The sequence below is a fragment of the Fundulus heteroclitus genome, chromosome 14 (genome assembly GCF_011125445.2).
Source record: "Fundulus heteroclitus isolate FHET01 chromosome 14, MU-UCD_Fhet_4.1, whole genome shotgun sequence".
NCBI lineage: Eukaryota > Metazoa > Chordata > Actinopteri > Cyprinodontiformes > Fundulidae > Fundulus > Fundulus heteroclitus.
Genome location: NC_046374.1, coordinates 7638809 through 7782322, shown reverse-complemented (window position 1 = coordinate 7782322; position 143514 = coordinate 7638809). Strand labels below are relative to the sequence as shown.

The 143514-nt window shown below is 42.7% G+C and overlaps 6 protein-coding genes and 1 non-coding gene across 14 annotated transcripts in view; all 7 read right to left on the bottom strand.

The window, feature by feature from the left end:
* cskmt (citrate synthase lysine methyltransferase) overlaps nt 1-1435 on the bottom strand; it is a 1545-nt gene extending 110 nt beyond the window's left edge. Inside the window, exons 1-2 of the mRNA XM_012861407.3 lie at nt 1300-1435; nt 1-634 (exon numbers count right to left, since the gene is read on the bottom strand). The exon at nt 1-634 is cut by the window's left edge and continues 110 nt beyond it. Of these exons, the coding sequence (XP_012716861.2) occupies nt 1-634; nt 1300-1381 (716 nt within the window). The 5' untranslated portion in view covers nt 1382-1435. The remainder of the gene's footprint in view (nt 635-1299) is intronic.
* Nucleotides 1436-2740: 1305 nt separating this feature from the next.
* On the bottom strand, nt 2741-13444 carry LOC105925557 (ubiquitin thioesterase OTUB1). Its single transcript, XM_012861470.3, has 7 exons — nt 13331-13444; nt 11465-11526; nt 9446-9544; nt 9208-9326; nt 8852-8936; nt 4436-4630; nt 2741-3323 (listed from the first exon to the last, which is right to left on the bottom strand). The coding sequence occupies exons 1-7, from the start codon at nt 13371-13373 to the stop codon at nt 3126-3128; spliced, it is 801 nt and encodes a 266-aa protein (XP_012716924.1). The 5' UTR covers nt 13374-13444; the 3' UTR covers nt 2741-3125.
* A 7770-nt stretch (nt 13445-21214) lies between these two features.
* nectin4a (nectin cell adhesion molecule 4a) lies at nt 21215-50861 on the bottom strand. 2 transcript variants are annotated; one of them, XM_036146217.1, is made up of 11 exons: nt 50444-50861; nt 41197-41391; nt 40632-40799; nt 37560-37838; nt 36501-36615; nt 27367-27521; nt 27098-27257; nt 26617-26689; nt 26336-26398; nt 24242-24433; nt 21215-23604 (listed from the first exon to the last, which is right to left on the bottom strand). In XM_036146217.1, the coding sequence occupies exons 1-11, from the start codon at nt 50496-50498 to the stop codon at nt 23257-23259; spliced, it is 1803 nt and encodes a 600-aa protein (XP_036002110.1). In that variant the 5' UTR covers nt 50499-50861; the 3' UTR covers nt 21215-23256. The 2 variants fall into 2 exon arrangements, with proteins under 2 accessions (XP_036002110.1, XP_036002109.1); XM_036146216.1 differs by having other exon boundaries at nt 21215-23607; nt 50444-50855.
* A 4755-nt stretch (nt 50862-55616) lies between these two features.
* fcer1g (Fc fragment of IgE, high affinity I, receptor for; gamma polypeptide) lies at nt 55617-63955 on the bottom strand. Its single transcript, XM_012861505.3, has 5 exons — nt 63699-63955; nt 59061-59152; nt 57034-57081; nt 56429-56452; nt 55617-56339 (listed from the first exon to the last, which is right to left on the bottom strand). Exons 1-5 carry the CDS (start codon nt 63763-63765, stop codon nt 56286-56288), a joined length of 285 nt encoding a protein of 94 aa, XP_012716959.1. The 5' UTR covers nt 63766-63955; the 3' UTR covers nt 55617-56285.
* A 147-nt stretch (nt 63956-64102) lies between these two features.
* Nucleotides 64103-73206, bottom strand: ndufs2 (NADH:ubiquinone oxidoreductase core subunit S2). Its single transcript, XM_012861501.3, has 14 exons — nt 73082-73206; nt 71260-71363; nt 70988-71178; nt 70686-70806; nt 68657-68769; nt 68429-68503; nt 67504-67581; nt 67307-67392; nt 67092-67211; nt 66860-66989; nt 66162-66257; nt 64798-64881; nt 64335-64392; nt 64103-64243 (listed from the first exon to the last, which is right to left on the bottom strand). The coding sequence occupies exons 1-14, from the start codon at nt 73189-73191 to the stop codon at nt 64206-64208; spliced, it is 1404 nt and encodes a 467-aa protein (XP_012716955.2). The 5' UTR covers nt 73192-73206; the 3' UTR covers nt 64103-64205.
* Nucleotides 73207-76815: 3609 nt separating this feature from the next.
* On the bottom strand, nt 76816-129936 carry kirrel1a (kirre like nephrin family adhesion molecule 1a). 7 transcript variants are annotated; one of them, XM_036146214.1, is made up of 16 exons: nt 129613-129936; nt 128720-128791; nt 101163-101315; nt 95501-95650; nt 95253-95410; nt 94988-95138; nt 94040-94145; nt 91251-91399; nt 90992-91119; nt 89938-90064; nt 89712-89812; nt 84026-84242; nt 83815-83922; nt 83471-83598; nt 83107-83220; nt 76816-79198 (listed from the first exon to the last, which is right to left on the bottom strand). In XM_036146214.1, exons 1-16 carry the CDS (start codon nt 129656-129658, stop codon nt 78527-78529), a joined length of 2580 nt encoding a protein of 859 aa, XP_036002107.1. In that variant the 5' UTR covers nt 129659-129936; the 3' UTR covers nt 76816-78526. The 7 variants fall into 7 exon arrangements, with proteins under 7 accessions (XP_036002107.1, XP_036002108.1, XP_036002104.1 ...); XM_036146215.1 differs by having other exon boundaries at nt 101163-101312; XM_036146211.1 differs by lacking the exon at nt 129613-129936 and adding an exon at nt 128937-129036.
* A 2405-nt stretch (nt 129937-132341) lies between these two features.
* trnar-ucu lies at nt 132342-132415 on the bottom strand. The gene has a single exon. It is a non-coding gene; the product is annotated as a tRNA-Arg (tRNA).
* Between the last annotated feature and the right edge of the window lie 11099 nt (nt 132416-143514).

The window sequence follows — 143514 nt, the reverse complement described above, 5'->3', positions numbered from 1 at the left end:
ACACCCCTCAACACCCCGACCTCCTGCACCCCGACGTCTGCCCCCGCCAGCCCCTCATCCAGGGCGGCCGTCTCTAACCACACAAGTCTGGCGTCAGGATCCTCGTCTGAGAACTGGAGCAGGGATCCCGAGCGCCGCAGCGCCCTCAGCGACTGTCTCAGCGCCGAGGCGGCCTTCTCCGTCCCCTCCTTGGACCTCAACAGGGCATCCGTGGTGCCCTTGTCCACGATCAGATCCAGGCTGCTGGAACCGTAGTGCCTGTGGAGCTGTGTGCAGTCCAGTTCTAAAAACTCAATCCGAGAGGAGGCGTTGCGTGGCTGGATGGCTGTGTCCTGAAGGTGGTCGCGCATCAGCCGCACAGCCACGGGGGAGATGTCGGCACAAGTGACTCGGACCGGCACAGCGGAGTCCCTGTAGACGCAGGGGCCTAAAGCGGATGTGCCGCACCCCATATCCAGGACCCGGAGAGGAGGGTGGGGAAGGGACGGCGCCCGCAGGAGGGGCATGACGAAGCCCTGCACCGCCTCGAAACCGAAGAACCACTCGAAGTTTTTAAAGTGGGGGACCCCGCTGCTGGTCTCGGAGTAGAAGCGGTCCCACGCCGACTTCTTGTCCATGTTTTCCATCAGCTCAGCTGGACATGGGGAAGATAAAGAGGGTGATTAGCAGGAGAGCGGGCCTGGCCTAACTTCTAGTCCTGCCCTCATCCTGTGGTGCAGATCTTTAGAAAAATTTGGGCGATCTTCACATGGTGTCACGTTAGAAACACAAACCTCCCTGGAAAAACTTCAGTGCAGCTGGCAGATGTTCAGAGGATGCTTCAAGATGTTAAACCGTCCTCTGAACATGGACACAGAAAGGGACGACTGCAGGCTCTCTTCTTCTTCTTCTTCTTCCCCAGTAAGACTGGTCGAGGGCAACGCTAACCCGAGAAGCAGGTGACAGGCCCCGAGGCAACTCTGGAGGAGCTGCACATGTTTTGCAGCTCATGTGGGGACAGGTGCTTTGGTCAGCAGCAACATGAAACTTTTTGGGTCTTCAAGCAAAGACACTGGAAAACCAGCTAAACGTGAACGCAGCAGCACCCCCAAAGGCAAACATGGCGGTTCTTGGTGAAACGTTGTCACTAAAGCCGGTTATTAGACCAGGTGCCTGTCTGTGTGACCAATTAGCTCTAGATGTTAACCTTGTTAAAGTGCACCCCTCTGTTTAGCTAGTTAGCTTAGCGTTACAACTAAAGAAAAAAAAAGCTTAAAAACAACGAAACTATCGGGGGGACAACCCCAGCTTTGGACACACCTGTCACAGATGAATGTTGTCTTATATTCTTGGAATATATTCTTCTGCAAGCCAGAGCGAACGACTTTGTAAAGGCAGACATGTTGGTTTTTTTTGTCCAGCGCTCAACGACAGAGCTCTCACTCTGACCACAATTCCTGCTAGGGAGATTGCTCAGGTGTGCATTAAAAACGAGAACGAGAAAACATCTCAGTACCGTTTACGATCTTTGATCAGCGTTTCGGCTATGAGCTCAGGGTGCCAGAGCCGCGTCTTAAAATCAGAGGAAATGCTTCATTTTTGGTGTTTCTCTGAGACAGGGGGTTTAGAGTTTAGAATATTTTAGATATGAAAGGAAATGCAAAACAAAATGGAACATTTTCCTCATCCCTTCGTCCAACATGAAAAACGGCTGGACAGATTTTTCCCCCCGTTTATCACCTCTGATGTGAGAATTCAATTACCAGGGACCCTGGATCTGTTTTATTACAGGTTTAATTTATTGGTACCGGTTAGTTACAACATTTTAACATTAACTGACAAGTTTAAAAAAACGACTTACAGTCTGGGCTGGTCCCCAAAAACAGCCTACAGTGTAATAACAATAATAACATCAATATAAAAATACATTGACCAAACATCGGAAGACAGAAATTAGTTACAATTTGCTTGCACTTAGTAGCTACAAACTTTTTGCAAGCCTACATATACAACTTAAATGGCGGTACATTTGGTGTATTAAGTATTTTCCCAATAAAAAATGACATGCTTTAAAATAAAAACACATGGTCCGCTTAATATTTAGCATTTTCCAATTTCAAAGTATTTGCTGCACATTTTAAACACTAATGCTGACTGTAAAATATATTTTTCCCTCTACCCTATTTAAATGTAACCTTGAATTTAATGCATTAATACATATTGGTGAAATTATTTTGGGAAATATTTTCAATATCTTCTAGGATGTAGAATACTTTTCAGAGCACTCTAGGACACTACAGATCAAGCAGGTTAACAAAAGTCTAAGTTCTTTACATTTTAAATTATAAAGCATAAATTCAATGAAATGCCTGTTGCATTGATATAGAAAACATGAATAACTGAAAGCGTTATAATTTATACACCTTTTACCACTTTTTTTCTTGTATGGAACAATTGTTTAAAAGTTTCACTTCCAGTAATCATAAAAAAAAGGAGGTCTTCTGATGTGTGCACAGCCAAACTGGAATTCAACTGCCATCTTCAAGCTACTGGTCTGTTATCATCCAAACAGTTTAGGATTACAGGATGTTTCTAACTACCAGCTTTGTGGAGGTAGAAGTAAAAACATAAAAAAAAAAAAAGACAGTTGGTGCTACTCTTTGCCATTCGTTTGTGTCGTTATGCTCGTGCGCCATTTGGGAGCTTTGTCCCAGAAAAAAATGGAGCAGTATAGGAGAGGTGGTGAAGAAAAGGCAACAAATAAGATGTAAATCGCTTTAATAAAACTTAATGAAACGCATTGTAACAAAGGAAGAGAATCAAACAAAGCAAGTAGATAACATTTACAACCACAAAAAACAAAAACAAGAAAAAAAAACCTGTACAACTCTAAATGTCACTTCTATTTTCCACCTATTGTTTCAATTGTTAACCCTTTGTGTGAAGGCAGAGGATAACCTGGGGGGTTTTGGAGTAAAAGGGATAAATGAGACATATGTGATTTTATCATTTTATTTCCAAATAAAGGAGAATATTCTCAGACACAGATGCAATTTCTAAATCAACGTGGCAGCTGATGTCGGGTTGCGACGCACCACTGCAGAGCACAGCTTGAGGAGGATGTTGTCAGACGTGGCCCAGGAGTGTTATTTGTACAGGATGTCGTAATGGCCTGGTCTGTAGAGCAGGAAGATGCGCGGGTCGCCTCCTTCGGGGAAGACGTGGTGATTGACTGTTCCTCCTTCCCCCCTGTCCATGTACTCTACCAGAATGGATACGTTCAAGGCCTTGGCTAAGGCAATGATGTGAATGTGGTCGCTTTCTTTAGACATGGGCTCTACTTCCTGGGGAACGGGGAAAAAATTCACAATAAAGCACGTAAGCTCACACATTTCACCAGCGCATTCAAAATCCTCTTGCATAATATTTTAGTATCTACGTTTTTTACTCCATATCCCATAACCCCAGCTGTCTTCAATTCAGCAACAACTGTTAAGGTGGTTTCTACTAGAGCTGCACCAATCAGTGGGAAACAGCTGACAATCAGCCAATTGTTCCTTAATTGGCTCTGACCACTAATCTGCAGCCCAAACACTGAACAGTCCTGCCAAACGCTTAAGAACTGGTTCATAAATGTGTCAACCATAACCATGCACTTTGATGCTCTTTTTAGAATATAGACCAGAAACAGTCAGGGATGTCTGCTTTGATCGATAAATGAGGACAATCAGGTTATTACCTTCATTCTCAACCGGATTCAAACCAATAAGCTACCTATATTAAAAAAACAAAAAAACAGCAGCACATTTTTCCCTGTTTAAAAGAGGCTGACTAGCTCCGCTCCATCACAGACACATATATGCCTCGCTGAAGGCTGAACCGCACTTTGACGACGACGCCATGTTGGACGTGGCATAGTGGAGCGACTTGGAGAAGATGCCTCATTCATGCGCTGCGTGGAATTGCACCAACCAGATCTACTGACGTTACCTTTCACAGGTAAGAACGAACATATACTACTGATTTTATTTATTCATTATACTGTCAGTATAACATTGTATATATATGCGTGCGGGCTCCATTGCTTCTCCTTGCTCACTCAGTGCGCACATGCGCGATATCATAGTTCTGCTCATGTGGTCTTATGGTAAATATACACAAAAGTGCGTGTAAAATACAGCAATTAAAAATATTAAGCCAACAGGACACCATAATTTAATCAGAAAACCTTTATATGCAACCAGAGTGAGCTACTGGTGTAGATATTCTTAAAGTCGCGGTACGTGACTGGGCCCCTTTAAAAACAGCGAGTCAGAATGAGAATCAGCGTCAGCCCTCAAAAGAAAGTTGTAATCAGTATCCGCCAGCTAAAGCCTGATCAGTGCATTTCTAATTTCTATCTCTACTGCATGTTTCTGTGAAATAATAAGAGCCAGATACCCCCCAAGCTACCCACCTGCTGACAGAACTCCTTGATAGTACGTCCTCCCTCGATAAAATGTTCGAAGAAGCCATGCTCTCGCTGCAGGTAGCCTGAAGTAAGGAGGCGCAGGTAAACGACAACGTAGTCCGACATGTTCTGGTCATTGAAGGAGTTCAGCAGCTCCTGGAGGCTCGGCTGTTTCTCGCATAGTTCGATCAAGTCCATGAACTAGAAGGAAGAAACAAAGAGTCACCATTAAATGAACCGTACGGCTGCTCAGTAACGGATAACATTTCAATCATAAAATCTTTCCAAAAAAATAAATAATTTGTTCAGACATACAGGGAATATTTCAAATAAATGTAAATTAGTAAAATAGTTTACATCAACAATGTACAGATATTATTTTGGCTAAATATATTTAATAACGCATCAGTGGTTCACAGATCACCGTGTTGAAATCTGAGCAGCTTTAACAGGTCTGTGTTGTTGCCAAGTGCTGCAGAAGATGATGCACAGAAGATCCACGTCTGTTTGTTCCCTAAACATCGCAACAGAACAAGCTGCAAGCGAGTTCAGCCTAAACGAGGCGGCGGAGGAGAAGACGACGCAAAATCAGAGCAGACTTACAAACCGCTGACCTGTCGGAATAACCTGAATCGTTCTTGTGATCATTAGGAACCAAGATCACACCAGGATGATAAATTCTATCGACATCACCAAAAATGCTTAACTAGGGCAAAAACTATTCATTGAACAACCATTACAGAAACAAATCCTGAAGGCAAAATCTTTGCTTTTACCAGCGACCATGTTTCAGGGGGACAGTTATTTTGGTCGCACAGCAGACATGAAGTGTGATGGAGTGTAGCAACCAATAATGTTAGAATGGTCACGAATGCAGCAGCTGACAGGAACTGTGTTAACTCCATGACATAACTGATCAATAGTGTACGAAGCCTTTAAAAATGTAACACTGTGACACGCGTAGGTCACATGACTGCGGTGCTCTTCTGAATTCTTGCATGTGCCACTGAGCCATCCAGCTACTAAACCCACGGCACGGTAATTCATCAAACCAGATTTGAAAACCACATAAAATAATGAATTCAGATGATTTTACTAATGAAAGATATTCAAAGATTTTCAACTTGGGCCTTGTAGACGTTCTTAAGGCGAGAAAGTGCTGCATATCATGTCCTTGGTAGAACAAATGAAACTGAGGAGGGCACCGTCCAGTACGCCTTCCTTTGGTGAGCAAACTGCACAAAAACTGAAAAAAAAAAAAAAAACATTATTTCCAAGAGACTTAGCACTTGGGGGTGATATGGACTAAAAAAAAGAGTATCTTGATATTTTTATGCTGAATCTCGACATAGGATATTTATCTCAGTATGTTTTTCTTTTCATAAAGTAATTATAAAAGGCGTCTCTGAATCAAAGCTTTATCCCAAATGTTTCACAGCTGTAGATAAATATGAGAAACAGCTGAAAAATAACCCACTGAAACACATAAAAGTACAATTATTAGGGATGGGTATTGATACTACTACTCTTAACGATACTCCTTATCGATCTGGTGTTTTATCGGTAGCATTATCGATTTTTTTAATCAAACAAAAGGGTAAAAAAAAAAACTAATAAAGATCCCTGACTGGTCTATTTTTTAAACATTTGGAACAAAAGAAACCAAAATGAAAGTACAAACTAAATATTTGTATAGAAATAGAGCAATAAAAAATATTATATAAATAACTTAATTAATAAATAACTATAAACAAAAAGCTAAAACACCATCTTGAATAAAAAGTGTCTTGTAGGAGTGAGGAATATCAACACTGGTAAGACAAAATCGGTGCTTTTACCTGTTGCTACCGTCTCAAACAACACAGAAACAAACTTTGTTACAGGTGTTGCTCGCGCTTTTGAATAAAAAAGAAATTCACTAGCGGGGTCTGAAAAACTGCTATGTGTTGATCAAAGTAAGCAAGGCAAACATGTGAGAGAGCAGAATATTAGCCTCTCCCACCAGTCAATGCAACAGACTTTGAACATTAGTGGCTCAACCATCTTTTCACACTATTGGCAGGTATTGTGTTATTGGCTTTTATTACCCTTGTTGTTCCTCCATGAACAGGACAGCTTGGGACAATATCAAACCCAAGAAAAGCAAAACTACGGTAGTCAACCGAGGACCTACAAATGTGCTAACAGACGGCAGAATCAAGCGTCTAACTCTGTGCTAGGTACGGGCCAGTTGCCACGTCAAGGTATATGAAAGCTTAATAAACTGCTTTAAAACCACAATACACCATCTTTAAGCTTTAAAGTCCTTTTTTAATGTGAGTCCAGTGAAAGTGGCAGATTTTTCTCCGACTGTAGGAGCCGTGCTATATCACCTCTGCACCGCTTAGTCCTGCTCAGTGCCGGCTGCTAGGGGAAGGCTATACTTTCCCCATAGCAACAAGACAAACTAACTAATCTGTTTGGGTTTCTTTTTTCCATCAGAAAATGTTCCAAGGAGTCAGGTTTTAAACCCTAAGGAGTGCCACCTATCGCTCTTATTAAAGGTAACATTGTTAACAACTACAGCAGCAAAGCTAAGAGCAGCATATCTGCAAGAATCTTTTTTCTGTACAGCACTTTGGTCAACCCCGGTTGTTTTAAATGTGCTTTATAAATAAAGTTTGAGTTGAGTTGAAGAATCTCCCATTATTAAACTGACACACACACACAGCCCTCTAAAGGGAACCATCACCCTTCATAGAACGAGAACCAAGGGGTTAGACTTGGACATGTTCACTCAGCACCTCAATTCTGGCAGTCCAGTTGTCAAAATTAATCAATATAGTCGATACTAAAAAAAGGAATTTTCCAAAGATACTCATTTGCGTCAAATACACACTGTAACATTTCCGTTTCTCCCAAATTAATGCACATCTTCTGACTGCGGCGCTGTAATAACAGAGACACTCAGTCGACGGGGTGCTGTCAGTCTGAGCTCCCAGAGATGTGGAAGATGTGCTTCCCAGGCCTGCAATTCTGAACCACCTACTTTTTACAAACTATAAACCATGACTGGAGGGGGAAAAAAGGACACTTTCTATATGCAGATAGACGCACTGTCCTCAAAGTCCTACATTTTAACTCTGTGAGACAGATCAGATAGTCTTGTCTTCCGTCTCTGCTTTTGTACCCCCCCCCCCCCCTGAAGAGAAGGTAAACACCTCCATATAGGACATTTAACGCATACTGTGCATTGAAGTGATCATCTTTTCTATTGTTTATCCAAACAAGGAAGTGAAATTAAATTTGATTATTTTTCTAAATGATGCATGAATTGTTCCATACTTCTTGTTTTGTCCTAATTAAGGACGTTGAAATACTCACCTATTTTTTTGGCTTGACTAAAAATTACCCTGTGCCTTCAAAACAAGTTGCCGCTATTTTGAAAATGGCATTGAGTATTTCTATTAGTATCGGTACTAAAGATGCAAGTTATCGATTAATGAGTTGATCTAAAGTTGATTGATCTTATGGATCGACTAACGATTAATTGATAAGAGGCCATTTTCTTAAAAACCCTAGTTTTCTCTTGTATCAAGAGGGTCTTTCCATAACTTGAAGTATTATGTATTACTAATATTCTGAATTTTAGAAGAGGCACATCATTATATTTTGACAGTTTATTGTGCAACCTGTACTAAATAATGACTGAATAAACAAATATTGTGATTTTCTCACACATTATTAATCTTTGATGTATTTATAAAGTATAACAAAACAGGAACCTGCTAGGTTGCTGAATAGAAACAAATAAGCTGAATAGAATAAAATATATGAAACAGTAATAATCATACACGAAATCCCTCACCATCAACTGTACTTATGGCATCGTGTTTTCCTCCATCATGTCAGTTTTTTTTGCTTTTATGTCATCATGTCCTTGCCTTCTAAACACATAAGTGACTTCTGGCTGAGAGGTTGACTCTGCTCTGCCATGCAGCCTGGCTGATGGCAGCTATTTAGCTGACAACCTAAGGAGCTTGTTGAGTGTTCATATTTAAAAACAGAACCACATAAAGAGCATTTTGCATCCTTGTCATTAAACGGTAAAATAATCCCACAACGGATTCCGTTTGGACCGCTTCATGTTGCCTTCGCCATGATTTCTCTCTTACAACTACTGTGGTCTGGATCCACTTTAGAATGACCAGCAGCGCCCTCTTCTGGAAGGCAGCCACACTAAAACACTGAAAGAAGCTCCGTCTAAGAAGATGTTATTAGTAAATCGGATGTAACCAACTTTACCAACTTTTCTCATTAATTGACAAATAATCATAAGTCAATCATTTGTTTGCATGGCTAATCGGCACAGAGTTTGAGGTACCACTCCAGCCCCGGAGCTCAGAACTGTGAAACCCAATGACGTGATGAACGGATCCTCACCGTGTTGTGGAAGTCCTCGATGGTAAACTCAGTGAAGCCTTCGTTAACCAGGTCAAGTTTGCTTTTAGCTGCAACCTCTTTAAATCTAAAAAACACAAAAACCTTCATTAAACCAGAAAAATATTTCACACCCAACCAACCACTTCATACACTGCGATGCATCTGTTTAAAGAAGAGCTATTCTCACAAAAGCAGAACCTAAATGCTGTGCACTTAACACTGACACTATGTTTAGCCTGCAGTGCAGCAATGATTAGTAGAAAGCTTAAATGGACCCTTTCGGTTTAAGATAAAAATACACTTTTTCTTCACATTGATAAAGCACCATAGCTATATATAACTGTAATGCCTCTTACTTCTGAAGCTCTTTGCTGTTCTCTAGCAGGGACTCCAGATGTGCGAAACCAAAGGCTCTGTAAAAGCAGTTTCCATCCGGCCGCGTCTTGCGGATGTACGCGTACTTTTTGTATAGGTCCTGCAACAGAAAACCGCCGCGCTGTAAACTCAAACCCGTACAGCCAGTAGGACCAGGCGGCCTGTGGCTGACTGGCACGGACCCACCGCCACGGAACCAGAGAGCGGGCGCCAACCCACCTTGAGCTTGAGCTGATAAACTGTGTCGTCCTCGGCGTACTCCTTCTGCAGCACGGACAGGTCCTGTCTGTCCGACACCAGCGGGTTAGTGTTTGCGATCTGCACAGATGGGACAGTTGGCCTCCGCATTAGGAACAATTCAAATCTGTGAACAAGACGTCTTCTCCCCATGTACCTCAAGGTAGTTTTACATGCAGCTGTTTAAACCAATTCTAATCTCTGACTACAACACTCTTCGATGCGGAAGCCGTTACTGAGTGAAGAGGACTAGCTATTTTTATTACAAGTCAGTTTTTTTTTTCAAATGAAGTGAAAAGAATCACTGAGATGTTTATTTAAAAAGGAATCTGTTGAGACAGAGAGCGAGAGAAAAAAAAATGTTTTAGTGCAGGGGCGTACAGAGAATTGTGTGTGTTCCCCAACCTCAGTTCAACATTGGTACAGATTTGGTGCCAGCAAATGGAACTGATGCAGATGAGATGAGAGTTTCAGCTACAAATGTATTATTTTCTTAAATGGAAAATGTTTGGTACAACCCAAAGTATTTTTCTTCCAATAATTTTGTTTTTGCTACAAACATCCTCCGACCTCTGACTCTCAAATGGACACCTATGATTACATTTGGCTAACTACAGCGAGTTAACAAAGATCCCGTTGTCTCCAAGACCTTTTTTAGACCAACAAAACAGAACGAATTTTGACCCATATGTTCCTGTATCCTACGTTTCTAAAAAAAAAAAAAAAAAAAAAACCTGAGGTTGTATAAATTAGTTCATCAGCGGGTCAAAGGTTCACACAGACGGCAATCAACTGCAACATTCGCTGCGTCTCAAAGTTCTGGGAAACTTTGAAAACTTAAAACTCAAGAAATTCTACTAAAGAGACAAGAGATCCTTCTGAGCCAGAGTTCAGGGGAAGAAATGTGTCTTTTATTATTTATTTGGGTCAACGGGTCAGCTGGAGTACGGCATGTTTAAATCATCCTGCAGCTCGAAGATTAGTCACGTGTCTTCACCTTGGTCATCAAAATGAAACGAGACCTTATAAAATGGGCTTGGGGGCAGTATGCAATTTAAAAAGTATGACGATCTTTGAGTAACACTTCTGGTGCATTAGGACACATTTTAAACTAAACAATTAAATATAAACAGAAACAACAGTTGCTTCCAGTGCTGCTAAAATTATTTAAAGAGTAAACAATCTTACAGCATTTATCCGTCATTTAGTATACTTTTTTTTTTTACCAGAGTTTTTTTTTTTTTTTTTGCTGTTTAGCAATACATCAATAACATACAGTACATTAACACATCATTGGTTGATTTTGGTTTATTAATCTACAGTCTGCTCAGGCAGGCAGCACCTTGGCAGCCACGCTGCATGTAGCTGATGTTTTAAACCATTCGTCTAGTCTAACAGTGATGGGTGGGGCTCCTTTAGTTTCTACATCACCCTTGTCGTGGCAGAATTGTTTCCTAGCGTCAGAATTTTGTCAAAGGAGAGAGAAACGTGTCGTGGTGCTCTGTAAATCAGCTTACAGCATCTAACTTTACAATAAATAATGTTCACACACTGCAGCGGTGGTCAGTGTTTTTTTTTCCTCCCCATTGAACTGAAGAAGCTCTTTTCTCGTTGTAACACGTTCATTAACTGCGAGCAATGCGCTGCCAAAACAGTCCTGACGCATGTTTGTTTGTTTTTTCTGTGCAGCTTTCAACCTGAGGTCTGAAGCTGATTGCTCATATTAGCTGGTTCCAACACAAGCTGAGACTTGTGTAACATTATCAGTTTCATTTCTATCATGTAAACGGAGGAAGAAAAAACGATATCGGCCTCAAGAGAAGAAAAAAAATAAAATAATTGGCAGCACCTATCGGGTGTCGGTTAGACTGATGTCAGAATAATCGTATTGGCCTTAAAAAAAAAAAAATTGTATCAGTCGATCTCTACCAAATACCCAAAATGCATTGCAGTGTGGTGTGTGGGGTCATTCCCTATAAAAAGGAACATTTGATTCCTCACCTCCTGCTGAATCTTGTCCTGCTGAGCAATTATGGCCTCATCGTATGCGAGACAATTAACTCCTGCAAAACAAGAAGATATTAACGTCACAGAGGGAGAGCAGAAAAAGATTACTGAAGGTAAATTTGCTGCAGGAACAGGTAAAGGAAATTCCATTTAAACTTCCTCAACATCAAGTAAACAGAATCAACAGATTTTTTTTATAGCCACTGATGTGGCATGAAGCTCCTGCAATCCTATGACAGAACATATACTGCAGGCAAGGAACAATCATGGCAGCGCTGGATTCACAGTTATCTTCTGGTTCTGGTCTACTCCGCATACCCAGAACCAGAACCACATTTAGATCCTATGCTCCACAAATCTGGAACAAACTTCCAGAAAACTGAAAATCACCCTGAACACTTTAAATAAAGACTGAAAAGCATAACATCAGGACCATCGAGCAACACATTTGATATGTGTTGACGTTTTCACCTGATACAATCTCATGTTTGTTACTGGTCTCACAACCAGTGACTGTTCCGACGTGTTTGTGTTTTTATGTAATCATGATGTAAAGCACTTTGAACCGCCTTGCTGCTGAAATGTCCTATACAAATAAACTTGACTTGACTTTATCGGCCAATGTTGTGTGCACCAGCAAGGAATTTGACTTTGGTTTCTGCACCATTTCTCCATAAAGTGGGCCAGAAAAGCTAGTGACAAACCACAAATAATGATCAGCTGGTCAGTTATGCTGGTGTTTTCCTTTTTTTTTTTTTTTTAAAATACTGGTAATCGTGTGTGGCCTGCGCATCCTTCAGCACGGGGTTGCTGAAAAAGATGGTGTGCAAAAACTCAGTTATCCGGGTCACGGTAACAGCAAACAGGCTTAAATCGAAGTCCAGTTGCCTCTGGTTTAAACCTGTTTGCTACAGATGGTGAAAAGCATGGCGCAATTTCAGGTCAGGAAAAAAGGGAAATAAAATAAAAACTTGAAGATCATCAAATAAAATTCTAAGTAAAATACAGTATAAACCGGGAGGAATATCGCCTATCAGCTTGGCCATAGAAAAATAAATAAAACATCTGTTCACCTCCAGGGTGGAGGCATCCTTTGTGGTTCCGTTCATGATTATTTGGCAACGAACAAACAAGAACCCGGTTTATACGTCTACATTCCCGCGGCTTTAGTTTAGATCTTAACGCTTTGTTAACGTTTCAGGATCGTCTGTATTTTTATCCCATAATGACCCTGTAAAAAAAAAACGGCTGTGATTGCTCTAGGCGTGATCAGGTCGTATTAACGTGTAAGGAGAAAACGTCCCGATAACAAACACACACATCAGCCTGATTTTCTGTCTCCAGAGGTTCCTGTGAGCCGCACACGGCTGTCATAAAGCCGCATTGATCAGTTAAAGCGGAGCCGCTGGACGCCAGAGCTGCGGCTGCAGTCCGGAGCTAAACAGAGCTAGCCCGACCTGTGCGGGGGGGGGAAGAAACAGAAACAAAAACAAAAACAAAACAAAACAAAAAGCTGGGCTGGTCCCTCAGAAAGCCTAACCCTTCCCTCCTTCAGGTTGAGCTCAGACATTGAACGCGGGGTAACGCGTAACAGCGGCTGACATTAGCGGAATGTCTCCCTGCTGGTGACTGAAGCAGCGCTTTCTGCCTTCCTTTGTGCAGCTGCAGCAGCAGCAGCAGCTACAGCGGCAGCGGCAGGCTAATGCTAGCCGAGCATTAGCCTCTATGGCCTCTATGGTGGCCGCGGAGCAGGAGGCAGCTGGAAGGCCCCGCAGGTAGCCGCCACAAGGAGGGCTCCAGCTGCCCGCTAAGCGGCGGGCCGGCGTGCTGGGTAGCGGAATGGATAACAGTTTTTCTCACCCTCCATCTCTCCCTGTGAGGATTCCTTCTGTTCCTTCGCCATCTTAGCTACCGAGTTCTGTTTCCTCCTCCTTCATGACCTCACGCGTTACACGCTTCCGAGGTGGGAGGTGGGGGGGTATAAAAAAAAAAGAGCATTCATTAAAAATTCATCCATTCATTATTTTATTTTTTTACGTTGTAATCAGTGTGGTGATACGGTTCCATCGTTTGTTAAATGGCTCGGATCTAAAAGATGACAGAACTGGACAGAAGTATGGAATTATTTTTGTATAAATTTTTAATCAAATTCTAGATCTGGGATCAGGATGGAAAAGATACCAGCAGGAATGGAGGGTCTTTGGTTTTATAATAAATTAGAGCAAATAAATATTGCAGGTTCAATTGTTTTCACTTGTGTGTGTGTGTGTGTGTGTGTGTGTGTGTGTGTGTGTGTGTGTGTGTGTGTGTGTGTGTGTGTGTGTGTGTGTTTTATGTATTTTACCATTGCAATTTGATTTGTAGTGTTATACTACTTTTATATAGGTTATAAACTGGGTGCGATTTGTTGGGGGGGGTTACCCCCCTCTGTTTGTAATGTCCCCCCCTCTGGTCATTCATGTTTTATCCCTGGGGGGGGGGGGGGGGGACATTCCTCCCCCCTCTGATCTGAATAAGTATCATGGATTTTTCAAAATTTATATTAATACATGTCTTGTGTCCTTCACATTTGTAAATTGATTATTTTTTTGTTTATAAAGAGTATTATTACGTTTTCTGCACAAATCGGTTAAAGTAAACTAATACCCACTCCCGAGTCCTGACAGTAGATGGCGCAAGTTAACCTACTCGATCTAGCTAGCTACCTGAAAAAGCACCTGCTAGCTAACAATTATTAATAAAAGTTTTATTCATTAATAAAACTTTTGAAATGATCCCCCCCTAGAAGCTCTATGTACGCTGCATCAGTTCCCCACCGGTAACATCTTGTACTATTCCCTTCTAAATAAATTAAATTAAATGATTTTCTTTTCAATATCGTTTGTTAACTGTTGTCAATATTATATTTGGATAACAACCTTTCACTGGACATTCATCCCACTAGCATTCAGGGAATTTAGAAATGACCAGATATTTCCAAAGGTATTCACTCACCAATCCAAAACATTCCAAATCAGCAGTTCCAATCACTTTTTATAGCCACAGGTGTATAAAATCAAGCAGCTATGCATGCAGACTGTGTCTAGAAACATTCACGAAAGAATGGGTCGCTCTCAGGAGCTCAGTGAACTCCAGTGTGGTTCTGTGATAGGATGCCACCAGCGCAACAAGTCCAGTCATACAATTTCCTCGCTCCTAAATATTCCACAGTCAGCTGTCAGTGGTATTGCAGCAAAGTGGAAGCGATTAGGAACGACAGCAACTCAGCCAGGAAGTCGCAGGTTACGTAAACTGACGTAGATGTGGCGCATGTCAATATCTACAAACCTTCAAACTTCATTTGGCCTGGAAGATTAGCTCAAGAACAGTGCGTAGAGAGCTTCATGGAATGGGGTTCCACGGCCGAGCAGCTGCATCTAAGCCGTACATCACCAAGTGCAATGCAAAACATCGGAACCCGTGGCGTAAAGCACACCACCACTGGGCTCCAGAGCAGCGGAGGCACACTCTCTGGAGAGTGACGAATCATGGTTCTCTATCTGGGAATGTAATGGATGAGTCTAGGTGTTGCCAGGAGTGTAAAGTTTGGTGGAGGAGGGAGGTTGTTTTGCAGAAGACGGGTTTGGCACCTTAGTTCCAGTGAAAGGAACTCTGTATGCTTCAGCAGACCAAGAGGTTTTGAACAATTCCATGCCCCCAACTTTATGGGAGATGGCCCCTTCCTCTTCCAAGATGGCTGCACCAGTGCACAAAGCAAGGTCCATAAAGATGTGGACAAGAGAGTTTGGTGTGGATAACGTTGACGGGCCTGCAAAAAGTCCTAATCTCAGCCTGATAGAACACCTTTGGCATGGATTAGAGCAGTTGACCAACATCAGTGAATGGTCAAAAATCTTATAAATACACTCCAGGAGCTTATGGACAGAAGTGTTGAAGCTGTTATAGCTGCAAAGGGTGGAACAGCATCACATGGATTAATAACAGGATGTCACTTAAGTTCAAATGTGAGTCGAGGCATGTGAGCAAATACTTTTGTAAATACAGTATAGTGTAGGCTACCTGTGTGAAACCACATTCCTTGAAAAGCAGATTTGTTTCTAAATTCAACATGCTGTGGGGCTAATGGTATAGCAGAAAATCATTTTCCATTGTAATGTTTGCTGGTGAGGGCTGGGCCAGGTGCTAGCACCAGGAAGGGGTCTTTCTGCATGGAGTTTCATGTTCTCTCAGGTTCTGTCCGGGTACTCCAGCTTCCTCCCACAGGACATAAAATGTTAGATTATTTGGTCTTTCTAATTTGCCCTTAGTGAGGGATGAAGACTCCATGTTGCCCTGTGATGGACCGATGATCTGACCTGGGTGTACCCCGCCTTTCGCCCAATGACTGCTGGGCATAGTTTGCTTCCAGGATGTGTGTGGTCTGCAGAGACGTTAGCTGTCCTTTTCCTGACCCTAGACCTGTACAAGTCTCTGCTGGAGGGAAGTTCTTCCCTGATGCTCCTCTCTGCCTATTTGTTAATTGTAGTTTGGACCTGTCCTGTATTGTGGATGAACCGAACCAAGTAGTGATGAATAATGTCAGACCGAATAATGACAGACTAAATAATATCAGTGTGGTTGACGAACAGCATCTCCCGTGGAAGGATGAGTAGCCGCAGGGCGTACAGCCTTTACCAGGCCTTCTCCCACACAGTATCTGTGTGTGAGGACAGATCTGAGTAAGGGTGGTTAGTATTAACTGGAAGTGATCTACAGCAGACACAGTGTTGTTGAGGGTGGTGAGAGGAGGGGATGGGTGGTGTTTTCCAGAGATGCTTATCAGGTGAGAAAATGTGTTTATTTTCCAACAGGTTTCTGCTTTGTATTGACCCTCTGTCATTGCCAAAGGAACCTGATGTCTGCAGATTGCATGAAATCACTAACCACTATCTCTAAACGATAGGGAAACACAAGTTGGCCTCAGCTGCAGCACATTTCTTTCTCTGTGTCTAAGCTAAGTGAAGGAGTGAACGTTCATCTGCAGGTTCAGACTATGTCAGCATGACCATGTTGGTCAGAAATGACTCAGACATTGTGTCATCTACATCAATGCCGCCCTCATTTTTCTCTCTTTTTGATTACAGCTTTTGTCACAAGTTGTTTTTCACTGTTGTGGAAAAATTGATTGATGTATGTAACTCTGATCATATCTTGTCTGGATGCACCTGCATAACTTTCTCATGTGAAAGAAGCTCACATGCTTACAGATTTACCATTTTGTTTCCACATCCAAGGACACAGAGAGGAGTTGTGTTAGATAGGAACTGAATCGTACCAGTGGCTGCACTTACTCTGAAGATTACTCCCACTTTCTATGTTAACCCAGAACATATATAAGTTTAGTGTGCCCTTTTCCTCTTCGCTCTGTCTCCTGACTGCGTTGGGGGACAGAGACATTCAACCACTTCTCGCCTTTGAATTAAATAACTTACAAAGACAAAGATGCATCTTTTCTTTTCATGAGTTGTGTGCTCACTTAATTGATAATTATTAATATCCACTACATCACCACCGTAGCAAAGTTCAGGCAGTTTGTACTCCAAGCTACTGCTGTAAGACCCAAGTTTTTTCATGAATTCATACTCCCTAATGAACAAAAAGCGATTCAGTTCTTGACTATATTAATTAAATTTGAAGCTACGGACTTTGTTTTCATCTTGCTATCACTACTGCCTATTGTGCTGTGGCATATTGCTGAACTGTGGGACATACAGTATTCTGTTATTGGCCATTGTCACCTGCGTTATCAGCTGCCTTGTGCATGTTATTTTTTTTTTAATTCTGAAAACATTGAACAAAATTTAAATGGAAACGTTGTTACAATTATTTGAAATGCCCTGTTACATATCAAATAATATGGCATCACAAAAGCATTTTGTGTACCAGGTGTGATCTTGGCTCATGTTTTTGTAAATACTTTATCACCCATCCATCCATCCATTTTCCGACACGCTTATCCCCGTTGGGGTCACGATGGGTGCTGGTGCCTGTCAATGGGCGAGAGGCGGGGAACACCCTGGACAGGTCGCCAGTCTGTCGCAGAACTTTATCACCTGTTATCATAAATGTAAAATTTAAACTGTTGAAAGCTCTTCTCTCTTACTACAGCACCTACTGTATGTCCCCTTTCTAAAGAGGATGTTGGGGCGTATGAAGACTTCTCTGGCATCTATCCACTTCTTAAACAGGAGATCCTTGTCCCTGGTCCACCAGGTATAACGCCTTGAGGGGATCTGTTGATGAGGGTCCTCTGTCTCTTTTATAGCAATAATTTTCCTGGACTTTCTCTGGGTCACCCATATGGGTCATGAAATGGTTCCCCCATGCCGAAGGTCGCTGATCATTTGGCAGACGTATGAGCAACATGTACTGAAACATAACAAGGAAAGTTGTTTCAGCCCAACTTCATCTGGAGTTGTTTCAGTCCAGAGGAACCTCCTTCCTTTGGCCAGGTTGTTGATTTTTTCACCCTTTGCACTTTTCACGAAGCGCTGCGTCCAGGAAGTGTACAGAAAGTTCACCTGGTGATGTGTTCACCATATTGAGAAGGGGTTGGACACAAGGGCTGCGTGTTGGGGTGAACCTCGGTGGTCCAGGGACTCCATGATCGGGCTCTGCCTCAGTCTTCTATCTTTGATTGTGTGTGGAGCAAAGTGATTGGCACAAAAACAACACCACACAATAAAAGTGTCAATACTCATCTAAAAACGTAAACAAAAGTTAAAAACTCCAAATGATCTACATACTATAGAGCTTCCTTCTTTCAGAAGCCCAACTTGGGAACTCAACTGGTCAGATGTTTCTTTCCTCCACAGAAAGTCACTCCTTCAGCTGCTCCTTTGGTCTTAAAACCATCGAGAAACCTAAGCGGAGGTTTGATTATCTGAGAAGATTGTCTTTCAGACATATTTTATTTAATTATGTCCTGCTGATCTCTGTTCTTTTTCTGCACTCTGCCATAGTTTAACTCCTCCTTCCTCTGCACCTTTCAGCCGTGTGAGAGGGGCGGAGGGAGAAAGAGGCAGATTTTTTTTAACCTAGCGTCAAAAATCTAGTATGGCTGCCACACCAAAAAATAATGATAGCAGTGCTTCTCGTTATTCTGTACCTCTGTTTCTGATTTTATTTTTTCATTTACTCATTTATTATTTCAACAGAAATTCTGATGATTTCTTTCCTCTGCATCTATCTCATGGTTTAGGGAGCAGTGGGTTGCCACTGTGTGGGGCCCGGGGAACATGCTGGAGCAAAGGGTCTGCTGTGGCAGTCTGCTGGATTCAAATCAGGGAACTTGCGGCCTTTTTCTAGGAAACAAGGGCTTTGCTCTGCCCATTAGGCCACCACTCCCTCAAAAGCCACCACTGCCCACCACTTCTACATAAATCTGGTGCCATTAGTAGTTCTGTGAAACATCCACACATAGCTGCATTGTTTAAAATGAATTAAACGCTTGGAACACCTTGTACCGCTCATAGACTTCATGGTTCCTCTGACTATGGGAATTGTCAACTGAGACCATTTTTACTGAACTGGAACAGAGCCGAGATGGGTGTGACATTATTTCAAGTTCTGACAACTGAGGCAATGGAATGCACACCGTCAAGATGTAGACTTTGATTTGGCATGTTTTATTCATCGATTTGGAGCGGTGTGCTTTTATTCTGCAAATCCTAGATTAGGTTGTGCATTAGGTTAATTTTGGGCTGAGGTCTTGTAATTTCATCATAGATCTTTTCACATACTATTTTACCAGTTTATACTGAATGGAACCCCCTTGTCTTTGTACATAGAGTTCTCCAAAGGGACCTGTTAAACCAATAAAAATCATATCTGCTTAGGATCCTGGTAATGGTAGCAAAAGTATTGATCCCTGTATCTGTATAAGCCCCTATGACACATGGTGAGTCAGTGGAAAGAGAGAGTTGTGAAGGTTTGTCTTATGGAAAAAAATAACGGCAAAGCAAATCTACATAACTGCCAATCTGTTAAAGAAAAGGTGGTACCATTGAAAACATTTTTGGAACTGACAATCTAGCATGTTAGTACTTGTGTAATTATTAAAGCTTCTCATAATTTTTGACATATGTGAGGAATATCGTCCTTTCTGTTTTTTCCTTTTCTTTCCTCTGATCTGTACAAAAACATTAAGGTTGAGATGTTCACTCCTGTTCTTGGTATATTAGATTAACCTATTTTACTTTGTTGTATAAAAAAATAGGTATTCATAGCTTGTTGTGGACTGAAGACAAAATGGAAATATAATTACATGTAAAACTTAAAGGGTGAATAAATATTCTGTTAAAAAAGGAAATCTTGCATACTTTTAATTGAAGTGTATTTGAGGTAATGTAGTTTAGATGAATGTGTTCTTCTATACTAGACATTAAACTTACTGGCTGGATGTTGCCTAGTAATGAATCAAAATTGTGAATAAAGTTCACCTTTTAGATAAAACAGTATGCCACACGTCTTTCTTCAAGTTATCGACTGTTTTAACTGGTAATTTGACTGGAAACAAATCTATCTTTACATCTAACTAAAACCGTTTTAATATCCTTCTTTTTTTCTCAGCTGTTGTTTTTGTTCTATTCTTTAGAGACAGCAGCAAAACCCACGAGCTGTCTGAAAGAACACGGCACAACTAGTCGAGGTGATACCAACACAATGGGACGAACAAAATCAACCAGATAAAAAACAAGTTTAAAGGGGATAATAAATAGATTCATAACAGTTTACCCGCTGAAGGAAATCCAATTTCTCATCTAACCATGTCAGCTTGCATCATTTGCGTGGGTCGCCAGTCATCTCCTGGGTCAAACACATGAAGGTTGAAGCGTGCGGCTACAAAGCTCCCCCTCCTGGTCTTTGTTCTGCTCCATCTGACCTCGGCTCCTCGAGGATAACGTTTGTCAAAGTAGATGAAAACAACTCAGAGTCCACATCACCTGCTGAACGTTGCTCTTCAAGCATTTTGTTGAATATATCACCCTAAAACCCTTTTAAATCCTTTGTGTTTTTAATTACTGCATTGGAAATTAATGTTTTTTTTTATATTTCAGTGTTTGTTGAAAAGGAAACCCACCTGTGGCTAGTTGCTAAAAAAATATCTAAAGGCCATCTAAAATGGTCTTAGTGTCAACGTTTAGACTTGTTAATTATTATTATTATTATTATTATTATTATTATTATTATTATTATTATTATTATTATTATTATTATTACTGATTTATACCCACTAATGTAAGAATATGATCATACATCTGCAGTCTGGTCCCAATAATGTTAGACGAGACGAAACAACACAGAAAAGTGTTGAACTCTAACATGAGGAAGCCCCGGGGCCTGAAACGCTTGAAGGTAAATCTCAGCTGGAAGGTGCACTCCTTTTTTTTCGTTGTTTGGAAGTTTTCAGGACCCGAGAAACTCCCTGAAACCCCCCCCCCCCCCCCCCCCCCCAGTGTCATACAACGTCAATAAGCCACAGCCTACAGCCTCATAAGGTTTCAGATGACTAGGACCGTGCTCTCACCTACAATAAACGTGTCACCCAGGAAACAGCAGTGTGTCCAAAAGGCAGTCAGGTAGACAGATATGCAGTTCTCACAGCGGCTTAGCGCCTCTTTTTCCAGCTGACGCCCTAAAGAAGCCAGTGGAAAGATAAAGAGGGCAAAGCTGGATGCAAACAGGGGCCAAAGTGAGGATCGATGTGTTGAAAGAGTATTTATTCAAACTGTGGTCCTCTGTAGTGTTTCACATGTACAAAGTATTTTTTTAAAATCCCTCAGGTAACTGGGTGTGACCATGCATCCTCTCATATTAACGCTCAATACCCATACAACCTTCCAGAGGGGGAAATGATAATCCATGTGATCAGAAAGGTCTTCTGGATCACAAGGATATTTGGATTTGAAAGAAAAAAATAATCATAGCTCAGTGAAGTCTGCCAGCCACACGCAATTCGTAGCTTTACACACCAGGGGGAGCTTTACCCAAGCCGTTCAACAGCTTCCAGGTGATTGAATAGTGCTTTGTTTAGTTTTTCACTTTTTACAAACTGTTCAAACGTTCTACCAAAGGATTTCTCACTGCACCAGGAAGGTTGTGTAACACGAGGAAAAAAATTAATAATACTTTCAATTCCAAAAAGAAACAGCAAAAACACCTTTCATATTCCCTTTGGCACAGACCCCATCAGGGTAGTGGCAGAACCCAACAATACTTAAAATATATCTGAACCAAAACAATAAAACCAACCGTCCACAGATGATAAAAAAAAGGAAAATACATAATTGGTTCTGCCAGAGTAGCAAAAGGTTTTAGATAGTGTCCCATTCCTCTTGCCAAGGCACAGTTCTGTTGCTGGTACTGCCAAGTCCACAGTGGCAGATGACTCGACAGTAGGAACAGCATGCAGATGCAAATGTCCACCTTTACATTCATTTTCATAGTTTTCCAGTTTTTGTCCAGAGTGTGCCTCTGCTTACAGTGCGATAGGCAGCTCAACATCGATGTAGGCCTTCCACACTTTATTGGGTATTTATCCTTTTGCCCTTTTGCATTTTCATACCTTTTTTATTTTTTTATTCTTATTTATTGTCTAGCTGTAAGCGATGACTCGTACCCACCAGGGGGACGTTACCCGCTTTGACAACTATGTTTTTAGAATCTGCTCACAGTCTGCTACAAACTAACATAGCTATGTGCATCCAGTAAAGATTGCAACTGAATTAGCCTAGAATATAAGTGCGATTCAACCATTTTTATGACTTTATACTCATAATTCATTAAAGCTACAGACATAAACTGATACAGACAACGTTAGGGGTGAAAATTTGGCTGGCAAATGGATGAATTCAAGTGGAGCTGATTTGTGTGTTTTGCCCACTTTTACGCTTTCCGTATATATATATATACACCGTCAAGTTTCATTAAGGACATGTGGGTGTTGGGTGTCCTGAACCTCTATTCACAGCATCCTCCAGAGAAAAAGGCAAAACGTGGTGATTTGAAGTTTGTGAGGATACGGGACCCGTTCGGCTTGGCATGTAGAAACATCTGATGTTAGGAATAAGCACCTTCCAAACTGTCTTTTCAACAAAAGAAAGTCTCCCGCGCACGAGCCCGTCCGTATGTGCAGGCGATTAACACACAGAACCATTTTCCCGTCCCGACGCCTGAGGTGAAGCCTGAGGTGAAGAGACTCGGGAGACAATGTGTGGAGGTATGCATGTTTCGGGTGTGGCCAGAGACACACAGGTTCTGGATCGGCTCCCAAACAGTTGTTCGTAAGCAAAACCCGTCACAGGCACAGTTACTCTTCCTCCGATCCCCCCCCCCCCCCCCCTGTTGCAATCCACTCTTCTGATTTGCATACTTTCCCACAGCCTTTTTTTTTTTTTTATGATCCTCCTCCCGCGTTTCCTGGTTTCCGTTGGTATGAAGTGCTTCAGGTGGATACGAGCAAAGGTTCTCAGCTGTCTTCAGCTGTCAGCTGGCGCCAGCTAAAACAGCGGGGCATTGCAAAAGCTGTAGCAACTGCAACAAACGGGAGCTTGGTGACATTTTCTTTTGCCTGTAATGTGACTGATTTCCAAACCGCGTGTCCTCTATGTAAAACCATCTCAAGATAAAGTCTGTTTCCGTCCTGAGCTGAAAGTAGCCGTTGCTTTCCCTGGGTGACTTGGAAATGTTCCCAGAAGCACAGCAGCCCACTTCTTTAGTTTCACCCGAGGTCCCGCTGCCGCCTGCTAAACGATCTGGGCCTTGTGGACGTAGGAAGCGTGGGGGTTGTGATTGAGAGCCTGGGGGCTTATCCTGTTCTTCGACAAATTCGAGCTGGAGGCCTCGCTGTCCTGATCGTCGGGATGCTCCTGACTGGCGGGGCCGCCCAGCCCCTCGTCGATCTCGTCCTCGTCGTACTGCGCTGGCGGGAAGGCGCAGCTCATGGGAGGGGCCTGGTAGCTCTTGATGGTGCTTCCCGGACGCGAACCCCCGTTGGCTTGGATGAGGACATTGCCGTTCATCTTTCTCACGACATCAGCCGAGCGCACCGAGGGAGAAGTTGGTTGCAAGTAAGGGGAAAGCAAATGAGGGTCCTGCTGCAATGACACAGAGCAGAGAGCTTCACTAGCTTCATCATTCTCGTCAGGCAAATATGCACACTGCAAAAACGGATCTAAAAATAAGTAAAATGTTCTTAAAATTTGTGTTTTTGTCCTTGATTTAAGCAGGTAAATAATATTATCTGCCAATGGAATGAGTATTCTGACCCCTAAAATAAGATAATTAGACATCCTGCACTTGAAATAAGATGATGGAGATGAGTTGTTCCTATTATAAGTGCAAAAATCTTATTCTATTGGCAGATCATCTAATTTCCCCGCTCAAATCAAGGAAAAATACACAAATTCTAAGAACATTTTACTTATTTTTAGTTCCGTTTTTGCAGTGCAGAGGTTAGGAAGCAGGGTGAGAATCATTCAATCCATCAATCAATCAATCAATCAATCAATCAATCAATCAATCAATCAATAAATCAGCTTTATTTCTAGAGCACATTTTAAAAACCACATATGTGACACAAGTGCTGCACATTAAAACAAGAAAAGGTTAAGAAAACAAGTTAAAAACATACAAAACACACGCACACAGCATCTAAAGCTAAAAACCAGGTTCACAGCAAGAGAAGCTTTCCATAATTTGGTGTAAACAAGCTGAGACATGCCAACCTACCAAGGACCTGTTGGTGCTTCTCACATATTGCTCTGTTCTAAGCCAGTTTTCGTCGACCGGATCCATGGGCCTTTCCCTCTTCCTCTGGGAGTTGTTGTAGATAGCCGGCCTGCCCAGGGAGTCAAACGCGGGACTCCCTCCTCCACGCCCACCCGAGACAGTTGACCTGCTGTCACGGCAACGGTTGTGCTCCTGTTGATGCAGGAAAACATTACTTATTACCACGTCCAGAGGCACTTATCCAGATGGTGAAGTTTACTGGTTGTGTGAAGGAGAGTGTAGCCATAGCTTATTTGTCATGTAAAGCATGTCAAATACTTTAGTCTATGCTTACAACGCACAGGGGATTTCAGAGAGGTTAGACGGCAGAGCTGCAAAATATGTTTTAAAACGATATCATTTTCAATTTTTAAGTTTTCATGCCTTGAACTTTCTTCGTATGTTAAAGAATACGTGGCGCTCGTGCCACAGTCATTCGATTTTTACTTCTAAAAACGTTGTCCGTCATCAAGCCTTTCTTCTTCCTCCTCAGGAGAAGGTAAAGCAAAATGTGTGGTTTGTAAAAAGTGGAAAAATTCAAGCATCATGAATACCTTGTCAAAGCTACTTAGACGCTAACTAGTTAGCACTTAAATCAGTTAAACAGTTGGGATTTTTTTCTCCAAAACACACTGTTTCATATTATAAAAAGGAATCAACTGGTTGGAGCTTCCTCCTTAACTGTCTGAAACACACAAGACATGGTTGACACCCAAAACATCCCCCCACCATAGAAGCCCTAAATATCACCACACTGCCCCATCACAAAGAAGCAGGCCTGCCGTCGTCTTGCTTTACTCTTTTTTTGCTCTCTCTGAAACCAGGTGGAATCCAGCAACCATCCATCACTCCTGAGGATGCCGCTGCAGGTTTGATGATGGTTGGAACTAACAGTGAGGCAGCAGCAGCTACAGTAAAGCTCTTTGCTCTGGTACTTAAACAAACCAACTCGTGTGTACTGAGGTGTATTTTTCAGGTAAAAAGCTTGCAGTTTGCAGTCCAACTTTTCTATTTTTTTTTTTTTTTTAATCAATCCTCAAATGCTAAAGGACATGTCCATGCAAAGCTTGGCCATGATTGTGTCTGTCTTGGCTGTACGTAATCAAAGTTTACCTTCTGGCTTCATCTGGTTAAACGTGCACTCAAAGTCAACCAGGCTCATTCCTGTGACCAGTGAATTATTATTCCAAGAGATCAGGATTACAGATGAATGTGCCATTTGAATTTGAAGTGACCACTAAGACCCTGGGTCATAGCTCCCTTCAGTTTGTCATTAAAGACCCCCAGAACTCTCTTTTCTGCCTAACATATTTTAAAAGGGAGCTATTAAACTTCCTTTTAAACATTTTGTGCTAACGTCTATACAAAACACGTTCAACACATTTTTTGCATAAAATCATTCTCACGTGAGATGATCAGGACGGTTTTGAAACGCCTTGTTCACGAGAGACACCGACAAACCGTAGGGTATTTTTTTCTTTTTGTAGACTTAGAGTTTTGATAAGAAGTTGGTTGAATAAAGGGTTGTGTTTGAATCCATTTGTTTTAAAATAGGTCCTTAGGCAACAGCATAAAATGCTAAGGGCTGCACTTAAAATGTATGTTTTAATTTTTTTGATAATTATCAATATCAATCAATTAATTTCTAATTTATCGATATGCTTTTTTTTTAATATCGTCCAGCCCTAACAAAACATTCACTTGCTTTTTTTGTAGTTGCTTGGACTGTTTCTACAAGCAATAGAGACCCAAACGGAAGCATAAAAACATGCAAAAAGGGAATTTTGCATCATAGGTGACCTTTCTAAGCATATAAGCACACAGTGTTTTTACACATACTATGGCGAGGAATGAATGAGGACGCTAAAGTCACAGAAACCAAACGTCCCAAGGATATGCAGTTTATAAGTAACCCAAGGGTCTTAATAATGCATTGTGTAACTATTAATGTAAAAGTCTGAAACGGTGAAGCTCAGAACAGCAGCATCTGGACAGTAAAGCCTCAGTCCCAGGCCCTGGCTCGGCATGCAGATTTAAACTGATATGTAGACTGACCGCGAGGGAAGATAGGCTAGTCCTCATGGTTCCCTCCACCTTCAGAGGGATGCTTTCCATAATCTGCAACAAAAAGAAAAAACAATTCCACTTGTGAAAAGGAAGAAAAATAAAATTAGCCGATATAAAGAAAAATGCAGGAAACATGGTGATTTCTCATAAGGCAACCGTCTACAAGCCATTGCACGAGGCTATCATGATTGCTGTAGTCGCAGATACACGAGGAAAGCCAAACTACTGCAAAAGTACAGAGCATAAAGAATAACTCCTAATGGTAGCACCTCTCTGGCGTCGGTGCTGACAGAGTTCACTCTCCTGAACGAAGCTTGTCTGGATAAAGTACTTATTTCATCCCTGGAGAAGATATGAGACGAAGAAAAGCAACGGTTAGTTCAACCTTTGACTGAGCTTATAATATTTTATCATATTTACTAACATATATTAACATTTATATCTATCTATCTATCTATCTATATATCTATCTATCTATCTATCTATCTATCTATCTATATATATATATATATAGATAGATAGATAGATAGATATATATATACACAGAGAGAGAGAGAGAGAGAGAGAGAGAGAGAATTTTTTGCTCTTTTCTTTACATCACTTTGATACAGTGTTATAACTGTCAGATCCGATATAAAGCTTAATAGATTTGTTTTCATTCATGCGTGTTTGCTCTATCTGTTCTATGGAGATCATAAGAGCCAAACGCTGATTCTATCTGATCTTAATTAACACACTCTTATCTTGTACTTTTTCTCAGTTAGCTCCTTTTTCAGCTTCTTGTTCTTGCGCTTGTGGTAGCAGGTGACGATGATGACCAGGACCAGCATGACAATCAGCAGCGCGGCAGCCGCGCCCCCCAGGATGAACATGAAGGTGTTGGTGGGTTTGGGCAGGTCCCTGGGAGTCCCTGAGAAAGCAGAGAGCTGAGATTAAACGGGCTGTGTTCATAGACGCGCACATGGATTCTCACAGTTTGCATTAGAGTGACAAGTCACGCTGAAAGCGCTGTCATCTACCTTTTAAGGTGACCGTGACCTCCGCCTTGAATTCGCCCTCTGTGTTATTCACCACGCACTGATAGGTGCCCTCATCTGAGGTGTTAAGGGCCCGTTCAAAGACAAGTCTTCCATCGGGGAGGGGAACTGCACCTTTGGGCAGGGCTCCACCTAGTCTGAAGGCAGACAAAAAAGCAGGGCAACGTGATAAGGCAGCAGTCACAGTGCACTTCTGCGAAGGCCTCAGGGGTTTGTTAGAGAACATTAGTTGACAGAAAGTACGACGAGAACCCAGCAGGCAGGTCAAGGAGAACATGTGGAAAAGTGACCAAGAAGCTTTGTTGTCATTATGTGTTACTATAACGAATGTTTTGGTGAAGCAGACGCCGACTCAGCATACGTATAGTTACAACAGTGATGGCACAATAGCTGAGCGGTCATCTCACCATTGGCAGGTTGTGTGTTCGACTTCAGTGCCCCCCCACACCACATGTTGATGTGCCCATGAGCAAGGCCAGAAGATGCCTTCTGATCTGCGTCTCAGTGCATAAATGTGGTCCTGTGCATGGGCGTGGCTATGGGTGGGGGTGGCTGTGAGTGGGCGTTTATTTTTCTTTTGCGTCACCTTGCACTTGAATTCTGGTGCACATAGTCCATTTAGCCACACAATAATGTCATAGCGGACTTTTAAGAGGCATTTTTAGGATCTTGTAACACTGGGGGCCTCAGTTCAGACCCTTCTTTAACAAGACCTCCTTACAGTCTGTATTTTATGTATTTCCCCCAATATGTTTATCCCTCATGATCAGCGCAGCACTGAAAAGAAAATTTGTTTCAGTCCACCCGAACCCTCAACACGGTATCATTGAGAACAAATTATGCTGGGACTGTACAAGCTATACCCAAATTAGCAATTTTCTTATACAGCCATTTAGGGACCAATGAGACGCAGAGCCTAATGGGCTGCACCTATACTCATAGAATCTGGGGTACAATGCTAAATAACAGTGTTATTTCTACCCCTTAAGACTATTACTAGTGGGTTAAAGGCAAAGCAGGAGTCTACACCTCACGGGGACCGCTTGGACCACAAACATAAAACATCCTTGCGTTTGCGTAATCAGGCACTAATAGCTCTAGGGGCCTTGCGCAATTAAGAAATGATGTCTGGTCAGGGCGGAGGCTGAGATGATAAACCTGCTGCCGTGAAAGGTGATGACAAAGGCTTGATGAAACTCAGCCATAGCGACAAATTACACTGTAGAGCTGCTTTGATCAACAAAACCATAGATTAATGGCAATCAGGGGCGTCTTCATTGCCTGCATGTGAATCTGATTATTTAGACTGTGTTGTTTTTATGTTGCTGTTGTTTTTTTGTAGAACTGCCGGCAAACCAGCCGTGTTTTCCACTTTTTAACTATTAACTGTAATATTGTGTTTAATGAAAGAAAAGAAAAACAAACAGTAGTTTTCCATTCATGAATAACAACAGTTTTGTATCCTGGGTGGGTGTCTAGATGATGTGACGGCCATTTCTGAGTTCACCGTTTAAATGATCCAGAAGTTGCTCTGCTGTGTTTGTGGCTCCAAGTCATCTTATAGGTGACAGGTTCTGATTATTTTTTTCTTCTATACAATCAAAGATGTTCTCTTGAACGGAAACGTGGAAATTACATTAAACTTACTAAACTTACTTTCAATTAGAATTATTTGGACCACCCATTTTTTTTTATGAGGCCCTGCTGAAAAGTAATTTCTGACTACACCACTGGTTCTGAGCGCCAATTGGTATTGGCTGTGTGAGTTCGATCCATTTGGAGCTAATAATGGCGCTCTACAAATCAAGAAAATAAACTTTGTTGAGATAAGGTCACTGGTCCCAATAGCAGCTTGCTCGTGGTGTTGGAACATTATTCAGATTAGATCACGATTATTTAGAGATGCCCCCCCCCCGATGAAACATGGTAGTGCAGGCATGTTGTGGGTTTGCTTGATCAGAGTTGAGATCGGAAGATGGGTGGAAATGAACACTGCGATATCCTGAAAGCATATTCAGGATATAGCGAAACTGCATGGTGAAAAACCCCATAAAGTTATTTCATGTAGCCAAATTATTTGCCTATTTTCTTATCTTTCCATCATCCAGAGTAACTCAACAGGTTTTGATGTTTCATGCGGGACAAAATAACCAGCGTCGCTTATCTGTTTTAAAAATCTGTCACAGTAATAATAATGAATTCTTCGACCCATGTACGGAGGCCTTAGTCCTCGACGTGGTCGACCCGAGTTCAATTCTGACCCGCGGTCCTTTGCCGCATGTCTCTCCCCCTCATCCACCCCGCTTCCTGTCAGCCTACTGTGTTAAAAAGTAGGCCACCAGAGCTGTGAAAAATAAAAAAATAAAAAAATTAAATAACTTGTCCAGATGTACAAAGAGGAGGAGCAGATTAGTCATATAATAAATCAGGTGAATAATATAGGAAATCAATTGAACAGGGATGTAAACGCAACATGCAAGCAGCAGTTAGAGTAGCATCACTGGCCACAAGCAAACAGGGGAGTTCAGCACATAAAAAATGAAAGAACATAATGTGCAATTGTTCTTATTGCTAAATGAACTCAGTGCTATTGAAACATAAATTGTAAACCTGAAGTAGTTATCCCTTCCCACCCAGTGTTACAGTATTTTTATTTTTCAGAAGATATGGGTGTGAGGCAAAATTATCGTCTGTTCTGCTAACCTCCCAGGAGAGCCGAGTGACTCACAAGTTCAGCATCTGCGACGGGTGTTGCCTTGCGGTAGCTGTGGTTGTTTTGAATGCATTTTATTCACTTTACACAGATTGGAATTTCATCATTACTTATGAAGAACCCACATTTCCATATCCTTCCCTACTTCCACACACAAACCACTGGTGGGTGGCAGACTGGTTGACTTTGAAAAGGGGCTTGAACTGCAGAGCTTCCTGATCAGACTCCCCCGCGCCTCACCCACAAGATGGGACAAGAAAGGTTGGGTTGGTAAAAACGTTCTGAATGAAAAGACTTAAGAAGTAGTTTTAGGATTTTTGAAGTGAGCTTCTGTTAAAAGGTACTAAATGGCAAGTGGCCTGTATTTGCATAGCGCTTTATCAGGTTCCGAGAACCCCAAAACGCTTCAGACTCCAGTCATTTAGCCATTCACACGCCAGTGGAGGTGAGCTACATTGTAGCCACAGCTGCCCTGGGGCGGCCAGACAATCAGCACCACCGGACCCTATGGCAACCCCTTCCAGGAAAGGGAGGTGAAGCGTCAGGGCCAAGGACATAATGACTAAGACATTCGGGACGGAGGTCCAAACTGGCAACCCATCAGATACAGGATGAAGCCTAGCTCCTGCACCACTGTCTGCCCGCAATAACAGAAAAGTCATTTAAGAAGCAGTTGAAGATCCATTCGATTTAACTAGTTTTATGACATGATGTTGCATGGATGTGGTTTTATCTCTAAAAAAAAAAAAATTTTTGTTCTTAGTTTGGGTTGTTTTATGGTTACTCTTATTGTGAAGCAAGTTGTGTTTTTTATGCTGTGAAAGGTGCAAAATACAGTTTACCTACTTTACAGGTACATCTAAAATCATTGGAATATTATAAAAAGGTTTGATATTTTTGTCCCACATCAGAAAGGGAAACTCGTATATAGATTAATCACATGTAGTGTATGATATTTTGAACCTTTCTTTTTCTTTAATTGTGATATTTGTAGTTTACAGGAAATAACAGCTTGAAACTCTGTGTCTCAGAAAATTTAAATATTTCATAAGATGAATTAAAATATATATATTATAACTAGAAATACTGTGTCAGTTTCTATGCACTCCTTGTGCATGAATTTCTGCATTACTGTGGCATGGCATGGAGGAGATCAGCTTGTAGTTCTGGTTCCCAGGTTGCTTTGATAGCTGCCTTCAGGTCTTCTCCATCTGGTGTCTGTCATCTTCTTCTTGAAAATGCTTCATGGATTCTCTGTGGCTTTCTCGCCAGGCCAGTTAGCTGGCCGATCAAGCACAGTAGCACCATGGTCACTGGACCAGGTACCGTTTGCAGTGTTGGCCAGTATCATTTCCTGCTAAAAAATGAAATCAGCATTGGAAACTTCCCACTGGACACCATGAAACGTGGATTGTGAACCGCTCCACTCTTCCTCCAGACTCTGAGTTCTTGGTTTCCAAATTAAAAGCAAACTTTACCTTCATCTCGCTGCCTATATGTAAGATTACTCTGTATGCAGGGAATCTTGCTGCACTGACTCCAGCCTCTGTCAACTCCTTGTGAAGTTCCTCCAAATTCTTGAGTGAACTTTGCTTGAAAATCCTTTCAAGGCTGCGGCTATCCCTGTTGCACATTTTCTTACCACACTTTTTCCTTCCACTCCACTTTCTATGAATATTGATTTATTGATTTTAAATGCCAATTTTACAAGCTTAGATACAGAACACTAAACAGTCAGCCTCTCCAGCAAATACGTTTTGTGGCTGCCCCACATTGTGGAAAGGATCTTTGACCGTCTTCTGGACATGGTCCATAAATGTTCAAATCTTCTGAGACACTAAATTTTAGGTTTTTAGTATCTGTAAGTCCTAATCATCAAAATTAGAAGAAATAAAGTCTTGAAAAATTCCACTCTGCGTATACTGAACCCGTGTGACACAGAGTGTATTTTCACGTTATGCAAAGACTGACAAGAAGTATTTTACTTTTTCTAGATATTGTAATTTATTAGATGTACCTGTATTCAACCAGAGTAGAAACAGTAAGTCTCTGTGGGTCTTCACTTGGCTGGCAAGTGATCCAAGAAGGGCCCAGGCCAAAGAGAACTTCTACAGTCTGGAAATAACTCCCATTTCATAGCTGCATAGCTGCTTTTATTTTATGATCCTTTAAATGCACATACTCATGTTTGCGGTGGGTAGATACAGGACAAACTCCTGGGACCGTTTTGCAGATACTGCTGTAAAACTGGGGTGTATTTCCACCAAAATGTAAACTTTCATTTAAAACAGAAAAAGCAATGGCTATTCCAGCGGGTTAGACATACACAGAAAAGTGTACATGCTTTTTTTTTTTTTTAGGTTTTCAGCAGTGCACAGCAATGACTGGGTGAAGGAGCGGTCCGGCAACCTTTATGACATCTCACCAGAACTACTTTTAAAACACGGGAACATGTAGAAGACACAAAAACAGCCCTACTGTTTTAAGTCAATCCTGGATCAAAGGTGGTTGGAGCGGAGTAAAACAACCTAGCCTGGGCAGCTTTCAGCATGTTCAAGCCTCTAGAAACTAACACTAGCTGTCATTTACAGAGGCTCCAGGAAGTTTCACACAGAGCTTGCTTTATTTCACGGCACTGTCATGAGCAGGAAGGAGAAACTTGAATTTACATTTGCATCTAACACGTTGGAGCGATGGCATCACTGTCAACACTTAGCTTCCTTTCCTCCTTCTCCCCCGGCTAACAGCTAACTCCACCCCCATGTTCTGCTCCCACTGGTTCACCCCTTGCCATACTGCTGATCATCCCTTTCGCTTTTTCCTTTCCACCCCCCCCCCCCCCCCCTCATCCACCCGCCTTCGTGTGAAACTGTCTCATCTGTCTGTTTCGGCACAAGCCACAACATGACACTGTGACACAAGCTATTACTTCACCTGCTACCATTTGCTCACAACAGGTTTGCCTGCTGCTGTGGCCGTGGCACACGCTGCGTCGGTGTGTGCAAGCTGCAGGCGTGAGTAAGAGGAGGACTGATCGTAACAACTGATTTTGCGTGCGGATTCACTTCTCGGTGCACCTGTGTGTGAACGGTCATGTGTACAGTAAGCATTACTCACAAAAACACCTTTTTAACAAGAATTTCCATGACTAAAAGCAATTAATAAGCTCATCATTATCGTCTGCAGCAGCTCCCACAGACCACAGAGCAAGCTGTCCGGATTTTGCTTCTGAAACAGATGAACCCACTCTTTATGTATTTCTGTCTCGTTAGCCCGGCTGTCAACGCTCCTAATTTGCCGGGAGTCGGCACTCTTTCTGTTCGCGGAAGGCATTTTTGTAGCCGTACCACGCCCTGGGAACATTTAACGCAGCAAAGAAATCAGAGACCTAATGCTTCTCTAACAAAACCCCCAGTAGATCTTAAATCGGGCCAGCAGACTTCTTTATGTAAACTGAACATCTATTTATCTATTTTTAAGACTAATCTTAAAACTTTCCTTTTTGACAAAGCTTATAGTTAGAGTGGCTCATACCCTGAGCTATCTCTATAGTTGTGCTGTGATAGGCCTAGGCTGCTGGAGGACATCAGGGTCTAATTTTCTCACTCTACTGATTTCTACTGTTCTTCAGTCTACTGTTCTCCAGTTTTGCATTGTATTACATTGAAATGACTGTCGTCATTTCAGCTTTTAACTTTTTGCTCTCTCTCTTTTTCTTCATAGTAGGTACACCTGGTCTGGCGTTCTGTTAACTGTGACATCATCCAGAGAAGACGGCTCACCCGCTATTACCATCTAATGTAGAACAGATTACTAGATCAATGTGTGCTTCTGTGCTTTTTTGTCTCTCTTGTTGTGTCTCTGCTCTGTCTTCTGTAACCCCAGTCGGTCGAGGCAGATGACCGTTCATACTGAGCCCGGTTCTGCCGGAGGTTTTCCTTCCCGTTAATGGGGAGTTTTTCTTCCCACTGTCACTTCATGCTTGCTCAGTATGAGGGATTGCAGCAAAGCCATGTACAATGCAGACGACTCTCCCTGTGGCTCTACGGTTCCCCAGGAGTGAATGCTGCTTGTCGGGACTTTGATGCAATCAACTGGTTCCCTTATATAGGACATTTTTGACCAATCTGTATAATCTGACCCAATCTGTATAATATGATTGAACTTCATGATTTGGCGCTATATAAATAAAATTGAATTGAATTGAATTGAACACTGATACTTATAAGGTCCTAATAAGCCCAACAGGCCAGCTCTATTAGTGATCAGATATTATCATACAGGCCAAGGATGTGGCCCGCGGGCCTTGGTTTTAACACGTATGCCCCCTTTTACACCGGCTCGGTTTGGCCCGCCTCTACTCGGCTCTGCCCGCTTCCGAGCATTTCAGCAACGGGTTTCTTCAGGGTTGACTAGGCTCGAGCTGAGTTTTGCCGTGGGCAGACTGCTTTTCAGCTGATTGGCCAAGGGCAAGGAGAAACAAGGAGGTTTTTTTTCCAAGGAAGTCGAGAAAAAAGTTAAACTAAAGAGCAACAACATTAATATCAAGGTGGAGGTTCACCTTCCAGCAGGACAACATCCCAAAACACACAGCCAGATATATAACGGTGAGATTAAGATCAGTGGCCAAGGGAAAGCCCAGATATAAATTAGACCGAAAATTGGTATTGAGATGAATTGAACTGACTAAGCTTGAGAAAATGAAAGCAGGTTTAGATTCTAAAATGATATCCCAAGCACTCAACATCTCAAAGACACTATCTAAAAGGGAAAGAAGAGTAACATGACTGGAAACCTATCAAGACATAGCCATCTACCTATACTAACAGGCCAGGAAAAGATATCATTCATCAGAAGAGCAACCAGGAGACCCATTGTGACACTGGAGGAGCTGGATAGAACCACAGCTCAGGTGGGAGAAACCATTAAGTCATGGAGAAAAAAGCTAAGGAGGAAAGTTACATGTTGCAGAACAATGCCCTGGTCAGGTGAGACTAGACTTGAAATATTTGACCTGCTGTCCAAAGATGCAAAATGGTGGTGGTAGTGTCATGCTGTGGAAATGCTTTTCTTTAGCAGTGACAAAGTAGTCTGAGTTTTCTGGAAAAGAGATGCAAGGATCCTGGAAGAAACCCAATTAGAAGCTGAAACAAGGTTTTAGATTGGGGTAAAGGCTCACCTTCCAGGTTATGACTCAGTAAAAGAATTTATGAAAACCATGAGTGTTTTATGATTTTTTACTAGTTAACTTTTTATGCTATTTGTTGGAGGTTTTATTGTTTTTTTGTGGACTGTTTGTTGTGATAGCAGCTTTTCATTGCCCAGGAATTGTTTCTCCCAATGGAGACTAATAAATAAATCTTGAATCTTAAGACAACAACCCTGAAATCTGAGCCACACAGACGTTTCCCATCAAATCTGTGTTACCCCTAGGCTATCCTGTGAAGAATGGGAAAATATTTCAGCCGAGAACAGGATTTTAAGTTGTAACTGTAGCAAACATTTATTCGGCAGTAGGTATAAGGTAGGGTAAGTGTGGCTGACTGCATTTGCCCACCACACATTTCAGATTTTTAATCGCAAAAAAAAAAAAAAAAAAAAAAATTAAAACTTTTACTTCCACTGTAGAAGTATGTGCTGCTTTATGTTGCTCTAACATGATATGCTAATAAAATATATTGAAGTGTGTGGTTGCAATGCAACAAAATGTGAAAAAGTTCAAGGAGCATTGCTACTTTTGCAGGGCACTGTGGTAACAAAGAATGCTAAGACATCAGGACAGACCTGAGAGAAGCTGGTTTTGGTAAAGAGAATAGGTAAATTCCATATATTTTGTAGTATATGTGTATATTTGTAATATATGTGTATCATTAGACGTATATTATATGCACAAATATATCGGAGTTGTAATAAGGTGAGTTGATAGTGCTGCCTGGACAAATTGTAATCATTGAGTTCGCTATGAACTCCTCTGTATACCAGTGTTCTAGAGTCAAAAGTGAGAAAATCTGTCCAACAGCTGAATGTTGTCCCCAACTACACAACTGTACAGTGATCCCAAACATGAACACTGTAGTATGGGTGAACAACCTAGGAGAAAGTTAACTCTACAGGGTATTAAGTGCAGGGAAAGATGAAGAACATCCCCACGTTTAATGGGCATTTCCCATCTAAAATGACCAGGTAGTATCAGTAAATGATACCTACTCTATATATCAGCCCCCTGGGGACAACATAATTGCAACCTCACCAAACACGCTGTTAAAATCCATAAAAGCATAGGCCTAAAATAATTTGCACAGTTGCTCTGCAAGTATTAGCGAAAACACCAGTGACCAGACACATCAGACGGTTAGTCATGTAGTTCCCAGACAGCCAGAGAGGTAGGAGAGCATTGTTGTACCTGGTCCAAGTGAGGCTTGGTTCAGGGTTTCCCCTGCGTGTGCACTTCAGGGCAGCGTTCTCCATATCAACATGCCATTCTTCCTTGTAGCCAGACACTTCAGCATCTGGAGGAACTGAAAGGAAGAACAGTCGTTTTCAAGCTTTAATCAGTTCAGGACAAGAAGAGAATAAAAAGAGTGTTCATGACTGGAATTTAATAAATCCCTTCACCTCCTTCTACTGTTTTCCTGAAAGATTTTTCTCAGCTTCAGGAACTTCAGTGGCCATATGCTTAGACCACAGACACTGAAAACCCAGAGCATTTATCCTAGCAGTCATGTTTTTGTGGAAGGGAGCTGGAGAACCCTGAGAGAACCCACATGCACACAGGGAGAACATGCAAACTTCATGCGAGGTCGGGACTCAAACCCAAGACTTTCTATCTGCCAGACAACAGCATTGAATCGCACACATTTTATTCACAAAAATAAACGTGTTTAATGGAATCATGGCAATTTAAAAAAAAAAAATAATAATCAGTTTTTTGCTAAAATATTTTGTCCTAGGAAGAGGCGTTTGTTCGGCTGTATGGAAATTGGTGTATGTCACGAAACTGCAATACAAAACACGTTTTTGAATCACATGTCATGTGATCAGCAATCAGATGTCACTACTGGAGAACGAGACAAAGAAAATGACAGGAAGTATTAGAAAGATGACGGCTTGGCAAGTCTTTTAATGAGTTATCGTGTGAACAGACTTACTCACATGTGATTTTAATGACATTTCTTATTTAATGGAAATACTGCAATTGCTAAATTGTGTTTTATTTCGAAATTAACAGTACTATATCAACAAAGTTATGTGCACATTTGAAATGAAAACGCAGCTATGGCTACCAACCACGGCAGCAACAGGCCCAGAGAAGGGAAATGATAATAACGCAGATGTCAACACTGATAAGGTTTTAAAAGTGCTATTGTTCTAAATTTAGCTTAAATGGCATTTAACAAAAACATCTGAACTGAACCTAAATTCATGTCATGATAAAGAGTTTGCTGAATGGATGAATACTCACAGTGCACCTCCAGTTGTTTTGTGATCCTGCGCGGTCGTTCAAAAATCGGGTGCCACACCAGGCAGTGGAGCTTCTTTCCATTCATACTCCTCAGAGGGTGCAGAGAGTAGTGTGTGGAGACTGCCCCGTTCTCGGAGGTCCGATTGACGGCTTGACCATTCAGCTCGGTTTCCCAGGAGAGCTGAGGAGGTGGGCGGGCTACAGAGCGACAGGAGGCCACCTGCCTGTAGGGCTCCCCCTCCCTCACAACCTCTAGTTCCAAGGAGGAAATGGGAGTAGCTGGAAGGAGGATTGTTGTATTAATAGAAGGAAGACGGCTTATTTTGGTTCCAGAATTAAGTTTGCAATTACTCCATCCAACAAAAAAAATACTTTGAAATGGTTAAGATAGGAATCACTCAGATAAAACAGATGTAAACATCTAATTATCTGTCCTACTTTTAGTTAGTTAACCATACTGATGCCATGACATATACAAGATCCTTGCTGCTCGATAATCTCTCCAATGTAGCTGAATTATCAGGAGAGCGGGCCATTATCCCTCCAGAGTGATATTTTTACATGCCCGGTTGTTTGTAAAGTGCCTTGTGGTGATGTTTGCTGTGAATTGGTGCTACATAAATTAAATTCAATTGAATTGAATTGACTGTTGTTGGCTCAAAGGCTGGTTCAACCGATTATTGGGTCATTGCTTTTTCCCCACTGGGTTGGGTTGGTTTGGATAGTATTTTTCCTTTCTCATTGAGCAAAATCATTTTTTGAAAATAGGTTTTTGGATTTAATCAGGTTAAATATGTCTAAAAATAAAAGTGGTCTGATGATCTGAAAATTGAAGCATTAGGAACAGTAAAAAAAAAAAAAAGAAGAACTCTATAGGAGAAAAACACTGTCTCACAAAGCTGTTAATAGCTTCTCTGAGTTCTGATTTTCATGTTGCAGAAATCTTGGACATTTAAAAAAAAAAAAAATAGTGGCAGCCTGACCTAACTGGAGCTGAAATTGCTATATTACACAATATTAGCAGATGCGTAGTTAGGCAATGTGGGGCATTATTTACCTAAGGCAATGTAGCTTTCTACTCCGTTGAAACACGAGATAAATACGCAGTAGCGTGATTAGACTATTAGTACAAGTATCACTTGAGTACTTTCAACTAGAAAAACTAATCCATGCGTTTATTTTTAGTCGAATTGATTACTGCAACGGTGTCTTCACAGGTCTGCCTAAAAAGTGGATCAGACAGCTGCAGCTGATCCAGAACGCTGCTGCCCGCGTCCTCACTAAGACTAAGAAAGTAGAGCACATAACACCAGTTCTAAAGTCCTTACACTGGCTCCCTGTATCTCAGAGAATAGACTTTAAAATACTTCTGTTAGTCTATAAATCCTTAAATGGCTTAGCTCCTAAATACATCACAGACTTGTTATCAGCGTATAAACCATCCAGACCACTCAGGTCTTCTGACTCCAGCCTGCTCTGCATACCTAGAACCAGAACCAAATATGGAGAAGCAGCATTTAGTTCCTATGCTCCACTTATCTGGAACAAACTTCCAGAAAACTGTAAAAGTGCGGAAAGCCTGAGTTCTTTTAAATCAAGATTAAAAACACATTTGTTTAAAATTGCCTTCAACTGTCCTAGTTAACTGAATCACCACTTTTTTGTTCTATTTTCTATCTATATTTTATTCCTACTTGCTTTTATTCTGTTTTATTTTGCTATATTTTAATCATGTAAAGCACTTTGCATTGTCTTTGTACTGAATTGTGCTATATAAATAAATTTGTCTTGCCTTGCCTTGCCTTGCCTTAGGTCAAAATATATAGGCAGAGGTGGGTAGAGTAGCCAGAAATTTCCTTCACTTAAGAGTAGCACTACTTCAACATATGCTTTACACCAGTCAAAGTAAAAGGTACCCAAATAAGATATTACTCAATTAAGGGTTAAAAAGTATTTGGTAAGAAGGGTACCCAAGTACTTAGTAAATATGTATAACAACTGATTTAATGTTTAAAAACGATGTAATCAGTAAAAAAAAAATTAAATGATGCACAAAATCTGGTACTTTAACGACCAACATAAAAAATTACAAATAACAATTACTAAGTAACAAATTAAGGCAGAATAAACACTTTTCTAAACAATGTTTTTCAACATAAAACTTATGAAACCAAGCAGTTAATGTATATACAGTTAGTTAAGACGTACTTCTAATGATGTTTACTGTGGTTTCTTGACCTGTAAATGTCTCAATGAGCTCAGCAGATAGAAAATACCATTGAAACAACAAAGCTTGTGTAAAAACAAGAAGTCTCATCTTAATATAAACTGTAGACGTCTGTCCCTCTGGTGCTTTTTTGGTTGAAGTAAGTTTGTTTTTTTATTCAGTGAAATTACTCACAGTGTATAAAGTAGCCAGAAATTTTACTCAAGAGTAGTGATACTTCTTCATAATATTTACTCAAAGTAAGAAGTACAGTGCAGTAAAATTACTCTTAGAAGTACATTTGGTTCAAAAAGTTACTCAAGTAAATGTAACTGAGTAAATGTAACTAGTTACTACCGACTTCTGTATATAGGGAACAATTGGACAGTCCACACATATTAAGAATCCCCATTTCTTGATTAAAAAGTTATTTCTTCTAATTTAGAGACTTAAAAGTATTTATACCTGAATCAAAGTGACCAATTGGGTAAAATGTGCTCCATATGTTGTTCATCACTTACATTGTGTTAGTCCTTAAATGGTAAATGGCTTGTAAAGCACTTTAACTAGTCCGACAACCCCAAAGCGCTTTACACTACAATCAGCAGTTCACACCCTGATGGTGGTGAGCTATGTTAGCAGCCACAGCTGCCCTGGGGCAGACTGAAAGAGGCAAGGCTGCCAAACATTGCTGCCACCACTGGCAGCAGGCAATTTGGGTGATGTGTCTTGCCCAAGGACACAACGACTGACAAAGTCGATCAGGGGATCAAACCAGCAACCCACCAGTTGCAGAACGAACTCCTTAACTTAACACTTGCATCACTTTCCCCACGCTGCATTAGAGATATGAGGGATCAACTCACTCCACACGGTGAGAGACATCACTAATTCAGAGTTGCCAGATGGGAAGGCACTGATGTGGCAGATGTAATCGCCCTCATCCGAAACCTCTGTGTTGGCGATCACCAGAGCTGGATCCACGGTAGGTTGCTTGCTTTTAAAGCGCACACGGCCTGCCCAATTCCCGAATGCTGTAAACAGACCAGACAGGTGCCAGTAAAAGAAATGAGAGAGGGTCAAAGGAGCCTTTCAGGATGGATGTGACTGAATAAAATGTGTAGTAAATAAAAAACAAACCTCAAGGTTACTTTGTCACTATTGGTTTAGATTACACGCTAGTCTGTCAATACTTTTCATTCAAGACATTTATCCCAGTCTTATTTTTAAATCAGTACTCTTGCTAAAGTTTTAGTACATGACATGTTAAAGTGATGGCATAGCAAGAATTTTTTGTTTTTATTTTTGTCTACCTCCTTTAAAGCTGCAATTACAGCTGTTAGGGTTTCAAGCATGCAAGACTACAGAAAGCTATACAATTACTGTCAGTGTGAACAAAGGGAAAAGATGTGATAACTTATGACAACTTACCATGCTGGCCTTCTATATGGTCTACAAGGATTATCTGGTTCTTGCTCCCATCGGGCATCACCTTAAACCAGCTGACCTGCACCACACGGTTTTCACTTGGTTGGTACTTGCAGGGCAGGAGTGTCTCCTTCTCCTCCACAGCATTTACGGAAAGCTTTGATGGAACGTCTTCAGACTCTCCCTGTATCGCTGCCACTGAAACACAAGGATTGGGAACAGATCGAGCAGTTGAAGTTGATCATTTGCAATGTCATAAAATAACAAAATAAAAAAAAACAGACCCCTTCAGCTCTTTCAGATTTTGTCAAATTACAACCCCAAACCACAACTATCACATCACAATCTTTTGTGATAGACCAAGACAAAGTAGTGCATAATTAGGAAGTGGGAGGAAAAGCCTTCAGAATTTTTTACAGATAAAAATCTGAATGGCGTAGCAATCATTTGGATTCATAGTCTTTTACCCTGACTCTATCCATCCATCTATTTTCTACAACTGCTTATTTATGCAAGGTCACGGGGGGCTTGGTGCCTATCCCCAGGGGTCACTGGGCAAGAGGCTCATAGTAGATCTGGAGCAGTTGCTGGCATCCAGTGCACAATACGGATAATCTGCTGACAGGTCGGCAGCTATTTGTTGTGCGCTCCATTGTACCTTTTGGCCAAGAGTGCTATCTACAGACGGAAAATGAACACTCCACATTAACCTGAGCACACTATCCAGACTGGGGAGAGATGGGGGTAGTAGCCTCATACTGGGTAGAAACTGGTCAGACGTGATGGGAGGATGGATAGAGCTCAAAACAGGCCAGTACTGGAACAAAACCTGTTAGAGGGCGGAAAAGACTTGAGACTAGGGCGGAGGCTCACCTTCCAGCAGGACAAGAACCATAAACACAAAGCCAGAGGTGCAATGAAATGATTTAGATCAATGGCCCAGGCAAAGTCCGAACCTAAATCGAGAAAACTGAGATTCTGTGGCAAGACATGAAAATTGCTGTTAAGAGACTCTAAATCTAAATAGACTGAGATGAGCAGTTTTGCTAAGAAGAATGGGGGAAATTCTCTAGAAATTCAAAGCTGGTGGAGACATACCCCAAAGGGCTTGGCAGTTGTAATTGCAGCAAAAAGGTTCTACACAGTTTTTATTCAGGGGGGTGAAGTATGAATGTATCGCAATATTTTCAGATTTTTTTCCACCTGAAGACTTTGTGCTGCTTGTGTTCTTTTATGGCTCAACAGGTAGGGGGGCAGAAATGCTGCTGCTGTGAGGATTCATGACTTCTCTTCATGGTGTGCCTCATCTGTTTGATTCAGTGAAGATGATTTATACAGTACCAATTCACAACACATCGTCTCAAGGCACTTCCCAATAAGAAAAACAAAACAGTTCCATCGTATCACACAGACAGTTTCCAAGAACATTCCAACAGAATCCCCACCTTCTACCTTTTTTTTGTTAAACCTTGTGTTACTTTCCTTCCACTTCATCCCATAACATCAATATGACAGAATATGGAGAATGGGGTATGGATACTTTTTCAAGGCCCTGTAAAATCCTGTGGACAGTATAAAAGTCCCTCCAATGAAATATGGTTGATGTGTTCTGAGGAGTTACTGATTTACACAAATAAACCCAACGGCTGAAGAAAGAAGAACTCAGGAAATCTCTTCCTGGTTTTGGTGCCAAAAAGAATCCCACATTAGCCTTTTGACATGGTACTCCATCAGACTGCATCCTATTGGAGAACTCTTCTCCTATTCTTCATTCATATAATTGTTCATGGGCAGAACAGTGGAGAAGCCCGCTCCTTTTGATTACAAGCAGCCGCGTCAAAGCAAAGTCTCTGGCTGCGTCGCTGTTAGCATAACACTCGTGGCTGCCCTGACCATTTCTTTCCCAGGATAATACGAAGAAAAACTTATCTTCCACTGTCCAAATTTGTGCTTCCTGCTAAATTTCAGTCTACCCTTGATGTTTTTCTTGGAAGTGACTTCTTTGCTCCCCCTTTTCTCACAAGGACTTGGTCCAAAGGTCAATGTCTGTCTGAGCATGCAGCTCTTGTCCTGGCAGTTCCCATGACCCAGTGCACATGGTACGAGAATAAAGAACTCCAGCCAAACTAACAACATCCAAACAATTTCCCCCACCTCCTTTGTGTGACATTGTTATGGCAAAGCAAAGCTCCATCACTGACAGGCTACCCCATCCATGCGATTATAGATTACTCCTCCAGGCAGCTGTTAGAGTTGGCTACCAGCTCTATTTCCAACAACCAAATAAAACTCTGATAAAAAGTCTCAAAGGATGTAAATTCTCCAACAAGACGTCTTTCAGGGCGTGATCTACAGCTCTCACTGGAGCGGTTCGCAGTCGAGTGCGAAGCGGCCGGGATGAAAATCAGTGCCTCCAAATCCGAGATCATGGTATTGAACCGGAAAAGGGTAGAGTGCCTCCTCCGGGTTGGGGAGGATGTGCTGCCCCTAGTGGAGGAGTTCAAGTATCTTGGGGTCTTGTTCACAAATGAGGGGAAGATGGAGCGGGAGATCGACAGGCGGATTGGTGCGGCGTCTGCTGTGAAGCAGGCGCTGTACCGGTCCGTTGTGGTGAAGAGAGAGCTGAGCCAAAAGGCGAAGCTCTAGATTTACCAGTCGATCTACCTTCCTACCCTCATCTATGGTCATGAGCTTTGGGTCGTGACCGAAAGAACGAGATCCAGGATACAAGCGGCCAAAATTAGTTTTCTCCGTAGCGTGTCTGGGCTCTCCCTTAGAGATAATTGGCAGGAGGAACAAAAAAGCTTGTCCACATAAATTATTGACATACAGACTTGTAAGGCATGGCACCGGAAATATATTTCCCTGCCGAATATAGCGAATGCCGTATAGCATACATTAGCTACGTTTCCATGGAAAAAAGTAATTGGAATAAAGGGCCAATCAGAATTTTGTGTTCAGATTAGGATGAATTGGAATTAAACTGTATTCTGAATGAGTGGGGTGTTTTATGCCAATTGAACATCTGATCAACATAAATATAAACGTTTGTCCGGATCAAGTTATTCCAAATGTGACAACCTGACCCGAATGCATCCGATATAAACATGACATACAGTATTTCTGCGTTGAGTGGCAAAAATACATTGGGAAGCAAAACTGTCACGACTCCCGACACAACCTATATATTCCAAATATTAAAAGAGCTCAAAATTATTATTTATTCAGTAATGTTACTGTCTAATAGTTACTGACGCTTTAAAAACAATGTAGAATCAAAATAGGTCATATCAATATTATTTTACACATACAAGGAATTTGCTTTAATGATAAGTTGTTACACATAGACTGACATCCAGTTGATAAAAGTAAATGTGAATATAGATTATGGGGAACAAGCAAAACAAATGCAAGTTTCATAAGAATAATAGAAGGACACAAAAGAATAACATGACTATTCGCAGAGGAAGAACAACGTGGTGGATATTTACATGCGCATTATTACAGGTTGGCGTTTGTGCAGAATGTATTGCAACAGGAGAATATATATATATATATATATACCAATTTATTATTTCTTGCGAAATATTAAGTTTTAATATAACATGTCATATAATTTATCCACACAATTAACCGCATTGACATGTGCTAAATGTCAGGTTTGTGTATGGTATGAAATGAAATTGAATAGTAATTGTGTGCAGAGACATTTGTACTAGTTGCAAGAAGGAAGTGTCATTGGGGACCTTGTTGATGAGTCTAGCTGCAGACAGGAAGAAGCTTTTTGTTTGTGAATATACTCATGTTTCCTTTTTCCCTAAATGTGGTCGCAAGGTGTAATTAAAACTGCTATATTTACAGTATTTGTATTTGTATGTATTTTTCCTCTATTTCACTTATTTACTCCTACAAATGCTTTGTAAAGCTAAAATATACAAGCTTTTTAAAATTTTATTTTACAACTTTGTGTTTGATACAAAAATCCATTGACTCAGTTTTAGTTTTGATGTCTTTGCTATGTATCTGTAATATAGAAAGTCATAAAAACAAGGAAAAGCCATTGAATGACAAAGGTGAGCCCAAACCTTTGACTAGTAGTATACGTAAACCTCCTGACAGAAAGTAATGCATGTGAAAAGAAAATTAAACAGAGATAAGATTTACAATAATTTGCATGGCATGCATTTGAATTCAGCCTCTCCAAATTTCATACCCTTGAAGGAGATATGGTCCTGTGTTTGTGACGTTCTATTTGGTCAGTCTTCCATGTTAATAATGTCCCTTTTTTGTTACACATGCAACTAAGATAAATAAAACCAATCAACCGCGATGGAAAACTGCCAGGCTTCACAGGCTTGAGGTGAAGAAAAACTGAAGGCAGAAAAAACAAGGAGGAGAAGACAAACAGAATGTCTGCCCAACATGTTGAGCACAAGCAAAGATATGTCACTTAACTAGTCGCTCAGGATAAAGTTTCAAAGCAAACTCTAAGAGGTTACCTCAGCGTCTGGCCAGCACAGTCTAAGTGGCCTCTGAGCACAAAGAGGGAAGAGAGTCTACACAAAATGCTATTGTGTATTAGGTGTCAGCATAAACCCCAATCAAACAATCTTTTTTCTTATGCCTACATTTTTTTTTAAATGAACACACACATTCTCATCTTGCTAAATGTAGTGAGGACCATGTGTTGACTCCCACTGATTTTTAGTAATTTTCCACCCTTTATTTGCACTTACACTGACAATAACTCTAAACCTAACCATTATCAGTGCACACCTAACCCTAACCTTAACCTAAATTCAACTCATACCTTAGTCCTAAACCTCACCGCAAAATACAAAGTGAGGACGAGCAAAATGTCCTCACTATGGTACAAACGGTCCTCACTTTGATTGTGAAATCAGAATAAATGGTCCTCACTCTTATGCCTAAACAGAAGCGTGCACACGCACACACACACACACACGCACACACGTCCTTGTTTAAAGTGCAAAGTGAGGACCATGTCCTGACTTCCATTCATTTTTAAGCCTTTCTATGACCTAATCCTGACCCTAACCTTTATCAGTATATACTTAACCCTAATCTAAATCTTGCTTTCTTTCCACTCATTGTGAGGCCTCCACATTTCAACCAATGTTTCAGATGTTCTACGCTGGGTTTCTCCATTGAAGCAGACTGAAATGAAGACCCTAGGATGCTGTCATCTTCCAAAATGATTAGAGTTGCAGTTGTTGCCATTACATTTTGCACTCTTCTTGTCCGACCAGCCGGGAAACTGGGCTGTCTCTGTGCAAACGTGATGACGTTTGAGAAATGCCCCACTCACACCTTAGTGCTAAACCTAACACCTAACCCAGAAAAAAGTGAGGACGCAAAAAAAAAAACATCAAAGTTTTACTTTAGTAGTAAAATGAGCAAAAAAAACGTTCTCGCTCAGCCGCAGGTACGCTTACACACACATACACACATGTGCAACCTGGATTTAACAGACAGGCGCACATGCTTGTTTGCACCTGTCAGGAGGTTATTTGTCTCCCAGCACGTTTGTGGACATTCACCTGATACAAATACGCTTGTTGTTCGTCTCGTGACAACTGTAATTACAATGTTGATGTTGCCAGCCACGTTGTGTTGCTGCTCACCGAGTCCTTGCATCAGATAAGGCACATGGCAAAACAACAGGAGAAATGATGATGGAGAACATACCATTATCATTATGTTGTTTATCTCAAGGTGACATACTTCAAGCCTAATGAGTCGCAGCTCAATTACAACTATATTTCGTTTGAATTCGGAAAGACCCACATGAGGCAATGGAGATCTAGCTTATCTCCGACGGTGATCTCTAGTTTCTTTACAGCATGACAAAACTAGGGGTTTCATCAGCTTCAGATGGAGAAATGCACCAGTTTCAAAGCATGAAAACACCTCAAAGACCAGATCTCATCGCTTGGCGCCGGCATACAACCCAAAAAATATGATCCTGACCCTGGTTGAACAGTGGGTGCTCTGCTGAAGGCCACTGGCGCAGGACCCGAGGCAGACCCCACCACCGAACTGTTTTCTGCTATCTAGCTAGTGTGGAAGAGCGCTATAGTAGGAGCAAAGCAGTGTGAAAATTTAGACTGAAATCTGACAGGTAATAATTAGGAGAAAGCTAATACAATTCTGCAGTCTTGGTGGGAGGGCACCCATAAGTATCCTCTTTCTCTTTCTTCTTCTTTTTCCTTTTTTTTGCACTCTTCCAAGACAAAATGACCACTAGACAGCAAACTTTGGCTTCTGGGACGGATTACCATTACTGCTAAGAACAGATCAGGTATGACTTTAGATTTGAGATGCAATGAGTAACATTGTTCTGTCCATTTATGATAGGTCATCGGTCATGTCCCCATCTCTCCATTACCAACTACATTCACAGGTAATTAAAAACAATTTTCTGTTGCCTAAATGAAGCAGCAGGTGTTTTTTGTGATTTAAAATCACAGAAAACACCATCTCATTATCCAGTGAAATGTTTGGTCCGTCGTCTGTATTTCTCCGGCAATGAGCTGAGAAATAATCCTGCTGCTCGGTGTAATTAAAGGCTGTTACTGGATTGGATCTTTATTTTAAGGTAAGGTGAGGTCGGGTGGTGCCAGACCTCATTCAACAAAAGATGACTGTGTCTGTGAAACTAGTGATACATCTTTAAACATTTTAGGTTGTTAATGCATTCTCTGTCTATAGCAATGGAGTTAAAATAGCAGCAAAATATGCTAATGAACCTCATCAGAGGTAATTTCTTATGTCATTCTTTTAGTCTCTACAAGATGAAGGCACAGCACCAGTTATGTCATCACAGGTGGAAAATTGAAGTCTGTGTTTTATTTATATTTTTGAGTTTTATTTTCAACCAGCAACGCTAGTCTGGAACTCACACAAAAGACGCAAATCGTCATGAGTTATTTGAAAAAGGGAAATATATGGCAGTATATTCCCCTTATATATAGTAGTAGTGAGGGGTTTTAACATCAGGCTTATAGTGGCATGAAATAAAAGCAAAAATACTTATGAATGAATGAATGATCCAACTACAACAAGATTTTATTTATGTTTTTACTTTGGTTCATCTTTATTAAATGGCACATTGTGTTTAAGTCATTAGTGAGCTGCACACAACTATAGCAAAACCAATCGGTGTACTGTAGTTATTTCTTTATTAACAGCTTTGGGTAGTGGCAATTCTCTGTTCAAACCCAGGGCATGATGAGCATCAAGTTTGCTAAATAAAGAGCTTAGCATGACAATAATAATAAAATTATTATTATTATTATTATTATTATTATTATTATTATTATTATTATTATTAATATTAATAATAATAATAATAATAATAATAATAATAATAATAATAATAATAATAATAATCAATAGGAATTATGTAAGAATTATTGTTGGGGATTTTGTTGGCAAATCCTGCAATCATATCAAGATATGGTTCTAAAAGGTTCAATGTGCAGAACTAGAAATTCAAATAGCAACCAAATGAATGCTGCAGTTTTATCACAAAACACAGTAGCAGTGCAGGGCACATATAGAGAGAAAACGACTGCAGGGACACATCAATGCAACAACATTAAGAGCTGTATTTCTTTTTACTCTATAGCCCTTAAATAACTATTCCGGCAACTACTGAGTGATTGCAGTGTGGATAGTTTGAAGAGAGCCATTGTTTAGACAAACTTGGACGTTTTCGTACAGAAAGCTACATCATCGCATGCCAGGATAATTAAAATAAAGAAAGATGTGCAGTTTGCTTGGCAAGGTGATCACAATACATTCCTCCTGAGAGAAAAAAAGCAACAACTTTGATTTAATGCCACAACGTTGCACAACGTTTCCTGGAAGCGTCTCTGGAAGCACGGAGTTTTGCAAAAATGCTCAATACTGGGTAACTCTGGAGGATCTGCAGAGATTCACAGCTCGTTTGGGGGAGAATCTGTTGACAGGATAACTATTAGTTGCGCAATCCATAAATCTACCCTCTGTGTAGAAGAGGCTAGAAAACCACCATTACTGAAAGTAAGACATAAATGTAATGTCTGCAGTTTACCACCAGTCATATTGGAGATGCAGTTAAAAAAAAATGTGGAAAAAGATGCTTTGGTCAGATGAAACCAAGGTTGAAATGTTTGCCTGAGACGCGAAACGCGGTGCGTGGCAGTAAACTAACACCAGCGAGACAACGTGCTGTCAGCATGATGGCGGGTTTTCACTTCAGCAGGCAGCAGGTACAGGTAAGCTGCTTGTGATAAATGGGTAGATGGATAAATACAGGTGAGTCCTGGAAGAATACCGGATGGGCGCTGCAGAAGACTGGAGCAGAAACTCATCTTCCAGCTGGACAGTGACCACAAACATTCAGCTCTGGCCATATGTTTCAGAGACAGATATACCCCACATATACCAGACATTTAATGGTGAAAAAAAACCTCCACCGTTTCTTCCTAATTATGCACTAGGCTGGTTAGTTTGAATTTTCTGCTCGCTGTTGTGCAACAGTTGATTCTGACACTTCATGCGGGACAGCGTAATAAGTTGGGAAGGATGTGATTCATGCATTTACCGTCAGAGCCGGTGAGTGTGCCAACAGACTAAGGTGTGTTTACCTGGTTTGTGACCCAGAAGGTTTGGGCTGTAATGTGGAATCTGCCAGCACTGCATTATTGGTATAACCCTCGTGGATGGAACAGATGTGTTTCTTTTTCATAGGCATCACGCTCATATCTCTCACCATCAGGATTTTTGGTTTGGATAATTTGACTTCATTAGGTCTCCAAAACAACAGTGTGTTCATGGATCATGGTGTGCCATGAAGTTTCATACCGTAGAGATAGAGCAGGGGCTGCGCAGACCTCTTGACTTGTGATTGCAAGCTTAAGGCACACAAAGAGGAAGGGTTCGTGCGGCTCCCGTGTGTTAGGAGGCAGATTGACCAACAGCAACCTGTTTTTCCTGATCCATCAGGGAGCACCACCAGTGTGTCCCGGCAGCCCTGCTCTGCCTACTGGGCTAGCCTAAGCTCTAAATCCAAACTTTGCATGACACGTCTGCTGAAAATGACATCATGCTGCAATCAACACATTTTAATATTTTCACGAGTGGCTTCCAGAACGCCTTAATAAAATCCCGTCTTGTTTTTCATTATAACGCGGACCATTTCACTCACACAGTCACAACCAGGCGCGGTGCAGCTTCATCTTACCAAAGATGTGGAGCACAAGGACACCCAGGGAGAGTCTGTTGAGCAGAGATGACATCCTCCTCTGGAGTTACTGCTAACTGCGCAGAACCTGGAACCCTTTCAACACGGACGTGAAGCTCATAAGTCCAGGTATAAGGATCCTAAAGTAGAGGGCAGCCTGGAGCGCAAGGTGCCTTCATGCGGCTCGATCATCCCCAATAATTGGCTCGTCCTGTGAAAATCCAGGTCCTGTCCAAAAGAGCCGTCCAAGTGGTGGAGTAAGTTAATTTCCTAGCTGTGGGATTCTCACCTAGAGAGAAGTAAAGCCATCAAGTCGGCAGAGTAGAGAAAGAAGGTGCAGCTTAAACTCATTGGGATACACCTGTTTGTGCTCTGCCTCATGCTCCCTCCCTCTCTCTGCTTCAAGCACGGCAAAAAAAATAAAAACATAAAAAAAAACTCGCTTTTCCGGTTCTGTGAAGGCATCGTGACAGTTATTTTCTCGTCTTTACTTGCTCGGCTCAGAGGAGAGGCAGGTGAATAAGCATGCCTGAGAGAACCTGTTTAAACTGCGTCCCCGATGGTAAGAGAGCGGAGATGATTACAGCCAGGCTGAGACCGAAACTGGAGGCGCCGCCTCCCTCTGGAGAAAGCTAATGACCCCTTTAAGTTCAACAGATATAATCCTAAACAGAAAGGTCACAATGGTGCCTAATAAGGGAGGAAAGATAGAAACTAATCTGCTCACATTAAGCGCACTTGTTCTCACGGCAATGGTTCAACGCTGAAAGAATGCGATCTCCCATGGGCACGTTTTGAATGACAACAGAAAAATTATTTGGCATGTTTACCTAATATTTCTTTGGACACAACTGCTAACTCAGTGGAGGGCTATTTACGTATGTCGCTGTGGCGGAGAACAACTCAAAGGCCCACAGTGACTTCATCTCAATATCATAACAAAACATTTTCTCAGCAGTTGCACATTACTTTGATATTTCATCATTTGGATGAGATGTATGAGTAAGTTAATATAGGTATACAGTCAAAATGACTACATCAATGAATTACTACATGACTAAAGACTGGGATGCCTTAGGCTGGTTGCAGAAAGACTATGAACCCTGAGTTCCGACAATATCTGAACTTTGCAACTGTATGAGAAAATATCTAATCTAGTGTAGCTGTCATAATAATCCCACCACATCCTCCAAGAGAAGTTATTTAGTTAATGTCTTTGTATATATGTTAGAAAATTCCCCATTTTTAGCCCTTGGGTCAGCCCAGAATTAGTACCAGCAAAGCCATCAATGTTAGGTCTGGCCAGCCCATTCATCAAACTGAACGACTCCAGTAGACCCCTTCATGTATCTCACTACCGAGTGCTGCTGATGCAACCAGGACAGGCTGTTCCCGCTCATTGAGGTCTGCTACATCAACTGGAGCAAGGGTTTTAATACCATTATCCTTCTTCTGCCTGGCCCTGTAAGCTGCCACTGGTGTCATGACCTGAGCACACAGATCTTGGATGATTTCACGTGGTTAAAGGGGCAATAAGTAAGATATTTACTGTAAGATCAACCTCACTCATTCTCATTTGTCACCTGGGATGGAAGTAACATTCCCTATAGACAATCGGTCCTCTCCATCAACAATGTCCTAGTTCAGTTTTTTTTTTTTTCCTTCACACCTAGAGGTACGATGCAGAACTACTTCAGTGCAATGTGTAGCCCGTATTTACTTTCTGGTTTCTGAGCCAATCATACAAAAGTTCCCAGGGTTCCCAAAACAGAGATCAGCATTTGGTATTTAATCTTAGCAAAAGAGCAGCAGCCTGCAAACATGGAAGTCAGTGAGAGAAGCGGACCAGATATAGAACATAATACATCATATACCCATCCTGTGGAAGTGAATATTCAGTGGGGTTTGACAGCAACAATGGACCGTTTAGAAACGGCAGGCTGTCTGTATGTGTTGTTCCGATTTTAACCACTAGGTGTCAATATTACTTGTTGTTCCTTTAAAGAACACCACTGGCTTCCTGAAATAAGCCCAGCAGAGAGGCAGCACCCTCTGAGGAAACTGAAACAGCACTGCCTACCAAAAATAGGACCTCCATAAACGGGTTGCATACTCTACCCCTGCACCACCGCCCCACCCAACCCATCTATTAAATGTTTTTTTAACGCTGCAATATGCAGATGGGGGGAGGGGTGGCCTAGTGGTTAGTGCAGTGCACTTGCGCTCTGAGAAGGTACCCGGTTAAATCCCCACAACCTGCACTCTGGGTCCCTGAGCAAGACCCTTAACCCCAGATTGCTCCCCAGGCGCTGCACAGTGGCAGCCCACTGCTCCCCAAGGGTGATGGGTTATGATGCAGAAGTGAAGTTCTCCATTGTGCGATCAATGTTCTATTATTATTAATATTGTGATGATAGTCAGTTCAATAATTTTTTTAATTCAAAAAACAAATCAGACATTTTGTGAGCTCTCGTCATCCAAGATTATTTTATTGTGCTATAAAGAGAAACCTTCTCTGACTTTCTTTTAAGGTATTTAGTGTATAATGAAATAACAATAAAATGATTTCATGTGATTTTTAACATTTTGAAATTCTCTCTCGAAAAGGTTTAGTGTTGTAGACTTTCTATATCAAGAAAGTAAGATAGCATTCAAAGATGTTCAAAATAGAATATTGTGATCTCTACTGGACTTCAACCTGGAGCTCCTCAGGTTTCAGCTCTTGGACCTGTTTTTTTTTTTTTGTTTTTTGTTTTTTATGTTACTTATGCTCCATTTGTAAAATATGTGATTAACACATATTTGTTACGTAGAAGGCTACCAATAGAACTGAAGGCCTTAATAACTTATTTTGCCCTTGAAATTGAAACTTATTGAGTGTTGCATGTACTTTGGAATGGACACAAGTTGAAAATGGATCCTGGAGTAACACTAAACCCAGCATCAAATCATTTTGTGGCTTATCAGAACTTCTGTAGGAGGTTTATTTTTTTGCCATGTGACCAAGCTATTACTATAAGAATCACAAGCTGAAAGAAAAACGCATTTCACCCCCTTTTGTTAAATCTAAATGTTGGTCAGTGCTACATGTGCCACTGATCTAATAAGGTAACCAATGGATTTGCAAATGAGTTATCACGGCAACTGTCACCCTGGTCTGGATGCGCGATGTATTGAATTTTAAGGATGGGTCAGTCGGAAACCTCTTATTTTTCAAACAGTGGCTATCATGGGCTATTTTTAGGGGGGATGTTATGATTATTTAATTGGCTTTGCCAGATGTTTTCTTGTAGGTGCATGTGCTCTGAGTGGATTGCTTTGCTGTCTCCCTCATTGTTAAAGGGTAAAGTACGCACTTCTTTAAGTAAACAAAACAATCTATGTTTTTAGTCAAAGGACAAAATCTTATTATGGATTTAAAGTCATAGGTTAAAGTGTTGTTTCTGTTTCTAAGGAAAGCATGTTCTCAATAGTTGTTTTTGTGAATATTTAATATTCACATTAACATTTTCTGTCTTGATAAAGAATGTTTCAAATTTTTTATTACACCATGTATATGAGACTAAACTTACAGTACACTGCAAGAATATAGATGTTTTCTATTATGTAAACCTGGATTATTTATATGGAGTGTTGAATTTTTGCCATGTCTGTTGATATCACCAGGTGATAAAAAAAAAACACATTCACTGTTTCTCATCAAATATATCTTTGAGATGCACCAATCAGGCTCTTCCTGGTCGATACCAGCTCATCAACCAGATCACATCTGATTGGCCCGGTAATTGGCAGATTCTAGGGTAGAGAGTATCCCTCTCCAACCGTCACATTTATTGCTATATCTGAAAAAAAAAATGAACGACACACTTCTGTGGTAAACCTGTCTCTGATCAGAGTGCAGGCAGCTTATCGACATGGTGGTGTGATGCTCAGTTTCTCTAGATAGGATGGACAGCCTTCTTAATGCCTCCAGTTTATTTGTTTATAGCGATGCTTTATATCAAGATCAGTCTCGTTTTTTAGCCTACTGTTATAAAGCTTCAAAAGCAGATTATGATTCGCCCTTTTCTTTACTGTCCCAAATTATTTTATACCATTTTCTGATTAATTTCCATTAATTAAGTCTAGCCACTGTCCAGTTTTCTAAGATGTGTTTCTGGTTATATATTTCAGTAACAAGTAAAGGCAGTAAAAATAAATGTCCCTGTATCTGGAAAGGAAATATTAACTTACGTTCTTTCATCCATGTTCACTTACCAGCTAGAACTGCTGAGGTGAAGAATCCAGTGGTTTGATGGGGTCCAGTGGTCCCTAATTATTCCACCATCATCCTTCAGGACAACCCGAAACAGGGAGCTGTTCATCAGGAGCAATTGGCCTTGGAAAATCTGTGTTGTTCGATCAAACAGTATTTTTGGGATGTGCATCTGGGATTCCCGATGTTTTTACCCTTGCCCCAACTAAAACAGTGAACTAGTTTTTTTGAGCTGGGCAGTTTCACATGAGTGCACATCGAGGGTAGACCATGGACAATCATGAAAGGGCAAGCTGGACAACCCAAAGGATCTTTTATATATTGCTAACTAGTGACCAGGCTAACTGGTTAGCAATACAACTCAATAAGGTTTTACTTGGCATTCCTATACTGTAGTAACAAGCTCCAACAGGGGTGTACAGTACAACATGTGTGGCCGATATAAATGCAAACTCGTAAAAAAAAATTGTTATTGCTTTTTACTGCAAATATTGGTTAAAAAAATGCAGCAGCCATATTTGGTTTTAAAGTCTGGGTTGCAATGACAACTTAAACTTTCAAGTTGGAGTTTTGACCCCCGGAGGCGTTCCACTTGGGTTTTTCATCCTGGAAGTCCAGATGTCTTTTTTCTAGGCACCAATGGAATCCACCAATCATGTCTCTGCATCATTTATCCCTTTACTTATCTCTTTATTGATCTCTGATTACAGGTCTGCTTATCTGCTCCTGTTATATATTTTCCTTTTTAATCCCACAGATCAAAGCTAAATTGATGTCCATATTTAATCTTCTTAATATTATAACGCCCCAGCGGGATCGACAGCATTGAGAAATTAGTGGTTAAGATTCAATGATAAAATAGGTTTGATAGGCTGAGGGGGAAAGGAAGAGAGAGAGACGCCTTCATTTAAGGCTGCATTTTTAAAAGAGAAGTTCTTTAATATCAATATGCATGCAAAACAAAACCTGTGCATATATCTAACAGCTTCGCACAGGTAAAGAAGAGGAAATCACTGCCATCCAGTGGTGTGATGGAAATATTGCTGACTAATATTGACCTTGAAGGATATGGACGTTCTTCCCCAATAGCATTCCCCGTGTGCCATCTAACCACCCAAATTATGGTGTGCAAAAATTGAACTACAATAGTACAAATACAAGGAAAGCGCACACAGGGTGCCAAATTTACAAAAAAAAAAACAGGGATTACAAGCCTGTCAGCATATGTTGCATCGACAATCTTTCTAAAATACAAAATCCCCAAATGCTATCCTACTTTTTTTTTCTTTTACAGATAAGCATTCAAACGTCTCTGCCATCTAGCACTTGTTAAGATAAAAAGTTGAATATGTGCAACAGAAGAGGAAGAGCACCTCACAGCAAAGCCCTTACCATGAGGACCTATCCGAGAGCTGCCCACGGCGGGCTTCACTTCTCTTTTCTGTCTCTTCCCCCTCGGCTTCTGCTAGATTCAACAAAAGCAAAATGGGGAACCGAACGCTGGTGTGAAAAAGCAGGGTATGATACGTGTTCCGTTTAAATACAAAGAAGAAAAAAAAAAAAGAAGAACGCTGCGGCTCAGTGGGATCACTTCTTCATGCCGATGGTCTCGTAAGTGTCTTGCGCACGAGGAGTCAGACCCTGGAGGATGGAGAGAGAGGAGGAGGAGAACACGTATGAAGACCAGAAAACTTTCAATCCAGGCATGGCTGGCTCGTTCTGAAACTCACCGTATATATGCCGTCTTCCACGTTCTGACAGCAAAAGAGATGAGAAGAAGATCAGGCACGAAGGAGCCATTGCAACACAAGTTTAAATAAGAACACCCGGCAGACCGCTAAAAATGAGCGACAAACGGGAAATCTCACCGTGGCTTCAGAAACAAACGAGAACTGACTTTCTTTTTCTCTTTTTTTCTTTTTTTAACCAAACCCTCAGAGCAGCACAACTATGTGACAACATGGAAGGCAAACACTTTTCAGTCAGCCGAGTTTAAAAAGGAACCGGATGGATGGTCTTTTTAGCAGTCAGACCCACTGTGTAGCGGAGACTGAGTATTAGCTCAACTCGCCACAAAACACACACACACACACACACACACACACACACACACACACACACACACACAGTGGATGTGTGTGGGCATGCTGCGTGCTCATTTCTATTCTCACGTCCGAAACCTCAGCCACTGTCCACTGAGGTTAGCTTGTAGAGGAGCTCAGCGTCGCTATTGGTCGACTGAAATGCCACTTGCTGCTGCTGCGGTGGCCCTGCACCTGTTTCTGCTTTCCACATTCGCTTTAGAGGACGGGCCTCATTTCAGCCGTGCTCTCACCTGCTTCGACTTTCCCTGGTCGCTGCTGGCCTCTCTGGCGTTGTGGATCTGCGCATTAGAAGAAGGCAAAACGTAAACGCCGAAACATCAGTGTACAGTGAACATAGCAGGGTTTCACTCAGACAAGGACCTACGCTTCTACGGAGAATCAGTGACGCTCCTTAAAGGTTTTTCTTTCCCATTTTATGAGGCGACAACTCTGAACCTTCAGTGAATGTTGTTGAGGTTTTATGAGTCGGACCGGCACAAAGCGCGGCCTAATTGTGAAGTAGAAGATAAAATAGTAGCTCCCTGGGTTTTCAGAAATAAAACTGAAAACCGTGGCGTGTGTTTGTGTTCGACCATCCTCAGCCAATCCTCTGTAAAACCCTCTTTCGTTTCAGTTTAGGTCCACAGGAGCAAAGTTGTGGTAATTATAGATTACCGCAACTTTGCATTTAGGCCAGAGAGTTTAGCTCTGGCCTCATCTCACCCCAGCACCTCTCTCCACACGTTGGCTGTGTCCCTTAAATAGGGCAAACTTGGACCACCACCTCCTATGACCTTCTTTCAGCAGCAGCGCTCTTCCTGCCACTCGTCCACGAAGGTCAGGTCTGTGGAGTGCGTGGCTAACAGTTGGTCCGCCAATAGCTTCTTCCACCTGAGCAGTGGATCTCTGCACGTCCTCCAGAGTAACCACAGATATCCTGGCTGCTTCTCTGATTAACGTTCTCCAGGCAGCCAGTTCAGGTCGACAGCCATGACTTGCTAAGTTTGTATAAACCTGGATCTATAAGCGGACCAAAGCCTGAGATGTTTTAAATCCTTAGCCTGCTTGTAACTTATCTAGAATGTTTTCCTCTGCCTCCCTGCTGGGTTCCTCTGGTGCTGCTGAATTTAATAATGATTACGATCTTAGTCATCACTCCCTTACAGAAAAGATAATGTATCTAAATTGGGGGTGTAAGTCAGCAGCTTTATCACAATACGATTTTATATCAATTTGTTTGGATGACGATATGATATTTGCCAATATACCAAAGTCCGTTCAGATTTCTGATCAATGCGATTGATATGATGCGATATCATCTGCCCATCTAACGCTATTATTTACACCGACATTAACTCACAAAAAAAACTAAACAGATATGATTTGACCATTTTAATCAAAACATTATTTTCTTGTTATTCTAATTTTAAATGTTTAAATAATAATAGATCACCTGGTCACTTTGGTCTCATGCCTTGTGAGTTTTAAAAATGAAGGTGCATCTTAAAAATGATGATATGGATCGATATTTTGATTTTGCATCAATGTAATTGGATCGTTAATCATTTAACTGATATGTCAGTGTGGGTTAATGTGTTGTTACACCTCTAATCCCAATGGGATACTCCTGGTTAACTGAGACATTAAACATCTGGAAAAACAAATATAGCCTAAAAAACTGAAGAAAAAACGTCCACTTATGAGTTTCAGTGGGGGACTCTATTAACTAAAGGCAACTGGTGGAACTGGATTTTATTTAGTGTCAGAGAAAAGTTGATGTCAATGGAAACCATGAATCATGGTGCTTCTGCATCCCAATCATGCGCTGCTTTCTGTTGGTCTGTCCTATGAAATCCCCAACAAACACATTGAAGTTTGTGCAAGTTGTGCAACGAAATGTGAAAAAGTTTTAGAGGTGGGTAAACTATTTGCGAGGTGCTCCACATATCAAAGACACACATTTGCACAACTAGACCTTGTTGGAAACTAAAGCTAAACCTTTCTTCGTCTTTGTCTCTATGACTTCATGCTGATACGTTTTCACAATTTTCTTTATTTTGCGGTTGTTTTTTTAGCCTCGGGCAAGAACAAAATGTTTGTTCCTCCTTCTTGGTAAACACTCTTGGTCCCTAAAACTGAGAAGTCTAAATGTGAAGTCATTATTAGCATCTATTTGCTGCAGAACAGCCGCAGGTCGGAGCTCGTAAATTGGGACCTGTTGTCCTGAACGTGGAGGAAAAGAGAAGCAGGTGTGGAGCGAGACAACCGGGATGCAAACCTTGACTCTGCAGTAGAGCGCGGTCAGGATGATGCCGTACAGGAAGAGGATCCCGTCCAGCACGTAACAGATCTCGGGCTCCGAGAGAGCCGCTGGAAAGGACAGGAAAGACAGCAGAGCATTAGGGAGAGAACGGCGGCTGGAGAGAGAGCCAGCTCGGCCCTCTGGACTTCCACTTATACACGCTGTCTGCGTGTGACTGTGACCCGTCTCTGTGACGATGATGTTAGCGTTGAACCATTTACACAACTTCCTTATTAGGTAACGAGGTCTACGGCACCATGTTGTGAAATGGTGGTAGCCATTACATGACAGCCCAAAGCAGCAGATGAGACTGTACAGAATATCCAAGCCTGATCAAAACAGATGCAATAAAAGTCAACGGCACGGTTACACATTTATTATATTATCCATTTCCGACAGAACACAACTAGTTACCTACATACACTGTGAAAACACATCACGTTTTTTCCCTCAACGTCTGACATCAAACCTGGCTAAACTTTTTTTTGAGGTTAGTTAGGCATCATCAGAATTATTTGTATTTCCTAAATGCAAGACTGTTGATCAATATATAACTTTACTCTATTTTGCCTGGTATTTGGGAGAATAGCTTTGGAACATGAGTCAAGTTTATTGAGCATCCTTTCGCAAGCCTTACACGCCGGTTTGTTGTGCTTTTGACCCATGAATGAGTAAGGTTTACAGGCTGCCTTGCTCTGTGTCACGGCCATAAAACATGATGCTTCACACTTGGAATGATTACATTTCCCCCCTAAATGTGACAATGGTGATTAAGGATAAATCATACTAAGATTCTTTAGATCCCAGGACATTTGTCCGACAATGGAGGCTTTTGTCCATCAGTGGACCGTTGCTTTTGGAACAATGGCTTCTTCCTTCCTGAGCGGCGTTTCAGTTGATGCTTTTAAAGGACTGGTTTTATCGTTGGCAAATTACACTGTATCAGCTTCGGTGGCCATCTTTACACGACATGCTGTTGTTCTGGGGTTCAACGTGGACTTCCTGTTTCTGTAAAACAAAGCCTTTCATTTCGAGATATTTTAACAATTTAACCTGGCAATTTACGTCATCTGGAGATGGTACGTGGGGATGAAGAAGACACGTGGATGTCCACAGTGTTCTTACTTACTGTTCTTGACTGATCTAGTTCAACTTTTCTGTGACCATGAGGTGTGTAAATCCCATCACCATGTGGGCTTTTCTAAATCATTAAATGGCTCAATAATCCTGAACACCTCAGAGTTTGAAGTAAAAATTATTTTTTTTATTTCTTTGGCTTTTAGAAAGTAGAAATTCCAGCAAAGTCCACACTGACTGATGTTTTCTAGCCTTTATTTCTATTGATTATGATGATTGTCTGCCTACAGCTAATGGAAAAATTTAGGATTAGAATATTACATGAGACTAATGAATATAAACATATTTATTATAAAGACTTGGGCTTAATGAAAAGTATGATAAATACCTCTTTATAGGTTGTCATTTTCAAAAGGTACATCTAATCCGACACATGAGCCTCATCAGAACCCGTGTTCTAATTTGTTGAAGATGACCGGATTCACCACTGTGCTAGCGAGCAGCGCATCTCACAGCATCATTTGTCAGCTCTAAGCGCTTCATTTTCATAAAGCTGGACTCTCCTTTTTGAAGCTGATACATCATCTGTCTGCTCTCATTTTTGACCCACAGGCTTATAACGTCCGCTGGCATCTCTCTCAACATTCCTTTTTGTCTACACATGGATAGGATGAAGTGAAAGATATACAAAGCACATCCAAATGAGCAGGTACATTTACTTACATGTATTTAGAGAACATCTAACGTTGAAACATACTTGAAGCACAACAACGACTGGTCCGATTGCTTTTATTAGAGCAATTTCGATACATCAAAGTAGACATGACTGCGGTCTCTGTTTCTCTGAAGTTCCGCATCAACTTCAGAGAAACTGGGCTTTATGTTAGATTCTTATTTCACTTTTTTCTTTTGGGGGGTGGGGGTGCTTGTTAACAACTAGCACACATCTATACATTACAAACAACTGTTTTTGGTAGTGCTCAAACCAGTGGCGGTTTTAGACCAAATTTACCAGGGGGGGCAAGGTGGGGCCAGTGTTTTTTCACAGGGGCACAAAAAAAATTAAAAAAACAATAAAATGGCAATATTTAACTGTGTAATAATATTAAGTGAGCCACTTGTGGCTCTGGAACAGCAGATTTCTGACCCCTGATCTAGCAGTTGAAGACTTTTCCCCGAGATCAATGCAGCTAAAGCTAAACGTGAAACATCTTAAGTTTTATATACTTTTTAGAGTAAAACTGTATAGGTAAAAATAATAATATATTTCAAAGTGACCAATCAGTTATGGTTTCTTTGCCATTGCAAATAATTATGAGAAGTGTATTTAATATCATGTCTTTAGTACAGGGGCCATAACAGGGGCCAGGACTATTTCTACAGGGGCATGGGCCCCTGTTGGCCCCTGTCTAAAACCGCCCCTGGCTCAAACCTTTAAAAGAAAAAAGGTTTTTGTATTTCTTTTTGTTGATTAACAATAGTTGTGATGCCAAAGGGAATATATTTGCTGCGTCACAGAATGTGTGTTTCTCAGCCTTTGAATTTCAAGAGCACTTCTGAAGAAATCTCCATTTCTCCAGCAGAAAAGCCATTCCTCCTAACCCTGCACCCGGGTGTGCCGTCACGAACTATTGGGCCACAAGACAAAATAATCCAAATCATCCTGAAAGCTCATGTAAATATTTAAAATTTTATTTTTTTCCTTGGAATCGTCCCAACCCTTCCCATCTATACGGGTACCCCTGCCCAACAGGACAAGCTACGGCTATGATACATTTGGGTAACTGGCTAACACTAAAAGTTAAAGGGATGAAAAGAGATTGAGCGTAGAATAACAATTAAAACTAGGTTTTTACAGCTGTTTTCTTATTTAACTTACAGGTGCAGAAAACACTGGCTCCTTCCACAGAGCCTTTATCTACCTCATAGTTGTTCTGCTTCCTTTACACGGTCAGTGACACGGCCGTACTACAGCTCCGCTGAGCTACAGTAGGCCTCACTGCAGTGATGTGAACATCCTCACTTTGAAACAAGTTGGTGGGTCACAGATACCAAAATAGAGCCGTATTTGGTTTAAATCTGCCATTAAACCAAAATGCAGCTTCTGCATTAGATGCAGCTATTTCTACGTAAGAGCCGCGGCCCGTTTGTCTCCGTTTCTGGATCCAGAAGCTACAGCCGGAGAAGCAGTCGGTCTGTTCTGCTGCTTCCTTCCCACTTTCTTTCTTAGAGATCAAGGAAGTGGAGCACTTCCCCAACGTCTTTGATCACATGATGGACATCTACAACCAGCTCGCTTCCAGTTGCACTCCTCTTGCTTTCAGACAGCGCTAGATCTACGGGGATGCTTCAGATCAAACCGCTGACCGCCTGCGGCCTCTCCATCATAGCTGCCGATCTCTCTCTGGTGAAATCTCCCTTCCTTTTCTGATAGTCGCCAGCAGAGCCCGCCTCAGAGGAAACACCCAAGACCCTAAATAGTGTCATTAACGCGTGACTAATAGCTGAAGACTTGCCCAAAAATATTTGAGTTTTGTTTTCCCCCAGTTTGGTTTATTATTAAAAAGTTAATTCAATACATAATTTCAGCCTCACAAATAAGATCTTTTTCTGGAGAAAGTTTAACCTCACCCTGTGACCTGGAGAGATTTGAAAAACAGGCCACGAGCTGTGGTCTGGAGTTAAAAAAAAAAAAAAAAAAAAACGTAAGATTTTTCAGGTGTAGCAGTTCTGACAAACCCAAAATCTAAATCACAGAACAGGACAAAGACCCCCTCACAGACTCCGCTGGTTTAGCCATTTTTTAACTGAAATGTTAAATACGCTGATGAAGCCATCGGGCCACAACCTATAAAAAGCAGGAAGTGCATACATTTGAGAATCTGATGTATATATATATATATATATATATATATATAAAAAAAAGACATTTCAAATCCCGTGACTTTCAGTTGAAGAGTTATATATTTGTTCAATGTTGAATAAACAGAATGAAGGCATTTTTAGTGCTTATTTTGTATCAACAGCCAACATTTAACCTATATTACAAAACAAAACGCAGAGGCCACTCCTGCTCTCAGTTCCACTTCCAGTAAAATTAAACACCAAGCGTAAGTTTGTCTTAAGCTGCCAGACCCTAATAAATAAATATACTACTAAATCTGTAGTCTGTAGTATGTATCTACTACTGGCAGTGGATAAAAGGTCCTGTTATAACAGCGTTATAACAGCGTAGCTGTTAAAACAGGTCTACGGTGTTCTCAGCTAGTTTACACGGTCAGTTTCCCTTTTCACAGGAACTGTGTCTGCTGCCTACGCTGAGGGGAATCAGGCCTGAGGCCACTGAAACCTACCTGCGCTCATCTGCAAACACCAACATTTAAACACACATAGGGATCTACTTCTTTATGTATTCTGTCTGGCTCCTTTCTTTTCCTCCCTCTGGTTTAGCAGAGCTCAGTCTCCGGTACCTGAGCTCGATCTAACATCACAGAGATGACAGAGGTCAGCTCTCCCATCCCTCCGCTCCGGACTCACCAGCTCTGCCGAAACACATCCAGAGAGAGACCGCCATCAGCGGCCGACTCCCACCCCACGCTCTCATGGTCGACGACGGGCTTTAACGCGGACGGCCGGGCTCCTTCGCAGCAGACGCTTGTTGATGTGTGTTTTTTTCTCCTCCCGCGCTGTCGCTCTGCTCTCTGGTGAAGGCTCGGGTATTGCGCACCTCGCAGCTATGAGGGGAAGTTGTGGTCTGAGCTCTAAGTCCATTTTTCTCAGATCTCGTCAGACCACTCCCCCTTTGAACACGAAAACCAAAAGGAAAGGATGTGCCACAGAAAAGCGCTTTTATCTGCTCAGTGACACGAACGTCTCTATAGAAATGGTTTCAGAGACCCTTCCGCCATCGCGCCGAGACAGGAAGAACGAGCCGCATCAGCTCAGAGATAAAATATTTATTAGAGCATTGTACATGTAGGATTAAAGGATGACCAGAATGAGCAGAAAACAGGAAGAAGGCCCATCTTCGCTAGCAGCACGGCGTTAACGGTCAACCTCTCCGAACACTATGTCCTGTGTGCCTGGGGGGGGGGAGAGTGATAGATAGAGTGAATAAAACACAACTTTATGACCACTTCTGCTTTTTAGCAGGGAAAATGATCACATTCTCACCGATGATGGCCACCACGTCAGCCAGCATGTGTCCTTGGGCCATTTTGTCCAGACCAGCCTAGAACGAAGCACACATATTTTAATATTCACACCAACAGCCCCCCCCCATGCCCTGCAGACCGGTTTATAAACAACCTGGGTTTTTTTTAATGATTTAATCATTATTCATGAGCAAACAGCCGGAAGACGATCCACCAACTACACTAATGGTTTGTTTATGCAGTGAAAAAGACAGCTTTGCCCTGCAACCCACATCTCAAAATGTGCTAAGCTGCAGCCACGAGCTAAGAGAAGGAAATGAAAGTGCTTCATTGGGATTTTAAAAGCCATCCAAAAATAGATCTTTTTTTTTTTTTTTTATGAAAATCATGAACTAAAAGTAGCCTTGAGGACAAGTCCTTAGATAACTTAAATTATTGATGAGTAGGCATGATTATTTCATTCTGCAGACCGGTGTACGCACCAAGTGAGCGAATCCTGGAGCTTTGATCTTACAGCGGTAGGGCCTGCTGGAGCCGTCTGATACTAAATAAACACCAAACTCCCCCTGCAAGCAACACAAGGACACACACACACACCATCACACAGAGCAAATACACCATGGTGGATAAGGAGGAACTGTGTGTAGAAGCTGAATGGACCGCGTTGTCTGCCAACAGGTTCGCTGCTGAAACAGAAAAAGAACTGTTAAATGTTAAGATTAGCCCTCATTTCTCTACCCCGCTGCTGATTGCATTATTATCAGAGGGGTGGGAGCTCCTCGGTTAATTTTGGTGACATTCCAGGTATGGATCGGGACCCTTTTACCCATTTTGTTCCGTTGCCCGCACAAACTTATAAGCATTTTATTTTGATTTTGAGATGATAAAGTACTGCAGAGTTGTGAAGTAAAACTGAGGAATTTTAATCAGTATATATCTGAAAAGTGTGGCGTGCTTTTGTGTTTAGCCCTGTAGCTGTAAAAATGGAATCTGTTAGTGGCCTCAGTGGTTTGATGATGAAGACTGGTGAAAAAAGATCACTGTGGAAACCAAGGAGAGCTGGTAGAGACTGGCAGCCAGAACTCTGGCAAACCATGGTTCTCATAGAGGTTGATTCAGGGGTTGAATACACATGCAAGCCACACTTTTCAGATTTTTAGTGTTAAAAAAAATATCTTTGAAAACATGCATCAATTTCCTTCTGCTTCACAAATATCCCCAATTGTGTGTGTGTGTGTGTGTGTGTGTGTGTGTGTGTGTTCAGCACTTATAGCCTGGCTTTAACCTACATAAAATAATTTAGCTATGATCAAAAGTCTGCAATACTGTACTTAAAAACCATCCTCCAGACAGAGACGGATAGCTCTCCCGCTCAGGTAGCATGTGTGTCTGCGGCGGGGCGGAGTGATATGGGAAGAATATTTAATGAGGCTTATGGTGCGAACATATGGGAAATTCTTTGAAAGAACACCGACATCGCCCTATATCCATGATGACGGTTGTTCTGTTTAGGTTTTCCCTGTGTCGCTCTCGTCAGCATCACGGGTTGGTTTCAATGGGAATGTTTGAAGTAGCATGTCAGTAAAGATGACAGACAAGTGGTTTATCCAATCATATGCAAGAATTTTTGATAAGGCCCCGCCTTCTGGAAATTCATCTCCAATTGAGCGATTCCAGATGAATGTGTGGAGACGTGTGGAGCTCGGCGGCACTACAACCATCTGGCCAGAGTCAGGTTACACTACAGCATCATGTTTAGCAATAATGTTCAAGTACAAGTGAGAAAAAAGCAGCAGGAAGTAGAGCACAACCTGACCTAAATATGATACAGTGTGTGTGGCCTCACCTTAGGTGCCTCTACAGCCGTGTATGTGGCCCCGGGGGGCACCTGGTAGCCCTCGGTGTAAAGTTTGAAATGATGGATCAGAGACTCCATGGATGTCTGAAAGGAACAGGTGAAGGTTAATAAAAAAATATATATATATAAACAACGAGCCTTCCAGTTGAACAACAGGAGATCTAATCCTGCTCTGGAAAATGTCTCTGGGGCTACGTTCACTCTGCAGGGAAATGCAACCAAATCTGATCCGACCCATTTCATGGCAGTGTGAACCGCCCAATCCTGACCTTTTCACCCCCCAAAAAAATCCAATTTGGGCCCCTTTTATATGGGGTTCTAATTCAGATACGCACCAAAGCGTCTACAGTCTGAACGGTCATGTTGCATTTCATCCGTCTCATGTCACTCTCCTGGCTCTCACTACACATCCACACACAGCAGTTTTTTTTTTTAACAAATCTTTATTGAATACCTCTAGAAACAATTACATTCACCATTACTTCCATAACGGCAACCTAATAAATCCGATTTCAGCAAAAACTCAAGAGTTGAGCATCAAGACCAGCAGTGTGAACGTAGCCTTAGAGCTAAACTGGTCCAGTTCTGACCATTTGGAAACTGAACACCAACAGATAAAGAGTCGAGCAGAAAAAAAAATCCCTCTCAACATAGAATCCAAGTGAAAGGCCAAATGCTCTGCCTACCTTCATCTCAGACCTCTTAGGCGGAGCCACTTTGGCATCATCCACCTTTATCTCCCCCTCTGGCATCTTGTTGAGTGCCTGCAGCATGATTCTCAGGGACTGCCTCATCTCCTCCACCCGGCACAGATACCTGGATCCATGCAAGCAAACCAAAACCGTGACTTCCTAGTCCTAATCCGACACATTTCTCTCTGCAGGAAGAACAGATTTGCTGACGAACGCCGTCCGTTACCTGTCATAGCAGTCTCCATTGGTTCCGATAGGAACGTCGAACTCCACTTCATCGTATTTGTCATACGGCTGGGACTTCCTGAGGTCCCACTTGATTCCCGACCCACGCAGCATCACCCCACTGATAAAGGCGTGAAACAAGACACGCATGAGTGTTGGTGCTAGCGACAGCTGTTAATACGGCCGTACTCGGCCCCGCTTTAACTCGACGCTCACCTGAAGCCGTAGTTGAGGGCGTCCTCGGTGCTGACGATCCCGATGTCCACGGTGCGGTTCTTCCAAATCCGATTGTTGGTCAGCATCTGGACGGACAGAATCCAACATGGCGCTGCAGTGGGTTAACGCCTCTTGGCTACACATGCTTCTCAGCATTTGCTTGTTCAGATCACGTAACTATACATGGAGTCCCGTACCTCTTCCACCTCGTCGATCCTCAGAGAGAAACTCTTGCACCACTGATAGATGTCGTCCATGAGGCCGAGGGGCAAATCCTAGAACGCGTCAAGGATGAACAGGACGTAAACCAACAATGCCAGGCAGGCTTCCACATCCTTTATGGTCTCTAATGTTTCCCACAGTCAGAGTCTCTATCTGCCAAATTACCGCATTTTTCAGACTATAAGTCGCTCCGGAATATAAGTCACATTCATTTAGAAATTTATTTCACAATATCCAACACTAAAAACTGGCATTTAATCTAAACAAATTAGCACAACAAGCCACCAACTCCCAAGGTTGGAGTTGGTGGCTTTTCAGTCTAATTACGCTGAAATTAGTCCGTGAGCATTACGGTGCTACATGCTAAGCTAACAGTTTGACACGGATGTTTCAGAGCAACATAAAGCTGATGTGTATCAGTGAAGTTGTAACCCGCCTGGACAACAGACCTGTAAGCTAGCGCTAGCTGTTATTAGCTTCACACTAACAGGGTTCTGTTACGGTCTGTTTCCTTGGAGCTGCACCACAAAACGCTTCGCTGCATGAATCCATACTAAAACAGCAGAACAACATCCAAACATGTGTTCAGTCTTTGTTGTCTAAGTTAATGTTTTAATTCATTTTTAAGTAGTGCAATAGCAGCATATAGTTTTCACAGCCCTAGAGCGCCCTCTTGTGGCCATTAGGTAAAGCTTACTGCTTGGTTCATCTAGGTTAGTATGAGCTAACATTTAAAATTGATATACAAGTCGCACCTGACTGAAAATAGCAGGATTGGCCAAACTATGAAAAAAATAAAAATAAAAATAAAAAGTGTGACTTATAGTCCGAAGAATACGGTACTGATCGCCGTGGAACATCAGGATGCATCAGTGTCGGTGGAGGGAGACGGTCACCCACCTGATGAACCCCGCCCGGTCTGACGTAAGCTGCGTGCATTCTGGCTCCGGACACTCGTTCGTAAAACTCAAACATCTGGGAGACGACAAACAAGTTTCAACGTTAGTCATCAATGCGCTCGGCTCTCCAGAGGAGGCCAGCCTAGAACATCATCCCCTTGCAGCCTTGTCACAGCAGCGCTGTGGCCTGTAGCTGTTTGGGTCGAGGCGGCATCGGCGGCCTGCTCACCTTCTCTCTCTCCTCAAACATCCAGAAGAAGGGCGTCATGGCGCCGATGTCCAGCGCGTGTGTGGTGATGGCCATGATGTGGTTCAGAATGCGCGTCATCTCTCCGTACAGAACTGTGAACACAGCAGACCCGTTCAGAGCCCAGAGCCACGCCTACTTTACCAGGAGCTGCTCAGAAAGAGGTTCTGATCTGGATTCTTTCTCGCATGGTGCCGCTTCCAGCTTCTCTGATTGGTGGCAAAAAGGAAAATACAATTTAGATCACATAACAAATTTCAACAAGCTTGAAGGTGCCACTTCTGAGCATCAGTTGCTTTTTTTTTTTCTTTTAGTACTAAATCCAATTTGATGTGAAACGTCCTCCAAACTGACTGTGGTGTTCCTAAGCTACTAAGAAAACATTTTTTTTCTCCAACTCACAAAAGGTACATTTAAATACATATCAGTGGAGATATATGAATAGATTTCAGCTGTGGGGATAAGAGAAAAATCTAAATAAATATAAAGATGTGCGTGCAGCTCTTTTAAAAGAAGCATAACCAGATAAGATCCTTGAAATAATATGCTCATCGTTTCATCCACAGAAAACCCAAATGTTAGAAGAGAATTTGTGCGACTGATTAGTGAGACCCACACACATGCTTTATTGGATCTGTCCAACAAACAGCGCCCTCTATCTTCTGCAATTATCACTGACACCCCACACTCACCGTTACCTTAAATAGCTCAACACACACACACATACAGAGCCTTGTAAAAGTATTCAACCTCCCTTGGCCTTTTATCTATTTTTTAATTACAATCTTTAATTAAAAACCTTTTTATCTAATTTTATGTGATGGCACAAAAAAAGTCTAGGTTAGTGAAGAGAAATGAGAATGAATCCACCTTTTTTTTGCTAGAAGCCCATAAAATGTTCTGGTGCAACTAATTACCTTCAAAAGTCCCATAATTAGTGAAATGAAGTCCACCTTTGTGCAGTCTAAGTGTCACATGACCTGCCAGTATAAACTTCTGAAAGGCCCAGAGGCTGCAGCAGCGTTGAGGTGGAGGAATCACTCCATGGAGACCAAGGAGCTCTCCAGACAAGTCAGGGACAAAGTTGTTGAGGAGAACCAGAACTCACAGGTTCCAAGGAGCTGCAGAGCTCCACAGCAGAGACTGGAGGATCAGTCCAAGGGACCGCAATAAGCTGTGTGCTCCACAGAGCTGGGCTTTAAGGAAGAGTGGTCAGAAAAAAAAACTATTAACGATGAAAGTAAGTTTTATGTTTGCCAAAGGGCAGGTGAGGCTAAAACTGAACATTTCTGCCACAGTGAAACACGGTGGTGGCAGCATCACGCTGCGGGGATGTTTTCAGCAGCAGGAACTGGCAAACTGGTCGGAATCGAGGGAACGATGGGTGGAGCTAAATACACGGATGTCCTGGAGCAGAACCTGTCAGTCTGCCTGGGAGACTGACAGCAGAGCAACAACCCGAAGCAGACTGCTAAAGCAACACTAGAATGGTTTAAGGGGGAAACAAAATGTGTTAAAATGGCCTAGTCAAAGTCTAGACCTTGATCCAATTCAGAATCTGTGGTTAGACTTGAAGATCACTGTTCACCAGTGAAAACCATCCACCATGGAGAAGCTGGAGCAGATACAGGACATTGAGGTGCAGGAGGGCTTGTTTCAGGAAAAGCCTGACGCCCGCGGCCATAGCCGGCCCCGCTGAGGTAGCCATGTGTTGTCTCCTGCCTTCTGGTTCTTTTGCCTCTTTGAGGAAAAGGCAAAACTCCCACAGACAGGATGTGGAGAGCTCATAGAGACTGACTCGGTGGCGCTACAGAGTACTGACATAGGGTGGATTAACAGTTAAGCACGGTAAAGTTGTAGTCATGTTCTCTAAATGAAATGGTGCAAACTCTCAAACAATCCATTTTTAATCCAGGTTGTGAGACAGGAAAACAGAAAAAATGCCAGGGTCGGCGGATGCTTTAGCAAGGCACTGTCGTCCTGGTTTGGATCTGAATAGATAAATCAGCACCTCTGATCCACTGGGCCCGCGGTGGAGCCTGGATGTTGAGCAGCTTCTCCACGGCCAGAGAGTAGGCCTGCTCGTTGCACATCATGGACACATAATCCAGACGGTCAAAGTAGGGCAGAGCCTGGGGCGCGATGCAAGACAGGAGGCAATTACTGTTTTCAACCAATTTAAAACATTTTTGATGAAGTCACTGATAAATCTTGTTAAAAAAAGAACGGCTGCATGCATTTACATAAGATCACATGATTATGTCACAGGTGTGCCGTCCCATCAGGAACCCGGCACAGCTGGGCTCTGGGTACCTGGAGGTAGGTCTTATATTCTATCAGCTTCTCGGTGCCTCGGTGAAGCAGGCCGATGTGCGGGTCGCACTTCTTCACAGACTCCCCGCTCAGCTCCATCACCAGGCGCAGCACGCCGTGAGCGGCCGGATGCTGGGGCCCGAAGTTGATGGTCAGGTTGGAGACGTCCTTCTCGGCGGGCGGGTCTTTGTCTGAAAGCAGAGGAGGAGACGGTACAGAGCCGACGTCCAGGGGAGGAAAATGAAGAGGGAGCAAGGGGGCGCGGCCTGTACCGTTCCACGGGGGAGGGGTCCACTTCTCGTTGATGGCTGTGGGATACATCACGGCCCCCGCAAACTGCTCCGTCCACTCCACGTCTGGCTGCCATTGTTTCTGCCTGGAACCAGAAGGGTAGCGGGCTTTCTTAGCATCCAGTCATAACACACTCAGCCTGATGATCGGATTACTGATCATCAGGCTGAGCTGACGACAGACGGCCAAATAAACGTCACGTGAAACCTGAGGACCTCACATGAACACCGGTTGTTATTTTTAGCCGATCTGAAGCTTGACCAAACTGTCACTCTGACATGACTTTGACTAAATGAGAAACATTTTCCCCCTGTAATCACCACCAGGTCTGGAACTTTAGTCAGAGATCAGGAGCTCGGCCCACTGTCCAACGCTCCTTTCATCCATGAGTTATACATCCTCTGTACAGCTACATATACACTCACAGGATTCTATATTATATTAGCATTTAGGTGTTTAATGACGCACCTTAACCATTCTTTTGTCCGGGCTGAATGATTACAGAACATAAGTCTGCAAAACAACATTTAAAAACCATGACTGCGGCAGAATTTATAATCTATTGGGGATTTTCTATCATTCCCTCAGGTTCAACCTTTTTAGATTATATCTATATACGTTCCCGCTAACATTTGGTCACATGTCCCTGTATGGTTTCACCTCAAGCACATAATGACATGACTTCTTTTAAAGACTAAAGCTTAGACTTTCAAACCTAGGAGCACATAATCAAATCATCGTCGATCTTGGTGCCAGTGGCATGGCTGCGTCGCACAAACTGGACTGAACACTGAAGGATAAACCGACACCTTCAAATTCTTCAAAGATGGTAGAAAGCTGAGCGCTCTAACACGGCCATGGTCCCAAGCGACACGTGACAGAAGGTCTGGGAATGGACAAATCAAGCCAACGTTAACCTCAACCACACCGAAAATCTGCTGAATGCGTGTCAAACCTGAGCTATGGCTAAAGTGATTCCAGAGATTTGTGAAGAAGCAACATGGCGCATCTTACCGTCGTCACAATGTCATCGATCACAATATGTTCACATTCTACAGAACTGCCTGGAGTGCAATAAGTGTTAGCTAATTATCTAGGCTGCCTGCATCCAGGCTCTGAGCGCCACTAAGACCTTTGTCTGCATTTGTTTTTTTGATGCTAAATAAAAGGTTTGAGGAGCTAAAGAGGCGGTGAAGTCAGTTGTTTCATTGCTAGAACATCACAGGTGGGACAGAGGCTAGCTTTTCTTTAAAACCTTCTAACCCTGGCTATAAGACTCAGCTTAGAGTCTGAGTTTTTTTTTTTCATTTTTACTAGAGATGCACCGATCCGATACCTGGACCGGATATCGGATGAACGACGCCGATCCGGGATTTCTTACGTCACCAAACGCGGTGACGTAAGATGTCAACAACTAACACAAAGGCAGTTTAGAAATATAAGCCGTATGTAACATCGAGACTGAGAGGAAGCGTGCATACTCGGAGGTTTTCTCTTTGCAGAGCATCCTGTCGGGTTCTCCCAACAGTGGAGCTAAAGTTTAGAGGTCCGAAAGGACAGGCAGCATTAAGCCCAAAGGACCGCTAAGCTCCTGCTCCTCCTGCGCATTTATGTCACTATTAATACTTGGTGCCTTGCTGATAAACACGTTTATCGCTCAGAGTGACAGTCTGGAGTTTGACAGGCGCTTATTTCACAGAGACACCCCGGTAGCTTGGTGTTAGCATTAGCCGTCCGACCGCAAAGCTCCGGCTGTAAGAGCAGCGGAGCAAAGCTCCACAGCCCGGCTCCCCCTCACCCTACCTGGCCTGCAGCAGCGCACAGCCGGGGCTTAGTAAACCCTTGTTCAGGATCAAAGCGCTTGAAGGACGTCCTCCGAGCCTGGAGAGCGACCTCAACACCGTCGCCGCCATCTTGGCTGTTAAACAACCAGCCTGCTCTCTGCTTTAGTGGTTTTCCTGAGCTTTCGGCGGGGCGTTGGGAGCGCTACCGCCACCTGCCGGCGGCAACACAAAGCGACACAGATCATCCAGACTGGCGCGGATAAAAAGAAATCAGTTTTATTAATTATTGCGCTCAGAAGAACAAAATGCAATCCTAAACATTAACATTTCACTGAAGTTTATAAATTGAATGAAAGCTATAAACTAATATACCACTCCCTCATATTTAACATTAAAACAAATATAGATTTTTCAGAGTAAAGCAAAAAAAAAAAAATGTCCTCTGCCTTGCCTCTCTTCCATGCTCATGTCTCATCCCTCCCTAGCAGTGATGGATCATGTCAACCATCAACATGGTGTTCTGTTCACAAAACACTTTAAGATCAGTACATTTTATAACTACAACCACTGGCAAAAGGAAACAGTAAATAAAAGTTGGAATCACTATTCATAGAGGATGCTCTGTTGTTTTACCTTGCAATTAACTATTTAAGGAATAGGCCTACTAACTAAATAAGTGAAGAGTTGTAATTAACTGGAAGAGAAATTCAAATGAAGTGGACCGCGAAATGTGGATTCTGCTTTTCTAAAATAAAAACCTGCCAAGTCTGAAGCAAATGAGTCTACAGAGTGTTTGTAGGCTGTAATGAGCCAGTGCAGCTGGGTGGCTGGTTGAGAACATGGCCTGCCCCATGGATAGCAAGGATTATAAAACTAATTCAAAGAGGTGTGGGGAAAAGGATACCAAGGATTATAAAACAAATTCAAAGAGGTGTGGGGAAAAGATTATTTAGGTCAACCACACCTCAAATCTGGAGCAAGTCCAAGGAAAACCTTCAATTTGACCCCCAAGGAGGACATCAAGGTGTCAGGACACAAAACAATGTGCCTTGAAAAAATTCCCTCAGTCCAAAGCCAGGTCGGTCATGATGAAGTAATTTTTCTAGGATGATACCACCAAGCAATGGACCTTCAAGCCTTTCTACGGGAAACTGGTTGACACGGCCGACAAAACACTACGGAACTCTGTTTGATGGAAAGCCGATCGCAGAAATTGGAAAAGCAGAGCTGTTAACCTGTCGATTAAAACATTGGATCCTGCTAAAAAAGAAAGAGAAAAGAAAAGGGCTGACATACACAGGGGTACCACACTGTACTTATCCGGACATTGTTGGTTCACAATTCAAATGTTTTTTTCCTTTGCTGGGACCGAAGAAAGTTATATTGCAAATTGAACGGCTCAGTCATGCATTGTCAACCCTGATCACTGTGGATAAAAACCAAAAGGTCCGACATTTAGATGCGATATTTAAAAGTTTGTTACTGCTTCATGTAGAACACACACCGGCTGGAAAAGTGAGTGTCTGTCACAAAGCACATAGCAAAGTATTCCACCCTTTGTCAGGTTACAAGCCATAAACTTTGGTGCTTAATGGAGTTTTTGTGTGGCAGCATCATGCTGTGGGGATGCTTTCCTTCAATAGGGACGGACGGAGCAGCAGGTCGGAGACGATGGGAAGGTGGAAGACAGGGCGGTCCTGAAGGAAAACCTGTTGGAGATGACGTGAGGCTGGGGGTGATTAGCTTCCAGCAGGATGACACAAAGCACACGGCCAGCGTATTAATGACCTGCACTGGCCCAGCCCAAGGTCAGACCAGTTGCTAATCTGTGGCCCAGCATGTAAGCAGAGGACAACTCCAAACATAAGATTAATGGCAATACAGACCTTTGAATCCTACATAATTGCTGACATCTAGTCACTTTAAGACACCGGGACAGCATCAAAAGCATACCTCCTGCACCAGGGAAGCTGAGTGTGTCTCAGCTTCCCTGTACTGACTCATCAAATAATGAGCTGTGGGTTTGTTCCACTGAACCCAGTCTTTAATCTTTTAATACCAACAATAATAGGTTTGAAACAACTAACCATGTTATATAGTATCAGCTGTTGGACAAGGTAATAAACAAGAATGATTATGAATAAAATGAAGGAATTGTTAATTTTGTATTATTAGGTAGGCTTGCAGATGAATAAAAAAAATCTAAGCAATAAAAGGAGTCAAAGCTGAATGTGTTTTAATGTATGGATGTGTAAATGGTTTACCAGATGAATGAATTCAGCATCAGTATTTGATCAACCCTGAATGTTGCTGAAATAACAGGATTAATGGTTCTGTTTCACCGATGCCACTTTCAGAAATAAAAAAAGTACATTGTGAAACATGCTTTGATTGTTCAGTAGTAGTACTCAAATTTTGTCCTTATGTAACTATGAAACGTCTTTTTTTTAAGTGTTCGGTTGTGCCTGCACTCCCCTCTTACATCCATTGACTTCATCTTATCTGAAATCGGGTCGGGGGGGGGGGGGGGAACAGGTCCAGAAGGGAACCCAGACAACCCTTTATCCAGCGACATCCTCCAGCTCATTCAGGGGAATCTATCTCACTGCTGCAACTCTCTTCTGTTCCATGTGGAGGCAAACTCACTTTAAACATGCCGACACCTAAAGGATGCGTGTTATCCATCGTTACGTAGCCACAATTTGCAGACCTCTGCGATTTGGAAATTTTTATTTTTTTAATTGCTATTATATTACAAATGTGATTAATTGTCCAGCCCTATTCTGGACGATATAGAAAAAAAGCATATCGATAAAATAGAAATGATTATATATTGTATATATTTTAAGTGCAGCCCTGGCCATTTTATACTGTTGCTTAATGACTTATTTTTAGATAAGACTGAAAATAAACACTGAATTCAAACTCAACCCTTTATTCAACCAACTTTTTTACCAAAACTGCAAGTTTTTAAAAAGGAAAAAAGAACGTGTGCTCTCAGAACTCTTTGGAGGGGGGGCGGAGCTTGGTTCCTGGGTCTGCGTTGTAATTGGTTGGGGGGATGTAATGACTGTAATATTAACCTACATGACCAGAATGCAAAAAGTGTTATTCTATTGAACTTTTTATTGACCTTTTTTCTATCATCGATATACGTCTATCAATCTGTATATATCGTTATTGAATTATCATCCAGCCCTAGGTACCGCAAGGCGATCCTAGGTCAGATGGGATATATATATATATATATATATATATATATATATATATATATATATATATATTATACATATATAGTCCCTATATTGAGTTCTGGGTCTTTCCTGGGATTTCCTTCTAGTGGGACGCGCCCAGAAAAGCTCCTGATCAGATGTCCAAACCACCTCAACTCTCTCCTTTCGATGCAAAGAAGCAGCAAATCCACTTTGAGCTCCCCCTGGATAACAGAGCTCCTCACTCTATCTCTAAGTCTGAGGCGGCCACTCTCCTGGGGAAGCTCCCTTTGGCCTCTTGTAGCCTGGTTCTCGTTCTTTAGGTCGCGATCCACACCCCATGACCAGAGATGATGACCAGAACGTAGATAGACCGGTAAACCAAGAACTTTGCTCTTTGGCTCAGCTCTTCCTTCAGCACAGCAGACCAGAGTGACCCCCAAATGTCAGAGACTGACCCCCTACCCAGAGGGGTCGCCGATTTATGAATCAGCAATATTCCTACCAAATAACGCCGCCTCCAAAAACAACAAGCAGGACGCCTTGTTAAAAAACAGTGCTTTTATTTATGTAATACTGTGGAAAAATAATTACACACCATTTTTAAAAAATATCGAAGGTAATGAAATAAAAAAAACGAGAGCTTGATAATGCTTGTCGTACATCTTTTTGAACGGCTGTCTCTGCTACCAACAGTACGATAAGATAAACATCGGATTCTCCTAAATTCAAAAGACACAATAATACAGGATACAGTCCTACCGGAGGTATAAAAGTAGCGTAACAGGTTCGTGAGAAATGATATGGACGTATACCGAGACAGACGCACGCGCACTCATTCCGACTTCTGTACAAACACACTGTACAAATGGAAGTGTGCACCAATGCCCACCCCCCCTACCCCAACCCCTTCCTCATTCGCTCTTACCCACCCACCCACCCACCCACGCTCACAGTCACACACTAATACATGTCAATACTGTGGACAAGCCTTCATTAAACCTCTCTGCACACATTCCCCTCTGGCCAGGTTTGGCAGACAACCAACGAGGAATGATTCAAAACGGAAATGCGTGACACGCTCCTCCCATAAGGCCACTCTAAACCCATCGTCTGTGTTCGCTCCCTCTCTGTCTGCGCCAGTTTCCCGCCGTTCCAAAACACAAGGCGGCATCCCACCGACAGAAGGAGCTCCTAACTGCATCCACGCGGAACGTGAACGTTTGGCACAAGGTTTCCTTCTTTCTTCTTCTTCTTCTTTTTTTGTAGATACTCACACGGGAGAGGAACACGCCCCGGACTCAGGTCCCTCCGTCGGCGCAGCTCTCCACGTGCGCTTGCCTTCCACCGTTTGGTCCGTAACATCATACACGATACATATATGTTTTGACGCTGACAAAAATAATTCTGCAATGTTTAAAAAATAGAATACAAAGCTCTAGTCTGGTGTGCAAATAAACAGAAGACGTAACAGAGATATAGTCGAGAGACATCAGAAGATGAATACTGTGGATGAAGTGCAACATGATGGCCAACACCCGCGCCCGCCCTCCCACTTACCCACCCGCCCTCCCACTTACCCACCCTGCGCTGCCCAACAGGCCCGGCTGCACTGTACACACAGGCTCTCTGGGAATCCTACCGCTTATGTGCTCGATGATCACTGAATAAGACAACCAGCTAAAAGAAAATGAAAAACGGCGGCCAGACGTGGCTTCCACTGGCTGAGGTTTCTTCCGTTCAGCGCGTACCGTATCTGACAGGATGCTCTCTTTCATTGCTTTGCAGCGTCAGTTCAGAACAGAGGCTGGAGTGGGAGGTGGGGGGGAGGGGGTAGGGGGGGCTGGGCTCCTCAGATCTGAGATCTCTCGTCCTCGCTCGGCCTGATTGTGACTTGCGCTGTCCGCTCTCACAGAGCTCACGTTTACAAACATCGGGAGTGAGGGAATTCTGCGCCGTGTGGAGTTTCCCGTCCCTGTCTCATTAAAACTCCTTCGTTTCACCCTGTTTTCTCTGCTCTCTGTGTGTCTTTCATCCTCCCTGTCTCACGGGCATGGATTCAGGATTTGTGCCTGCGTGTGTGTCTGTGTGTGAGGCCAGGTTAATGTCTAGCAGGACACGCTAAAATGTGTTTATGTACGTTTGTGAGTGTGTATGTGTGTGTTTCAGTTGTGACACTATTTATAAGATGCCTCTTTATGCTGGGCTAAGACTGTGGGGGAGAGGGGGGGAGGGGGTTCTGCATCTCCCTCTCACACGTGAGTCTGCATTCGCTGCGTGTGTCGGCTGTGGGAGTAGTCAGAGTGCTGCGAGGTGTAGGAGAAGCGAGTAGAGCTGCCGTACTTCCCCAGTCCAGTCTCTGATCCGGAGGGAGCCGGGCCCACCGGGCCCGCCGGGCTGACCCCGACCCCGGGGCTTGGCATCCCGGACCCGACCCCGTACATCTCGTAGGAGGGGCCGGCCTCCAGAGGGGCCAGGCTAGACGGCGCGAAGCCCATGCGGTAGGTCTGGTAGTGTGAAGGGTATCCGTAGTTGTCGTAGGCCAGCTGGGAAGTGGAGTCCAGGAGGCTACAGTCCCCGAGGAAGTCAGTGGCCGCTGGGGCGGGGTTAGCGGGGGGCTGCTGGCTTTGGCCCCCACGGGTGAACGTGTTGAACTGGGCGTAGCTGATGTGAGAGAGTCTGGAGGGCGGCCGGGGGTCGTAGCAGGCTTGTGGGCGTCCGGGGGAGGTGAGAGGACCTGGGGGGACGGGGGCTCCCCCGCTGGCAGTGGCCCCTGAGCCTCCAGTGCTGCTACTGATAGATGCAGCTCCCCCTGGTGTTCCTGCGGGGGAGCGGTAGTCGGCGTAATGCATGGTGGAACGGGACCCAGGGTGCACTTCGTCCTGGGTGGAAGCTCGCACATTGTAGTACCCGTTAGTAGGGTCCTGAAGAGACAGGCGGAAGCAGAAGTAAGCCTTACATCGATTCAAAAACGCTGAGGACACGCAACCCTTTTCACATTTTGTCCCATTATTGGGATTTTAAGTGATGCACAAACACAAAGTAATGCATTTTTTGTGTAAAGTGGAATAGAAATAATGCATAGTTTTCAATCATTTTTTTTTTACAAACAAAATCTGAGAGTTGTGGGCCACAGTCAGTGGTTTGTGGAACTTCACTGCAGTTCCAGCAGCAAGTCTCTGGGGTACATCTCTACCAGCACCGCAGATCTAGACAATGAAATACTATCCCGATCATCTTCATAAAGTAGCTAAAGCAAAATTAGATCGTATTGAGAACCTTTGTGAACATTTTTCAAGCCTAGCCAAGCATTCCTAATTTGATGTAGGTCTGGACTTTGAGCCAAGGTAGGAAATGAATATGCCTTTATCTACATCTGTGTGTTTCGGTTTTACTTTGTTCTCGTCACACGGTGAGGAGGCTGAGTTGAGGATGCAGTTTTGTGCCATGGTCACCTTCTTCAACGTGTTTACGGTGTCCCCTACAGGGCTACATGTGGCAAACCGTAACCAGGACTTCTTCTGGCTTTCTTTCTACAATGGCTTTCTTCTTGCCACTCTCATAAATGTCCAACCTGTCTGCTGTTCCTTGGTATTCATGCAGCGGTTTGCTCCCTGATTGTATCTACCTAACCTCCGAGGCCAGAACCAGAACAGCTGCATTTATACTGAGATAAAGCACACACAGGTTGGGGCTGGACAATATAATAAAATAAAACTGATCAAATTGATCTATATCGATAATTTGCAAAAAATTCTAAACATTTTATGCTGTTGCTTAATGATCTAATGATTAAAACTGTTTTAAAAAATAATTAAAAAAACATTTATTAAAAAAAAACACTGAGTTCAAACGTAACCCTTTATTCTACCTAATTTTTTAGCAAAATTACAAGTTTTTGAAAAAAGAAATAAGAGCATGTGCTCTATGAACTTTTTAAAGGGGGCGGAGCTTGGTGACAGAGTGCTCCTGGGTCTGCATTTCTGATTGGTTGGGAGGATGTAATGGCTGTAGTATTAACCTATATTACAGGCTAGAATGCAAAAGGAAGGAAAACTGCTTTTCACTGAACTTTTTACTGGCCCCTTTCGCATCACATGTCTATCGATCAATATATATATATATTGTTATTGAATTATAGTCCAGCCTTAACACAAGTCGACTTTATTTATTAGGTGACTTGAAAATATGTACACTGGATCCTATGTAGAGGTATCGAAGTGAAGATGGCCGACTAAAGCCGGGCATACACTGTACGATTTTTTGGATCGGGCTGAGTTTCAGCTGCATGGTGCATCCTGCGTCGTGTAGTATACAGGGGGTAACGAGGGGCGATTAGCCTCTCACCACCACCTCACGATCAGGAAGCGTACGGTCGACCCAAAATCAAGCATGTTTGAAATTCAGTCAGCCCTCGTGAGTGATTGTGAGCGCGTCCTGCTGTTGAAGCAGAGCTACGAACCGATTTCCCCCAACCTCGCGCACTGTGCACGCGCAAATAAGTAGATTTTTCTTCTTCTTCTCAAACGAAAACATAGGAGCAGAGAGAAGCATGGCGGCGGTACGTGTGACATGGAGTCAAACTACGGAGGAACAGCTCGTAGAATTACCAAGGCAGCACATTTTGTTCTAAAGAGCCTCATTTTTAACAGTTAGCATCGACACTTCTGCCTTTTTCTTCTTCTACTGTTGACATTTGGCTTCCGGGTAGACGACTCCGAGTAGCGCCATCTTTCTACAGGGCTGAGTCCGACATGTGGTTTTTAGATGTACAGTGTGAGCAGTCAGGTCGCATCAGAGCATCAGGCCGTACAGTGTAAGAACAGATATGGTGAGCTGTGAACTTTTAAACCCTGTGGTTACGTCGTACAGTTTGAGCTGTATATGAGAACCACGATTCAAAATATCGTACAGTGTATGCCCGGCTTAAACCGCTCCACAAGTTTTCTTCTGCTTTACAGACAAAAGTAAACACAATGCCTTGCAAAGAATATCTGTGGGATATTTTTGGGGCCTGTGTGTAAAAGCTGAAAATCCTTTGCTCATCTGTTTTCTTTTTTTCCAGCAGCGTTGCACCAATCTATTTCAGGCTTCTTTCCCCCTCTAACTTTGCTTCACTGCTTTAGTGCTTCAGGCGGTGAGTCGGAAAGAGAGGGAGAAAAAAAAAAGGACGCCGGGATGATCTAACCACGTCCCGGGGTGGATTCCTGTCTGCGTTTCTTCCGCAGGATCTGAGGCAGCGCTCCGGCTTCAGGGCTCTGCCTTCATTTGCCCTCACAGACTGTTCATGGGACGGGGGAGAGCAACGTTCTGGCAGGTGGTGTAAAATGCTAACAGTGAGTTGGTTATGCTAATTTGTCACAGCTAAATATTTTTGTTCATAAAGCAAATTTTTACATCAGACAGAGATAGGCTGAGGAAATATAACAAGCAGTTTTCAATTAATGAGTTCATTTCTGAAAGATAAGAGAGCAATCCAAACCACCCTGGCTCGATGTGAAAAAGCACCTACACCTATCCTAATAACTGGTTGTGCAACACTTTGCAGCAACACCTGCTATGAAGTGTTTGGAGCAACTGACAGTGAGTGTTTTATGGACCCCCTCCCTTTTGCAGGATTGTCTACATTCAGGAAGATTGACCATTGAAGGCATGTTTAAGGTCATGCCACAGCATCTCAGATGTAAAACTCGATTTTGATATGGCAGTAAAAAACTCTGACCCACATCCAGGCACTGACGCCCCAGACCATCACGCTACCACCAGCACCACTGTCACAATGAGCTCCCTTTTTTCTGAAATGCTGGGTTCGTTTTACGGAAGATGTAACACGACACGCACCTTACAAACCGTTCCACGGCATCTTTTCCCAAAAGCTTTGGGGATCATGAAGGATTTTGGGGAAAAATGTGAGAGAGGCCTTTGTGTTCTTTAAAGGAGCAATAAGTGAAACTTCACCACTAGATGGGGCTTGAGGACTGACTGTAGCCCAAAACAAGATGTGTGACAAGCCATGCTTCTCTCTACCTCCTTCCTACCTTCCTACACGCATATTTGCAAAGGATAAATTCACAGCAAAATCATCTTTCTGAGGAATATGTCTAGTGAAGAAGTATGTCATAACTTTATAATCCTGTTATCAAGAGAATGTTTTGATAGGCTAGGCATGTTGTCCGCCATTTTTCTCCTACACTACAGTGCTCTGATGGTGGCATTTTATGGGCAGGGAGCGACTAAGCCCTGAGTGGCAGCTGTTCACGTGCACATACGCGCACGTAAATGAGACTGGAGGACAACACAGAGAGATAGTGTATAATGTCATACCGCATTTAATCTAAAAAGATACCTTTAGTTCTTGACATCACTATGTTGTAGTTCTTTCTATCTAAAATAAAGAGATTTCGCTTATTGCTCCTTTAAGGTCAGCAGTGGGGTTTGGACTGGATATTTTTGGCATTCTGGGTTCTTTTGTGACAGACTGGATGAGCAGCGGATGCACTCTCAGAGCAGTAATGGGATTGTTCCTCGCTGTTCTCCACTCTAACATGTTTCTCTGTTTGATTATACACTGGACCAGACTGCCTTGGTAAGCTCTTTTTTCCTTAATAATTGTAATCCTCATTTGAAAAATGTGTATTGTACTTATTTTGGTCTGATGTTAACTCTAGTTTGATGATCTAAAACATTTCATAGTGAATAAGAAGAAAAACATTTTCCAAATTGCATCCTCATAGCGTCAAAACGTGTCAATGATTGATGCAAGCTCCGCACCGAGGTGTGGTCCAAATAAAATAAAATAAAAAACGATATGTTTTAAAGAAAGACGCCTCACCTTTAGGTCGTACTCCTGCCGGGTGTCCAGGGTGTCGCTCCGGAGGTCCGACTTGAGTTCTATGTCATCTTTAAAAGGCTGATTAGAAGGAGAGAAGGACACAGAAGGGAGAAACTAAACCGTCAAACAACAGAACGAACAAAAAGGAGAGGAGCCAGAACAGAAAACAGAAGCGGGAAGGAGAAAACAAGAGTACGAGAGAAAAAGAGAAAGTGGAGTTAAAAAGGAGCGAGTGAAGAGGAAGCTGGTGTTTGCTTTCAGTGAAGAGGTACAGCGCGGGACACGGCAGGGAGTTATTCTACAGCTACAGGCTGTGGAAACAGATCCCAACCCAAAGACAAACACCCCGCTCGCTGCCGCTCACCGAGTACATGGCCTTGACCATGCGCGAGGCCGTGGACACGCTGCCGGAGTCCTCCTCCAGGCTGTGGGTCTCCTTGGTGATCGTCTCCACCTTGATGTCGGGCTTGCCCAACGTGACCCCGCGCCGGCCTGCGAGCACAAACACGAGCAGAGTGAGAAACACGCCTGTGGAGTCGGTGTGTGTTCACAGGCTGGGAAGAGAACCAACATCCCTCTCCTGGAGAAGAAGCTGACTCCCTTTGCTTTGGGTACAAGACTTACATCCCCCCTCCCCCACAAAGAAAAAGAATTCCACTCTGGAAAGAATATAAGAACTTAGCAAGGGGAAAGGGGAAGATGACTCACTGCCTTTTCGCTGCCGGTAGAAGATGAGCACAAGAATGAGCAGGAAGATGAAGAGGAGAATGGTGGAGCCAACCGTGCCACCGGCTATTATCCCCACCGGAAACTCCTCTGCAATGACAGGGGGAACCACACACACAGGGGGAGAGATTAGGAACGCAATCCCGGTGCAACTTCTCAGCCAAGCTACGCAAAGCGTGGGTTTCTAGCTCACCGGTCTCCTCCAGCGTAATGATCATGGTGCCCGGGCCAAACGAGTTCCAGGCCGTGCAGTTGTAGGTGGACAGGAAGTCCGACTCCATCACGTTGTTGATGGTGAGCGTGGAGAGGACGCCGCCCCCCTCGGCTGCCGGCTTGCTCTGCTCCACCGTGTACCTCTCCAGCAGCGTGCCCTTCTCCTTCTCCCACACGTTCTCCTTCCACGCCCACACCTGCAGCGCACAAACAGCACGGCGGGCCTGATGAGACTCAGTCAAAGAAATGCACTCAGATTCGGTCCGACGAGGGATTCACACGTCGGATTCATCCGTGCAGCTCCACCCCCACAAGGCGGGTTTACGACTCCTTGCCAGAGTATCCCAACTCCTGGACCTTGCCCACATTGTGTCCCTTTGCAACCACAGACTGTCCTGGGATCTCGTGTGATCGACCAACACCAAGCAGCATGTAACGTAAAGTTAAAGTGAAATGTTACAGGATTTTCAACCATGTCTTTGGCCATTCTGATATGACAGCCCTGTATTCAGTTTATATATCAATATATAGTGCAGCTCTACTCAAGAACGGCCAACAGAGAACCACATTGAACGGCTTTCTGTTCCCAAGTAGCTGTACCACCAAGTGATGCCTTGTACTCAAGGACCAAAAAATTAGGAAAAAAAGAGAATAACCCAAAAATCTCTATATATTGTGATTTAAAAGAAAATCTACACTACAAAATTAGATCATTTTAATTAAACAAATTAGACAAATTTTCTGTAGGAACGGGATGTGTAAATCATTGTAGAACCAGAAGTTAGGACATCAAGATGTATTTCTCTTACTCTGCTGAGTTCTCCTACTGTTCAAAGCAGATTTTATTACACTGGAGCTTCATTCGATGTAAAGTCGTTGGGTAAAAGATGGAGTTCTATTTTCTAATGAAATGAAGGGAATTTAAAAAGTGTGGTTATTAAGACCTGACATTTTCAATTGTAAGATTTTATCTTGCCTGTAATAATATTGCCCTAATTAAAAATAAATAATAGATTTCCATCTGTACAGGCGGAATCTTTCTTGAAATGCAGTTGGGGAGGCCGCACAAACTCTGTACAGGGGCTGCAATCTGGACACGCCTGGTATAGAATCATGGAGGTGTGTTCTCTGGAGTGACAAATCCAGCCTTTCTGTCAGGCAATCCATGGGTTGAATCTGGGTTTGGCAGCCTGAGGAATGACATGCTGGCTGCATTGTGCTAAGTTATAGGTGTGGGGCTATTTCTCAGGTGACGGACTTTAGAAAGCCCTTAAGGTTGCTTTATGCTTGACGCACGTACGATCCGCGTGGAAGTGAGAAGTGCAGACGCCACGTCTGCAGCACTTATGCTACATGTGCAGTAGCACTTTTCTCCTAGACTCTAGAGGTCAGTATTGCACTCCTACACAAAGCATACTACACCGCTACACATAAAAATAGAAAACACAGTTGTTTCCAACATTTAAGCCTCTTACCTTTTCCCAAGAGTGATGTTAATTTCTGTCCGGGAATTGTTAACTTGTTGATCAATGTGATCTTTCTTGGGCCGAATCATAAAGATATCTATATTTATGAACCTCCAGCAGAAGGAGCGTTTGCTAGTCCTCCATGTTTTCCATGTGGGACTGTCCGCGTAGCAACAAATTTTCCCAGGTGCGTGGTGCGGAAACTTTTGGCCGTGTGGACCTGGCGGATGCGTCAAGCATAAACCAGGCTTTAGTTCCAATGAAAGGAACTCTTGATGCAGCAACATACCACAACATTTTCAATGATTACATGCTCTGGACTCTGTGGGAACAGTTTGGGGAAAATCCCGCTCACCAGTGTCTGACCTCACAAATGTTAGAAGAATGGCCAGATGTTCTTATTAACACGCTTTTAAACCCTGTAGATCATTTCCCCCGAAGAGCTGAATCTGATATAGCTGCAAAGGGTGCGTCAAAGCCGTATTAAAGCCTTTGAATTAAATTGTGGCGCTATTAAAGTTCGTGTGTTTGTACAGGAAAGTCCAAAAATACTTTTGTTATCATAGTGTAGCTGTCTCATTGGCTGATTGTTTGACCTAACTCATGGATCTATGCAGCTTGCTTGCTAATCTGTTTAAAGTTGAGTGGGAAGCATCTTTAAACAAAGCACAAAAAGATAAATCCTTATTCTGTGGTTTTATAAACTTTCCCCCATTGTTTATCTGTCTGTTAAAGGTCTGAACAAGTTTCCAAAACTATGGAGTTTCGTTTTTTGTTTTTTTTGCCACATCAAAAATCCCCAGGCCCTTGACAGAGAAGTAGGTTTTGTGAATTAGGAAGAAGTCAGCAGTGGCCCTTTACATCCATCTCCCTCCAACATTTTGTACAGCTCATCCGAGCGAGTCCGCTGCAGGACTTCCTGAGAGCAGCAACAGTGCGCACGCTTCTACAAACTGAAGCCGAGCATCACAGTGGGTGACTGAGCTGGCGAGAATATTGCTCATTCTCCACCTTTAGAGCCACTAAAAGCAGCTGTATTATTCAGCATCGGAGTACTGTACCAGGCTCAGTTAATTATGCATAAGCCCACATGTTTCTATAATGTGCCCACTTATTGGAGAGAGGGGGAGGAGGGTGGAGCGGAACCTCCTAGCTGTGGCGTTTACAGGGACAACTGCTCCTCTCCGGTCCTTCATCTTTTATAAATGTCTTTCTGTCCCGAACTTCCCCGCTTGCATTAGGGAGCACGGCGCCGCGAGTCAGGACGGATCAGTCACCGAGCCGAGGCCGCTGTGCTGCGTCCGGGCTGCGCACTGACGCAGAGCTAAAAGCGGACTGGCTTAGTGTTGCTCTGTTTATGTGATGGGATGGAAGAACGCTCTGAGAGGGTTCCAGGCTGAGTCACCACTCAGCGACGGAGAAAAAAAAAAAACAAAGGGGGGGGCAGCGTCTAACAGCATCCAGCGTGCAGGAACCGAGTCATGTAGGAAGGGACAGAAAACAGTGCGCTCCAAACTGCTGTTAGCCTAAAAGCTACAGCCATGTGCTCTCTGTGGCCAAAGCTTTTCCTTGTCTGTCATTATTCCGCGCTCAATAATTGATGCTTCACTGAGATTTGAACATTTCCATTAAAGGTGCCGGAAAGGCTCCGCTTTGCATCATAAAGTGTCTTGTAACAGAGTTTCATGTGAAAAACCAACAAAATGTGATGCATAAGTATGAGGGGAAGGAACATGATACATGGTTCTCAGAATTGTAGCATGTGTCTGAAAGCAGACCCCCCTTTACTCTGACACCACTAAATAAAATCCAGTGAACGCAGTCGACTACAGATGTCAACTAACTAATAAATAATGTAATACAGTATAAACTGTTCTGTTTCTGGACTCGGGGTTGAGCATTAGTGAACAAGCAGCATCATGAAGACCGAGGAACACAGCAGACAGGTCAGGGAGAATGCTGCGGAGACGGTTAGGTTGCAAAATGACACGCCGAAGGTTAAGCATCTCACAGGGAACATCTGAAAATGACAATCTACCAAGGCACGGCCGTTTACATAGACAAACGGTCTGTGCAAGTGGAGCATTAATCAGAGACACAGCTAAGAGGCCCACGGTGCAGACATGCAACATAGGAGAATCTGTTAGTAGAGGCATTGAGTCTGGCTTTAAGGAAGAGCGGTAAAAAGTATGCAGTTGTTGAAAGAAAGCCATAAGAAGTACTGTTTACAGCCAAGGTCATGTAGAGGACACGTGGAAGAAGGGGCTCTTTTTTTTGTGAATTTTTTTTTCCGTCAATGTATTTCACCCTCAGCCTAGCTGGATAGAGAGTCTGAAAGGGGATCTGCTGGTCCTCCACAAGCTTATATACCTCTGCCTATTCTTTTCTTTTCTTCACTGCTGGGTTGGTGGAGACATTCTAGGTAATTCCTTGTTCTGTAATGCCTTCCATTTGGTCTTAGGAACTTGGGCCTGAGGAATTTGATGACACTGGAGTGTGGGTCGGCGCCATCAGGGGGTGACGGGCCTAGAGAGTGACGTGCCCAATCAATGTGAATGTCAGGCTCATCTCAGGACAGCTCAGAACAGTCACTCATCAGAAAAGAGTCTCGCTCTGCTGTCTTGGGTACACCGTAGATATGTAGGTTCTCTCTTCTTGCACCTGTTCTCTAACTCCACGAACTAGTCCTCCATCTTTACCTGAAGCTTTGTTATTTCAGTCATGGCGTTCTCTGTGTTTTGAATCCTCTCCTCAGCCTCGTCCATGCTCGCACTCACCTTTGCGATTTCTTACTTCAATTCCCCACGAGTGCACATGACATTCTTGTCAAAAGCCTCTTATTTCCTCGTAGTACCACGACCAGTATCTAGCAACAGATTTGCATTAATCGTAACAGTGTAAAGTTTTAGGTTTCCTCAGGTTTCCCCAGGAGCTCGTTCACAGTGCCACCATCACAATGAAATTCAAACCAGAAATGCTTTTTGACTTACTTTAAAGGAGCAATAAGCAAAATTTCATTATTTTAGATAAAAAAAATAGTGATGTAAGGAACTAAAGCTATCGTTTAAGATCAACTATGGTATGACGTCACACAACTGTTGTTCTCCAATCTCTTGTTTACAAGTTGGGCTGGCCACACGTGCATGTGAACAGCTGCCACTCAGGGCTTAGTCCCTCCCTGCCCCTAAAATGCCACCGTCAGAGCAGTGTTGCGTAGGAACAAGTAAGAGAAACATTCTCTTACTGACAGCATTATACAATTCTGAGTTCTGTTCTTCTGAAGGGTGATGCTATTTTTCTGTGTATTTATCTTTTGCAAATATGTGCATATGAGGTGATGGGTTAGAAGGGGAAGAGAAAGGGGGACTGGGTTGCAGATGGAGCGGAGGTAGAGAGAGGCGTGGCTTGTCACACATCTTGTTTTGGTCTACAGACAGTGCAAAAGCCCCACCTAGTGGTGAAAATCAGTTGTTGCTCCTTTAGGGTTTCTGTTCCAGCAGGAACCCACCGCACACACCTGTCAGTGCGGCACAGAGCGTGGCTGTGGTGCCGCGCGTCCTTGCGACTGTCTGCGTGGAGCAGCTCAGTGCATCAAGTTCTGTGTCACATATAAAACAGTTCAATGTGAAGACTTCTTCACACATTCAGAAAAATTGAGCTCTGCGCCTACCTGTCTGCGTGGACTTTGCCTTGTGTATGTGCGGACTCATGGACGCATAAGTATGTGGGAGCTTCAACCCTACTTATACCCCAGCAGCGCCCACCCAAAGTTCAGATCTAAATGCAACACAGAATCTGAAGCAGGACTTGAAAGTTCACGTTCTTGTCTAATATGAGTGACCTCGAGCCATGGTGATTGCAAGAATGGGCAAATGAAATTCAGTTACTAGATGTGTAAAGCTGCTAGGTACACAGCCAAAAGACTGGCTGCTGTAACTGCATTGAAAGATGGTTCTAAAAAGTGCCGACTCAGAGGGAGCTGAATAGATATACCCACCACAGTGCTCCGATTTTAATTTGTGAAAGATTTTGTATCATTAAATTATGCATCATGTCCCTTTCACATAGTAATGACCTAATTTTTTTTCCTGTCTTGTCACATAAAATCCCATAAAACCCGTTGAAGTTTGCGGTTGTAATGGGATAATGTGAAACCAATGGCATGAGCACCTTTGCAAGACACCGCATACTTTCACTTACGATCTTATCTGGAGGAGGTGTACTGGCTATGTAGCATTTCACCTCTCCTCTCTCCCCCCTAACGGCGTACTGCACGGGCTCACTGGAGATGATGGGCGGACCTGTGAAGACATGAACGACAGATTTCAGAATAATACACACGGTACGCATCTCGTTTCGAGTCTTTTCCCTCTCCTGTCACTGAACAGTGAAAGGTATCGATGGGACTGTGCGGGTGCTTTCTGACCGTTGACTGTGAGAGTGACCTCGGTCTCTCCTACTCCGATCCGTGGAACGATCGCCTTGCATACGTACTGGCCAGCGTCATCCTGGGTCACAGACTTCAGATGCAGCTGGTTGCTGTTGCTCAGAACCTGTGGGGGAGGCAATGAAAGAGCACGGATGTAACAGCAGCCACTAAAGAACAAACCACATAGAGAGGATGGGAGCACGTACGAGAGGCAGCAGGAGTATCACTTTCTCTTTATGCATACTTTATTCGCTTAGGAGTCAACGTGATCTACTACTCTGACCCCATCTGACTAGCAAGGTAAACTTGTGCTACAGTCCTTAACCCGTCACAAGGGCTTTTTATAGTTGCCTGGCAACCACATCCATCAGAAAACGAAGTGAAGAAATGACGGTTACATATGAAACCACCCAGAGAGAGAAACACCTGATTATACAGACGTGGGTGTCAGCCAAATTGGGATGTATTTAGAGGCTTTGATGCAAAGAGGATTTTCGGTTCAGTTCTGGTCCAGGATGCAGCAGTAAAAAAATAAATAAAATAAAAACAGTACACAGAAGCACTTTTAATGCCGGCCTAAATTATTCAATAAATCCTTCAATCAAATAGATAGACCAATAAAACTATCTGATGTTACTACCAACTCTGCTCAACAAATTACATCTAGGTTCACTTTAGAAAACCTGGATTTTAAAAAAACTTTCTAAGATCCTTAGTGAGAAGCAGCTATATGACAGTTTTTTTTTTTTAAGCAGGACTAGTTTGTAGGGATGTACACGGACTGGATGGAATTGGTTATCTATTATTTGGAATTTTTCTTTAAAAATGAGAAAATGTAACACAAGGCGAATATTCCTATATCTGCCAGGGAAAGATGGTCAATGCGTTCCCACTACGCCAGCAGGTGTTTTCGGACTACGAATCCAAAAAGCCTCATTGGAGAATTAAGATTTAAATGTTGATTATGACATTGGGATGTTTCTATTAGTGCATCAGGAGAACGGCTGACTGGATGAAAACAGAGTGAAGGACACATTAACAGAGCATTTACCATGTTCGATCCTTTCTTGAACCAGGTGAGCGTGAGCGGAGGGTTTCCCGCCCATTTGCAGTTGAGGGTGACATCAGAGTCCACGTCGACTGTTTTCGGCTGTGGCTCCACCAGCAGGATAGGACCGACTGCGGGAGGAAATCGAGATCATAATTCGGTGATGCTACAGGTAATGAGCCACCACAGAAACAGAACAAAGGTGCGTTGGATCCCTGTGACTCAGGACCGATCACTGTTAGGAGAGTACGCCACGACTCACAGTGAACATCCACCAGGATGCTGACGTTGGTTTTTCCAACCGCGTTGAAAACCAAACAGGAGACCGGCTCAGTGAAGAAGGAGTGGTCGGCCTTGGTGGTGAAGACGCTCTCCCTGGCACCCTGCAGCACCACGCCGCCTTTAGCCCATCTACAATTCACAGAAACCGAGTTACATTTTCCAACAGGATAACGATCATTTTGAAGCTAATATTTTCAAAGAATTTTTGACGATTTTCTTAAAAAAAAAAAATACATATTTGCGATTCACTGTTTTCCTAAGGCACTTCATTTAAGTTTGAAAATGAAATTTCTGGTGCTAAACCCAGCCATGGATAAAAGGACTAAACCACACAAAGAGAACTCAACTGGTAGAAACTCTGAATCCCAGAATGCAAACTATTTATTTTTATAGAAGCTCCAAGGAAGGATGAGTTTCCAAGCTGGAATCCCTGTGACCCTGGGGTGGACACGTATATGAACATCTTCATCTTGCTGGTCGAGTAAAAGACCGCATCTTCGAATAAACCTTGGATCCAAAGTAAGGTACGGTCTGCTGTTAGTGTATCTGGTGACTGTACAGCCAAAAATAGCTCCTGCAGAAAGAGTCTGAGCCAAGGATTCTCCAAGAGGAGACTGCCGTCAAAAAGGTGGCATTTGAACCTGCAGCTCCGCACACCAGATGCGGGCACTAGTCGGAGCAGACACTCTCCCTAGCTGCTAGACCAAGAGTGGTCCCCATGTCTTTTGAGCCGCTGAATTCAACCAGCTCTCCTGCCAGAACAGTTCACATTAAAATATTCTGTCTGGGCAATTGAAAATGAGTTTATGATAGAACAATCTAAATATTATCTATTTCACTGGATTTTGCATTGTTGGTGGTTTTTAGCAGCTTTAGTGCCAACAGACCGCTTGGCCTAATGCTACAAAATCTCTTTTGAGGTTTGCCACAAGCTTTATGTCAATTAGTGGTTCAGACACTGATGGTCTCGTAACATGAGCTTGCTCTGTTTCGTCCATATTTTCCCTTCCTTTCTACTCACTAAGCTGCACAGCATTATGTCCAAATAGTCCTAAGAAAAGTGCTAAATTGTGTCTCTGTATCTCAGCTACAAATGTTAAGGCTAGAAGCTCTGCTAATGCTAAGTCAGTAGCATTAGCATGCTAATACTAAGATTGTAGCAACCATTAGCATTAGCATGCTAATGCTAAAATGGTATCACCCATTAGTTGTGTTGTGCCTAATTCACAGCTTGCTCTGTACACAATGCAAATAAATTTTTGAAATGCAATTATGTTAAATAATAAAACATTTATTGAATAATAAGTAGTGGTTTATTTTCCCTGCTTTGAAGGTTGAACTGTTTTTCAAACTCCCAGTAATTGCTGCTCTATATTAGCTTTTTAAAGCTAATTTGGTCTCATTCCCAATTCCTTAAAACTAACTTTGGTTCTTAAAAAATACATATTCATACACTGATATTAATGTCACTGCATCTTTTTATAGTTCTTGATGTTTTATTCTTATTTTGTGTTTATTATGTGTGCAGTGTTGAGAATGCCAGTGAATGAATTCACTCAATCATCCAATGTTCTATACTACCACACTTCACTACACATGTATTCATAAAACAGTAACTGTCTAAGAATGAGAGCTGTTTGGTTAAAATTTCCTGACAATCCAGTATTGCCTCAACTTGGAAATTTTGATAAAAATTTGTAATTGCCCTTGGTACTTGTTAGCAGTTATTCATAGCCAACCAAGCCTATTGTTGCACACCAGGCAGTGACAGAAAAAATGTTGCCGTAAGAATGGGTGACGTTAGCCTAGCTCTAACTTTTAATCCTAAAGGAATACAACTTATTACATGTTGTAGTTTTGCAAAGGAACCTCTCCATTCTGACTGATTTCATCTGCTCAGTAGTTGATGGTAGTTGATTTTTCCTCTTAATGGCGTTCATTGCATTTTCAAAACAGGACAGGCCTGGGGTGTCGTGTGCAAAGACCTTGTACATACCACCAACATGGTACACACCCTTTTTCATGTAAAACTCCACACGTCTTAATAGAAACGTGACTGTGGATATATGCACAGTCCGACACCACCTTCATGTCTGGCCCATGAATGCTTAGTTATTGGGCCGTTTCTGACACGCATAGAGGGAATGCTGGGAAAATGTTAGTGATGTGAAAACGCATTGCCTGCATCTGGATTTATTTCCATTTTCTCAGCACAACTTAAGCTTCTGTCACTTGTTTTTTTGTTTCTGTGCCATCGGATTTATACAGTAAAGTTTGGAATTATTAAAACTACTGGCAGTTTTAGATTTTAAGTAATATTTTAAGTTCCACAATTCCTTCTGACTGGAAGTAATATTAATAGAAAATTAGGTTTTGGAGTGGCTTGATTGAGAGAATTTGTGAAAAGGGCTAAAGACGAGGGTAATGGCAAGAAGGTCTTCCAACCTCAAAGACTGGATACTCAACACAAAAAACAAATCATGAAAAATGACAGTGCAAACCTGCAATAGGCTTTTTGGCAATTATAAGAAGGGTTTGATAGCTGTGATGGCGATAAAGCCTTTTTCAAAACCATAGAGAAGAGGATAAATCATTTTTGGTTAAGCCAATTTAAGCAACGGCTTCCCTTATTGCTTCATTCTATTATCAGAAAACAACTTCATGGTTAAAAGCAAATAGATTTAAATCAAAATCTTCCACAGATATGAACATGTATGACCTTAACTGTGTCATTGGCTAGTAATGCAAAGATAAGAGACTGAAGCTGACCTGTAGCCCATAATAGGAGGGTTGGCATGGGCCTGGCAGGTGAAGGTGACTCTGTCCCCTTCTAGGACAGAGCGAGGTTCAATGGACAAGGTCACTGTTGGTGGATCTGGAAAAAGACGGAGACTCTTGTAACATGGACCCTGCAGGGGTGTATGTAGTACAGTTCTGAGGATTACTTAATGCTAGATGGCTGTCATGCATTAGTTGCTCACAGCCTTGAACCCCTTCGTCCGGTGGCAGATGTTCTACACGGTATTCAACATTATGCTGCATCACCCCTTATAGTTAGTTAGCCCTAACTGTAGCAGTGTCATGAACATATTCAGTAGAATACAGTGTTTTATAAAAGTAGTGCTATCCCTTTAAGGTTTTTCACATTTTGTTATGTTTTATGCTCAAACGTAGGCTTAATATAATTGTGAAGAGAAACGAAAGTGATAGATGGTTTTACAAATTAAACCTAAAAAAGGTCTTTACTTTTTCTGGGCAATTCTAACACATGAATATGCTTTGATCTGAACCATTCTGTCGCATCTCTGACGTCTCTGTTTACGTTTAGGGCTGATTTCCTGCTGAAAGGTGGACCTCTGCCACATTTTAACACGAGGATGGTGAGTTCAAGGTGATGTGGGGATTTCTGAATGCAGGTGACTTATATGAAATGTAATCAGAGGAATTGGATCAAAGGAGGTGGAACCGATATGCATGCCATGCTTTTCAGATTCTTATTTGTAAAACAAAAATCAAAACCCATGAATGATCTAGTTTGTGCTTGGTCAGTCACATAAAATCCAAATAAAATGCATTGAAATCTGTGGCTGTTAATGTGTGAAATTGTGAAAAGATCCAAGGATTATGAGTTCAATTTAGACATAATTTTATTTATTTAATGTAAACCACCAGTTTTTCTTCAATTTGTTGCCAAGTGTTAAAAGCTACATGACTTACGGTGCACATTAAGGGTGACGGTTGTGCTCTTGCCAGAGGGAGCAGCCAGATTGGTGGCCGTACAGCTGTAGTTCCTCCCCGTGTCGGTGTCAATGGGGTGTATCGGAAGGTAGCTCCGTGTGGTCACCCTCTTCCTGTCTGGAAGCACCTCCTGGAGGCCAGACAAAACGTAAAAAAAAAAAATAAATGGAAAATAAAAAGCAGAGAATGCTTAGTCTGTTTTTGGGCCTTTTAAATGTGTCTTGATGAGTGTGTTTAAACTCACAGTGGTGCTGACAGCGCCCTCTATAGGCAAGCCGTCTTTAAGCCACTCGACCACTGACGGAGGTTTAGCCCCACGAGACACACATGTAAGGTTGTATGATTCCCCCGCCGTCAGCAACACCTCCGGTCCTCCATCGATCACCGGGTCGTCCGGCGGGACTGAAAAAGGAGGGACAGACAGAGGGCCCGTTTAGAGACACAAACTCACAGAGAACACGGTTTACAGAAAGCCCGGGAGCGGAAACGCACTGAGGACGGTGAGTTTGGCCCTTCTGGACCTCAGAGCAGCATCAGGGGCCTGGCACTCGTACAGGGCGTCGTCGGATAGATCCGCTGACAGGATCTCCAAGTTGTACTGGCCCAGCTCCTGGACCCGCAGCACCCGGTACCTGGGCCAGGCTACGGCACACACACAAAGGCACAGAGACTTTAACAAGAGCAATACATTCTAGGAAGAAAACAGAGGTCAGGTTAAATGTCTCTCCAAGATTGGGACCGAACTGATCTATATTTAGCTTTTCTCTATTCTGACGCTGGTGGCAGCATACGTAATTTGACGTCTTACGTTTTATTGATTAAAACCTTTAAAATCCTGACGACCAACGGGTTGAACGCCTAAGGCTCCTCAGACATGCGGTCTGTGACACCACGCAGCTTCGTCCTGCTTCCACCGATTAGAAAACATCAGATCGGTGTCACGACCGCTGCTTGAATCGCTCTTTTTTTAGCATTAGCCTAAAGGTCAACCAGAGATACACATGGCCACATGACATCGGCCGAACTGCGAAAAATAAATAAATAAAAACAAATAAACACACAGTCAGACATGCTCTCAAGCAGAAACACACTCAGCCTTTTCCCTTCCCCCCATTCCATCTCCAGGTCCAGCTGTGCAGCTGTGGTGCATTCTCGCCGTTAGGTGGCGCCCCTGCACTCCCCCCTAGCATCAGCCGAGGGAGATGAATGCATCATGACAGGAGCGTTTTAGAGGACTCAAATCGACTTCGGTCCATGGTGCAGGATTTGTCTGAATTTGTCGCCTGGGTCACACATGAACCTCTCTGTTGCTGTGTTACGCGGGCAGACCTCCTGACTGCGCCGCTCGCCTGACCTCCCGCCTCCTCGTTCCCGGCTACATTTTGACCGCGCTTGCCTTTCATATGCGTGCATTTGCATGCAGAGTGTCGCATGCATAGGAGTGTGCAGGGACAGAGGGCATGTGTTCGTTCACATGTTTTTTTTTCGCAAAGCTCTGCCTTGAAGCGTTCCGCCATTACAGTATTAACACGATTAAGCCCAAGTGACAGAAAAAAAAAACAGGAGAGGAAAGAAGGGACGGAGGGAAGAGGGAGAGTGCAAGAACGAAGAGCGAGGCTGATGAGTGACGGGACGGACAAGTTAAAAGAAGAATCTAAGAGGGCTCAGTGCAACAAAGGCAGGGAAAGAACGAGAGCAGCAGGGACAGGGAGGAACAGGGGATCTAAGAGGAGGAGGTCACACAGGAATAGCACGACAGATAGAGGAGAGCAGAGAGTCCCAAATCCTAGCATAGAGCAGTTCATCGCTCTGAGGTGATGTGGGGAAGAAAGGAGGGAAAAATCCCGCTGCACTAGGCTTAGAGACAATAACAACAAATACAAAGCAACCGCATATCAATGATGGCGAAATCCCACTTTGGGACAATCAGTAACACATCTGGCCACGTGTTTTGGCCTGTAACCGCGCAACCCCTGCATCAGCCGCTCTGTTGGAACCAGCGTTGTAACTCAGATGAATCACCGAGCTGGAGTTTTGGCCAAGTCACACACAATCAAAGTGGAAAACGGGCCAGGGGCCGGGAACGCCCGGAGAGGAAAACGGCGCCGCCACACAGCTGCAGGGCTACAGTCACACGGGGCGAACCGACATATAGCCCCGAACCAATACCAGACGCTAGCCGGTATTAGCCAGTCCGCTCGGCGAGCAGCAGCGGCCGCTTTGACAGAGGCGATGACGTGATGCTGCTCTGCCGAGCTGACAGTCTGCGAAGGGTGCCGGGGGGGGAGCGGAGAGAATTCCCACCAAACATTAGCGTGGAGGCTGGGCAAATTTAGCATCCAGCTAAATACATGCACACTTTGGCACAATATGATGTGACGGGGGTATCATCTGCTACGAGAGCGGGGAAAAAAAAGTGTTACATTACCCCGACAGCGGTGTGGGCTCCCTAATATCAGGCGGCGCTTACAAGGCCATCGATGGCTCCGACATTTAGCGGCACCTTGTCTTCAGCAAACGTGATGCGGAAGATCACAATAACCACGAAACTGTCTGACAACTGATCGATCACATAAAAACCAAATTCTCTATCCTTTAACGTCTGCCAAATATTTGTTATGAGCAGTAACGGACAGCAGGATTCAGATCTTTAGAGTCCCAAAGGGTGATATTTAGTTGGATCTTTTGTCAAAACCATATTAATGATTACTATGCCATGTAAAAGTGTCCAAATCCCGTAGTGCTTTTACCATGTTGTGTCACTTTATGACCACCATCTTTCAATGTTTTGAAATGGAATCCGTAGATATTATTCATTTTAATGTATAAGATTCATAACTTAAATTTTTTTATCACCCCGGAGTCGGTACTGAAACCATCTTTAGCACCGGCAACAGCCGCAAGTCTCTTGGGGGCATGTCTCCACCAGCTTTGAGGATCTGGTCACTGAAAGTTTGGCCAATCCTTCTTTGCACAATAGTTTGACCTCAGTCAGATTAGATGGAGAGCCTCTTACCAAGTTCGCAATTCATCTAGATGTGGCGAGGCTGACCCCGCCTCTAGCCCATTGAAATGCTGGACATAGGCACCAGCACCCCTCCCCATGAGGGATAAAGCAAGTAAGAAAATGGATGGATGGATGGATGGATGGATGGATGGATGGATGGATGGATGGATGGATGGATGGATGGATGGATGGGCGAGGCTGTTAAAATAACCCGTGAAAATTGTCTGATCTGAACCTTTCCTGTATCTTTAGGGTCAATGTCCTGCTGAAAAATGAACCTGCGCTCCACTCTCGACTCTTCAGCAGCCTCTAATGACCAGGCTACCACTATGTTTTACTTGCATTTTGCGCGGAGAGCTAAAGGCTCAATTTTGGCTGTGGATGTTTGCTGTGCGCCCCACACGGCTTGTAGAAAACTGCAAACAGAGCTTTTTTTTTTTGCCTTCGACTCAACAATGGCTTTCTTCTTGCAGCTTTTCCATAAAGACCCGATTTAGGGAGCGCGCGGCTAATAGTCATCCTGTTAACAGATTCTCCCGCCCGAGGTCTACAGAGTGACAGCGAATTATCTGCTCCTCTCATCAAGGCTCCGCTTGGGTCACCTCTCAGTTTAGGCAGACGGACATGTTTTGGTGGGTTTGCAGCTGTGCCATAGTATTTCCATTGTAAAATGATGTTTTAAACTCTGTGCTCTATGAGAACTTTGGTATTAGTTTATAAGCTAACTCCGCTTTAGGCTCCTCCACTACTTTCTCCCTGACCTGTCTGCTGTGTTCCTTGGTCTTTGTGATGCTGTTTATTCACTGCTGTCCCCCCTAACAAACCTCAGACGCCTTCCAAACAACAACTTGATATACAGCTAGATAAAAATGACACACAAATGGACTTTGTCTATTAATGACTTTGAACAGTTATTGGTTCCAATGCATTAAACTGTGGCGCACCAGAGTAAAGGTGGTTTATCAGATTTTCATTTGTAAATAAAAGCCTCACAAGACATGGAAATGTTTGGGATTTTTACCATAAGTAAATGTGGGAAGGATTGAGGGGTATGAATACATATGCAGGGCACTGGAATTGGAGGACATGCTGATGGGCGGCCTTCATGACTTTATTTGTTTAGTTTATAGAAAAGGCCAAAGGAAGAATATGCTGTTCTACCTGATGGGCTAACCTGCTCTATATTAGCAGCAAAAGTTAGCAAAGCTTGAAAAGGCTCGTTGTGATTAAATATGTTGTTTTTTTATTAAGTTAAAAATGATTGAGCTTTTGTACAATATAAGACTTGCAGGGCCTTTTTGTCTTTACATTATAAAGGTACCTCCTGCACCCATTAAGATTTTGGGGTATAAAAGTAAAAGCAAAAGAGCAAAGTCCTATCCCTAAAATCTGTTCCAAAGTATTCTCCTTGAAAAACTCTCCTGCTGACATTCCAGCACTGGAAAAGCACAACCAATATCTAAGTGTTGGGGAATGCTAGCTAGTCAGATAAAACCAGACATTTGATCACACACCCAGACTTGCAAAATGTATTCCTAGTATATTTTTATTTTTACACAAACTAACCAATGTTAGAACACGCTTCCTCTTTGTTTTTTACAATTATTTTCCTGCGTAGTCATACTTTTGCTTCAGAAGCTGAATGTTTACCTTTCTTTATCCTCTTTCTTCCGTCATACTGATACCCACCTTCATGGTAAAACCAGGAGTTTGACTGTGGAACTGAGCTGTATTTTGGGGATTTCTTTGGAATCTAGGTATTTCTTCGACATTAGCGTAGAACCATAGTTCTCAAATTTCTATCCATCCACTATCTAGACCCACTTGTCCGTAGAGGGTCGGCGCCTATCTCCGGCGGTCATATGTCCGACCTGGACACGTCACCAGTTCATCGCCGGGCAACACTGAGACACACAGGACAAACAACCACGCACACGCACACACACACACACACACACACACACACACACACACACACACACACACACACACACACACACACACACACACACACACAAACACACACACACCTAGGGGCAATTTAGAGAGACCACTTGTGTTCCTGGACTGTGGGAAGAAGCCAGAGTACCCAGAAACTTCATGCAGAAAAATCCCAGGCCAGATTTACCAACTGTGCCACTAAAGTTTGAGAGCTATAGTGATTATCAAACTGTGGTACAAACACCCCCAATGGTATCTGGGCCGCCTTTAGTCGTGATCAAAACTGAAATAAAAAGATAAATACCAATGAGTAGCCTGTGACGTAGAGGACAACACTGAAACCAGAAACAAGTCCTGGTGGCTACTTCTACTTTGCTGTATTAGGCTTTAGGTTCAGAACGTGTATCAGAAAATGGCGTTAAGCCCAGCTACCAGTTAACCAGAGTGGAATATGCTAATCGAGATGGTTAGCAACCAGAATATTTCTCTGCTAATTCCATTTTTTAACAGCATAGTTGTACTGCATAGCAAGGTTGTGGCAAATACTTTTTTGTTGTTGTCATTTCTTTGGCACCGTTGGCCTTTTTAATGAAAGTAGGCTGACAGGAAGGGAGCTGAGAGAGAGGGAGAAGACATGTGGCAAAGGACCTGAGTGAAACCAGGGACAGCCGCATCCCTGTAGGGGTCTAGTGCTACCTGCCAGCGGTGCCCCCCGAAACCTTTGACTTTCTTACCAGGCATTTTTGATTTCTAGTGAAATTTCTGTTAATTTCTATCCTTCAAAGACGACAATTCCAACTTCTGGTCTATAATTAAAGCACATCCTTAAGTAAAACTGTTCATTTCCCTTTTTATGCCATAACACAGCAAACTAAAGGAGTTCATGTTCTGTTGCAATTCTGGTTTAAAATGTCTGCCAAGATGGTGATCTTGGTATTTACTTTGGTGTTACTTGTTATGAAAACCCTGGGAGCCACAGGCCTAGAGCTACAAGCCCCAATGTCTGGTGGTTGTTCAGTGTTCCCCAGGTGTTGGCATGAACTTTACAACACTGCGGCAACTTCAGTAAACTTCATCTTCAGTTTCGACTCGGCAGAAGAAAGAGCTTTCGTCTGCCTCGGCACTCTCAGTTCAAAGAAACCCGAAGAAGTTGTGAGGCAGAACTTGCGTTTCAGCGCTGTGAAAGGAAAGCGTGTGATGTCTCACCCCGAAGGTCCTCTCCAATGCCCAGAGCCAGACCATCTTTGGTCCACTGAACGATGCCAGAGTAGTTGAAGACAACGCAGGACAGGATCACCCTCTGGCCCCGCACCACCGACTGGTCTGCCGGCTCCTGAGAGAATCTCGCTGTCCTCACTGCTGGTTTGGGCAAAGAAATGAAGAGAGGAAAGGGAGTTACAGACAATTTATAGACAAGCTGCTTTAAGATCACTCTAGCATATTATTGCGTGCGTCTCCTATCCGATGATTATTTGATTCGGATTTGCATTCCCCCGACAGCAATGGATTGACATCATTACCACATTTGATCACTCTGTGGCCTGCGGGCATAAACTGAGCACCGCCGTCACAAACCAAGTCTAAAGACAAAAGGTATGAAGGAAAGGGAAATCAGAAAAAAGAGTTGAAGAAGAACAAGTAGGAAGTATGACCTGCGGGGGGGGAAAGGTCTTTGAGCTTACTGAGAGGAGATCAAACAGGGATCTTCAGCCATCGGGTGGCTCACACCCCGTCTGTTCTCGCTCCCGACTTTTATTCCCCCCTCAAAACTTGGCGGCGCTCCCTCTCTTGTTTCTCCCCCCCCCTTCGTTCCTCCCTATGAGTCATCTCCCAGGCTTCCACTCCCCAACCCGGACTACAGTGGCTGTCATTGTCTTCTGGACCATTTGCCTTCCAGTCCATAGACCACAACCACAGCAGATGGCCCTGTGCCGCCATTGCTCCCAACGACCACCTAATATGAGCACAAAGCAAGAAAAAGCCCCCCCCCCCCCCTCGCCACTCTTCCATGCTGCGTGATGACAAGGCGTAATTAGACGTCCCTTAAAGGCACGGCACGCGTAAAACAGCGGAGAGTGAACCCGTCGTGGAGGGGGTTCCTTTGGATTTTTCCTGCTTTCCATTTTGGCATTCATTTCACCCCCTCTGCCGCTTGTTGTTTTCAAGAAACCCAGAGAGTAGATGATTAACCCACTGCTGCATTGGCTTCCCTTTCCCCTCCTTCTCCTGCCATCGCATGTCTCCTTCTTTTCCCTCTCCATGATGTGGTTGTGTGTCCTTTACCCAAATTGCTTTGCTTCACTCGCTGCTTTTACAGCCTATAAGCATGCATCCCCGCTCACCTCCTTCACTTTCTCCATCTATAATGCTGCCTATGAATGTCCTTCTGCTGGCACTGATCTCCCTCCACCTCTCCGTTCCTACAGTACCATTTTCTTTCTATATACATATATAATGGCGTATATGCCCTTTTACCCATAATACTTTCTATTTCTGTGGCCCTCCTCCTTGCTGGTTGGAAGGGGGTTAGAGGCGGACTGTCACAACTCATTTATCACATTAAATATCACCCCTCCAGCACTTTCTCCCTCCCTCCCTCCCTCATTCACCCATCTCTCTTCTCACTTTCCCCCCTGACTCCTTTTTTTTCCCCCTCCACCTCTTACCATTTACATTTCTCACTTGTCCTCTCTACTTTTTTGTCACTTCTGCTTCCCTCTTTTACTCCACATCTCTCATGCCCTCACAAGTCTCCCTCAGAGCCCTAAAGCTCTTCATCGAAGGTTCCCATCGCGCTCGTTTTTTTAACAACTGCCATATGCCTGTGCACCATATACCTCCCGCATCGTCCCCATGTCCCTATCTTTCACATTTGCTCCCCCCCCCCTTACTCTTTCTGCCTCACATCATGTCATATTTAACACAATTTGTAGAGGTAGAATAAGCCTGATGAAACAAAAGGAGCCAGTCATGCAAAAAGATTTCAGGAGCAATCCTTACAATGGCTTCTGACAGGGCAGCGCATTAATATTCTGAAGATAAAGGGGGACGTGCGAGGATACACGGTGAAAAAGGGAATCAGATGCAGATGGAGCCTTGCAGCGTGCATACCTAGAATAACTCGGTACTCAGCCCCCAAACCATCACCAACCCCCACCGCCTTAAAAAAACAAGCCTGTGTTTGTTCCCTGAGGAATGCCCAAATAAACTGCATTAACTAATGAATTCAAAAACAAGAGTATATGACTGTCAGAAAGCTATAAAAAAAAAACACCTTTAACTGTGAACTTTTCATCACTCATTAAACATCAGTTTAAAGTCCCCTAAATGGACCCCGGGGTGCAAGAATGAGATTATCAAAAACAATAAAATCTAATTTATGGTATTTGCTAACCTTGTTGTTGGGATTATTAACTTTCCCCATTTTTATTCTATTAGAGCCTATCTGCGAAAATATGATGGAAGGCCATTAATGTGTGCTGTATCCCTGTACAATTACACTACCTATTGGAACTGGTTTACTGAAATATCTGTTAATGGCTACATTTTATTTTTATTTTTATTTTTTTTAAAACAGTATTTGTGGGATTTGATTGTAAGTAGTAGGAATGTCACGATACTAAAATACAAACTCGATTTGGATACCCAGGAAAATACTTGATACTCGATACCATTTTCGATACCGTGGGGATAAAAATATGACAAAAAAATTAAAAAGGGCATAAAAAAAGATTTTAATAACATAAAAAAACTCACGTTTTTCAGTCTCAACATGGAACATGCTTTCTCAACAGAATCACAGATGCCAGTTCAATAAGTGTCCAAATAAGTGCTAAATGAATAAGCCAAATATAACACATACCTAGTAGCATGCTAGCCATAGCTAATGACACATTAATGCAGACCACCCGTTGCGCTAACATCAGTTATACATTTAATGTATTAAATGATATTATCAACGGGAACTTTAATTTATTAACCTGTCGAAATTCATCATGAAGGCCAGGGTGTCAGTCCTTAAGATGTTTAGCCAAGTTTGTTCTGCTGCTTGACTTCGTTCTCACCACTTTAAAGCATTGTTTGCACACAGGCGTGTTAAAATCTTTGGATTTCCCTTATTCATTTGCCCTCATATGTTAAAATATTTTGTATTGATACCATGCCAAATTAGTATTGTATCCGGATACAGCATTTGAGTATCGACACTTTTCAGAGTATTTATATTTTCTAGTAAGGAGAGACAGCTGTGTAGGAAAACGGAGGTGAGGAATCACCTCACCTCTGTCTTTTCCCGCTCTTTACTTTAGAGCCCCATTTATAATAACTTTTGAGTTATTGTTTTCCCAACTATAGCAAAACTACGAATGAGTAAAACTGAAGGCACCTAACATGTTTTACCTGTCAGATTTAGAGAGGCCGGCACATGTGATGCGTTTTCAATGACATCACTGGAAAATACTGAGATGGAGGAAAGTTAGCGTATGGGTAATAGGCATGCAAGAACAGACAAGAAAGTGAGTACCAGAATCAGCTATGTAATGAAGGTCATTTGGTTTAACGGGCTAGACCCATGTCAGGCACCAACATGCAGATTTTGTCCAAATTTTGATTGTTTACCAAACATTTCCTACATATGCACCTGAAATCATACAACCCCCACAACAAACAAGCAGCTGCTTGCAATGAATCATACCAGAACTGCTCAACACAAGTAACATTGTAAGTTAATTAAATATAAAATGACACTTTTAATGATTCTGAATGATACGTCTCCTTCATGAAAAAGCAGATTTGGTGGGTGGTAGAGCACCAAATTGAGAGACACAAGCTTCCTAGAGTCCTAACCCTCTCCTCATAGACAAAGCCCTTCGGTTCACTAATATGTGTTACAAACCTGCGCGTTACAAAACCACAAAACTATTCTTTCAACCTTTCCTTTAGTTTAGTTCTTTTACTAAAAGGATTTTGACTTTCTTTATTTAACTGGTGTTTTTAATGCTTCTCCTTTATATCTCTTTATGATTTCCTATTTCCTGTTCTGCAGTCTCTTGGTTACATCTGTATTACTTGCTTGTAGGTCATCATTTTGCTCCTAACCATGAAAGCTCTTGACCTTTCAACACCTTATTATCTGAGCATGTAGTTTCTCTGGATGTTTTTTTTATGCTTCCTTCAGGAACCCTACGGAGAACAAGGTGAAAAGGGAATACTTCAGGGTCTGTGTTTCATCCTTCCATCCATCGTTTACTTTCTACCACGCTTATCCATGCTGGGCCGCTGGTGCCTATATCTGGTGGTCAGTGAGCGAGAGAGGCGGGGTACACTCTGGACCGGTCGTCAGTCAGTACGAAGGCAACACACACACACACACACACACACACACACACACACACACTCATCCCTAAGAGCAATGTAAAGAGACCAGTTAAGCTAACAGTCATGTTTTTGGACTGAGGGAAGAAGCTGGAGTCCCTGGAGAGAAGCCAGAAGGAGAACATGGAAACTCCATGTAGAGAGACCCCAGGCCAGGGTCTGAACCCAGTGTACCCAGGACCTTCAGTATTTGAGTCTGTTTGAAGTATGTGGCATATGTTACCCTATTACATAAAATAGTGCCTGGTTTAAAGAAAGCCGAAAGAGTAGTGCCTTGTGCTGTCGTCTTATGGGTCTTTTCGTTGTGTTCCTTTTAAATGTTAACAAACGTGCTCTTTTTTTTTTCCACTTTAAATTTCTACACAAAGGTGGGCAGTGTCTACATAGGCCCCAGAAAAAAAGACTAGGCCCAGGGGGACAGTTATTCCAGGAAATATTTAAATATGCTGACAAAGCACAGTGCCAGCCATTATACAGGGACTTTAGGTCACACACGGACGACATCTGCAGAACTTTTGGTCTCAAAGGGACAAGAGCAACAAATCTGTACATTTCCTGCTTGTAGAGATCCCTTTGGAGTTTTTTTTGTACTTTCCACAGAGTTTTTACTAAAATAATCTTAACTGGTTTTGAGGGGGGAAAAATTGACAAGATTCAGAAAAAACAATTCCTGACAAAAACGTTTTTGTAGTAGAGCTGCAGCAAGCTATCCAGATCACGAAAAAAGATGCTAAGCAATGCTACGATTTTAACAGTGTTTTGCGAAAAACCAAGAATGTTTACTTTTTTGGTTACATGAATGGATTAAAGGTTTTACAAAAGGGTAAGAAACTCATGCCAAAACATCCTGATAAATACCTACTCCTCAGTACAGTATAATTACACCCTTACTGATTACAAAGCAAGACAAGGTAAACAAAAACTATAGTTAAGGATCTGGCTCGTCACGCGTGGCGTACGTTTTGCAGTTCACCCCATTTTTTCTTACTTAGCTATTACTAGTTTCTTCATAGTCAGACATAACAGAACAAAAGTAACTTGAGAAAAATGCTCTCAGTCATTCAGTCATTCTGGAATTTACAACCAGTTTATCAAATTCTAAATAACGTAAAAGGAAACGTTTAGTTTGAATTAATGTCCGACTGTGCAAAAATATGGTTATCTTTCTTTTTATACTGTGTAGAAAAATATGTAGTTTCAACTGTATTTCTGTTTGCTTTGCTTAGAAACCTATATTTAGCATATTTACTATGCTATATAGCAGGAGTGTAATGGCATTCTTTTGGTACACATTTGCAATCCTCCATAAAACCTTTACTTTGTTTGTGTAAACCATAAGAAAATTCTTACGTTTTCCCAAAAATGTGATTAAAATCTTGTCTCATACCATTCTTGTGAACACAATATTGTGCGATGTCTGTGCGAACACATTTCAGATCAGGATTTCTTTTTAGTTTTTTCCCCCCTCTCTACTGCTGCCAATTGCTTCTTCAAAACAACTGAGATTCTTTACGTAAAGACCCTGGGACTGTAATTTGTTGTGATATTTTTGTCTAAAAACCTTTACCAGAAGATTTCTTTAATCTTTTACTCTTAAATGAGTTTCCTTAACTTTATCAACATCCTAAAAATGTAAATTATCGACCATGTGTCTTTAAAATGTCAAAGACGTTAACATGTACGGAGGCCTTAGTCCTCGACGTGGTCGACCCGGGTTTGACTCCGACCCACAGTCCTTTGCCATATGTCTCTCCCCCTCTTCCACCTCCTTTTCCTGTCAGCCGACTGTGTTAAAAAGCAAGCCACAGAGCTGCGAAAAAATCTCAAAAAAAAAAGAAAAAAGATGTTAATATGAGCCCTGTCATTGAGTACGACTACTGGCTAACCATTAGCTGAGAACAGCTCTACCTGCTTCAGAACTTCCTAAACTGTAAAAATTGGGACGGGCCTTAATAGGTAGCAAACAGCTGATCAAAAAAGTTTCAGTTGAGGTAAAATGAAGCCATTTCTGAATGAAAAAATTATGCTTGTGCATGGTAAGGCTAACAAAATTCTGAGAAGAAGCACTGCTGACTGCTAGCTTCTCAGTTAGGGTGACCAAATGCCCCAGATTTCCGGGGACAGTCCCCATTTTGGGCCCCAAAAGCTGTTCCCCGAAATATTCATGAGTGTGAAAAAAAGCTGAAAACTTAAAACCCTCAAAATTGTGTTGAGCAAAAAGGTCAGATGGCTTGGTTGGTTGTTTGAAATGTTCAGAATGCTGGTGAAGCCGAAATTTTAACTTCATTAGGCGCTAGCTAGCACCATGTGCTCCGTCTGCTGAGGTAAGTACTTGTTCCATCTGATGTTAATGACTGAGACTGTTGTTATCAAACTCATGTTCTGATTTTTGTGAATTTTTTATGGTTTTAGGTAGGCAGTTTTAGTTGCTACTGAGCTCTTCCAGTGCACAGCAGCCTGACGGAGCTTCTGTTTTATAGTTCAAAGCTGCTTTCCTGAACTTATGAGAAGATATGGCCATCCACAGATTACAGAAATGGCAGGGCACCTGGTCATAACACTGATTTTGATCTGATAGCACCAAAATCTAACCATGATTTTCTTTTGAAATGAAGTAGAGATGTCCAAAAATTTACTACAAATTTATCTTCCTTGCTGCAGGAATCACTCACCAAGCCTTCGGACATTCTTATAAAGGTTCTCACAGCTTGTGTTTAGTTGCACTTTGAATTTGGGTCAAATCCCAAATAAAATGCGTGACATAACGGCAAGTTTTTAAAAGAATTTCTTTAATTTATTTTTCTGAAACAAAAAGAAGTGGGGGGAAAAAATCGATGAATCGGATTTGGGATCATAAAATCGGAGACTTAACTTTTAAACCATATTGCCCAGCCCTACGTAAAATACTACTTGGAAAAACAGCTCATTCTTGTTCTGATATGTTTCTTAAGCTGATCCAGCCATGGTTCCAATTTTAATTATTCCAACTTAACTTCCTTAAAAAGTGCAAAGATACTCAAGGGATTTTTTGTTCAACTGGCCCCTGGTTATTTAAAGTGTATCTCACCCCCATACCAGAGCCTTACTCCGCTCACATCTAATATATCTAAAAAATGTGCCTAAAGGAGGAGGTGCCCTGCGGACCAGGGAATGTGTGGGGGTTGAGGACTTGCTGTGGTCTGGGCTACTGGAACAAGGCAAATAAATGCTAAATAAACTAACTGAATGATAAGCTAATACATCCCTAACCTGAAAATTGATAGAAAGGTCAAAAACTTCTCTCTGCCAACTCCAACTCTCTACAGAGGAATGTACGAGACGGAGACGCATTTATACCCCACAGCAGCAGAGCCACTGATGTCAGTTCTTCTGGGTGACGTCACAAGATCTTTTGAGCCAGCACCAATACTGATTCAAAATTCAAATGCAGTACACTCGTTAAACACGAGGAAGGTGCCACACAAAAGCAGGATTTCAACAAATGTGCAGTGTTTTGTCAAAATAATGACTGGGACAGGTAGACAGCACTATAAGACATCCATATATACAGTTTATTAGCAAAAAAGAGTCAATTTGGGGGTGAGTTACCCCTTAAGCGCACTTAACTTTTTATTTACATCCTCCTCAAAGCTTAGGAAAATGAAATCAACTAAATTATGTTACATGTTTCATGTTAGTTATAAAATGTAAAATCCTTTGGCTACTTAAACCAAATTCTACACTGAACTGATTCTTTAAAGCTCTATTTGCAATGTGTGAAACCTTTATTTCACTTTGGAAAAGCCAGAAGGAGATGTAAGTTAACAAATGAATATTTTTAAATAACACTAATGTGTTTAACACTGACAAAGATGAACGTTTAAATAGAGTTAATCACCTTAAATGAAATTAGCAACAGAAAACAGCTCTAGTTACTGTAGCTTTACCCACAACTGAACTCCATGTTTCCTCTAATCTGATATTAAGAACACATTAGAATCAGATAAGCAAAATAAAAACCCATGATCCCAGTTCCATGTCTCGTCCCGTCTTGTGAGCAGGATGTACCGTTACATCCCTATTTAATGTAGAATTAGTATAATTTATTAACATAGAATGTCCCAAAAAACATCCGCTTGTTTCAATGCTTGAATTTCTTTGTACACTTCCTCTTCTGACTGCACTTTTATTTCTGAAAAACATTCAGCTCAGAGTTTATATTTACCAACATCAAAAGCTTAAAAAAAAAAAAATTTCTTTTTTTTCAGACGCCCGTGGTATAAAGGGGGTTTTAGCTGGGTTTAAACTACCTTGCAACCTCGACGGCAGCCGGAGGGCAAGCAAATCCTTCCCTCTGTCTCGGATGTGATAGCTGGAGGTATTCCCTCAACAGCCTCCGTAAAGCGTAACAACATAATCCAGACCGAGCGCTCCTGAGCAGAGGCTACACAATCTGCGAAGGAAGACACCCATGCAAAGGCTGACGACTGAAAACACTGACTCATATGAACATGTGCTCGTTGCCTTCTGATTTCCATATTACCCAGTTAACACTTGTCAACATGGGTGCATGTGCCTGTGTGTTAAAAGAAGAAAACACACACACACACACACACACACACTGAGCGCTGGGAAGGAGAGTGCATTCAAGGGAGCTTGTATTCTTTCATTAAGTGGGTTATGCTGCAGTGACAAAATTAGAGTGCCCTGATTTCCTTGAGTCGCTCGTCCCCATGATACCACCGGGGGACTCTGATCGCCCTGTCCACACAAGGATGGTCACAAAGGGCTGTGACCACAACCACATGTGCATGGAAAACCACACACACACTAACACACACACACTAACACAGAACTGGCAATAGGGATGGCTAAACGTTCACCACACAAGGCTAACCCTTTCCTGTCAACATGCACACAAACACCACCGCTCCGATCCCTAAACGTGCAATCAACACACGCGGGCGGTTTCCGGAACACGGCCGACGGCTTGGGAGCGAAATGCCAAAGACGGCAGAGACACACCGCTCTCCGCAAAGAGAACGGGTCCCGGTTCTGTGTGGGATTAAGTACGACCCGAGTCAAAGTTTTGAAAGGGATTAGGATTAATCCGGGAGTCGGGACCCGGAGACACAAACCTCGGCTCGTGGAAGCGGACGCAAATGCCGAGGGCGACTGGCTCAGTAAAGAGAGCGACCGCCACAGTGTGAACACACACAGCAGTTTGGTCCTGAAGTGCCAAACACACACCATGGGATGGTGTGTTAATATTGTATGTTAATAGCAAAGTAATGGCATTTTAATTTAGTCATTGTGCATATATATATATATATATATATATATATATATATATATATATATATATATATAAGTGGATCGTAAAGTACTTTTCGAGATCTTGAAAGGCCACACTTCGATCCCCGATCTGAACAAATCCAACAGATGAGGAACAAACTACCAGTCTGGAAAGAGTTGCACAGCCATTTCTAAAGTTTCAGGAGTCCAGCACACTTCATAGAGAGCTATTATCCTCAAATGTAGAGATCAAAGGTCAGTGGTAAACCCTCACCCAGGAGGCCACAGAAGAACTAAGAGCAGTGTCTAAGCCACTGCAGGCCTCTCTTTCACCGGTTAAGGTTAGTGCTTATGACTCGGTAATAACTAAGAGACTGGCCCAAATGGCATCAGTGGGAGCGCTCCAAGGCCAAAACACGTGCAGAAAAAGAGGAAAAAAGGCTTGTCTCACCCCACCCCCCAAAGAAAATTAATTTATAAATTTCCAAAACCTTTGGGCACAGTGTTACATTATAGAAATACAGTATATATGATTGACAAAACAACTAAACAGGCCTGTTTTTTGTCTGTGGGAGGAAGCCAGGATTCAAACCCAGGACCTTCTTGCTGCAAAACAACAGTGTCACCAACTGCACCACTGCAATAATACTTTTCCACTGAGCCGCATGTATGTGTGTGCAGATGTTCAAACCTATTTTCAGCTGAATGTGACACGCTGCCTTATTATCGCCTCACCTCATGGTGTTGTATGAGGGCTTGGACTGATGCCGCACAGTTCACACTCTAGGTTTCTGTCATTGGATCAGATCCTGTGTAATAAAATGCCATTTGTGCGTCCTGTTATGTGTCCATCTAATTATCTATGTGTCTGGTCCCCCTCCCCGTACCCTTTCTGCACCCCTCCCCTAAAGTGCGCCCGCCATCCCCTCCCTCGCTCCGCTCCAGCCAATCCCCGGCCCCGGCTGGAACACCGACTTACGTCACCATAGCAACAGCTGACGTGTAAAGTAACTGCCCGAAAAAAAAAGTTTTCTGTCCAAGCGTGTCTGCGAGCACACCCGCGACGTGCATCTGTGTGTCTGATGAAACCCTCCCTCGTGCTTGGTACATCCATTTTTCGGACAGAAAAAAAAAAAAAAAACATCAATGACCTCATCGTCCCTCCACCTATTCAATTAATCCTCGGAGCCAGCGCTGATGTCTCATTATTCCTCCCTCCCTGCTCTATTTTATATATATATATATATATACCGATGCTCAATCTGCTTCACATTATTATAATTTTTTCTTTGTCGGTCTGATTTTACATTTGCGCAGCGTATGGCCGTCACGTGCTGGTGCTATGGAGAGACTGTGTGAGAACAAGATGTGGGCAAACAAAGAGACTGAGAAGTGCGATGGAGGATGACATCATTGTTTCAGGACAAAGTTGCAGCCACAGGAATCACGGGGCGCCGTCTCCCCCCCCACCCTCCTGCCCAGGTCTGGCTGTATGTGACATGCGTGTACTGCCGCATCAGTGTGAGCGCGGGTGCAATGTCCAATCAACACAAATTAACTCTGTGTAAGGGAGGGGATGATTTCTTAAAGTTTGGGTTTGAATAAAAAAAATTAAAAAATATATATATATAATAATTATATATATATATATATATATATATATATATATATATATATATATATATATATATCAAAAACGAATGAGGCAAGTCATTTAAAGTGCCTGACAAAAGTATTCACAATCCTTGAACATTTATTTATTTATTTTTTGACATTTTGTCATATCACAACTACGGCTGCACCGACATGAAAATGTGTTGCTGTTATAGCTGATAACTAATATTTATTGATATTACATATAGCCTATTTCTCTACCATTTTGACATCATGAAAAAATAACCGCACGGAGAGCATTGCTTCTCTACTTCAGTTAAACAACCCCCCCCACCCCCCCATCAAATACCCAAAAATACCAAATGGCCAATCCCACCAACTGATAAAGATCTTATGTGACCCACCGGTCAAAAGTACAGCATACAGGATGTTTAAAAGGATTTTTACAAATAAAAAGCTAAAATGTGCGATGTGCAGTTTTCCTAAACCCCACTGAGTCAGTACGTTGCTCAAGCGTCTTTTGCTGCAATTACAGCTGGAATTTTTTCGGGTATGTCTCTACTACCTTGCTAACATCTGGATATGGACATTTTTGCCCGTTCACCTTTGCAACATTTCTGAAGCTCGGCTGAACTGTTGCTGAGCATCTGTGAAGATGTGTTCTCAGTTTGGTCTGAACTTTGATTGGCCTTTTATATGTTGTGAATTTAGTTTGATCTAAACCATTTCGTGCTGGCTGTTGGCTCGCAGTCGACGTCCTGCTGGAAGGTAAGCTTCTCCCCCAGTCTCAACTCATTTGCAGCTTCTAACAGGTTTTTGGGAAGGATTTCTTTATCTGCTTTGTTCATCTTTTCTGTGCCCGTGGAAAAAAGGGTCCACAACACTCCTTGTGAGACAAGGTGCAGTGTTAAATTTTAATCAAACCATAGCATTTTGCCCGTAAGCCAAAATGTTGGTGTCTCCTGACCAGAGCACCTTCTTCCACATGAGTATCTGTGTCTCCGACATGGCTTAATGGAAACCATAAACAGGACTTCTTATGTCATTCTTTTAGTAATAAATTTATGAATGCCACTCTACCATAATGTCCAGATTTGTGAAATTAATGACAAATGTCCTCTTTCCACCTGAGCTGTGGATATGGTTACTTCTCTGATTAATGCTGTCCTCAATCACCCCATCAGTGTAGGTAGACAGCCATGTCTTGGTAGGATTGAAGATGTTCCATCCTCTTTCCACTTTCAAACAATGGATTCAACAGAGCTCTGTGAGATGTTCAATGCTCAGGATATTGTTTTCTAACCTAACCCTGCTTTAAACTTTGCTATTCATCCTATTAAAAAACTTACAGTCAAATTACACCCGGGTGGGCTCTATTTGCCAGTTAGGCCACCTGTGAAGGCATTCATGGGTGGGTGGGGGTCGGCGATCCTAAATCATGAAGGATTATAAAGTGTTAATGAGCTGCTAAAGCATAGGGATGAGGTCATCTATGAGGCATGTTCGATGCAACGCAGTTCTAATCCCCTGCTCAGAAGGCATGTTGTGTTTTCATTTCAACTTGGGAAAAAAATAATAATGGTAAACTTATGTACCCGGGACCTAGTTTTAATGATTACCATGGTAGTAGTATAGTATTAGTATAGTTAGTCAAAAATAACATGATGATTATAACAATATTTAATGATTGTGCTTTAAAAAACAATGCTTGTTACAGATCAAGAGAGCTTCTGACTGTCCATGAAACGCATCGTCTAAGATATGTCGCAGCAGATGCGTGCATAAGACGGTGAAAGTAAGTAGGCCTATAGGGTTTCATCCAGAAAACTGGCTATGCCGGATGATGGTAGATTGGTTTTAAAGGCATTTGCTTCCAAGGCCTTTGGATGGGCACTGGTTTGTTGTATTGTTGCTTCAGTATTTATTTATTCAACCACTCAGCAGAGCGTTACGAGGTGCAGCACTGTGCAGCCCAAAGGGGGAGCTCACACCGACAGAACCTCGTCACTGGCTGTCCCATCAAGCTAACAACAGCTAGCATTAGCTTATGTCATCCGGGAGGTTTGCTACTACATTGTAGCAGATACAGGAGCTTTACTTCATTTTTTATGTTGCTCTCAAACATCTGCGTCATACTATTAGCTTAGCACATAGCACCCTTTAGAATTTCTTTGCCAGGGAAAGTTTTTCTGAACAACTCTTTTGTGTTTATCTTGTCTATGTTTTTATCTGGCTGTTCTCTACATGCTAAAAACTGACAAGGGCTGCAGGAAGGACACAGGCTAAGTGTCTGTGCGCTGCTGCCAGAAGAAGTGCGACAATTTGGGCAAATGTGAATGGGTCAGTTTATATAGATTTTGAAAAACGACGATACAAAGATACAAATCTGTATCTTTCAATATTTCCTTTTTTTGGTATTGATTATATCGAGGCATCAATTATTTTGACAACTCTACTATACCACTTTGGTATCACTGTTACTGGTGTGTAAAAAAAAAATGCCAATGATACAATAGGGGAAACTCTGAAGTATGTATATTTAAAAAGAGCAGCAACTGTTTCATGTAAATTAACTTTGGACTTTGTAACTCCAAAAGGAAAGCTTTTTGAACATTATTTAGACGTTAACTACAGGGGCTCATTTGTTGCAGCTAACAGTCAGCAAGTAAACATTGGATGCTCTGGTTTTATCTGTTTAACTGGTTACAAGCTCGTCAGATTTATTTGACTGCTAGCATTGTATACCAGCATCTGATTACACTCAGCAGAACAGCCAAAATAATAAGAAGACTATGTATGCCTCTATTTATAGTGTCAATACGGCAAACCTTCATAATAAAAAAAGGCCTGTCCAAGTATAAAGAGCTCTGAGCTTCAGATAGCATAATGCTAATTAAAACTGCCTACAGTATCCTCCCTGCTCATGAAAACACAAGTGTGTTCAGGTTGCAGGCTGTAAATGAGCCCTGACAGATATCATTTAAAACAGAAGACATTCTGAGTGGGTTGGTGAGAAGCTGATGAAATTATGACAAAAATTAAAACTACTGCTGCTACCAATAATAATGGTAACATTAGTAGTAGTTGCAGTAAAGTTAAACTGATACCTGTAATGAATATTCACACAATAACTATAATACATTTCATTACAAACATACATGGTGGAACGAGATAAACTTTTACCTGAGTGTTGTTGTTTTGTTTTGAAATTAAAATAAGCTGTATTTAGTTAGACAAAACAGTGGTCTTTATGTCTTCAAAATGGGAATATATTACATAAATGGCAATTTTGACTGAAACAAGTTGGCAAAATTGTGCACACTGATTTTAATTTTTTTAGAAATGCTCTGTGCCCTAAGTTATGACGCTTTTTATTCTCCTAGGATTTTACGCAACGAAATTGAGATAGAATCAAGATTGTGATTTGACAGTAAGAAATGTTCTTTTTTTTGTTTTTTAGATTTGTTTTTTAGTTGTGCATCTTATTCTATCAACTTTTATTTAATCAATAATTATACATAAATTTGTGTTGCTATATCCCACAAAATCCTAATAATATAAACGAACCTTTGTGGTAAGGAGACAAAAGATATTTTTTCGAAATGCTAAGCAATAGAGTAAAGGTGCAACATTTTAATGAAGCAAAATGTAAATGTAGAAGTAGAAAAAAGTTAATTACAGGTCCAAAAATTGGGCTCAGATATTTGCATTAATAAAAGAAAGGTGTACAGTTACCATAGCTTTTTAGTTTGAACATTTAATATTTTGTTGATCATTTGTTGAACTTTTTATCTGTTTATTCCTAGCCACAAAAACAAAATCCCTTGCTGTATTTAGCCAAATGTAATGTCCAAAAAGATGAGTTGAAACTCAACTCAGTGGATGTTTATGAGTCTACTTAGTATGTAACATAAAAAGACATCTACTAAAAACAGAATTACTTTGGGCTGCAGATAATATTTTCCTTTTAATACAATTTCATTTGTCAATGAAAATCTAACCCTAAAAAAATTGCAAACAGCTCCATTTGCTGGAGGGCCAAATACCACCATTATTGAACTGCAGCTGGGAGCCACACAAAGGTACAGTATTCCAAGGATTCCCATGCTGTACTATGGACATCCCTGGTCAAAGGATTCACCAATATGTTCCAGTTTTCAGTATTGGCCTTTTGGTTTGTACCATAGAGAAAGCTACCAACCGAATACAGCGTTGTTTTAAACCTAAACACATGCAGAATATACTGTAACACACAAAGTGCTCAACAATATGTTCTGTAGCGCAACTTTAAAATGGACCCCAAAACAGCGAGGACTCCCAGCTTTCACAAAAGTCTGCTACTGGAACAACTAAGTCTCTCAAAAGGTGGACTCAACCAAAGCTTTATGTCCACATTTTTCAGCAACGATGACGTATGTATTTGACTCACCTGAAATGAATTCAACCCAAATGCAAACATCACCTCTTACTGGAGAAAAATGAGCCACGGTCCAAATCCGGCTACTTGCAGCATTTGACCAGTCTAAAATGGCGTATCAAAAAAACAAAGGGTTCTTAAATATAAGTCAAATAGTAATAACAGGGTTCCCACGGGTCTTTGAAATCCTTGAAAGTTTATGAATCTGAAAAAATAAATTCAAGGTGTTACGAACGGGAATCGGACCCCAATGATAACCCGAAACAGGTCAGTGGCGTTTTGAAATGTGTTTAATTAAAGAGAGGAAGAGTGCGGCTTCTGGGGCGCGTAGCATGCGCTAACCGTCTGGCAGCCCTCTGAACGAGCGCTGGCTGAGAGACGGCTCCGGGGTTAACTGCCGCTGGCAGGCAGAGTCCGAATGGGGCAATCCAGAGGAGCGTGAATCCAGGGGCAGTCCAGGTCCGTTCACAGGGAATCCAGAATCCAGCGGCGGTACTGACAGGGGTGTCCAAGATCAGGTTCCGGTTTGGTCCAGGTTCGGTGCACGGGGAAACAGTCCAGGGGGAAACGGGTTACGATCAGGCTGGGTCAGACGGGGCTTCGGCAAACTCAGGAGTCAGAAGGCGGATCAGGTCGGTAACGAGCAGACAGACAGGTTCTCAGGATAGACGCTGGAAAGTACTCAGTGGTTGGCACGAGACGATCTGGCACTGGAGACTGATAAGGACGGGCCTTTTATGCAGCTGGAGACAGGTGGAGCCAGTGAAGGTTGATTGCGCAGAGGTGGAGAATGAGCAGGTGTGATGGTAGAGAGCAGGGTCAGCTCCAGTGCCAGAATCATCACACAAGGCCCTTGAAAGTTATTGAAAACAGCCAAAAAAAACACCTTGTCCTTGAAAGTCCTTGAATTTTTTTGTGGGGTTGAAAGTTCACACGGATGACGACTCATGTGTCATTATTTTACTACCACACGATCTTTTAAAATTATGTTGATTCCGCAGACTTTTAATTGGCAAAAGTACGTTCGCTCTTCTTCGTTAGTTGGTAGGCTACGGTTTAGGCCTACATGCGTCCAATAGGTTACATTCACGCAGTGTTGCCAACTCAGCGACTTTGTCGCTATATTTAGCGACTTTTCAGAGTCAAAGTCAAAAACTAGCTTAATCAAAGATGAAAGTAAGTGAAACAAATTGATATAATTCTGATCATCTCAATGCTGCACTTTTTTCCATAAAATTCCATGAAACGGTAGGCTAATGTACATCTTATATGTAATGTAGTATGGCATAGCCATGTACTGTGGATATAAATGTAGGCTATGAATATGATCAATATCAATGTAGGCTATAAATTAAGTCCACTTTCTTGCATTGCTTCTGACCCAACAACTTCTATGCCGTTTAGTCTTTTATTGAATTTGCATTGTATTAAAATATGATAACCTATTCCGCGGCCACAGTAGGTAAATGCCGCCACGTGTGGTCCTTGAATTTGAGGAAATTGGTCCTGGAAAGTCATTGAAAGGTCCTTGAATTTGATGTTCACCAAGGTGTGGGAACCCTGTAATAATCAATAAAAGTCAATCATCTGTTATTCTCAAATGTTAACAGATATATTTAGAAATTCAAACAAACAAAATTCAAACCAAACAAAAACAACAACACTGAGCCTTTTCAAGTGGGTTTTAATGGTGTATGATCTACATACCGGTCCAGGCATTGGCTGTCCTTGCTAATTGGTTATTAATTTTTTAAAAATCAAACAAAATCTCCAGCCAGTTCTATATGACCTACTTTTGAAGTTCTAGAAATCGTAAATCTAGAAATATCCCAAACGTTGGCAACTTTATAACCCAGGTACGTGCCAAACGATGATTCTTATGTTGCGCTACACCTCTGCTACTTCTGCAAAGGCAGAGCAGGCCTTGAAAACCAAAGCTAGAATTATAATATTCATACAAAACAATGGCTGGCATTTCTGATGGACAAAAGATCCTAGCATTTATTTCCCTATCAGTATCTTTGTCGGTTAATACTCTAGTAGCCGCTTATCTGATTTATCACCCAGGCCTCATAAGTTTAAAGCACCCCTGTGCACAACGGGAGTGTCTAGCACATCTGCTTATCGGGCTGTGGGAACTACCACCTGTGCCTGTCTTCCCTCAACAACATGGCGGCCTGACAGGACGGCCATAACAACCCATCGCCACGGCAACGCCACTATAGGAACAAGCGACAGGCAGTGAGCAAGGGGAGGCGACCCGCTGAGCATCAGCCCAATACAAAGGTGTACAAAGGAGGTGGGGGTCAGAGCAAGGGGGGGGGGGGGGGGCAGAGAAAAAACCCGAAGACCCAAAGACTCCTTCCTTTGTTTGCCCGCTCACTCCCTTCCTCTGTCCTCTTACCTTGCCCCCCCTCCCCCTAACTTGCAAATAGCGACCTCTCTTTCTTGTTCTCCTTTGTGGCCTTGGCCCCTCTACTCATTCCCCTTTCCCCCTGTCATTATTGTGCAAGCATCTTACACTAAATTCCTACGCCTTCTTGCCGCTCCTCCATCGCTGCTGCCCTCCCGCGTTACCTTTCTACCTCCACGATTTCAGGTTCATTTACGACGGGTTCGCAACAACAAACAAACAAAAAAAAAAGATTCCGACCGTTTCGACGCCCTGCCCTCGAGAGCGCGTGTGCTTCTGTGGAGTTTTCTATGAATGCGCGAGTGTGCCGCCCCTCCGTTCTCTGGGGGCGCCTCTCAGGCGAGTATTTCACATCTGAAGAGCTTTATTTGTGCGGAACCTCTGTTATAGACATTGTTACCATGGCTACAGCCGACGAGGACCGCTGACATAATGATAGACACGGTGGCTATGGCAACCCCCGGGATCAGCGGTGGGTAATATGATAATTCACAAACGAGGCATCCGACACCTTACAGCCACGTGAAAAAACGCCGGATCGGTGGAAAGCCGGTCCGCCGGGCGGTAATCTACAATCCTCAGAGCGTCCAGCATGCAGAGCGATTGACAAAGAATACGCTCCTGTAACCAAGGGTGACCACATCTAACAATAGCCGTCCTCTGGATAAGCTCGAACAAGAGGACACAATAAATATCACGCTGCCTCTCTGCAGCAGGGCACTGTGTAGCTCGCAGCGCGTGAGCCGCCACTGAATTCAACTGGAACAATCAATATCATAATGAATCTATAATTCCCAGCAGTCGCTCCCCATTGATTGTGGCAGGCAACCCCATTCCAAAAGTCTAACCACCCCTTCGCCCCCCACCACAAACACCCCCAGAGAGCACGTAAGCAACCACATCATGAGTTGATTCAGCTTTCACATGCCTCCTGCTTCCACCAAAAGGCCCGCGGTACAGCGCAGCGCTGGAATGAAGCGGGGCTGTTTTACAAGCGGCGTCCCATCGATAAATCACTCCTTCCAAGGTCTGCTTTAATTCAATCCAGTGCAATCTAATTTTATTGGTATGTGCTGTAGCTTCTTGCAATGTCATCTGTCACAAGGAAAAAAAGGAAAAAAAAAACACATCCCATAAAAGCTGGGGGCCTTGACCTCGCAATGTTCATGCAGAGTCTCTTGGAAATGTCAGCAGCTCGACTGTTGTTTCAGAAAGAAGGTCTTCTGAAGCATACGTTCTGAAATGTGTTACACATCTGGGATGAGGCCCCTGGACAACTGGCCCTGTACGTCTGGTCCTGGCTAAGGCTGCAAAGTATCACAAATATCAGGCTGTACATTATTCATAAACCTAAGGACTGTCATCACAACATTTGCCAGTATCACCGTCACTAAGTGAAGGCAGGACACAACGGCTGAGACAGATGGAGCAAGGGTTTGAACCAGCAACCCACCAATTACTGGGCAAACTCCTAGCTCCTGCACCACAGCCGCCCCGACATGAAAATGTTCCTTTAAATACGGACATTTACATGAAAGCTGCGGCTAAATTGAACAGGTAGTTAATTCTGTAGTTTTGCTTTAGTCCATATAGGAAAATCTAAATGCCAGTAAATGATAATCAAAACTGTACTGTTATAATCAATATGTATGATTATTTTAGAAATAGAATTGTTGCATTTTAGTTGTGAATTAAAAGGGTTTAAAACATGTTTTGCTTTTTTTAAGTTAGAAATACAAGATTTGATCTCACTGATTTACTTTCAAGATGTGCTGGATGTCTCCAAAATCCAAAGAGCTTCTCGTGAAATTGGTCATCACTGATTGGCCGATTGTTCGTGTCAGCCCAGGACACAAAGTTGACTGGTGGGATCTAGAGATGCACCGATCCAGTTCTTGTCCGATCCAATCCTATACTGATACATGAACTGAGCGTATCGGCCGATACCCGATACCGAGTCAATACTACTGCTGAATGAATGAACCGTATTGCCATGTTTGTGGTGTTGGATTTATCAACGTTATCACCACCCCTCTCAATTTTCGCACTGCAGATATTGCATGTTGCAGTCGAGCTTGTTGGCTGAAATGCTCCATGTTGCTCTGATCCGGTATCGGATCAGTGCATCGCTAGTGGGATCCTTCAGGATGTATATGTGTCCATAATGTTAACCAGAGGCAGCACCACGCTTGAGCTTTGCAAACCTGATACCAGGTTTGCAAAGCTCCAGAAACTTGCTTAGAGGAAACTAGTTTGGCGAGTTCAAACATAGCTTGGTTACCCTCAGTTTCATTTCTTCCAGCAACCGGGTGAAATGCTTTGAAGCAACAGAAAGGTGAATGTATTGCCCAACCGTTTCCTAGCATCAGAGATTAATTCATGGATGGTGATAATATCACAAGGAGGCGGTAATCCACCAATTTCCATTTCTTGAGGGCAGGTTTTTGGCAATTTTTACATTTGCCCTTGGTCCGACACACCTAAATCCAACGGCTGAGCCGGTCAGAATGCAGCCAAGTTCCAACGCACCTTCCTAATGAAACCATTTTATCCATTCAAGTGTAAAGAAGCTGGGAGACATCAAACAGTTGCAGGACACCAGCCCTTGAAAACTGAAGTTTGTTACCTCTGATGCTCCTGTCCCGTTGTTTTTGAAGAATATAAAATGCTATCAAACAGTTTCACTAATTTTATTTGACTAAGATAAATGTGAAAATGTACGTTTAAATCAGCATTGGCATCTTGAATATATTGAAATGCTCGTTATTTACTGTCACCTTATATATTACAGTTTCCAGACTAGAAGTCACTCGAGCATAAGCCGCATCAGTCAAAAGATGCGTCACGAAGAGGCAAAAACGTAAATAAGTATTGGACTATACGTTACATTCATTTGGAAAATTATTTTACAAAATACCTGGGAGGCTGAATAGGCTAAATTAACTCCAACAATTGAGTTACAAGCAAGTTCTCAGTTGTCTTTAAAGTTTCAGCGAATTATTTTCAGTGGTACAGCTGGCACAAGCCTACAGTGCCCTCTCCAACCCTCGTCCATCTTCACTGAGATTATATAAGCGATGGTAAGATGGCAGAACGATTCTGTATAATAAAGTTATTGTCAGTGGGTTGTGTTCATATCTTTAGTTCTCCTAAAATAATGTCTGCCTTTTATCTCTTCAGTAGTTAGTGCAAGCTAATGCTAGCTGTGGTCAGCTTTCACAAGACAGGCCGCAAAAGTACCAGAGAAGGAAGAGTCATTTCTCTTTTTACTTTTGTTTCAGGTCATTTCATTTTGCCATCTTAGTCAAATATGCAGACTACAGAACATGATTGTTATTCCTAAAAACCTGCCGGAAACAAAACTAAAGTTGATCAAACTGACAAGAAGTATAACGAAAATAAGTTTGATTCTCATCAATGAATTTAAAAATGGACTAAAATATTGCATGAAGGAGAAAACCATGGTGAAAGGTCAAGACTACCTTTTTCATTCCCAGCATTAATCTTTCCTCTAGGACTGATAAACGGATTTTAAGTTGTAAACGGCTAAAACTGGCATTTCTCTGTAATTTATTGTTTTTATGGATTAAAATAGCAGTAAGTTCGGTCGACCGAATATGTAAAGATTTTTTCAACAAAAACTGATCTAAAACTGTTTCTCAATGGATGTCTTTGATCGTCTCTGTGTATCATATGTACATTTTCAGCCAGTCTCTCACCAAAATGTACTATGGTTACATTATGAAAAAACTCCTGATTCTTGATAAATTACATTCTAATCCAATGTGCTGTCAAAATTACCACTGGAATTGGGGCGCAGCGTTGGAAAAGGAGCAGGAAAATGTGACCCACATACGGAGGCCTCAGTCGTTGATGAGTCCGGACCCAGGCAACTCTGCCACATGTCATTCTACTTCTCTTTACACCCATTTTCTGTCTAGCAACTGTCAAACAAAGTCCACTTGAGCCACAAAATAAAAATAAAAATGTAATACTGTCAACTGTTCTATCATGTTACATTGTAAGACAACTCTGAAACTAAAATAAACGCCATTTACTTTAAACCCAAGAATTGGTAGTCTAAATTATGGATTATCCATTCCAAACCCATTATCCAACTGTGTTGTGTCAAACCAAGGGCTAGATCGGTCCATATTTCGCCCAGGATAACTGCTTAGCAAAATAACTCAAACTGGGTCATTTCTAAACCAGCAGTTTTTAGAGCGTAAGCACTGGAGGCAAGTCTCTAGTTATAGTTATTGAACAAATTTCATCTACTGAGCAGTTGAAACGGTAAACCGCAAACAAATAGGTGGCAAGAACAATAAGACTAGACTGATATTTAACCAAAGGATTGAAGCACTTCATTGGTAAGTGGCAAGAGTTTTCTCCAGCTGCAACTCTCCACTTATTGCTGCCCACTGCCAGTTAGCTGGCTGAAATACGGACACCACACTTTTCCCTCCCTTACAAAAAAAAGAGCAATACGGCCATTTGGAAACATATCTAGACGCATGGAACACAGACGGTGGTGATGGGGAAACTAAAGCCACGCCACCCATCACTTTTATTAAGCTAATGCTGTTTTGGAAATACATTTGGCAAGCTATGAGGATGTGTAAATGTTTATACGTGTGTAAAAATTTAAAGGAACAATAAATAAACGGTGTACATAACATCCAACCATCCTGTGCCTGCCTCCTTAAATAGAGCTAAAACCCATACAGTATTATTAAACGGAAGAATATCATAGTGTTTGCGTAAATACCGTGATATTGTGGTGTTTTCACTAATGGTTGTCGTACTGGGAGAACCTCATAAAGTCCGAGGCACAGTCAATTATTAGTCCTGCAGAGTAGGAGCCAGTGGGCCCACAATCAGGTTATAAGGTCTTCACTACGACTAGATTCCCAATGTTTTAGGCCCTGCAGCCCATTCTCCATCAAACTTGAGATGACTTGCAAAAATGGAAATCAGGCGAATAGTCTGATCTGCATCTCCGAACCGTGAGCGCACGGCATTGAAGTCAGCTCTGCCCCGAGGTTACAGCGTTAAGTTGACGGCTGCAGACCTTGAGAGGGGCAGGCATCTGCACCGCGTTGTTTTAATGACCGGACTTCAAAGACATTGATGACTTTTCGCCGCCACGGGACGGATGGTCATTAGTCGGCAGCGGCGTAGCCCGCAGGCACGGGGGGAGAGGACGGCGAGCGCTGCGGCGCTTCGCTCGGATGCTGACCCCGATGCTGTTCTGGTAAAGGGCAGGATGGATAGAGCGAGTCTGATGTGTGCGCCTCAAAGGCCCTGTCCCTGCTTTGGAGCACCAACTGGGAGAGTGACATCAGCGTCGGCAACATTCCTGGAGGAGGAGGGGGCGAGGGGGAAGAGGAAGAGGCGGTGGGAGGGGGGGGCAGAAAAGACTACATCCCAAAAGTTTTTCAGATAACAGGGCTAACACCCCAAAACGAAGCAACACACACCGGTCCCGTTTGCCAGCAGATTTCATTTAGTGTGCCCCGCAGTACACGGGCTCCTCTTGCTCATCATGTGCTCCCTGTTTTAATTCATGTGCTTCTCCTCCTGTCCCCTCCCCCAACTCATTCTTCCCCCCCCCACCCCTCTCCTCGTTCTCTCTCCGCCGACCAGAGGAATGCAAGAACCACATCTGGAACTTATTAGAGAGTCGGAGAGAGAGAGCAAGAGAGAGGAAGGGGGGAGATGGAAAGAGAAGCATTAATAGTTTTGGTGGTGCGGAGGGGGAAGTCCAAGAGAAAAGAGTGTGGGGGGGGGGAGAGTCCAGGAGGGGACAGAAGGGGGAGAAAGAATGCACTTTGGTAAGCAGAAAAGGGGATCGCGCTGGGAGAGAGCAGAAGAAGGTTTCACGGCGATTAGAGGCGGTTAATCTCAGCGAGGATGATACGGGGGACGGGCTCAGCATGTCCCCCCCAACCACTGCTCAACCCCGAGCCAGCGTGTCGCCTGTGAGCCGCCCCGCCGTCCACATTCTGGCCCTGCCAAGAGGGCAGTCAGGCCTGAGTAATGGACCCTTTCTCTGTCCACTCCTCCTCTGCGTCCCTCACTTACTTTCCTCTCCCCTGGGCCACTTTTCTTTTCCTCCACCACAGCCTCCCCCCGCCCCCCCAGCACTGCAATCTCTAAAACAAACAAAAAAAAAGTCTAATTACTCTAGATCGGGCAGCACCCACCTGCCCAACAACATGGCCTCTCCTTGCCCCCACCCCCCCCAAAAAAAAAAACACTAACAATAACCGCTCCTGGCTGGAGGACATGGCCAAAACACGGCCCAGAGATGCAGTCAGATGAGATAAAGCCCTCCCTCCCTACCTCGGGGCAAGCAGCGCAACTTTAGTTTCTTTTTCACTCCGCTTTCTTTTTATAACTCCAGTTGCCCCCGGCCAGTCAAACGCAATCACATTACAGGGGCTTTTAAAACCTGGTGAAACATTCACTTAACAGCCGAGGATGCACACTTCTGATTAAATCTATCAAGGAGCCCCAGTCAGATAATGAAACATCTGCCTCTACGACTCCGCTTCTCCTCAGCAACACTTTCCAAAAGCATTATGGGACACTGGAGCGCGGCTCTGAAACAAACATCAGCGGCGCGTCACGCACGGGCAACGACAAACAGAGCCCACGGTTCCTTTCAAAGAGCGTACGATCGCAGACTCCAAAGCCACGGACGGCTTTCCAGCTGCTGCAGTGATTGCTTTCAGTGGCTGGAGTCAATTAGGGATGCGTTTTCTGTAAACGGGCTCCGTTTAAATCCTGTTAAAAACCGTGACCCAAATTCGCTTATTAACTTGCATGGATTCCACTGACTGGGTTCCAAAATCAAGACCACATTTCTGCTTTCAGACGCACAGTGAGTCATTCGGAGCCGGGCGGATGGGGGTTCAGCCCAGCACCGTGAAACAGTTTGTTAGCCTCGACGCTTTCAAAAAGCTATTAATAGTTGTGGAACTGGTGATCCACCTGGAGAATCATGACGAGTTTGACTTTCTGAAGGTGAGACCTCTGGTTTCCGCGCCTTCCCTCCTGCTTTTTATTTACCTTTTTTTGTACAATCTACTTCCTGTTAAGAAATAAATCCCTCCAAACGACATGCTTTGTGGTCGTCGTTCCACAAAGATCTTCAGTGCCGATGGTGTCACTCAGTCGCATACATTTTAGTTCAATCGTAACGGCAACGCGGTGCAGTCAAATTCAGTTTGATAATGCCAATTAGTAAAAGGCCATCTAGCTAAGGACGCCCGGTTGATTGCATGGTGTCGTTGACTTTGCAGCAATCCCTCGTCCTGAGAAAGCCTGTGGTGAGTGTGGAGAAGGAACCTCTCCCCTTTAAACAGGCAAAAAACCTCCAGCAGAACCTGGCCAGGTCTGCGGGCCATATTCATACCACAGTTTTTCCCACTGCTCAGGCTCAACCAGCCAGAGGTAACATCAGAGCAGGGGCGAGACCTCACGGGTGCAGTGTGTTTCAGGGTGTCACTATGCCCCCCCCCCGTATGAGAGGATCTCTCCTCAGTGTGAGCCTATGGGGGTGAGGGGACGCCTAACAACTCCACTCTAACCTATCCAGACAACGTAAGTCACACCATTAGGTGCGTGTGGATGCTCATTATAATGAATCCCTACGTTTGCTAAACCTGCAGTGTAGAAGAATTTCGTGGCAAGGGTTTCGTAAAACTGAGCTTAGACTATTTTGATTTCTATCTAATCGCTGCAAAATAATTACATGAAATTATTTACAGTAACGCCCCACAGCGAGAAAGACCATGTGCTCTAAAATGCCGTTTTACGAATAGTTTTACTTTTTTTTTATTGATTACCGAGTTGACATCTTAAACCTGCTTCAGCAAACAATATTATCAGTTAGTTTGTACAGGTAAAAAAAAACACTGGATTTTTTTTTTTTGTCCTTGCTTACAGTAACTTTGATATTACCAAATGGCTGCCAATATTTCAGAAGTTGAACTCTCAAAAATCGAAATGATACAGCAGCTACTTGGCTCTCTTCCGTTTAGCCTTCCTGTTATCTGATGAAAATCTTGCTCTCTCTTGCAGCCTGAATAAACATGGGTTATGTCTAAAGATGCCATGCTCTGACTTTGTTTTAAAAACCTTACTGGTACTGGAATTGGCTAACATATTCACTCAGTACCGACTTCCACACAGAAAAGTGACACCAGTCCCTGGTAGCATTTAGTTGGGCTATGTCCCCTGGTCATTTTTGTGATGTTGTGTGATGTCCCACCAGCTGGCTATGGGGACAACCTCGAATATAAGTCAGAAAAACAGTAGGGATTTAATTTAACGTACATGCACAACTCAAATCTGCTCGTTGTGTTGTGAGGCTTCTGTAATGTTCTTTTTCACTGCCGCTATTACCGCCCCCTTTGACTCATTACCATTGCACGTTGCAACCATTAAATCTGATCCACCGACCCGGCCCTGCCTTCAGCGGCTGCAAAAGCCAGCCAAATGTGTCTGACTCTTTCCAGCATGTGAACATTTTCTCCGCTGAACACAGGGAAAGAAACCCGTCTGAGGTCTGCGATTCACAGCTCAACTTTGTGATTCAAAGCGGGGGGCCTACAGTGCGGTCGGTGGCAGCGGAAGATCGTGGCCCCGGGGTCTGCACGGGAGCGCAGAAGACGTCACATGGTTCCACCTGCACGGGGAACAGGCCTCAGTCCGAGTCAGCACTTCAGCTGCCCTGAGTCCAGCCCTTCAGCCCTGAGGCTCATTGGTAAGTTAAGGCAGAGAGTTTGCATAGATTGATTATGCAGTAACATTTAACAGCTGTGTTAACGGCGCCACTTGCTTTGTGAGTTACCACCATGGCGGCATGCAGATACAAGGACGGGATAGTGAATCCGTCTCTCCTGTGGTGCTGCTGGAGCAGAGACACACTGTAAGCAGGCATGGCTGCAGCTCTATTATTGACTTTAAATAAGGCACTCTGATATATCAAAGCTTTAATTAGCGCCTCAGCTAATAACCACCCAATCATTAGGGGACAATTACATATGTGCAAATTACAGGCCAGGTTATAGTATTTTACTGGTCTAATGAAGAGATGGGAGTCCCGCTGAGCTCAAAAACGTAGGGCCGTTGATGTCTGCTCTCTTTGGGCTTATCTGTAGACATCTAATATTTTCCCAGGAGTAAAAAAAGAAAAAAAACAACAACATCAACACATGTGAGACTTCACACATCCCTTTGAATCGGACGGAGCAAAAAGTAGCCTATTTCCATTCTGACAATCTTGCCTGGTAAGAGTAAACACCTTTGTGTGTGAGAGCAAATCTTGGTGTAATGAGCAGATTACGGAGTTGTAACAGCGCAGTGACAGACAAAGGGATTAACGTGTGCAGAGGCTGAGCTTTCAGCGGGCAAACTGGGGGATCTGACAGCCACGGAGCGCCAGACTTTGTCACAGGCGACGCCGCGAAGGAGCGCCTTATTTTGTGGACGATGACAACTAAACTCGTTTCTCGATGTTCGCTCCGACGCGAGCCCAGTCCGTGAACGCTGGCTGTCTGGGTGGCTGCTGAGCGGGGCCAAGCAAGAAAGCCTGGCAGACACGGTGACATCATCTCTTTCTATACCTTGCCTTCCCTGATCACGCCCACCCCCCCCCCCTACCTATGATGGAGTGGTCGGCGGGCCAGTCAGCGTGCACGCTCCCGGCTGCCTGAGGTACACAATGAGGTGGATCTAAAAGGGAAAATATGCAGATGTAGCTCAATCAAACAGGTAGCTCGGGGAATTGACGAGCATCCTCTCCTCCTCTTCCCTCAGCCTCCTGTCTCCTAGCAACTGGGCTCCAGCTGTGATTGTCATAAGCCAATAAATAGCCTACCTGGCTCCCCATTGTGTGTGTAGATGGTACAAAAGTTGGGGAGGGCGAGGGAGCCAGATGCACTGGTGGTGCTGCTGCTGCACATGCAGCCCCTTTGTGCACAGAGGGAAATGAAGGCGCCCAGGTAGGAGCCTAGAAAGGGAGGATAGGGGGGGGGGCTGTGATTGGAGGGTGGCGCTGCTTGGCAGGGGCCTCTGTCCGTGGTCAATCACTGTCATTCCCGTCACGTCCTCACCGCCTCACCATATCACTGCCAGTCTCGGAAACGGCACGCGGACGGCGCTCACGTGCACAAAGGTCATTTGGGCCGGTGGGCGCGCGCGAGCGCGCTGGAAATATAAGTCCCCGTTTAGCGCATGCACGCGCCACGTCGACCGCAAACGGAGACACGCGCAAGACATTTGTAGACAAAAAGAATGAAGTTAGCGTCCCGTTTTTTTTCTTTTTCTTTTTCGTTTTATTTTTATTTATTTATTTTGCATGGCTACACGTGCACGCGCAGAGACACGCGCCAAAGGTGATCCATCGCTGCGGCGCCTATATGGGAATGCTGTGAAATCATGCGAACATGCTCCGGGACTAACGGGACAGGGAGCCTCCAGCATCGTTACATCACGTTAACGTTAACGTCAATGCCCACACAGCCCTGGACGTCCAACACAACACGCAGCCTTACCAGTGTGGAGACTGAACGCCAAACTCAGGAGCAGCAGCCTCTGCATGGTTCAGCCGACCAATAAGTCCGTTATTGGCTCAGACCTCCGTGAGGACAGCATCAAAAAGCGGGAGTTCTCTGACTTCTAGCAGTGACCGCAGAAACGACTACAGCCTCCAGAGGCACTTCTCCGCATCTGTCTCCCTCGCTCGCTCGCCTTCACACCATTTTTAGCTCCAGTTTTCCCTCTCCGTTCCTTCCCTTGTTTCTTTTCACCTCTCTCCTCTGCTCCTCAGCGACAGACAGTCCGCTTTCTACTCCACTCCGGAGCTCCAAGCGCGCAGCAAGGAGGACTTCTATAGCTTCCCTTCCCGACTTTCAAAATAAAACCCGGATGAAAGCAGCTGATTTACAGTAAAAAAAAAAAAAATGGCTGTTTTCCTACAGTACAAGCACATCTCAAGAAGGCACTCAGAATAGAGAACAAAAGAGCAATAACTCAAAACAGAAGTTTTGAGTCCAAGGGTCATGACTTTTAATCTTTATAATCATTGCTTACATATTCTAACAAAAATTCAGTTGCTCAGAAAAACGCAATATTATGTGAAACCAATAGGAAGAATTTATGCCAAAATAGAAACATACTGTTATGGCCTCCATGAGTATAAGTGAAACTGCTGATGTTACAGTTGTCCAGAAGACAGCCATCAACTCCATCCACGAGAGCATGCCTCTGGTTTTCATGCATGTACCTAATTGGAAAGTTGAGTGGAGGGAAAACCTGTGGTAGAAAAAAGTGCATAAGCAACAGCGATAACACATAAACATAAACAGAGATAGTGAAGCGAAGCCCATGCAATAGCCATGTTTCTGTATTATGGTCACTTGTGTTTTCTAACAGACCCCCCCCCCCCACACACACACACACACACGCACACACACACACACACAGACACACACACACACACGCGTGTCAACTGAGTGAGAAAAAAATTGTGCACTTTACTAGTTAAGTGAGGACTTTGATGTAAAGTGGGGATCTTTTTCTGGTCCTTACCTTTTTCTTGGCTGGGGGTTAGGTTAAGGAATAGGGTGTGAACTAGGATTAGGTTAGGGTCAGGGTGTGGTTCATACGGGTAAAGAATTTGGGTCAGGGCTAGGCCATACAAAGGGTTGAAAATGAATGGAAGTCAAGACAAGGTCTTCAGTTTGTATTTAAAACAAGGTGTGCGTTTTCAGGAATTAAATTCCTGAAATAAAATATATTTCAATTATATGATGTACATGTGCACATTTGATATAGAAATATAATTAGTCTAGCTCATATTAAAGATTTCAATGGTACCTAGATGTAATTAGCAGGCCCGTGTACTGAGATTCTAGTTAATTTCAACAGCCTGACTAAATATCCTCATCAAAATATTTCTACTGTCGTTTCTATCAAGCCAAAGCCGACAGAAGCAAAAACAAAAAAAAAGATCCACAAATACAACAAAAGAACATTTATTTATTTATTTCTCTATTTCAACACGACGAAAGAAATAAAGCTGACCCAACGTGAGCGCGTTCTGCTTCCTGTGTCGTATTCGTCATTTCTGACTTGACGTCATATTCTCATTAGCGGCGCATTCCTTTCTCTCCCACACACAACGCCGCCTTGTTTCCCCCCTTTGCCTCGTTCAGATGATGCGCAGACGCTTTAAAACGTTTTTGAAAACAAAGAAATAAACGACACGATCATGTTTGCCGACGTGACACTGTTCAGATAGTGCAGGTCCCAGCGTAACCTTTGACCATGACGTCATTGCGGATTGAGGTTAACTGGATTAAAAAACGCGCTGCTGTGGCTGAATCAAAGCAGGAGTTGACTATTGGTTTTGAAAGGCAGCAGTTCCTTAAAAAAAATGTACCTGCCGCATTTAACCTGAGGTGGACTACTTGGCGCGATGACGTCAGTTTGATGAAAGCGCCTGAGCGCGTGACGGATAAACAGGCCTGTCCTCGTTCCTGTCATATAATGTAGGCTGTCCTGATGGAGTCCCCTGAAAAGTGGAGCTGTCACAGCTCAGCGGGTCCCCGCGATGAGACCCTCTGCCCCCGGACACTGATGCTGGAGCTCCCCCTAGCGTCCGCTTCATCCAAAGCACTTTCCATCCAAACGTAATCCCTGAGCGGCTCCTGGAGGAAGACATCCCTTGTCTCTGCGTCGTAGCCCGTGCACACATGGAGAGTTCTGACAAGAGATAGGAAATGTGTAAACCTGATCTGAACCCGGCCCTTTAAATGAAAGAAAATGCAATTTACACCCATCTTTCAAGCTTTCAGAGATGGAGCGCAAATAGCCTTTATGCTGCACATGCCATGGCAACAAATCATAGAAAAATATATTAGTTCTCGCAGCAGGTACGTAATTACTATTTTTTTCGGGGAAAAAATCACAACGTTAGACCAACTTGATCAAACAGACAACTGATAAACAAAACCGTGTTTTCCTTTCTTACGGTCTGCCCAAAATGCTGTATGTTTGTGTGCGCATTTATATGTTGATTTTTAGAAAATGAGAAAATGAGAACAGGCTGTTTTTTTTGCAGAACAACAGATGTGTGGGTTGGGGTGACTTCAATCATCCCCAGTCATGTACACGACTGTCACTACAGATGGAATCTCAACAAAAGCATCACCACAACGCGCGTCTTTTCTCAGTGAACAAAAACAGCCGCAGACCTGCCGTGTCGGCATACAGAGTGACCCATCTCTGCCGGGACTCGAACCCGGAGCCTCTGGATTAGAAGTCCAGCGCGCTATTCCATTGCGCCACAGAGACTGCGCCAGCTGATCACGCCTCCAACATGGCTAAGATGCATAGCATCCTCACCGATCTGTACAGCATCAGGACCATTTTTTTTTTAGCCGACATATTGGCACTGCTCATGTTGACCACTAGATGGAGCTGTCGACGCGCGTGTTAGACATCAGGCTGGTCAATGTGCAACAGGACGTTGAGCATCCAAGTCAAGAAAGTAAATTTGTTTAATAAGAAATTTACCTTTTAATATGAAGGTCTCTCAATAGAAACCTTTGTTTCATATTAGTCTGATAGGTGTTCCTTAAAACCTCAGGCAACTACAATGGTGGATTGCAGAGTATGGTATTTGTGTGGGTCAGGATAAAATGTTTAAAGGAATAGGCCTATTTTACAGTTTCGGTTACTTAAACAAGTGATAATGGCTGTAAAATCAAGCTTTGAGAAAATAAAGCGGCTGTCGGTGCGAAATCTTCTGGAGAGTAGTAAAAAGAGCATGTAGGCTATTTAGTAAACCAGGGTAGACATTGTTTTAGGTGGATTTATTTATTTATTCATGTATTTCTTAATTCACTCATCATGTTCACGGACTTTGGCAGTTTGCCACCGTAGACATATTTCCGATCTCTTTCAGAAAGGATGCCCCTTCCCCCAGTTAGCTCATGCATCCAGGCTCCTGTACAAATTTACTTTACTAATCAGGGATTTAAATCTTGTTATTGCTATTACTATTTACCATTACATGCAGCTGATTTCTACAACAATGGGATTTACAGTGCCACCAGTTTTGCACTGTTTCTTTCATGGTCTGGAAATCTCTCATAAAGCTCTCTGTATTTTATGTTGGGTATGTTCTATGTAAATTAGTGCACTAGTTTGTCTTTTCTTATCTTTGTAAGAGATGAGCCAGCATGTTAGAGGCATCTTTTCATCTGTTGCTTATCATCCAGTCTCTATTATTTTTTGGGGAATTCCCTGCACTTTGTATCTGTTGGCAGTTCATTGCCTTCTCTCAGTTAATGAGGAGCCATTTCTATATAACTGCAGATTCAAAGAATAACAGTTTAAACAATGACAGCAGTTTGCCAACATCTGGAAAAACACCCAAACCGTGACCGTAAAAGGAAATTGATTAGAAAGTTCAAAAACACCCCGAGAACCACCAAGGCCTAATCTCCCGCTAAGTGTGTACCGCTTACAGCTCACTTTTCACAGATAAGTCATTGTTCAACCCTTATGGACTCAGAGAACAAGCCAAAACCCCCGCTCCAAAATCAACACTTTCAGCTGTGACTGAATGAGAGGATAAAATTCTGACCACAAAGAAGTTAACTTGAAAATCTGTTCATCCTTAGAAATTCGCAATGTACTACACAATTGTACACCACGTTGTGTTGCTCTTTCTCCACTGTTGTCCTGATGATACTCAGCGATATCTATCCATAAACCCTGATTCAATAAAAGCTGCATGACTTTACATTTTCTGCTTTTAATTTCAGACAAGACAGAAGCTGTTGTCTTTAGAATAGAGTCTTTAAAAAAGAGACCACTTAGTCATTCTCTTAATCTGGGTGACACTAAATTGGCTTCCAGTGATAAAGTTAAAAATAGTTGGTGTTATTTATGACCAGGACATGTTATTTGAATCCCATATTAAACAGGTTTCTTTCACCTGTGGAATATCGCCAGAATTAGAAATATTCTGTCCAGGAGTGACGCTGAAAAACTAGTCCATGCATTTGTTACTATAAGGCTGGACTATTGTAATTCTTTACTATCAGGAAGTTGAAAGAGACTCAGAGGAAGACGACAACAGAAATTTTTAGTGTGGTTGACCCCATTGCTAGGTGTGACGCTGTCTTTTAAGACTTGTGATTAGTTGAAAGTATAAAAAAGAAAATAAATACATAAATGCGCTCCTAGTAATGAAATTACTAGGTTAAGAAATCTGTGTCATGATGATGAAACTTAGCAGAATTCAATAATTGTCACACTGCACTAAATATGTTTGAATGCTCCTCATTTACATCCTAAGCATCATTTTGATTAGCCTGTTATGTTTATTCACCATGCTGGTCATTTTACTGCTTCATCTATGTGGTATTCATGCGCGCTCACCTGTCAGCATTTTACTGGGATCGCCTGCTTGTATAAAGCGGTTGGATTTGTCAAAACGACTGACATAAAATGGAGGGGGGAAAAAGGGAGGAAAAAAACCGAGGAACCGTGGCTCTAACTCTGGCTCTGGGAGGAGAATAGAAGAGAATTAAACGGTCAATTGGTCCCTGGATCATGACGCAAATAGACAAACTTAAAGCACAGATTAATGCTACTTTTTCTCTGCATGTCTTGGTGCTTTTATGCACCAGCCTGGAAAGTGAGAATCGATCCGTGCAGCGATCAAAAGCCAGAGAGGAGATGGCGTCACACAAGCAAAATCCATATGAGCATTTAGGCTGCTGACGTCATCATGTACAATACAGAACATACTTTCTCACCTCTTTCATCTTGTCTAGAGTATTTATGTGTGTATTTTTCTTAAATTTTATCCATTTTGTCTAAAACATTTATTATTGAGAGCATTTCTGTAAACAATATAAAAAGTCCTCTGTACTATATTCTATGTACATTTCTCCAGTTTTCATTCATAATTATTCAGTATTTTTCCTATTATTTATTTATCCTCAGTAAAATTCTGTCTCTAGAGCTGCGCCTTTAACATGTCAGGCCGCTGAAACTAATTCATTTCCCTGCATGGCGATGATAAAGTTTATCTTATCTACATATTAATAATTGTATGATTGTTAAATAAGTTTATGCACTTATTTCCTCCACTGTTTAGGGGGTGTATCAACCAATCACTATCTTCACTGCTTAAGACACTCTTAGGCTCTCTAAAATCCCTCCTCACTACTAAATTTCTTTTTCACCTTAGTTCTCTTTAGGGCTAAGATGCTTTATAATACCTTTCTTCTTACTGAGGTAAAATTCTAAGAAAAATCGGTGGATTTGGGAATTCAAAGATTTTTCCTAAAATGACATCACTAAGAGCTACTCTTAGTCTTAGGATTCTTTTTGAATATGGATGCAGATCTTTTAGCTATCAGGCTCCTCTCCTGTGGAACCAACTCCCACTTTTAGTTTGTGAGGCAGACACCCCGTCTACTTTTAAGACTAGGCTTAAAACTTAGAGCTTATAGTTAGAGCGGCTTAGGTTAGCCAGACTTATCTCTGTAGTTATGCTTTATGCTGAGGCTGCAGCAGGACAAAAAATGAACACTTTCCCTCACTGTACAACATTTTCCTCCTGCTCTCCAAATTTTGCTTTTAATTCAACTTTTACATATATGTTCTCTCTGTTTTTCTCTTTTCATGGTAGCTACACCTGACCAGGAGTTCTGTTGCTGTTTAACACAGTTTCTCTCCTAGACACAGCTATTGGCCGAGCTTTTACTGCGACTAGCTCTATGTGCTCTCTTTCATTCCCCTAGAATTAAAAAGTGTCTCAGAGTATTTCTGATTAGCTGGGTTTATCCCCTAGACGAAGCCAATAAAGGAGCAACAAGTGTTTTCCTCTCGCATGGAAAGTATTCCTGGATCAGTGCTTCTGTGTTCTGCATATGCTTATTGTCCTCAAACCCCCTGTCACTCATGATGTTTCCTGACCGTGCTCACTGAGTCTGGTTCTGGTTCTGCTGGAGGTTTTTTCCAGTTAAAGGGGAGTTTTACTCTCCACTGTACCTTCATGATGCTTGGTATGAGGGACTGGTGCAAAATCAACAACACGATGCAAGTGACTGTCCACTAAGGCTACATGCTCATCCAGAAGGAGTGAATTCTGCAAGCGATCTCTCAATGCAATCTGTTGGGTTTCCTTAGGTAGAAAACTTTTAATCAATCTGTTTGGATGAATTGATAGAATTGACTTTGCAAAGTGCTTTCAGCTGACGTGTCGCGAACTGGGGCTATATAAATGCACTGAATATATAAATACATTAAATGATGTTGCCTGTGCTTAAATTGAATCAAAGCAGAGACAATTTGAGGTCTTCATTTTGACCAAACGCTTTAAAAAGATTTAATTATTTCATTCTGAAACACACTTAAGTTAAAACGTGCAGCACACAAGTATCCCCAATTTAATCTTAATGAGCAACAGCAGTTTTATGGAGTAGAATGGGCACCAATGCATTGGCCTGCGATGTGGACTGCTTCTAGTAACATGACCCTAAGGATACACCTTTGATGGCAATGATGTTAAGAATTAGGACAGCGAGCACAGATGGTTTGCTGGAAATTGTGGGTGAAATAACCCATTTCTGTTGGATATGAGGTGTATGAGTGGAACATCAGTTATTCTGGGAGCAGCATGCTCAGTTAGACAGTCTGGGACACAAGGCTATGGCACAAGGCTATCAGATAGCACCCCAGTGGTGACACATTATTTTTCTGATGGCATGTGAGGAGGTGTACCACCCTTGCAGTGGCGTGTACCTAGACTTCTTTATAAAGCTTAATCAGTCCGGGCTCTTGCCACATTCATTTACCCTGCGTCGTGATCGATCAGGAGCCCGTCAGCGCTGATGTGTCTGTAAAAATTTCTCTGACTTTTCTAGATTAAACCAGTTAAAGTATAGATTTCTGTTTCATGTGTGGTATATTGAACGCTCTAAATCACGTGGGGTCACCCCAGGGGAAAGAGCTGGGGCAACCAAAGGTGTTTCACTGCCGACAGGGTGCGGTAGCTTTAACACTGTCAAAAGAGAGAAACTGACACAGAACAAAGGGGGATAGTTGCATTTCAGCTATAAAATATCCGCTATTGAAACTCATTTCAAAATTACACAAGGGGCCCTCATCAGGATTCAGGTGTCCAAGTAAACAACTCACACCAAACAATAGACCCTAAGACCCCAGGGGAGGAACAGGCAGGACTACTAGAGTCTATTTGTATCTGACTTGGAGCATTGTGCTTAAACACAGCAGCACCAAACTCCAGGATGCTCAACTGTGAGCCTCCAGAATTGACTGACTTTTGGATAGGTGTCGAAATGTATTCACAAAATAAAAATGAGCAAAGCTCTGATTGCCTTTGATTAAAGCCTGTTGTAGTTGGCATGACTGGGATGATTGAGGATATACACAAGCATACCCCAACTAGCTTAGGATATATTGGCCTGATAGGCCCTTTGGAGTGTAAAATAAACATATTTCTGTTCCCCTTTTATTCTAATGTATATTCATTTGGTGTTCTGAGGAAATCCATCCATCCATTTTCTACCATGTCTATCCCTCATGGGGTCATGAGGGGTGCTGGTGCCTATCTCCAGCTGTCAATGGGCGAGAGGCGGGGTACGCCCTGGTCAGGTCGCCAGTCTGTCGCAGGGCAACACAGAGACAAACAGGACAACAACCATTCACACACACACTCACACCTAAGGACAATTTAGAGAGACCATTTAACCTAACAGTCATGTTTTTGGACTGTGTGAGGAAGCTGGAGTACCCGGAGAGAACCCATGCATGCACAGGAAGAACATGCAAACTCCATGCAGAAAGACCCAGGGTAGGACCTTCTTGCTGCATGGCAACAGTGCTACCCACTGCGCAGCCCGTTCTGAGGAAATAAAACAGAAAGAAAAAATCTTAAGGAAGTTCCTACAGATTCGTGGAATCATGCTACTTTTAGTCATGGAATTTCTCTAAGAAATGACCTTTTTTTGAGATTCTTGCAGGAAACCACCTCTAACGTCAGAATACTGTATAGGCTTTTCAGCTACTTCCTTTTTTTTTTTTTAAACAGCAAGGAGTTCCTAGCATGATGTGTTTTCATCATAAAATACCTGCCCTTGAGACAAATAAAAATGGCTCAGGAGCCAATTTTGCAATTTCGCTGTGGGCTGAGACGAGTACACAGATGCTGAAGTCTTGACCTACCTTGGAATAGTTCATTTTGTAATAAAGAGTTAAAGTGCCCATACTACCACCAATTGGAGAAGTGAAATTGCTAAACAACTTCTATGGAAATCATTGGTAGAATGTTTTCTCTTTTCTTAATAATTTTATCACATAGTGATGGCGTGGATGCTTGTCCACAAACCTCCAACTGTGGTATTACTGTGACTCCGGAGCTTCTGTGGCAGCAGGACGAGTAGCAGGGCCTCAACACATCATCTGGCCGTCACACTTTTCTTCATTTTACCTTACAGTCTCCTCAACTGCTGTAAATTGTCCTCAAAGACTTTTTAGCACAAGAGTCACAAATAATAACCATTTATGAAATAAGACACCAGACGCAAAGCTAGCTAAATATAACCTTTTTATGGAACGCACACTTTGCTTTTGCAAAAAAATATATTTCATCTTTTTTGATGGACAAAAAAAAAACAGACATATACACATTTAGAAGATGCGGATGCTTATTGCTTGTAAAGCTGGCGTTTAAAGTAACATGGACAACTGGAGCTAGCAGCTGCCTACTGTGCTTCGCTAAAAAGTGAGAAGCTAGAAAGGAGAGAAAAATAGACAGCCGTGTTGACCTGCTTTCCCTTTCAGAGGTCTACACAGCTTCTAACCCTATCTGTACGGTCATGTTAACCCCGTCCGGTTGCTGCCCAGCAACGGCAGCTGCTAGCACCAGAAGCACAGAACAAATCCAGCGGTCACAGTTGGAGCGATGGCTCTTCAAGACGCACAGTCCTCTATATGACATCAGCTTGATAGCAAAAGTATAAAAACACATACAAGGCTCTACCTTAAAACTAATGCATCGGAAGCTCTATGTGCAAATATATAAAATCCAGTTGAAAAAAAAGAAGAAAAAAAAACACACACACAACCAACTTGACTTTTAAAGCATTTACAAACCTCTGTGCACGAATCGCACAGAGCATGTCATCAAAGAAAAATGGGAAATCTCTCCAGACAGGAAAGCTGCCATGACAGAAAAACATGGAAGGTAATAGCTTCGGATTAGTGGGTGGTTGGGGGGGGCTTTTAAAAAGAATACATTCAGTCAACATCTTCCTGAAGAGACTTGCAAATGAAAAATAGTTCAATGAAGACTGTTAAAGAATGGTGATGGAGTTATTAGTACTCTTCTTTTTTGTGGCAAGGGTAGTAGTTGACCATTAATTGCTGCACGAGACGTCTAAATATTTAATAGTGTGCCATAATTGGAATTGGAATGTAAATTCTTATATGCTGTGTGATGGAGATCCTTTCATTTTTAGGTGCCCAGCTCTGGATGGAGGTGGTCTGAAAGGGGATCAGTGAGGTAACCAGAGACAACAGGCCACGCAGGATCAACATCTGAGCATCTCGGCTGCTAACTTCCTGAAGCATCTGGCGTGGAAAAGCAGGGCGATTATCTACCTGCTTAAATCTACCTAGGCGTACGAATAAGATAATACTAAATTGGCAGCGATGCTCTATGGCAGTACTAACATGTCAAATTTAATTCCAGTTATTTTTAAACAACAGTTCTAAGCATTTAATCGTGGAACACAGAAAAATGCTCACATCTCGTTCCGATGTTGCCTGGGAAATGTAAACTCAGCCTAAAAACAAAAGATCAGCAGAAAAGGGCAGTGGGAACATGCTGCGTTCCGTTTGCCTCAGAAATCAGAATTTCAGAAAGAGAATCATTTCCTAGCTAGGTTGAGCACATGGTGGGGTGGCAATGGTTAACTCCTTGTAAATCGTGGCGAGGAATCAGCCTCAAACCACTTCTGGTCTTAATGCCGCCAAGGAGACACATTTCACTCATATCAGGGATTGCATTCGGAGCACTGTGCTCCTGAATAATGCTGTGAGTCATGTGCAATTATGCCCAATTTTTCCAATTTGCAAACTAAATTACTAGGTTTGTCCCTATTGTATGTGGTATATTTGAAAGAACCGCTGCTAAATTTAACAGCTGCTTGACAGAAAAAAAAAGAGAAATACTTGATCCTTTAATGTAACTGTAAATAAATTCAAAGCAGTAAGAGTTGAGCATTTGCCAACGGTTGTGGTGATAACTACCATTAGCTGTGGGAGCCGAAAATGTTTCTCTTCCCATTTTTTATGTGTAAAAGCTAAAGCTCCTCTCACATAGATGTTGTACAGTACTATCTGTTCCCCTGATTTCATGACATAAAGACGGTCAGAAGTAGAACTTTTATATCTGTATATAGGACTTGGCGCTAAATGCACGGCAGTCATATTGGAGGCTGACCTGGAGCTCCTTGAGGACCCCTTAGTTCAGGGTACATTGCTGTATTCTAGTCCAAAAACCTCTATCTACAAGTATTTACAATGCCCTCCATGTGTAAATGGAAATCGGATTCTCCAAGTGCAAAGTTGGAGAAAAGAAATTAAAAATTGCAGTGGGAAACCTGGTATAAGTTGAAAATTAATCAAATTATTAAAATTCTTAAAATAAGAAAAAGAACCCCTCCCTCGCCCTCCCCCCCCCCCTCCCAAAAAACACACACAAATACAAAAAAAAAAAAAAAAAAAAAATCTAGTGCTGCTCAGTCCTTCCGATCTGGATTTTGTGATGCTGCTGCTGAGTAGGAATTGCTGCATGGGTCCAAATGGCACAGGAAATTAAGCAACACATGGAGCATTTAGTACAAAACTATACTTCTATCGCTCATTGAAAAGGAGCACCTGCTGTTTGGATCTTTTCAGAAAGAACCGCTGGTTTTCTTTTACTGTAAAACGTTTGTAGAAACCTGGCCTCCTAATGTACAGTCTCCTGAGAGCACAGCGAGTTTCAAAAAAAAAAAAAAAAAATGTTTTAACTCAAAGCTGGGTTTACAAGTTAATGCCAACATGATTTGTTCTTGCATGTGTCTGAGAATCAGAACTATTTACTTCTGCGTTATTAAATAACAGGGTGTAAACTTGTTTTATTCACACGCTGTGCTCATATGGGCAACTGTTCTTCATAGGAAGTGTGAGCTGACAGCGGAGATGTCCGCTTGGTTGCTTTGTGTATTTGTCACCAGAGTGACTTTACAGTTCTCCTCTTCCTCTGCCTGGATGTACAACTTGCGAAAAGGACTCTGAGGGAAGGAAGAGGAACCCAAAGAAGAAAGTGTTAGTCCAAACACACCAGATCCTTCCAGATATCGATGAGAACAGCAAAGATTTCACAAACGCCTCAGAATAAGACTGCATGCAAAAACAAATGGTAACACAACCCAATCTGGGAGTGTGGCTAGAATTAGTAACACCCCCCACCCTAGTGTAACACATGTTTTTTCCCCTTTTTACCTGATTGTTATTGTTGCTTATATCGCTGAGGAAATCCCGAGGTACTGGTACTTTGGGGAAAATATTCTCCTTATTCCTGTGGAGAAACAACTTGGTTTCAGAAAAAAAAGACCAGGGCCGACCCTGCCATGCCCAAACTTCAATGTATTTGATTGGGATTTTATGTGATAGAGCAACACATCAGTTAGAAGCTAAAAAGTGTGATGGGCATTTGCATTGCACCCCCTTTATCCTGATACCCCTCAAAATAGCCAATACAACCAATAGTTTTTGGACATTTTATTTCAGCACGTGCGCCGTTAAAGCTGCAGTACTTAACTTTTGTATAAATGTATTTTTTACAAAATTGTTAAATCTGTCACTATGCCCTAACAGTAAAATATGAGAAAAATAACATGTGGGGAAAAAAATCATGTTCTTCTGGCTCCTTCCAGTGGTCCTAATGCCTTCTGCTGAAACAAACCGCTCCCGGTCCGAAACAACCAATCACAGCCAGGAGGAATGTCTGCCTCTGATTGGTTGCTACCAGTGTCAATCACTCTCGTGCATGCAGTGCTCACACCTCCTCCCCCACACAATGCTACCGTCATTCAAAGTCTTAACTCTCTGCTGCAGCTTTAAACGGCAGTTCTACATGTTCCTAGATCTACACAGATGGTCTCAGCGCACGAAAAAGGCAAATGAATCACAGAACAGTTCCAAAATCTGGAAACTGCTCACTAAAGAGCTAAATATTAACTTGAGGACCAACCTAGAGCATACTTGGACCTGCAGTGTAGCCTTGTTGCTACTCTCCGAATTAAGCTACCATTAGCTGTTGCAGTGCATTATGGGATATTTAGTGTCAGTGGTGTGAGTGACATACCACAGAATAAATGTCCACGAATGATGAATATATGACATGATCTTGTAGGCTGAATACAATTGTATTGTGGGCCGGATGTGGCCGACAGGTTCTGGAGCTCGTTATATCTCAAAGTCCGGATCTAAATCCAATTGATAATCTGTGTGGCACGACTTGAACTTCACTGCTCATGGATGTTCACCAACCAGCCTAAGCGAGCTGGGGCTATTTTGCAGAGAAGAAGAAGTTCTGACTCAGGGGAGCTAAATATTATTACAACTCAATACGCTTCATAAAAACATTTACAGCCATATTTCACGTTTCTGTCCCTTAAAATCTCAATGAAATACATTGAAGTTAGAGTTGGTCTGTACTGAGAATAGTTTTGCAAAGCACTGTGTATAAAAAAAAGAGACTTGCCATACCTCTGAAAGCACACAAATGTGATGGCTGCCAGAGAAATGATGAGGAAAATGCCAACATACACCAGGAAAGACAGATCCTGATCAGCATCTGCAAATACAAACAGCCTCAGTCAGCAGAGAGCCATAACACAATGCTACGAAGTTTGAGGATCGGTGACCACCTAGGAATACTACAGTGCTTGACAGGTGCAAACAGGCAGCAAATGGCAGAGTATACGTCCAAGTGTGCTGGAGACTCGCGAATGATGCAAACGGCAAAATGCATAAACGCAAAAACCGAGTGAACCACAAAAATGCTGCAAAGGAAAAATGCTGTCGTTTGTGGTCCTTGCAGCATTTGTCCTCGAGCTCTGGTCTAATTTGTGTGGTTGCAACATTTACCTTCTGCAAGGCTTTTGTGTTGCACTTGTTTGTGTGTGTGTGTGTGTGTGTGTGTGTGTGTGTGTGTGTGTGTGTGTGTGTGTGTGTGTGTGTGTGTGTGTGTGTGTGTGTGTGTGTGTGTGTGTTTTAGTGTTTGCATCATGCTATTTTGTGATTGCAGTATTTTTCTGTTGAATTTGTTTGTGTGTGTGTGTGTGTGTGTGTGT

What these genes read in the sequence shown, in the direction of transcription:
- nectin4a (XM_036146216.1), bottom strand. Translation starts at nt 50,498, where the DNA reads ATGTCATCTCTGCTCAACAGACTCTCCCTGGGTGTCCTTGTGCTCCAC. An exon ending in CCTTGTGCTCCACATCTTTG is followed by an intron (nt 41,392 to 50,443) that starts GTAAGATGAAGC and finishes CTTGTGTTTCAG; the next exon opens with TGGCAGCGATACAGGGAGAG. An exon ending in GATGTCTCTCACCGTGTGGA is followed by an intron (nt 37,839 to 40,631) that starts GTGAGTTGATCC and finishes TCCTCCTTCCAG; the next exon opens with CTACTCCCATTTCCTCCTTG.
- fcer1g (XM_012861505.3), bottom strand. Translation starts at nt 63,765, where the DNA reads ATGAGAGCGTGGGGTGGGAGTCGGCCGCTGATGGCGGTCTCTCTCTGG. An exon ending in GATGTGTTTCGGCAGAGCTG is followed by an intron (nt 59,153 to 63,698) that starts GTGAGTCCGGAG and finishes TGTCCTTTCCAG; the next exon opens with CGGCTCTCTCGGAGCCCGAG. An exon ending in TGGAAGACGGCATATATACG is followed by an intron (nt 56,340 to 56,428) that starts GTGAGTTTCAGA and finishes TCCATCCTCCAG; the next exon opens with GGTCTGACTCCTCGTGCGCA.
- ndufs2 (XM_012861501.3), bottom strand. Translation starts at nt 73,191, where the DNA reads ATGGCGGCGACGGTGTTGAGGTCGCTCTCCAGGCTCGGAGGACGTCCT. An exon ending in GCGGGCCCAGTGGATCAGAG is followed by an intron (nt 68,770 to 70,685) that starts GTGCTGATTTAT and finishes CTGTGTTCACAG; the next exon opens with TTCTGTACGGAGAGATGACG. An exon ending in TGACGTGGTGGCCATCATCG is followed by an intron (nt 64,244 to 64,334) that starts GTGAGAATGTGA and finishes CCCCCCCCCCAG; the next exon opens with GCACACAGGACATAGTGTTC.
- LOC105925557 (XM_012861470.3), bottom strand. Translation starts at nt 13,373, where the DNA reads ATGGCGAAGGAACAGAAGGAATCCTCACAGGGAGAGATGGAGG. An exon ending in CTCACAGGGAGAGATGGAGG is followed by an intron (nt 11,527 to 13,330) that starts GTGAGAAAAACT and finishes CTTGTTTTGCAG; the next exon opens with GAGTTAATTGTCTCGCATAC. An exon ending in TCGAGGACTTCCACAACACG is followed by an intron (nt 4,631 to 8,851) that starts GTGAGGATCCGT and finishes TCTTCCTTCTAG; the next exon opens with TTCATGGACTTGATCGAACT.
- kirrel1a (XM_036146211.1), bottom strand. Translation starts at nt 129,021, where the DNA reads ATGTGCAGCAGCAGCACCACCAGTGCATCTGGCTCCCTCGCCCTCCCC. An exon ending in GGCCAAACTCACCGTCCTCA is followed by an intron (nt 95,411 to 95,500) that starts GTGCGTTTCCGC and finishes CTCCTTTTTCAG; the next exon opens with TCCCGCCGGACGACCCGGTG. An exon ending in CATTACGCTGGAGGAGACCG is followed by an intron (nt 83,923 to 84,025) that starts GTGAGCTAGAAA and finishes CTGTCATTGCAG; the next exon opens with AGGAGTTTCCGGTGGGGATA.